The sequence below is a fragment of the Microtus pennsylvanicus genome, chromosome 13, assembly GCF_037038515.1.
Source record: "Microtus pennsylvanicus isolate mMicPen1 chromosome 13, mMicPen1.hap1, whole genome shotgun sequence".
Lineage (NCBI taxonomy): Eukaryota > Metazoa > Chordata > Mammalia > Rodentia > Cricetidae > Microtus > Microtus pennsylvanicus.
In genome coordinates, this window is record NC_134591.1 from 82,701,682 (window position 1) to 82,843,333 (window position 141,652).

Genomic DNA, 141,652 nt, shown 5'->3' on the forward strand with positions numbered 1-141,652 from the left:
TACAGGCAGCATTTAAGGATAGCCTGGGCTACTCAGCGAGACCCTGTCTCAAAGCAAAAGATAATAAAAAGTATAGGAGTGTAGCTCAGTGGTAGAGCATTTGTCTGGTATACTCAAAACAAATTAGGGACTAGGCAAGTGACTCACTTGGGAAAGTACTTGCCATGCCTGAGGAGTTCAGCACCCACATAAAAAGGCAGGGTCTGCAGCAAACATCCATAATCCCAGCGGGCAGGAGGTGAAGACAGGCAGATCCCAGGAGCTCACCAGCCAGCCGCCATAGCAAGTGGCAGACCCCGTCTCAAAGAAAAAGATGGAAAGTGACTAACTCTTTAGTCTGGCACTGAAGCCAACCCCTGACCTCCACACACAAGCACATATGTGCACACACGCACGCACGCACACACACATGCATACACACACACACACACACACAATCAGGCACCAGGAGACAGCTCCAAGATGGGGAAAATGAAGCGCTGTGTCCTGAGCCCCAGGATGGGTTCACACTGAAAATTCGGGTGAGTTGATGTGGGAGAAACTCCACCGGGCCATAGTCAGAAATCCATGCACAAACCCCCTAAAGGAGACATGCATGGCGCCGGTGAGTCTCACTGGCTTCTTTACAGTTCACACTGTGCTTTCCAGAGCGGCTCCTCTGAGCAAGACTTGCTTTCATAGCCAAGAGGAAAAAAAAACCATGAGAGGCTGACACAGCGCTGGAGAAGTCCCCGGGGTGGGGGAGAGCTGGGATCTGAGCACTCTTTGAAGTGGGAAAGCCCCTTGGAGTACACATCCTGCACACAAACACTTGTGATTCTTCCCTACCCCAGCCTAACTGCCACAGGGAGACATGCTCCAGCTGGCCTGCATCCCCAGTGACCAGGATCTCATTCTCCTGGCACTTCAGGTGATGGGCGGGAGTTGGCAAGCATTCCTGGGATACACGCACATGCACGCACACATACACACATGCATGCGCGCGCGCACACACACACACACACCCTCTATCCCTGGAGAGCATCCCAGCTTCAATCGCTCAGCAAGCCAACCCCTTCCTGGATCAGCTGGGCCGTCTCTACTCGAATGAAGTAGAAGCCCAGCTCTGTACCTGGGTGAGCAGGGGACAGGCGGTCTCTGAGGGCTCTTCTGTTTCATCAACACCTGAGCACACAAACAGCTGTGGCTGGATTCTAGGTGGAAGCAGGGGCTCCCTTGGCATCACTAGCTCAGCACTGGGGGTCACTCCAAATACCCCCCATACCTCAAAGGACCTATCTACTGAAAATGGCAGAGACGGCCACAGGAAGGTGGGTGACAGACCCTTGGGGTCTCCCATCTCAATCCCAACCACACTGGGAGAGAAATGAGACTTTTGCCTGCAGCCCCCGAAGTAAAAACAGCAGCCCCGTCAACCTCTCTGGTCCAGTCTTCAGGACTGCGCCTCTCCGGATGATTGCCAAGACAGTTTCCCAGGTGATCTAGGAACTTTTTGTCCCTTCTAGGAGTGCCATGGTGTCTCTCCCACCAGCCACCCCCAAGTTCTGATTTTCACCACGACCCTAGTGGCATGGGGAGAAGAAGGGGTGCAGGAACCAGGAGGCAGCTGCCCACAGAGCCCGAGATGTACTCTGTCAGGGCCTGAATAGCCTCAGAGCTCCCGACTGCACCCCTATGCTTTGGGGCTATGGACATGGGGAGCTTGTGCCACACCCCAACACTGCAAGCCTCTGGCCTACAAGACAGTAGTTCTTAGTTCTTATGCACCCCCATCCCTCAGCCTGTGGAGTGAATTGCTCTAAATGAAACCTGTTACCACGGATACACCAGAGTGGGATAGGACAGACTGCATGGGAAAAATGTTGGCCGTGAAGGGAATTCAACATTGCTCCACTGTCCAGAGCCCTGAGCTTGAGCCTACGCTGCCTATCTGCCCTGGCCACAGCCTCAGCATCTTAGATTGTCAGAAAATGAAGTCTAATCTCCTGTGATTTGCTAAAGCTAAGAGGTCAAGACGCAGCGAAGAGCGGTAACAGCAACTATGACGGGGCACTGTGAAAGCTACCTGACCCAGGATCCAGAGCACAGTGGGCCGGGATCTGCCCCAGAACAGACCCCAAGTACACGCAGCTGGTGCACCTGGCTAACCCCTCCCTCTCTCCCTCCCTGCCCTCACACTGGAAGCTGAGCTGACATTAGCCAGAGCAGGTGCTAGCCCAAAGAACCGAGACCCGCTTTAGTTAAACTAAGAACAATCCACACCATTCATGTCCTACCCACTCAGTTGGTGACTTCCCATTGCTTCATAGGGCTGCTTCAGAAAGTCAGGCCTTCCAGAAAAACCTTCAGCCCCTACTGCAGACTCAGTCTAGATCTAAGACCTGCAAACCAGGCATGGGGAGGGGCTGTGGGGCACTCAGTGACAAGGGTACCTTAAGCCCAAGGCCATAGAGCAGGATCCTCCTTCCTGGGACGGTGACACCTGGATCCACGCCTGTTTGTGCACCTAACAACTCAGGCTGGGGTCAGGGCTGTGGGAGGAACCTGGGGGCCTGCTAGGGCTCCATTCACCTCTCTTCCTCCAGCTAGTCACCCCCTTTCCTGATGTCCATTTCAGATAGAGCAGGGACTTCGCACAACTGAGCAGACAGATCCCCACCCTCAGGTGGGGAGGCCTGTCCGGGCACATCTGGAGAATGTGGCTCCATGGGCAGAAGAGTGTGTGGCGTGAACACACGCAGGCACACGCGGGCACACGCACACCCACAAGCAGAGGCAGGCCCGCCCCTTGACAGAGCATCCAGCAAACTATAAACAGGTGAGACCTCAACGCTTGACCTGGAGTCCTTCCCTCATCAGACATCTGACAGCTGGCACCCAGGAGTTAATGCAATCTTCGTTCCGGGTAAGGCATACAGTTCACTGTGTCCAGCCAGAGAGAATTTGCTTATATGTAGGATCAGTGTATATTAGCTGCCTTCCCAGGTATGGGAGAACCCATTTGGGGGAAGCTGGCAGACTCTCCTCCCCAGGTGACATGAGAGGATTCATACATACACACACACACACACACACACACACACACACACACACACACACACGGCTCAGGGGACAGACTCACTCAGCAGGAAAAGCATCAGGCATGAAGGAGGCCTTACTCACCCACAGGCAGAACGTTGGCGTCCAGGAAGAGCCGCCTACTGTCCAGATCAGGCCCCAGATCCTCAGGCAATGAAGCAGGACCAACAGCGCTGTCCAGCGGGGGAGCCATCCTGGAGGGATGGGGACTCTCTGGGATTTGGGTGCAGCCAGCCTGGATCAGCAGAGGGGTCTGGTCATCAGCAGGAGACTTATCTGAGGTCCCTCTGCTCTCACGGTCACCAGTGTCCCCTGGTGAGACGGAGTGTAGGACTGTAGGTCATTACACACCTAGAGAAGGCAAAGGAGCAGAGACTGTAAGGCGGGGTTGGGGAGGGGGTTGGGGGGGGACGTGTGTCCGGCTACCTCCACCTAGGGAAGGCAGTGTGCACCACAGCTCCCCCTGTTGGAGGGTTCTGTATTGTAATCCAGTACCTCAAGAACTTGTGCATAAATAGGTCACCAGGGCTGGTGCAGAGCCAGGTAGCAGGGGAGCCAAAGACGAGGTGTTGGAGCAAGAAGGGCACAGGGTGTCTGCAAAGCCCCACACCTTTGGTAAGTAGCAGGTGGAGGCAGAATACTGTGACCAAGCTGCCAACTCCCTCGGGAGTGTACAAAATGCTTGCTTGCCAGAGGACATTCTACAGAGCTCCATCAGAGACATGACAGAAACCAACAAGCCTCATAGAAACAAACTTTGCAAGACAGAGTACCTGGGACACCTCAGAACAGGTAGCCCCGTGGCCATACCAAGCTCCTCACCAACGTTTAGGCACGCTGGGGCCTAGGACGACCTAGGGAGCCTGTGTGGGCATCCCTCATCCCTGCTCCAGACCCTCAATGGAGCATCACTCTAGGTCCAGAGGCTCGGCCCTCTCATCCCCTGTTCTGCCATGCACCGAGTGGAGGCTGGCCCCTGTGGTCTCCCAGGCAACCGTCTGCCCAGTGCAGCCCTGCTTGGCTGAGCTCCAAGCCCCTGGTTTTCAAGGCACCCCAGGTTCTGACGAACCTCCTTGTTCTGCCCGGGAGCCCGTCTCCCAGTCTCCGTTCAGTCCCTGCCTGGAACTTTCCCTTCCGCCTCTCACTACAAATCCGGCATTTGCTATCTGGGCCAACTCCCTCCAGCGGCTTCCGTTCCCCCTCGGCATCTCCTTAGGAGATGTAGAGAAATCGGCGGGACTTGGCCACCTGAAGTCTGGATTCGCCCTGGATGGAGCTTCTCGCCCTGACTTATGGTGGACCTTCCTCAGCTCAACTCTGTCCAGGCGGGAAAATGGGAAGTCTCCTGCCTCCACCTCAGCCCTTCCTTGAGGCAGAGCTTGGTTTCTTTCAGGCCTCTGAGTCGTCCCTCTTCCACGTGTCCAGACCCCAGGCCCTGCGGCCTGACTCACCTCCTTCGAGATTAGCTAAGATTAACTAGGTTCCTAAAGTTCCGGGCTCCGAGCAGTGTGGGCAGCGGGCAGCCAACAGTGCACTAGCCCCGGGCTCACCCTCAGCTTCCCTCTCCCCACCCGGTGCTCCTCACCTCTGGGCCCGGTTCCAGGTTCACCCACAGACATAGGGTCTCCCAGCCCAGGTCCTCCTAAGGCAGCTGAACTGAGCAGCCCCTCAGACACCAGCCCATGGGGCTGCTAGCCCCAGCTCCGGCTCCCGTCCCAGCCGGCGCCCTCTGGGAGTCAGCTTCCTGTAGCAGAGGGAGTCGGAGCTCTGCCTCAACACGCCTTGTTGGAGCGCAGGCCAGGCGTGGGGCTCCCCTAGACTGGCATCGTGAAGCCTAATTAGGTAACAGTACCATGCTGACTGCCTGCAGCCAAGGCGTAGCCGCAGAGGACCATGAGGTCGGCTACTGGCAATGGTTCCGCTACACCTGGAGCCAGGACCCCTCCCATCCCTGCATTGTACACTATGTCTACCCTCCATGGCACCCCTTCCTCCCAGCCATGCAGGCTCTTCAGTTCTGGAGACGGCAGGATAGACGGGATCCTTGGCTGATCTTGCTTGGGGCTTATCTTGACCAGGCTACTCCTCTTCACACTGGCCACAGGACCTAACTAACCCTGGGGCCTACACCCTACGCCTTATCCTAGGGTGTCACTCAGACTCTTGCCTGTACGCCAACCTCAAGCCCTTGGGAACTGTCAGCTGCCACGAATAACTGCTCATTGGTGGCCTCACGCAGGGCCGGGCTGCACACAAAGGCAAGGAAGTCTACATGACCCTGTCCCTGATTAGTGAGTAAATCTAATTCAGGTCCCTAGAGGCTGTCCAGTATCCAGGGCAGAATGTCAACACTTCCCTCTGAAGTGAGCATCCTCTGCTCCCAGATTCTTTAAGGACCAAGCAGTTCCCACTCCTCTGGGCTTAGTACTAGGCTCCCACCTCCGGGAGCCTCCAGAGGGCCCGCTCAGGGCTGCTCCTCATCCTCTGAGGTTGCTGACTGCTCCCGTTTCTGCTGTCTGTGGTGACCCGTGAGTGTCTTGAGCAGTGCTGGTCTGCCTGGAAACACAAGGAAGGCCCACCACAAGCCCCAGCCTGTCCCTCTGCACATCCTCCTCCTGTGCCTCCCACTGTCTGTGCCAGAGCCCAGGAAACGGAGCAGCCACACCCTTGCCTGGCGTACTCTGGCTCAGGAAGCCCCTTTGGGGGAAGGGGGAAGCCCTGGTCTCTAAGATGTCAGAACGCAGGGGTCATCTTTCCAGTTTCCTAAAGGAGTAATTGAAGCCTGCTCCCTGTGTGGGAAAAGGCCCTGAGAGAGAAATAACCCTCATCTATTCCTGCCCAACAGCCGGCTCACCATATTCTCGCTGCCCTAACCCCTCTAAGGCTGACCATCTTCAGTTCCTAGAGAGTTAAAGAGGTGTCCACTCACCCTACCTGCCCCAGATCCCTTCCTCATCTCAGTCCTGGCAGCCAGCATCCCCCTGCTGGGACAACTCAGGTAGACCCCTGGATACGCACTTACACAGACCGCACTGATTCCTGCACCACTCTGACCCGGCGATTGTTAAAACTGAGAGGTGGTCTCAAGGTGAGGAGACATGACCTACGGGCCTAGACATGTTGGTGACGAGAGGCAGGCCAGGGCCTTGTGGCATGGCAGGTGAACTTTTAGCTAGGCCCTTTGGGGAGTCACTTCTGCCTCTTCCGGTCTGAGGCTTTTCTCTGAGTTCCTGCTGCCTACTCCTGGATTCACTACATGTAGAGAACACAGAACTGAGGCTAGCCCCAGTAAAGCCACAGGTCCAGGCAAGCTCAGCCATTGTAACAGAGCCGGTCTAGCCAGCCAGAGACCAGCTACACAGCGATGGCCAGCGAAGATCTCAGAACCCTGCCCCTGCCCTCAGCTGGTAAGGGGGCAGGTTCGGGGTCTGGCTTTATACAGAGAGCAGAGCCTGCCTTGCTCACTCGAGCTCCAGAAACAAGGAATAATATCTGTCAAGGGAAGCAGGTCCCAGGCGGTTAGGTCACTGGGTTGAACAGCCTAAATAGCCCTGGGAACAGGCCCTCTGCAGGAAAGAAGTCCCAGTCTCTAAGGGAATACATTCATTGCAGCCCTGGCAAGGGCATACATATGGCATTCAGTATTGGAAGCAAGAAGAGGGTGGCATTTTAAGAAGAAGGCAGATCTTGAAGGCACAGTTCCGAACAAACACAGATCAGAACCAAGTGTGCCGTAGGGGGCAGGCTACAGAGTGCTGCTTCACAAAAACCTGGGCTTCCCAAATGCTTTAGGAACCCAAGAGTCTGATACACCTTTTAAGAGTGTTCACTACCCTGTAACAAGATTGGCGTGGATGGTGGTGACGCTGCAGACCTTAGCACTGTGTACCCCACAATCTTGAACTCAGAATGTAAACGAGTAGCTATTTCCCTTAGGGGGGGTTTAATGAAGCAGGATTGGGGGCTTGCACTGCATCTCAACCATAGACTCAGGACTCCCTCTGAACAAAGGAGGTGCGGTGTCCTAGAAAAGATGGAGCTGCGAGCTGTGAGTGATGCTTCTTGGAACATCACTGTATCTGAAAGGCAGCTGGCAGGTGAGCCAAGGCGTGCCAGCGGGGCATCTGACAGATGATTCCTCAAAACAGAAGGGCCAGAAGCAGACCCAAGCTTAGCAATTAAACGCCAGCCTCTCCCACAATAAAGAACAAAGTAAGCTTGCTACTTAAAAAAGGGAATCCACAGGCTTTCTCACCAATAATAGAATCAAAATTAAGTGAAAATTAGTGCTTTGTACAACCTGTATCTACCGCTGTGAGCCAGTCAGCGCCCCAAACACCACCAGAGCAGCTGTGATACCCTCAAGAGCTGGGTAACATCATGGAATGTGTTGACAGTGGGATAAATCTACATAATTCAGTGAACTGGACTCTTCCAGGGGACCAGACACAGGTTCCGGGAGATACACTGGAAAAGATCCCTGCGAGGTCCACCACACCAAGGGGCATCCCTGTAGTGACAGCCCCCGGCCCCTACGTGTGGTCAGATCCGCACTGCAGCTGCCTTTAAGACACTGAGGAGTCGCAGGGTGCGGCATCCGGGAAGGATGTCCGCAGTTATGAGAGAGGCAGCAGATCTGTGTGAGGCCAGGTTTCTTCAGTTCCGTCAACCAAAACAACACATTGTGACAGATGGGGTGCAGGAGAGGGAGGACGATCCAGCTGTCCTTCACACGACAGACAGTGGAGGGATTTGCAAAGCTGCAAAACATGTCACTCTTCTGGTATTTTTTTGTTTTTGTTTGTTTTGGGGGGCTTTTTTGCCTCAAAAAAGTAGTTTGTCATAAAATGTTATTTATGTTAGCATATAATTGGCTTACCATTGTTATTCTTAATGAGACTTCATAAATAAGTATTCTTAAGTGATTATTTTGTGAGTTGTTAGTTTAGAGACAGGGTTTCACACTGGTGGGCCTGGAACTTTTTAGTAGACCAGGCTGACCTCCAGCACATGGGGTTCTGATTGCCTTTGCTTCCTCCTGAGTGCTGGGATTAAAGGAGTGTTCCACCATGCTGGGCACTTTGGTTTTATATGTGTGTGTGTGTGTGTCTGTGTGTGTGTGTGTGTGTGTGTGATGTCAGCGTGAGAATATGGACACACATGTGCCACAGTGTGCATGTAGAAGTCAGAGAATAATTTTCAGGAGTGGGTTCTCTAGACACGTAGACCAGGCTAACCTTGGCGATTGTTCTGCCCCGGCTTCCCTTCTGCTGGGATTATAGGCCCGTGCCACCAGGCCTGAAACACTTTAGATTTTAATGTGGATTGTATCAAATGCAAGAACTAGAATGTGCTGGCCAAGACTTAGCAACGAGTCCCAGGAGAAGCCTGGAAGTGTGACATCTGACCATTTCCACGGAGCAAACATCCCCACCAGGGTTGATCTTACGTCACCGATGGCGCTATCACTGAACATGGGAAGTGTGCCATCATTTCCGTGAAGCAAACATCCCCACCAGGGTTGATCTTACGTCACCGATGGTGCTGCCACTGAACATGGGGCTGAGGAGAGACACACGTGTTTACAGCATCCCCACTACGTAGACACCATCAAATCCTATCTAGACAAGAGCAGAGATAACAGCAGGGTGTAATTAGGAAGTGATATGCTTTAAGTGTTTATTACCTTTGTGTTTTATGTAATTTATATGTCTTACATATGTAATTAGTTTAATTTGATTTTAATAATGGTTGTGTTCAGCATCCAGCTCTCAGAATTACTGGAGATTTAACAGCTGACTTGTACAAGCTGGTCCTCGCAGGCTCCAACACACTCCTAGATATAACCCTTCCAAGCCAAAGCTATTTGGGATCATCAGCAATTTATGCAAAGGGGGGGTCCCAAGATGACAACCTTTGTACCCCGGTAATATTTATGTAAATTAGTCACAACAGAATAATACCTTGCATTTGAAAAATACAAAATCCTAAAAGATGTCTATTAAGGGCCGGCTCTTCGGACAGGTCCTGGGGGAAGAGAGCAGGATACCACTAAACAGCCACCGTACTCAATCTATTGGTCTGAGCCAGTCAAGAGAGGAACCCTGTGGTGCTCTGACGGTTACCTGAAGTCTGAAGAACAAACTTGGAGGGTTGGAGTCTCTGGGTCAGAGCTCAGCCTGAAGCCTGCCCAGTGTGGCTAAGAAAATCCCAGAGCCTAGGTTTTCCCTCTTTTTTTTTTTTTTTTTTTTTTGGTTTTTCGAGACAGGGTTTCTCTGTGGTTTTGGAGCCTGTCCTGGAACTAGCTCTGTAGACCAGGCTGGTCTCGAACTCACAGAGATCCGCCTGCCTCTGCCTCCCGAGTGCTGGGATTAAAGGCGTGCGCCACCACCGCCCGGCTAGGTTTTCCCTCTTTAAAGGAGGGTGCAGAACACGCCTTCCACAGGCGGTCACAGGGACAGTGTCCTCCCTCCCAGGGATGTCATGAAGCCAGACCTGATGATTGACACATCTTTCTATGTGGCCACACTCTGGAATCCCACTCAGCTCCTTCCTCTGCCCCGAGGACACTTCTCTCAGAATAGGCTGTGATGAACATTACTGCAAACAGAAGCCCACACCTCAGTGACAACCCTAAACCCTGGCCCTCCTGGGACCCCATCCCATCCTCAGCGCGAGATGGAGACACAGGAACATGGACTCGGTGAGCCCTGATAAAGATTCTCAGAGGGGCTGAAGGGGCTGCCACAGAACTTGCTCAGTCCCTGCTTGGTTCTGGCTTCTACAGGCTTGCTTATTGGAGCAGGCTAAATGGAATTCCAGTGTAGAGTCACAAGGGTCGACAGAGACAGAGGCCAGTACAGGGAGGCAAGACTCGTCTGGGTCCCCTGCTAAGCTCTTCTTCCCCAGTAATCAGAGACTCTCTGCTCCCACCCTGGAGCAGAACCTAGGCTAATAGGGAGAAGGCGCCAGCTCCCCGGAGAGCACGAAGGGGCTCTGAGGGGACTCAGAGGGGACTCAGGGCTGCCTAGGCTTAGGCTTCGTCCAAGTAGTCCTCAGGAGAAGAAGTGTTCAGAAAGATTGTCACTTCCGTAAAACCTGGAGCCAGCAGCCCTACACCCGAGTCATCTGGGGGAACTGCAGCACTACGGAGTCAGATCTAGTTCTCTTCCTTCTTTCCTTCCTTCTTTACTCTCTTTCTGCCACCCGAGGATACCAACTGCAACACCCTGGACTCCACTGCCGGGTGGGCTGCTTAGCCATTATCAGATGGACAGTCCATGCCCCTAGGAACTCAACTGGGAATGTGGCACGGGCAGCTGGACATCTCAGACCCTGCCATCCCTCGGAGCAGCTGTTTCCGAGGAGGCAGAGCTCCAGAAATCATTTCTCTTCCACCTGTTTGTCAAGACTAGGTCTGAAAAGGCCCAGAAAGCAGGGAGCGCCCCTTGAGACATACATGAGTTACACAGGGACATGCCAGCGGAGGCACGGCAAGGAAGCAAGCTGATGTTTTAACAGGGTCCAAGGACAAGCCAGCGTGTGGCTCCTAAGAGCTGGAGCAATGTTTGTTTTACTGAGAATTCTGCCCCAAAGAACGGCTTCTTAGATCCCTTGATTCCCCATAGGGACACTGAATACCAGATTCTCGGTAGAGCTGGGGATCCCCTGAAGGTTCCAGCACAGAAGAGCAGGGGGTCATAAAGCCAAATACCATCTAGGACTGCTTCAGGAACCAGGGTGACAGGCATTGACAGAGACCTGGTCTTGAGACTGCGATGCCCCAAAAGTCCTCTTATTCTAGAACGCCATGGATATAAACACTGGAGAGCTCACATTAATAGACCTTTGCCTGTGACTCTCTGACCTTCAACAAACCCAAGGACACGGTTTCCTGGGTCTGAGCCACTCCGCTCCCACCGGAATCCCTGTGGCTGGCCTCAAATACACTCTGTGGTCCTAAACCCGCCTCACATCTGTCCTTCAAGGCCATCACAACCCGCAGGCAGCCGCTGCTCACCAGCCTTGGCCATTCTTAACTCTCACATCTAAGGCCAAGAAAGCATCACAACATCTCTGGGAGTCCAGGGATCATCAGAGATCAGAAATTATGGTTCTCACCGGGCAGTGGTGGAGCACCCCTTTAATCCCAGCACTCGGGAGGCAGAGACAGGTGGATCTCTGTGAGTTCAAGGCCAGCCTGGTCTACAGAGTGAGTTCCAGAACAGATGGGCTCCAAAGATACACAGAGAAACCCTGTCTCGAAAAAGAAAAACACACACACACACACGAAAGGAAAAAGAAGAAGAGAAGGAAATTTTTGGTTTTCTCCTCACCCAACTACAAGCTTCAACACTACCATCTGGCAGCTTCTTGCTTGTCCCGCATTCTACATGTGCCAAGCTCGAGGCTTGGCCCTGGCTTAGAGCAGAGGGGGACACGGAGATGTCCTAGATCCCAGGCTTGCCTCATAGAATCTATGCTGATAAAGACTGGCAGACCTCTGCCTGCAGTTAAAGCCTCTACTGCCCAACCACTATCTCCCAGCAGACCCTGAGACAGGAGCTGGGGCCTAGGAAGGGTAAAGACATGAAGGCTGCTGAGGCGCAGGTGCCTACCCTACCCATCCTCCCTACAGCCTCCTGCTCCAGGTTCTCCCCCTGTACGGGGGGCTGCCTGGTGAGTGCCACGGAGCTTCACAGCCTCTAGCCCCCAGTCTCCGACAGCTAGCTATACAGTCCCTAGCCCTGTCCATGAAGAGCTGACCTTCTAGGCCCATTGCTCCCAGCCTAGGCTTCCCTCAAGCTTCACTGGCCAGGGATTACTCTTCAGGTATTGCCCTGGGGTGAGCAGCTCTATGGAAGGGGATAGAAAGGCCTGTATCCCTGCTCAGTCACAACTTGCCCATCATCTCTATCCTGTATGGCCAAATTTTCCTCGTGGACAGAGCCCCCCGCCCCCTTCCCAGATCTCCACTCCTTGGGAACTTTAATTAATTTTTTTTTTAATTTTCAAGGGAGGGTTTCTCTGTGTGGCTTTGGAGCCTGTCCTGGAACTCGCTCTGTAGACCAGGCTGGCCTCCAACTTACAGAGATCCCCCTGCCTCTGCCTCCTGTGTGCCACCGACACCCAGCTTCCTGGGAACCTTTATGTAAGCCCCTTGCTATCCAGCGAGGTTCAGGATGATGGCCACGGTGTCAGGACCCCTCACCCCACCGATAAAGTCTTGCTGCCCAGTGCTAGACACTCATTCCATCGGCAGATAAAGGGAAGTGGGACCAGACAGACTTGAGTTCAGTCCTATGCTAACCTCTAACCTGAGGTAATGCCACCAGAACCAAGCTCCTTCCTCCCCAGCCCCAGGGCTCTGTGTCCATCTCCGCTCCAAGTTCTGAGAATGCACAAAGCCCCAGAGGCCCACGCTGGCTCAGCATTGAGAATTCAAATTTTCCTGTCTCTGGGGCCCGCAAAGGAACATAACTACTTCTACCCTGGGTTCTGGCTAAGGGTAACATCCCAATCACCTGCCTGCGCCCCCAGAACTACCCAGAGTCCCTTCCCAGGGTACACCGTCTCCAAGAAGGGCTTAACTTTCCTGCTCCCGGTCCTACCCTCACTAGCAAGCCCACAGGAGCAGGGAGGGAGGCTCTCAGAGGCCTCTGCCTACCAGACAGAGCCTCCCGGGCTTGGTTCTGGGGCCACACATTCCCTCCAAAACCCCCACCATTTCTTGGTGCCCACAGTACCTCCAGGGCTCCAATCTGCAGCAACGAAGGCAGCTGGCTGTGGTGAGCTCACAGAGCCTCCCGCGTGCCCGCCCTGGGTGGAGGAACCTGTTTTCCAGGTTTACAGTCCTGTGTAGAGGGGCCTCGTGCCTAGGGCAGGCCCCACCCTAACAGTCACGTCCTCTTACAGGAGCTACACCTGGGCGGGTTGTTACCCAGTCTCTTTGCCCCTCTACAGCGAAACTGAGCGTATAATGGAAAATTTAAAGAGCCCCAGGACTCACCCCTGCTCCAAGCCCCAGGTGGTGAGGTAGGCCTCCTAAAACCCATCAGACTAAGGCAACCTTCTCTCCAGTCCTGCAGAGAAAGCATTGTCTAGTTCCTCATCTGATTCCCAGGGGGCCAGCTGACCAGTGGCCAGTGACCAGAAGTCCAGTGAAGGTCTCAGAGCAGATGTGGACCCAATAGTACAACCCCAGGGCTAGATCAGGCAGAGAAATGGGCTCACTGCGCTTTTCCTTGTCTTCCCGAGTAGCAGCTGCGTGGCAAGTCCCATACCAGGTTCAGTGTCTACAGCAACCACCCAAACAGTAACCCCTGCTAGGGGCAGAGGCAAGAGTTCCCAAGGAACCAAACAGACCCAGGCAAAGGGCAGCTTCTGTGCGCTGACTTCCCATCTCTTTTACCAGTCTGCTAGGTGGTATTGGGAAGGATAACCTGGGGCTGTGGGGGGGACACAGAGCGGACACCACCTGCTGAGCGCCCTCCCCCTACCCAGTTCCCTGGCCTCCCAGTCCTTGCCTACCCTATTCCTGGCCTCCCTATCAACAGAACTATGGTATAAATGATCAGATAGGGCTGGGTCTGGCCTCCCTATCAACAGAACTATGGTATAAATGATCGGATAGGGCTGGGTCTGGCCTCCCTATCAACAGAACTATGGTATAAATGATCGGAGAGGGCTGGGTCTAGGACTCACTGGATAGAGTGCTTGTTGTCCCAGCACGAGGACCGCAGCTCGGATCCCAGAGCTCATCCGATGGGCGAGATGGACTGCCTGTAATTTCAGCCTTGTACGGCAGACACTGGGGATCCCCAGAGCAAGTTAGCTAAGAACACCAGCCATATGGGCGAGTTCTGGGTTTGGTTGAAAGACCCTGTTCTGATGAATAAAACGGATGAGCCATTCAGGATGACGCCACAGATCATCCTTACACCACCACATACACACACACACACACACACCACATATACCCACACCTGTGCAAATATGCTCACACACATATAACACACACGATAAATTTAATTATTTAATAAAATTAGAAAACGAAGTGGCCGGAGCCAGTATTCCAATAGGCAGGACAATAAAATACCCAGCGTATGAAGAACACAGAAGCAGTTGTTGAGAGGTAAAGATGTGAACACTGCTTCCAGGATGACTGACCTTTGCCCCAGAAGCTCCTGTGTCGGACATGCAGAATTTCATCCTGTCCCAGATCTTCTGCCCACCTGCATCTCTGTGTGTGCCCAGACAATCCATGTGCTCATTGCTGGCGTGGTGGGTTCTCAATAAACACCAACCAACGCCATCATCATTCCTGACCCACAGGCCAGAAAGCTGAGGCCCACCAAATGAAGGAATGTGCAGGACACACCTTGTCCCTTTTCGATGGCACACGGCTATTGAGAGCCCCAAGGGGGCAGTCAAAGACCAGCCCAGAGATGCTCCAATGCAGGGACCCCAGGGAACCCCACTACAATTGATAACAGGGAAACGCACTTAGCTCACAGATTGGGGGCTCAAGGAGACCAGGAGGTGGGAATGGGCGAGTCACAGCCAGGGCCAGGGCTGTCAACCACGATGACCCACACCTCTGGTGCCTTCCCTGAAATCCTCAGGAGCCTGGCCTTCCTATCCTCCCTCTTTGGAGCAGAGGGAAAAGTTTACAAGGGAGTTAGTCACAGGCTCAGGCCCAGGACCCCTGTGCTTCAGGAAAGAGTGGTCAAAGGGAGGTGACCAGGGGCATATGCCCTGTCCCCCAGCAAGAATTCTCACTCTGCCACCACCTCAGAGCCCTGGAACCCCGGAACACTGAGAAGCAAAGACAGACTCCAGGTCAGATGGTCACCTGGGAACTCAGAGAATTGATTTGCAATGATGTCACCACTCTTCCTGTGCACCACTTTCTCTCCTTGCTGAAGGGCCTCTTACTTCCCAACCCGTGCAGGATATTATTATTATTATTACTTTAAAAAATATCAATCCAAATTCCCACAGCCTCCCCTCCTCCCACTCCACTCCCTCCACACACCCAGAGGGCAAGGCACCCTGCCCTGTGGAAAGTCCAAGGCCCTCCCTACTACATCTAGGTTGAGCAAGGTACACATCCAAAGAGAATAGGATCCCAAAAAGCCAGTACAGGCAGTAGAGACAAATCCCAGTGCCACTGCCGGTGGCCCCACAGTATGCCCCAACTGTCAACCACATTCAGAGGGGCTAGTTTGATCCCTTGCTCGTTCACTCCCAGTCCAGCTAGAGTTGGTGAGCTCCCATTAGCTCAGGCAAACTGTCTCAGTGGGTGAACCCCTCATGGTCTTGACCTCCCTGCTCACACTCTCATTCCTTCTACTCTTCAACTGGACCTTGGGAGCTCAGTCCAGTGCTCAGATGGGGGGGGGGGGTCTCTGCCTCTGTTTCCATCTGTTGTTGGATGAAGGTTCTATGGTGATATTTAAGATAATCATCAATCTGACTACAGGGCAAGGCCAGTTCAAATACCCTCTCCTCTATTGCTTAGGGTCTTAGCTGGGGTCATCCTTGTGGATTCCTGGGAATTTTTCTAGAGCCAGGTTTCTTGCTAACCCCATAATGGCTCCCTCAATCAAGATACCTCTTTCCTGGGGGCTGGAGAGATGGCTTAGTGGTTAAGAGCATTGCCTGCTCTTCCAAAGGTCCTGAGTTCAATTCCCGGCAACCACATGGTGGCTCACAACCATCTGTAGTGAGATCTGGTGCCCTCTTCTGGCCTGCAGACATACACACAGGCAGAATATTGTATATATAACAAATAAATAAATCTGTCCTTCCTCCATCTCGACTATCTCATTCCTCCTCACCTCCTCCCTTCTCCCCTCCTCCCCCGCCCCCAAGCTCCCAGATTTTGTCAGGCAATCTTGTCTGTTTCCAATTTCCAGGTGGCTCTATATATGTTTTTCTTTGGGTTCACCTTATTACTTAGCTTCTCTAGGATCATGAACTATAGGCTCAATGTCGTTTGTTTATGGCTAATATACACTTATGAATGAATACACACCATAACCATTTTTTTGGGGCACGTGCAGGATTTCTTTGGGGTACTATCCCTAGCTGCCCAAGCTAGTAGAATAGATGGAGTGATGGCGCCACCTGCTGGTCATCCCGTGGTTTGTCCCTTAGGAAGAACCTTTGAGAGAAGGGGGCGAGGAGAGCCTTAGATCCACAACCTACAAAGGAGGAACCTGAGGGTCAAGACACCGGTCAACGGCGGAGGCAAGGTCTGTGGCTAGGATTTGAGCTTATGGAGAGAGACACTTAAGCGCCCCCCTTGGAATGTTTCTGATCTTGCTCCCCGTGGTCGAGAGAAGAGAATCCAGGAAATGCAGTCCCGTAAAAGGAGCAGGCTGTTCCTCAGAGTTATGCTAGAGTCGAGCTTCTGAATTTGAAGAGAAAAAAGTTTCCTAGGAACACATGCAGCCTTGGGCTTTCAAAGAACCGGCATTTCAAACTGTTAGATATGATTTGGCGAGAAGCTTGTGCCTCTGCTTGAGACGTGACTGCCTTCCGGCAGCGGTCAAAGGTACTGTCTGGGGCTGTCCAACCCAAGCCGAGGCAGCCGGAGAAACTTCAAAACAGAACTGGGGAGACCACATAAAGGGTCCACTCCTACAGTCCCAGAGACATGTAACTCCTGCCAAAAAAATTACACCTGAGAAGCAGAGCTATCTCAGGGCCCTGCCGGCCGAGAATCAAGACTTTCGCGACTCCACGACGTGGCTCCGCCCCCTCTCCCTCGTGGCCCCACCCCTCCTTCGTGGCCCCACCCACACCCCGGCCTCCACGTAGCTCCGCCCTTAGATCCCCGCCTCTCAGGATGTCACGCCTAGGCCCCGCCTTCGTCCGCGTGATGCTCACAGTCTGCGCCGCGCAAGCGCACGTCGAGCGTCACAGGCCCCGCCCGTGAGCCGCGCCGGCGCGGTGTGAGCTCACCGACTCGGGCCATGGCGCTGGCCGGTGCACCCGAAGTGATCCGAGCAGCGCAGAAGGACGATTACTACCTGGGAGGCCTGCGGAGCGCGGCGGGGGGAGCGCTGCACAGCCTAGCGGGTGAGCGCCCCGGGCACCCAGACAGGCTGCAGCTCCGAAGCTCCTTAGAAAAGTGAGGATCAAAACAGACTTCGTGCAGAACACTTTGCAGGTCTCTGCGCCGGGCAGTGCCTGCTTCGTGTTCTCAAACATTTGCCCGTTTATTTCTCATACGCCCCTACAGGTTGGACCTGACATTATTACTCTTACAGGGAGGCACGTGGAGGTTTCCAGGCAGATTTCCCAGGCAGGGATTTGGGAGAGCCGAGATTTGATACTAAACAGGTGATCTTTGGCTTGTGTTCTTGGCACTACCTAGACTTTTCTGGGCCCTCCTAAGTCCTAGAACAGTTCCTGACTCGAGAGTTACAGCTGAGAGGTTTTTAGGAAGTAGCCTTCCCTCAGAGTCATTCGAGTCAACCAGGTGGAGAGAGGACAGGACAGGGAAGCAGAGGAGCCCGGCAGAAAAAAGAAGTAGTTGACGATCGCCCTAGCAGAGAAGGAATGGGACCTGGACTTTAACGCCCCACACACCCGGGTGGGGGAGAGGATTTCCGTGAACCCACGTCACTTGCTCAGAGGTAACATTTTTCTCCTCTCAGGTGCAAAGAAATGGCTGGAATGGAGAAAAGAGATTGAGCTACTCTCGGACATAGCCTACTTTGGCCTCACCACAATTGCAGGTAGCAGCACTTAGCCAGTCCTTGGCACTGACGGGCCCACGGCCCACCCAACCCACTGGGCAGCTCCTGGGATTCACCTGCTTGTGGCCTCAGGGAAGAAAGACACTGACCAGAGAGGAGGTGCTGCCTAGATTCTCTCTAGAGGCAAGCCTAGCTAGCCCTCAGCCAGGGGGTCTCCTTGCATTTGTATATCCCTGAAGACTTCATCCAGAACCTTCCCAAGGGTGCTGTTGGGACCTATCCCCGCCCCAGAGCTAAGGACCCAACCCAGAGCCTTGTGCTCACTGGACAAGGCAAGCTCTACCACTGAGCTAAATCCCCATCCCCAGGACCCACTTCTCAGTAGCCTAAGGCAAGTCAGTCCTGACCCCTCACATACTGGCCATTAAACCTGCATGAGGTGGACGAAGAGAAGCTGATAGTTCTTGACAGAAAAGCCGTGGTAGGGGCCTCAGATCACCAGAGCCAGCTCAGCATCCAACAAGGAATGCAGAGCACCTCAGAGACGCCAGGAGAGATTGCTGCGGGTGACCTGCCCCCACGGACTAGACTCTGGGTGGTGGGAGAAACAGCAAGCACCAGGTAACCACACTGTAAGGCACCCTGAGAAGTGTTGATCTCCTCAGGGAAAAACACCAAGTCTGGGGTGGGGCAAAGCAAGGAGCCTCTCTCAGGAAGTGTCTTTCCCTTTTATGAGGCATGAGGCATTGCCAGATACAAGGAGACTAACTGCAGGCCATGACCAGACACGTTGGGGGCAGAGGTTGCTACAGACAGGGTCATAGACACATGGAGAGTGTAGTTCAGGGTGCACCTCAGGTTTGGCCTCGGGAATAAGAGGTCTGGCTTTGCCTTCTTCAGGGTGTAAGAAGACAAGGCTTTCCCAGGTTGGACAACTCTAAGCTAGCTAGTTGGCAGGGGCAGGCTTGAGGGTGCTTATTCTGACTCTATATGATACTGTCAAGTAAGCAGCTGACCTTACATCTCATACTTAGGACTGGACCAGATCCAGACTGAGCCATAACCTGGAAGCAGCCACGAGACTCTTGAACAACGGGTGGGTAGGGCTTAGGCAGAGGAGGGACTGGGAAACTGGGAACAAATTAAGACTGAAGACAGCAGGAGCTGACCAGAGAAACAAGGACCTATCCCAGAGTGGAAATCTGTGTCACATCATGAAATCACAGCAAGCCCACAGTGGGTCTAGTAAGAAGCCATGTTGATCTTGGCTAGGTCTCACAGGTGACAGCTGGAAGGGCAGGTTCCAGGAGGACTGACGATGCGGAGGGGGAGGGGTGTGACATCCCTGCATTGGATCCTCATCATTGTGCACTGATCCCCAGGCTACCAGACGCTTGGAGAGGAGTATGTTGGGATCATCCAGGTGGACCCCTCCCAGCAGCGTGTGCCCTCCAGGCTCCGCCGTGGAGTACTGGTCGCAGTGCACGCTGTCTTGCCCTACCTGCTGGACAAGGCGCTGCTGCCCCTGGAGCAGGAGCTGCAAGCCGATGGCGATAGTACGCGTCTGCCGTCTGGAGGACGCAGCCGGTCAGGGGCAAGGCGCTGGGTGCGTCACCATGCAGCCACCCTGACTGAACAGCAGAGGAGGACACTCCAGCGGGCAGTCTTTATCTTCAGACAGGGCCTTGCCTGCCTCCACCGGTTCCATGTTGCTTGGTTTTACATCCATGGTGCCTTCTACCACCTGGCCAAGAGGCTAGCAGGGATCCGTTATGTAAGTAGCAATGCCAAGGGGGACTGATTGTGGACTGGGGCCTCTTTGGGGCCCACGCTGGTGGCATGATCACAGCCAAATGTTGTTGAGTTTATTCAGTCACAGTAAATCCTTTCCTTCCTACAACCAGCATGTGTGGCAGCAGAGCCGGGCACTGAGTGGACTTGGGTTTAGCCCTGCAGTAGTTTTCTCCCTACTGGCCTGTGGCTGTGTCCATTTCACTGCTTAGGGGGATGAGCACCTATTCCAGAAGGTGTCAAGTGCAGGTTCTAGCACGTCCATCCCTGCCTATAGCAGCCCTACCAGAAAGGCAAGGTCTTAGGGCTTGATATAACAAATATTCCTACAGTAGCCCACAGTAAGTACATCTCTCATTACGGTCTGTCCTAACCCCCACCTCTTCACACCCTGACTTTCTACCAATGCCCTTGCATCCTGTCAACCAGAAAACCTCCCCTTGGGTATCGCACCCATGCCCACCACCCACCAGAGCTGCCATCTCTCCCTCCAGTCTCATCATAGAACCACAGTCTGGCCTCAGGATAACCTCCGTACTGCCAGACAAGGGGTTGTCCAGCAAACCCCCCACCCCAGCAATCATTTAATGGAGCAGCCTCCTTCCCTAATGGCTACTGAACGTTGGACACTGGGTTTGCTGTAGAGCCTGCCATCCTGTTTTTCTGCTCCAGCCCAAAGGCATAGCTGCCCTGCTCTCTTCATCTCCCTGCCAGTAGGAAGGAGTACGGAGTAGAAGACTGTGGTTCTTGTGATGTGGATGGGAGTTACATCACCAGCTACAGCAGCGGCGAGGACAGTATCCGTGGGGGTCAAAGTGTCCCTAGAGGACGCGGTAAAGGGAACAGCATCTGCCTGTCTAGGTTCCCCTTGCTGTTTCCCACCCTACTCGTCCTCTGAAGTGGTCCCCAAACAGCTCCAGAATCCGTACCCATTTTCCTGGTCCATCTAGCCTCCTGGCTCAGTTTGCATCTAATGCCTAAAGGTCAACCTGTAGCCAGGGTTCTCCCTCACAACAATACTTGAGCCCATCTCCCTGGTTGATTCTTGTTCTCTGGACACTCCCAGTGCCAAGGGGAGGCCTGGCTGAACATAACACCTCCAGCAGACAAGAGGCCAGGTCCTAGGGCGATCCTGATGGCAGTGGGGTGGGGTCACCTGTCTCAACAGCTCCGTGCTCGCCGCCTGGCTGGAGAGGACATGAGGGCTCGCACAAGCTACCGACTGCTGGGACTCATCTCCCTGTTGCATCTGGCACTGTCCATGGGGCTACAGGTGTACAGCTTCAGGCAGAAGCAGAGAGCCAGGAAGGAGTGGAGGCTGCACCGCAACCTGTCCCACCGCAGGTCGTGGGGTAACCTGTCCCACTGCCGGTGTACAGGGGGTTGGAGTGACTTTGGCATGCTCTGAGATTGTGAACGGTGCACTTACCTAAGCTGTGTCCTCACCCCCACAGGAGTTCCCTGGAAGACAGGGCTGTTTGCAGAACCCCACTATGCACCCTATGCTTGGAAGAGCGAAGACACTCCACAGCGACACCTTGTGGCCATCTCTTCTGTTGGGAGTGCATTACTGAATGGTGCAACACTAAGGTATGTGCTCCCCGGCCTTCGACCCCACCTCCCAACCCTCTCCTGACTTGGGGAACTCCCCTTCTGAGGTCTGAGTATGCAGGTGAATGGTAGGTGACAGGTGTACAGATCAGGCCACACTTAACCACAGGCTTGTCTTGCTTCCTGGTATGCTCAGGACACTTAGGATGCTAGCACACACCAAGCTGTCCTCTGTGTCACTGAACTGTTTCCAGCAGGACAGGTGCCCAAAGCCACTGCTTCCTGTAAGCAACAGGGCCCTGGCTGGCATGTCTAGCCAGTGAGCTGCTGCCCTGCTGGTAAGAGGTGGGCATCCTGGGCTACAGTATAGAAAACACGAGCGTTCACACTGCAAGGTCAGCAGTCCGCATAGTTGCTCAAGTGCCAGCATGTGTAAGTGTGGAATGTGCAGAGTCCTGTCTCTTGAGAGGAAGTACCAGGGTGCATCCGAGCTGGAAGACTAGAACAGCACACACAGCCCGATGTCTCTCACTGACGGGGTCTGAAGCCCTCCCCTCCACAGCTCTTGGCCCAGGGTTGCTGGGAAGCCATGGCAGAGGCTCAGTCAGAAGGAAAAGCCCAGGAGAGGCCCCAGAAATCCAGGGTTCCCAGGTACTGAAGGAGGTGGGCACAGCTGTGGTGAATCAACACAGTCCCGTGCCCGTAGGATGCAGACCCTGGGAGAGGCTGTTTTCTGGCTGACTCACAGCTGTGCATGTGTGGAACAGAAGAGATACGGTGGGGATCGGGGCCAGATACAGTACACGGCCATCGTGACACATACCTCACCCCACAGACAGAGTGTCCCTTGTGCAGGGAAAAGTTCCCACCGCAGAAGCTGGTCTACCTGAGGCACTACCGCTGACCGGGACCAGATCGTCACCAAACAGCTCTGAGAAGTGGATGGAAGTTGACAGTTTATCCTAAGAACTGTGTCTGCACAGAAATATAAAGTCCTCATGCACTGTTCTTTGTCATTTAAGCTACACAGTTACCTGGGAAGAGAAAGGGTTGGGGGCAAACAGGCAATACTCCATAGGGGGTAGGAGAGTTTGTTGCCCCTTACTTATTATGGCTTCTTCTGACCCTCTGGAGTAGTGGGTTCCCCCTCCCTCCCTAGGTCACACAGCTGAGAGCTGCTTCGGAAGCTCAGGGTATTTTATTCAGGTCTGTGTGAGAGGCAGGGCTGAGGGTGAGGCTGGGGTGAAGCCCTGCACTGTGGGCTCCACACCCGAGGTCAGCACCCTCCTAACACTCCTGCCCCGTGCTTATTAATACTGTTGCCAATTCCTTAGGAAAACAGAGGTCTTCCTCGTAGCCTTCTGGGTAGGAATGGGGGCTCCCTGGGTTGCAGATTTTTTTTTAACTATATGAAGGTGCACACATGTCATGGTACATGTATGGAGATCAGAGAACAACTTGCAGGAGCTGATTTTTTTTTTTAATCATATATTTCGGGAGTAAACTCAGGTTGGGCTGGGCAGTAGCATCTTGTTGAAACCTTGCCGACCTGGCAGAGATGGCTTAGTGAGTTTTCTCCTATAAACCGATTTCCATGTGTCCTCAGATACCAGTTCTCTGAGGAGTTAGGGGACAGCTGTGACTTGCCTTTCCAGTGTCACCTGTGTCCAGCCCCTCCGGACTTTTCCCTAGCTTGATTCTTGCCTCCATTTGACATTTCCAAGCTTTTAACTTGAGTTCATGTCAGACAGCCTGGCACATCTTTGAGAAACTAATTTCACAGAAAAGCCACACGAAGAACACAAGATCTAACCGGGCACGGTGGTGCACACCTTTAATCCCAGCATTCAGGAGTCAGAGGTAGGTGGATCTCAGTGAGTTCAGGGCCAACCTGGTCTACAGAGCTAGTTCCAAGACAGCCAAGGCTACACAGAGAAACCCTGTCCCGAAAAAACAAAAACCAAAACCCAGAAGATCTAGAAAGACCTCATAAAACAGTGTGAAGATGTCCGGATAGAAGCCCAGTCCCCAGCAGTGGTCTTTGATGTCACAAGGTTCCTTGTGAAGGTCCCCTTACCAAGAGCATGAGCCATCCTTCTAGGGGACCCAGACATACACAGGGTAACTTTATTTATTTATTTTGTTTACTTTTTTTGTTGTTGTTTTTCGAGACAGGGTTTCTCTGAGGGTTTCTCTGTAGCTTTGGTGCCTGTCCCGGAACTAGCTCTTGTAGAGCAGGCTGGCCTCGAACTCCCAGAGATCCGCCTGCCTCTTCCTCCCAAGTGCTGGGATTAAAGGCATGCGCCACCACCACCTGGCCAGGGTAACTTTAGGGACCCTATGGTAAGACGGAGTCCCCATGGGAACCTGGAACACAGCTCTACAGACCTGCAGCACCCTGTCTGTAACTCACTCCTCTGGCTGGGTACGCCCAACTTTCCATCACACCTGAGCTTAGTCAGTGATGAGGAAAACAACGCAGAAAATATAAACAAAAAATGTCCAGATTTGAACCCCAAGTGCTTACATAGTTGAAAGAAAGAAAGAAAGAAAGAAAGAAAGAAAGAAAGAAAGAAAGAGGGAAAAGAAAGAAGGAAAGAAAGAGGGAAAAGAAAAGAAAGGAAGGCGCAGACGTGAGGGTTGAGAGCACAAAGCGTGGCTCTAGAAGGAACAAAAGGAACCCAGGTGACGGACTGGGTAGGGTTCTGAACAGGTCACAGCCCCAGTCCCTCCGATCCCTGTGGTGTTTCCTCTGCCCTGGTGGGACCTGGCATCATGGTTCCCCTCCTCCAGCTGTGAGGAGCAAACTGTACTTCAGTGAATGACTAGTGGTGTAGACGAAGATTATACAAGCAAGGGACGCTTTCTTTAATAAAGTTGGAATTTAAAAGTCACTTAGTAAAATGTTTAAAGAGTATTATTTTTATCACATCAAAAAGTTCGACATGCGGAGGGCTTCTGTTTCCCCATAGGAAGTAAAAGGCCATGTGACAAACCCCACACCTGGTGTGCTCTGGCTACTGCTGTCTCCTTGGAGAGGCTGTTGCATGAGAACAAGTTTAAATTCATCAAAAGGAAAATGTTACGTATCAAAGGAAAGTGTCAAAATAATCTCAAACAATTAAAATATAATATATATTTATAATTCCAGGCCTTCAAAAGCAATCATGGTAGTTAGGAACAAAGTTCTGAGTCATTGTCATAGAGGCCAACTTGAAAACCATCTCTAGTGAGTAAGATTCAGAAACTGGCATGAGAACCCCACGAAGCTGCTGGGAGTCACCCTCAAAGGGTTACATTCTTTTTCACATGTAGGAAGTAGGCTGGCATGTCCCTCTGGCGCAGAGGAGCGGCCTCAGCGTGGTCAGGAAGGCAAGGCTACACTCCCATCCTCCCTCCCGCTCTCTTGGCCTGCCACTCTCCTGGCCTCCCAAGCCTCTGGTTCACTACAATTCTGTTCACTTCAAACACATGAACATCACTGAAAAAGAAATCAATGCAATTTGGTTTAAATGCCAGTTTCTTCAAGAACCTGATATTTCAGATACAAATCATTGAAGCTCCTCTTAAAAAGAAAATTCAACTTCCTCATAATCAACTACTTTATGTGAAGAAAAGGCATTGTTACAATGGCTCAAAACCGTCCTTGAACACGCGTGACAGATTCAGTCCGGCTTCTAACTAGCAAATGTCTTGCCCACGTCCTCCTTCCCTTTGTATCTCCTCTTTCCGTGTGTGAATGGTATGTACCGGTATTTAATCATGTGCTGGGGAAACAAACACACAAACTTGAGTTACTTGAGAACAGTTTCCTGCTTAACCCTCTCCCTAGATCTGCAGAGCCAAAGGCACCCCCTCGACTGTTTGTGCTATCACAACTGAAGTCAAGAAGCCAACAGTGTGCTCCATAGGACTCGACCCACTGGAGGCCTGCCTGAAATCCCAACTTTTGGACAGCATCTCATGAGCCCCTGGAATGAGCTAGGGAGAGCACAGAGGGTGCAGTTACACCACCAATCCAAGGATGTGCCGTAACACAGGACCCTGAGAGCCACTGAGGCACCACAGGGCCAAGCCCAACCCTGCCCTACCCAGGGCTTTCTGACTCAGCAACTGTTGAGGAAGGGCCCACCTGTTCTCACAGAAGCCAGAAGCCGAGTACAGGTCAGTCATGACACACAGGAGGCCATGCCCAGCACTAAGACCCAAGCTACTTTCCCAGGGACACTGAGGCTGCAGGCTGGAGCCATCGCCTGGCACAGCAGTGCTGTGATCTTTACCTTTATTTGCCTCTTCATTGTGATACAGAAAAGCATGATGAAGTACATCACCAGGATCGGCCAGAACACGGGGACGTTGAAAGCCTCGAAGAAGGTGCAGACCATAGCCACAAGAATGCCTTTTGTAGCTGCATGCCTTAAAGCAAAGGGAAAAATTAGTATGAGCTCTAGGTAGCACCAGGCACCTGTCAACCCTCTGACACTCCTGCCTTTGTCTGCTCAGAGGTACCTACTAGAGATACATCAAGTCAGTCTGTGTGTAACACTGAACCACATCCTCTCAGCCTTTTTAAAACTAAGACTTCTTATTTTTTTAATATATTCTTTTTTTCACATTTTTATTTATTTTTATGTGCAATTGGTGTGAGGTGAGGATGTCAGATCCCCTGAAACTGGGATTACAGACAGTTGTGAGCTGCTTATACAAAGTGTAATATGTACCTCGTGTTTGCTACCTAGAACTGCCATCTGGAGAAGAGCCTAGGCCCTGGTCCTGACACTGGGAGCCTGAGTCCAGCACACAGCCCTGCCACCATCACACACCTCGTCAGCCTCTGTGCTGACCCCCCCACACACACACACACACAAGCTCCTCTTTTCCTACAGAACAACATCCAGGCTCCTGGGGGCGTCTTGCCCACTTTCTATTTCCTCTCCCAGATCCTATCTCACACTCTTGCTCCATGCACAGCACCAGAGCTGCAGTTAAAACACTCAAAGAACTCAGTCTGCTCCTTCAGTTTTTGGCTCCTTTTGTGGTCCAGGAGCAGATGGTCTCAAAGACAGGCCAGCAGGTCATACATAGCTTTGACCTTTTGACAGAAGGTCGTAAAAGGAGCTACACTAATGTGTTCCCATCAGTCTCTTCCTAGTCTCCCAGGACTTCCAGGATGTCAGCTCTGGGAAGGCCTAACCTTCCCAGGGTGCCTTGAGTCAACAGCAGTGCCTACAGGAGGCACGGGGCCTGGAAAACAGCTGTTAAGACCCTTTATCTACTAACTCTAGACTACTGTGTCAACCCAAGGGGAAACACTGTGAAGTGATGGTCTCCCCAGAGAGCCAGCCCTGTGACCCACCCCATACCCAATACAGCTGTTACTTTTTAGATTAATGCATACCACATCCAAGCAAAACAAAATTCTCGTTTTGTTAAACCAATAACTATCTGGGACAAAAACTGGTCTACTCTAATAGCTCAAGTATCTTCCACAAAAGCCTTGAAGAAATAAAGGCATGACTGGTCAGGAGAAATGACTTCCACATGTAGCCAGGAGGGTAAGCAGTGGGCAACAATGCTGGACTTACTTCAAAATACCTAACCCTGACCATTACGAGACCATTACACAATGTATGTATACCAAAAAATGTCATTTCATAGCCCCCACGTGTGGACAATTACTATGTGTTTGTTAAAATAAGATACAGAGATGGATGTACTCTGTACTCTATTGTCCAATGGAAAACAATTCACTCACCAAAATTTGAATTCTGGAAGCCTTCTAATGAAGGGACGAAACTCCTCATTCTGTTTGGTTGGTAATGAAGGGCCATCATCTGAAATGTACAACATCAGCTAGAGATGAAGCATCTGCCTCTACCTTCGGGTTTCTGCCCCACTTGTAAGTCTTCCCTTGATGCTTCCAAACTGCTGTGCCTCACACATGGCAACAAATTGAGTCAACCAGAGATAAAGTATGGGGTCTGCAGGCAACTCCGGAGAGACAACCAACAAACAAAAATACACTTCACACAGATTTTCCATTTGTTTTACTATCTAGTTACATAAATTAGGACAAAGACAAACTGATGTGTACATAAACAAGTAGTAAAGAGAGAATGCAGGCCATGTAACGGTTCATGACATAAAATCCATTCCCACAGTAAAGAAGTGACACTGAGCTGGCTCAGCGGACAAAGATACTTGGCTGCTGGGACAGACAATCCCTGGAACCCTCATGGTAAGACAACCAAATCCTGCAAGTCTGGGGCTGGAGAGATGGCTCAGTGGTTAAGAGCATTGCCTGCTCTTCCAGAGGTCCTGAGCTCAATTCCCAGCAACCACATGGTGGCTCACAACCATCAGTAATGGGGTCTGGTGCCCTCTTCTGGCCTGCAGGCATACACACCGACAGAATATTCTATGCATAATAAATAAATAAATGTTTAAAAAAAAAACAAATCCTGCAAGTCCTCTGACTTCCACATGTGACATACACACTTAATAAATAAATAAAAAGATGGGCAGTGATGGTGCACACCTTTAATTCCAGGACTCGGGAGGCAAAGGCAGGTAGCTCTCTGAGTGCAAGGCCAGAGCAAGTTGTAGGACAGCCAGGGCTACACAGAGAAATCCTGTCTCTAAAAACCAAAAAGGAAAAACAAGAGGGTAAGGGAGAAATGTAGGCAAGCCTATCCTTGTCCACAAACCTATGGAGGAGAGCCCATGTATGTATGCACCAGGACTACCAGATACAAGGCCTCTTCTCATCTATCCTACTGACAGACAGAGAAGCTGAAATCCACAGGAAATGCCCCTGGTTATCAAAGCTTCTAATCATCCAATCTGAAATCAGCACTGAGCATTTCCCCCAAGAAAGCAAAGGCCACTGTTCACTATCTGTCAGCCACAACCCAAAGCTGGCCTCACTTGGGCACAAAAACACACCAAGAACATTTCAACTCAGAACCCAGGGAGCACCCAATGCCCCAGTGGACCAGCTCCTGGCGACCAGGGTCCCTCTGATCTGTACTGCATTCCTGCTGTGTACTGCTCCTGGTCCCTCTGGTCAACCGTGAATTCTGAGACAGAAAGCAGAGGAGCTGCCCTGCGTGTGTGTCCATGCTTGTGGCTTGGATGAGTTATTACAGAAAGCAGAGGAGCTGCCCCCAGTGTGGCTCGGATGAGTTAGTTATTTAACCCCAGGGCTTCAGTTTCCTCCTAAACAACATGGGGATTAAAGAATGATCCTTTTCACAGCTGCACAGGGTTTACGGGGTAATCCTACAGACAAACTCATTCTGATGCAGACATTACAGCACATATAAATATCACAAGCCCAGGTCCAAGTGTTCCCAGACCCATAGATTAGCCCAGAAGAATGCAGATGCATAGAGCAGCCTGGACAGCGCCCCAGCAGCCCCTGCTGTACCTGAGTCTTCCATCAAGGAAGGATCCACTTTGGGAGAAAGGAACGCTATGAAAAGGTTTAGGTGGTAAATCCCCAAGGCATAGGTCACAATGTACCAACCCTGGAAGAGAAGGAAAGCCATCATCAATGAGCAGCCCAGCCACCACCAGCTGGAACCAGTTCACGAGCCCATATTCATAAAGCTCTGCTGCACTAGGAACGTGGTTTACTCCAGATAAAGTGGTAAGGACTGAGGAATGCTCCACGGTGACCATTTACCTCAACTTACCTGTCGGTTTGATATGACCATGGCAACCTGTGGCCCAGAAAACAAACTTCTTTAAGGGTTCAGCGAAATGTGCATGACAGACAGGCACAGTCCTGACCAGAACTGGGTACAGCAGAAGAGAAAGCTTTCCTCAATAGACACTCTTGCCCCACAGGGCTAACTGGGCTGGGCACCTGGCCTCAAAACCTGCTGTGAGCACACAGGTTCACAAGGCATCTACAACAGAACGTCCATGTTACTGCACACTCGAGAGCGGGCAGTCCTCTGCAGACAGCACCAGAATACTTCACTTGGAATGCTAGCCTCACAGAAAAAAAAAAAAGAACTAGAACCAGGAATCAAGAGAAAACGTGTATGCATTCATTCTTTCCTTCCTTTCTTTTTTGGTTTTTCAAGGCAGAATTTCTCTGTACAGCCGTGGCTGTCCTGGACCTCACTCTGCAGACCAGTGGTCTTGAACTCACTGAGATCCGCCTACTTCTGCCTCAGGAGTGCTGGGATTAAAGGCCTGCACTGCCACCCCAGGCTTCCAGAGAAGACAAAGAACTGGGAATCCCTGTAGTCCCAACATTAGCACACTAGGGCATCAAGCTTCCCTAGTTGATTTCCAGAACTAAACCATACACCTTAAAGGCCTGTACTTTTAAAACAAAAAGAAATTTTCTGCCTAAAAAATTTTCAAGTCAGACAACTAAAAACTGGATGTAAAAGTCAGTTTTATGCACGCATGCTATCATGTTGCAAAGCCAAGCTATGAGGAATGCCAAGTCAGGCACAAATCTGATCCAGAACAGAGTACAACCAACCTGTGTGCTGTGCCCCACCCCCACCCCAAGGCTGCCAGTCCAGTCTTTCCACTAGTGAATCGACCAAGTTCCAATAAACAGAAACTCAACACTAATTTCAGACATGCGGCACAGATCCAGTCCTTCCAGAATAAACCAGAGAGTAGCCTACCATCATCATGTTGTGCTAAGCCAACACTGTGTCTGCTCACAGGGATAAATTAAAAATGAAAACAATAAAGGACAAGTTCTACACTTTATGAATTTCACACAGTAGTGAATGCATCAATGAATCCAGTAAATCACTGTGTTGCCTCTTGTCCTAATGTCCTTCTACAGACTGGATGAATACATGGATGAATAAAAGGAAGGAGCTCTAAATGAGGAAGTAAAGCTTTCAGGGTTGCAGAGGAGATACACTCTAGACGAGGTCTCTGAGTTGCCGTCTTCTGGAAAAGCCTCCAACCCAGGTCTGCAAGGACTTCTTGGAAACCACATGTCTAACTAGGAAGCAACAAACTCCAGACCAGTCTGAGGACAAGGCATCCACCGCCAGCCTCCGGATCTGCAGGACTGCCTAAGCTACCCTATCCATTATGTTGCCCTCTTAATGTTCCTCAGCCACAAAGTAGCAGCTCAGAAACTGCTAATCCCAGGTGAGTGCCAAAGTCACTCATGGCACCCTGAGTTTGTAACACTCCTTTCGAGAATGGAGAGATCAGCCTGTCCCTATGGAGAGACACAGCAAGGTCGGAAGGATTCCACAAGGTCTGTTTAAAGGACTCAGGGCAGGGCTAGCCTGGGCATGCTCGGAACTCTAGGTAGAGGATATGATAAAGTGAGGGCAGACTGTGACCAATCCTCTTTAGACAGGTGCTTACCCTGAAACTTCTGAAAGTAATTATTACAGACCACACCTCTAATATACATCCAATCCACACCCCAACCAATAGACAGTTAGACAATGTGCAAACAGTTGAGACCACGCTTACCTGTAACAGGTAAACTCTAATCATGTACACAAAACTCAGGCCCAGTGTCACGACCCACCGGACAGCTGTGTAGGGGGTAGACTTGTCCAGCCAGGACTGATAAATCTGTAAGACAAGAATTAAAGACAAAACATCAGCCCACAACTCCCACTACACTACAAAGTGCACTTTCTGGTATAGCTGGGCTTCAGTTTAAAGAGATGTTTAAAATGTAAGAGGTTATATAATATACACCAGCATGAAGCACTGGCTATGATTAATCCAAAATTTACCTACAATAATTCCTGAAACAGAACCACTTCATAAGAAAATTATAAAATAATCAAGTATAAAATACTGTGCTACAGCATTAGCCCAGAAACATCATTACAGGGAAAACTAACTTCACCCCACAGAGAGGACTTGGGCTGCAAAGGGAAAAGCACACATCTTAAATCCACCATCCCACACTATAAGACTCATGGCTCAAACCCTACCCCAAAACCTGTTTTCCCGAGGGTCTCTCGCTGCCCCCGATGTGCTCTCCAGACTCCAGGACCTCTCACTTGCCCAGCAGGCCTGCCTGGTCCTACCTGCACCCACTGCTAAGTGGCTGGTCATAGCATGACTGCTGGCAGCCAGAGTGTGCGAGCAGACATACCAAAACAGCTACAGTCATTACTAAGGAAACTCTGGGTTTTCTATAAACAGACATTTCATGTATACATAGATATGTCTTACATTTAATTTTGAAATATAACTTTATATTTTAATTATAGCATTTAAAACATTCGTTACATATGCATATGTACACACACACACACACACACACGTATATGTGTGTACCTAGCCCTGGCCATCCTGGAACTTACTTTGTAGAACAGGATGGCCTTGAATTCAGAGATCTGCCTGCCTCTGCCTCCCGAGCGATGGGATTAAAGGTGTGCGCCACCACCGCCCAGCAAAAATTTGAAGTTTTTAATTGAGTCATATCAGCTCACTGAGTCAGACATTCATTCGTTCATTTATTTATTTTTGGTTTATCGGGACAAGGTTTCTCTGTGTAGTTTTGGAGCCTGTCCTGGCACTAGCTCTGTAGACCAGGCTGGCCACAAACTCACAGAGATCCGCCTGCTTCTGTCTTGCGAGTGCTGGGATTAAAGGCGTGCGCCACCACCGCCCAGCTAAGTCAGACTTTCAGATACAGTGTGAGGCTGCCTCAGACAGTCATGGAGTGAACTGTATCTACCTGAGCCAACATGAAAGGCTCACACGCTCGGGCAGGATGAGGTGTGCCAGGATGCATGGATGCATAATGTGGGATTCCCCTCTGTATGCTGTGAATATATTTTATTACCATTGGTTAGTCAAGAAGCTGCTCTGGCCTATGGTAGGGCAGACTATAGCCAGGCAGGATCTGAAAAGATATATATAGAGAGGAGTAGGCAGAGTCAAAGAGACAGTGGGGATAGATTAATAGAAATGGGTTAATTTAAGATGTAAGAGCTAGCTAGAAATACGTCTGAGCCATCGGCCAAACAGTGTTATAATTAATCATTAATATAGTTTTTGTGTGATTATTCAGGTTTCCGTGTCTCCGTGTACAGATGCAGGTGGCAGGTTAAAGGAAAAAGGGGTGGAAAGAGATAAAGGACTACCACTAACCTGGTCTACAAAGCAAGTTTTGGGACAGGCCCCAAAGGTACACAGAGAAACCATGTCTCAGAAAATCAAAAAACAACAAAGCAGCAGCAAAACAAAAACAGGATGGGGTCCCCACTGTCCAGACCTCTTTACTTAACCTTTTCCAGGAACATGTACGCAGGCACTCACGGTGAGGAACATGTACACAGGCACTCGTGGTGAGGAACGTGTACGCAGGCACACACAGTGAGGAACATGTACGCAGGCACACATAGTGAGGAACATGTACACAGGCACTCGTGGTGAGGAACATGTACACAGGCACTCACGGTGAGGAACATGTACACAGGCACTCGTGGTGAGGAACGTGTACGCAGGCACACACAGTGAGGAACATGTACGCAGGCACACATAGTGAGGAACATGTACACAGGCACTCACGGTGAGGAACATGTATGCAGGCACACACAGTGAGGAACATGTACACAGGCACTCACGGTGAGAAACATGTACACAGGCACTCGTGGTGAGGAACACGTATGCAGGCATTCACGGTGAGGAACATGTACATAGGCACTCGTGGTGAGGAACATGTACACAGGCACTCACGGTGAGGAACACGTACGCAGGCACTAATGGTGAGGAACATGTACACAGGCACACACAGTGAGGAACATGTACGCAGGCACACATAGTGAGGAACATGTACACAGGCACACACAGTGAGGAACATGTACGCAGGCACACATAGTGAGGAACATGTACACAGGCACACACAGTGAGGAACATGTACGCAGGCACACATAGTGAGGAACATGTACACAGGCACTCGTGGTGAGGAACATGTACACAGGCACTCGTGGTGAGGAACATGTACGCAGGCACTAATAGTGAGGAACATGTACGCAGGCACACACAGTGAGGAACATGTACACAGGCACTCACGGTGAGGAACATGTACACAGGCACTCACGGTGAGGAACATGTATGCAGGCACACACAGTGAGGAACGTGTACGCAGGCACTCACGGTGAGAAATATGTACACAGGCACTCGTGGTGAGGAACACGTATGCACGTATGCAGGCATTCACGGTGAGGAACATGTACACAGGCACTTGTGGTGAGGAACACGTACGCAGGCACTCACGGTGAGGAACACGTATGCAGGCACACACAGTGAGGAACATGTACGCAGGCACACACGGTGAGGAACACGTACGCAGGCACACACGGTGAGGAACATGTACGCAGGCACTAATGGTGAGGAACACGTACGCAGGCACTAATGGTGAGGAACATGTACGCAGGCACTCACGGTGAGGAACGTGTACGCAGGCACACATAGTGAGGAATGTGTATGCAGGCACGCATGGTGAAGAAAAGAGCCAAACCCTGAAAGCGAAAGTTCCACAGGGGGACAAGCTGTAGCTTAGCTCCTCCCTGTGAAACAACAAGCTCACCCTTCGGGATTCATCAGGAGTCACAGTTTCTCTTCCAAATATTTCTATTAATGATCTACAAATCCACTCACCTGTCCAAGCCGTGTGAAAAATCTGTACACCACTGAGGGCTTCCCATGGACAGAGTCTCCAACACTGTCCCCTTCAGACATTCTGTAACTGAGATAAACATAAGATACTTTAAAAATAAGTCTTCAGGGGGTGTGAAAATATTCCCCTCTACTGACCAGTCTGTAAGATGTGAGACTTGATCCAGAGCATTTGTCTTTTCCAGGATCTGCCCTGGATCTATACTCCCAGAGCCAAGTCCCCTCGCTATCAACAACACTAGCAGGTGTCCCGCTATCCCTGGCCATTTCTTATCTGGCAACTAAAGGTAACCCTATCTGCCCCGTCCGTTTCAACACGCTGCTGGGATCCCAGGTAGAATTCACTACAGAAGTTAGGCACAGCTAAGAAGAACATCATTACCCTCGATTTCAGAGGGGACAAATCTCCAGCAGACCAAGGCCAGGCAGCGATTGGGCCCAGCCTGATATCCAGCTCTTCAGATATGGACTCAGGGAAACTGGCAGTGATGGGGCCTTTGTCATCAACCCTACTTGAAAGGTGGGAAGGGAAAATCTTACGGTCCTGGTCCTCACATCTGTGTGTAGAACCTGTCCTAGTTCCTTCTGCTATGAAGAGTGCAGTGCAGGAACAAACTGACTCAAGGATGGCTGGTGCCCGTGCTGAGCAGCTGAGAGTCGGCCTCAGGTGCATCACTTGCACAGGGAAGCTCTTTTAAAATCTAGACATGCAAGCAGACTTCAGTCTTCCGCAAGTCTTGAGCTTGGTCTCAGCTCCCAAAGTAGGTAAGAAATCAGGTTCACAAAAGCTAGAGTAGGGCAGTAAGGCTGTAAGTCCAACTCTTCCAGCCTATCCTCTATGTGAACATTGGGGAGATCCTTTGGAAGACGTCAGTGGCCTCATAATGTGACCTCGGATGGCAAATAGGTAATCCTATAGTCAACTCAAGCCTCCATTTCCTGGATCCACTAAGCACAGTGCTCAGAGCCATCCAAGAGACTGAGAATGCCCTTTGGTCTCTGGTATGTTGCATAAACTACACATACACAATTTAACTGAAAAACCTAGTTTCTGGGGGTACATTTTTACACTTTACGGGGGATTCCACATCTAATAGAAGGCACATTAGAAAATGCACTCCCTAGAGTGTACATGCCCATCCCACTTAGGCCAAACCCAGCCTATAAAGAGCTGTCTTAGCATCTTCTTCACCCTGTGCTATGTACATGCAAGTGTTTGCCACCAAAACACATCTGCTTAAAGTGAGAGTAATGCCAAAAAGAAAATACTAGGCCTGGTAGTGCGCATCTTTAATCCCAGCACTCAGGAGGCAGAGGCAGGTAAGTTTGGGGTCTACCTGGTCTGCACAATGAGTTCCAGACCAGCCTATCTATACAGTGAGACCATTTCAAAGAAAAAAAGACATGGTTATTCCTTTAAAGTATGTACTCTAAGCTGAGCTGACTGCTTAAAACTCTGGTTCAGATATGCAGAAAACCTACCGAAAACACATTAGTCAAGTTTTGATTATTGAACAAACATTGATTTGCATCTGATTAAACTCACTGCCAACAACAACCTGAGAGGCAGCATAACAAGATTAATAATGTGACCTTTGGAGTCCCACTGCCTGCTCCGGATCCCAGCACTGCACTTCCTACTGCAGAATGTGTGGGGCTTGGATCTGGAAAATGAGATGAGATCCCCTCTGCCTGCCTCAAAGGGTTCTTATGAGGATCTAGTGGCAGCCTGTGCTGAAGCCTCAGAGCCTGGCTCCAAGCAAGTGCCAGCCCCTCACCACGTCAGACGTGTTCCTGGATTAAGGGAGGCCTTTGTCCCAGCTGTTCTATCTGCAGTCCTCATCCCTTCCCTCAAAGGTCAGAGAGGCCCTCCAAACTATCCAAACTGACATCAGTTCCAGGTCAACATCAATTACTATTTCCTTTAACAATTGCTTTCCAATTCCTTTCAGGTAATCTCTCAACTTCCTCCCACTAGAAGGCAAGCTTCTTGGGGGAGCTTGTCTGGTTTTTCAGGATGGGTCTCACAACCTGCAGTGCTTCCCACATACCTACTGAAAATGCTCTATGTTCAGTCACGACAAAAGCCAGATTAAATACTGTTCTAAGATCTGGGTGGTGGTGGCACTCGCCTTTAATCCCAGCACTCGGGAGGCAGAGGCAGGCGGATCTCTGTGAGTTCGAGGCCAGCCTGGTCTACAGAGCGAGTCCAGAACAGCCAGGGCTACACAGAGAAACCCTGACTCTAAAACAACAACAAACACACAAAAATTGTTCTAAGGTGGACAAGTACTACCCATACAGAACATTCTCCCCGTGCCTTGTTCTAGAGCCTACTATTTGGTTAGTTTCTGCACTCCATCACTCCGAAGTTAGGAATATAGCAGAGAGGAGAAAGTTCTCCGCATAGCATCGGTGGTCACTACCTCCTGGCCAAGGAATAGCACCTGCAGGTTTCAAGAGTCTTTCCTTCTTTGACAGCCCTTCCAGGCCGGGTCTGAGTTCTTCCAAGGCTGGGCCCCTCCCACCTTTGAGGATGATCATTTTGGATCTCCCTCAGGCCTTCACACTCTATCAATCCCCCAACACACACACCAGGATCCAAGCAAGGGTCGGAGTCTGGATTACTGATGTTCCTTTGAGGACTTTTTAGGAAATTCCATATTATTGCGAGTTGAAACTTAACCCAAAAAGGCAGTTTCAACTATTTTCTGTTCTTAGGAGTCAAGGAAGAAACGCCACTGGGAGTTCTTAGTGTGAAGGAAGTTAGCCCTCTTGCATTGATATCCTTGCCAAGGAAGACAATATAGTCTTATCAGCGCGATGCCGAAGGTTCACAGCCTAGACAGCCGGGGGTTTTACTTCCTTAATGTCACCATATAATCTAGAGTCATTTAACCAGCACCCCTTCAATCCACTCAGTAGTGTCTTCGCCCTCAGGCTCGATTCCTACACGTGTGCCCCGAAACCGAACACGGTGGTGGGGTAGGAAGAGGACTCCTAACACATGCCCGCCCCAGACTCTCCGAGCTGTGCGGGCAGCAACAGGCCACCTTCCTCCAATGTCCCACGGCCGGGGAGGGCAGCGCTCGCCAGCTCCCTCGCGGATCCCTCCCGGGGATCGGCCGGCCCCCTGGCAAGCCCTCGCCAGCCTCAAAGGCACTGCCCGGCCCCGCCCGCCCGCTCGTGGCCTTGACAGTCCAGAGGAAGGCGGTGCTGCGCCGCCCGGCCAGGTTCGCGCCACCAGCCCACCCCCAGCACCTCGCAGCTCCGCTGCAACCGAGCCGCGGTCTCCCTCACGGCTGCGGAAGGAGGATGGCGGGCAGGGCGGCCGCCAGAGCTCGGCTCGGGATCCGGGAAGCTGCACCAGGCACTTCCGTTCCGTCCTGCGGCGCCGCCTCCAGCCGCCAAGATGGCTGCGGGGCGGGGCCCAAGCTCCAACCATTTCCGTTTCCTGTACGGACGCCGAGGCCGTTAGCGGGAGTGCTTCCCGCCGGAAGGACGGAGCCGGAGGAAGTGCGCCGTGCTGCACAGGCGCATTAGTGTTCTGGGGCTCCGGAGCGGACGCCGGCGCTGCGGATGTTATGGTCGCCAAGACAGCGCCTGACCCCGCCCCGCGGCAACCGGGGGCCAATGGCAAGCGTCTTTACGGTTGCTCGGCAACCAGTGGCGGCAAGATGGCGGCGACTGGCGAGCAGACTCCGGCTTCGCTCCAGCAGCACCGGCACTTGCCAAGACGGCCGCCGCGAGACGGTACGAGCCGCGTACCCCGTCTGGAGCTCGGTCGCTCTGGAGGGCAGCGCTGGTACTTGGGGCCGCCCAGGGCGGAAGCCTGTTCTGCAGACCGGCCTCGGCCGCGGTCGGTGACTCCGCAGGCGGGATCGAGGCTGAAGGCTCTTGGCCAGCCCGCCCTGTTAGGTGGGTGGGTAGAGGCGAGGTCAGACTGGGCAGGGTGAGCATGCGGTCTGATGGGAAATTGTCCTAAAACCGGAGAAATAGGGTCGCTGTGAGGCCAGAGTCCATACTAGTGCCGCTATCTCTCTACCCCAGGCTGCAATGCTAGCCCGGAGTCCTTAGGGGTGAGTGTGGATTTTTGTTCCCTGTGGACAAGAGGATGGTGAAGGGCCTGGCAGGATGGGCTCCTTGCCGTATTCTCTCCGAGGCTGTTCCACTGTTTTCCCGCCCTCACCGCCGCCCTTTGAATCCCTCCTGAGAGCCTGTAATCAGTTCTTGTCCTAGCCCTCCTCTTGGTGAGCGTACCTTTTCGTTAACGCATGTTCAAAACCCAAAGAAGAAGCGGCTGGGCCAACGATAAGCAGAATTGAGCCCCGCACATCTAGAGCAGGTAATCAAGGTGAAGCACACTGTCATGTTGAAAGGGTTGAGAGTCTAGAAATGACCTGCAGGCTACTCCGGACTCTGAGCTGCTCCATCAGTGTCTCTTATTGCTGTCAAACGGTCACTGTGTTCATCTTTTTTCCACATACAGGCTACGGCGTTTATGTATACCCAAATTCTTTCTTCCGTTATGAAGGAGAATGGAAGGGAGGGAAGAAACATGGTAAGAAGCTTCTAGTCATTCCAGAGGACATACCCTTGCAATCCGTAGCCAGTCTTCTGAGAAGCTTGGGGAGGCCGGTGTTCTCGTACCAAGCACAGAACAGTACTGTGCCTGCACGCCGGTATCACTGTGCCCCAATCATGCTGGAGTCGGTGTAAGACCAGTTCCTGTAAGCTTGGAGCTGATCACATGCTTCTCTCTCTCTCTCTCTCTCTCTCTCTCTCTCTCTCTCTCTCTCTCTCTCTCTGTTGTGCGCACCCATACGAGTACACACACACGCCATCATGGCATTCTATGTGTTTGTTATTGGACATCCAGACTCCTAATTTTCAGCCTGAGTTTCTCTGTATTCCAAAAGAAATTGAGAAACAAAATTGGTAAGCAAGCGAGAACCCTTTTCTCTCTACCATGTGTGTGGCAGCATTACAGTTTATGGAAAACCACCAGACAAAAGTCAGAGGATATGTAGATTTTGCTATGAGACTGAATCGCTTGGCTCCTGGGGAAAGGCAACTGTGTTCTCAGCAGGCTGCCTCCCGTTGCCTCTCTTAGCAGCATGGGTGGTCTGTTATAATTTCCTAAGTAAGAGTTACATACAGGCAAGGCATTATGGTTTGTTTCTGATCATAAAAATGGCCAGGTTGTAAACAGAGACTGCTCATTCATTTCCCATCGCCCCAGATCCGAATAATCACGCGGAAACTATATCAATTACAACACTGCTTGACCAATGACTCAGGTGTATTTCTAGCTAGCTCTTACATCTTGAATTAACCCATTTCTAATAAACTGTGTCACCATGAGGCTGTGGCTTACTGGTAAGGTTCTGGCATTTTCCTCCTTCAACAGCTACATGGCATCTCCTTGACTTCACCTACTCTCTCTATATATATCTCTTCCAGCCTGGCTATATTTCGCCCTGCCATAGGCCATAGTAGCTTTATTCATTAACCAATAAAAGCAACACATATACAGAAGGCCATCCCACATCATCCCCCCTTTTCTGTCTAAATAAAAAAAGGTTTTAACTTTAACATAGTAAAATTGCATATAACAAACCTGTATCAAGCAAGAATTACAGTTACAATATTAGGTCTATTTGTATCTCTGGCAAAATTAAAGAAAATGTTCTATCTATTTTATCTTTGTGAGTTTAAAGTTTCATCTCTAATTTGTCCTTTATCATAACTAAGGAAAACTATAATAACTCTTTGACTTCAACTTCATCAAAGACTCCAGAAGGATATAATATTACCTAAGTAAACAGGAAGTGCATTGTAAGCAACTTCCAAAGTTCTAGAATTGACAGAGACATCTTGCTGCCTGGACAGTCATCCAAAGTTCTTTTGTAATGTTGAGGCATCCATATTCAGCCTATAGGCCCTTAGTATCTGGCAGACTTTTCCATGAAGCAGGAAATTTGAAAGACTTTTGCCTATTTTGGCAGTTTGTCAGTCACTTTCTTCTGTGTCCTACAGAATGTCTGGCAGACTCATGAAGCAGGAACCCTAAAATACTGTCTCACCTTTCCTTTCTTTCTTTCTTTCTTTTTTCTTCCTTCCTTTCTTTCTTTCTTTTTTTTTTTTTTTTTGTAGCTTTGGAGCCTGTCCAGAAACTAGTTCTTGTAGACCAGGATGGCCTCAAACTCACAGAGATCCGCCTGCCTCTGCCTCCTGAGTGCTGGGATTAAAGGCATGCACCACCACCGCCCAGCTTGTCTTACCTCTCTCACCTCTTTTGGCAAGTTCAGCAGTCATTTTTCTACAGGTCCTGCATGTCCAGTTCATAAAACATACAATTAAGCAGTCCAGGCAAGAGCAGTTTCGGCCCAAATGGCTAGCAAACTCCACAAGAAGACTCTTCGATGCCCATCTTTCTCTTGAAGTAATTAGTGCTGCCAGAGCAGATGTGTCTCACTGTCAAGAAAATCTAAGTTCTTAAAACACTTTAAATGCCATATTCTGTAGGTCTTTGGGGTGTTGAAGATTATCTATCTAACTGAAATATATCTCTATATATCTAGAAAACCTACCTAACAATTAAAAGTTTGATTATCATAGATGACTATCTACTAATCTGTATTTTTTATTATATGTTACATTTTAAAATGAGCTGCTCAAACACAATACCTTATACACAATGTAGCAAAATCGACCTTAAATTTGTATCAATAGACCAAGATCAATACCAATGCAAAGTATTTATCTCTATATCATATTCCCTTATTTTTTTATAAATTAACTTTGACCATTAATCATTTATAACCAGCCCTTTTAAAATGAAAATAAACATTTATAAACAATTGTTTTGGGGGCTGGGCAGTGGTGGCACACACCTTTAATCCCAGCACTCGGGAGGCAGAGAGAGGCGGATCTCTGTGAGTTTGAGGCCAGCCTGGTCTACAAGAACTAGTTCCAAGACAGGCTCCAAAGGAACACAGAAATCCTGTCTCAAAAAATCAAAAAAACAAAAAAATTACTTTTGGGAATTTGTGCATAGTTTTCTCCAAACCACTTCCTGCTGTTTGTTGGGTGAAGTATTTTTAGGGTTCACAGAGACCTTTCATGGGGGTCTTCTTGTTCCATCAAACCACATTAGCCTGGAAGGAATCCACAGGTTCCATCCTCTGTGGAAACAAAAGCAGAACCTGTTTTGCAAAGCAACATATCCTTAGACTCAAATTTTGAAGTCAAGATCCCTTTTTGTTGGTTTAGCTTAACAGCCCCCACAATCAAATGTCTCTCTGCAATTAGCCCATTAACAGTAAAAAGTTAAAAGAAAATACAATAATATACATAATCCAGACTCTCTGTGTATATTCCATCTTTATGTGGCTTATTTTTTAACTCTTACTTTTTAATATTTATTTTATTTTATTGTCTTTTCTCCTTTAATCTATGACTGCCTATACTCTTGTCTATATTCTTTTTCTTCTCTCTCCCAAGCCTATGTATATTTTTTAAACACACTGTGACCCATTCAGAAGTTCATTTTTGTCTGAGTCTGTCTTTATTGAATATCTGTAATCATTTTCTAACCAGGAGCACCTTTTTTATTTTAAATGCTAAGAAGGTGTGGCCAGGACCAACTCCTCTACCCTGCCTGTTCACTCCACCCAGTCCAACATGGCAGAGGTATGTTCACCGCCTCTGCAGACCATACTCACCACCCCAGCTCCAGGGACTCAGCGGGTCTATAGACCCCATTTAAATGCAAGCCTCCTACAAGAGTCAGAGCTGTTTGTGCTTGCCTCTAGCAAACAGCCCACCCAAGAAAATGCTGCTATCAAGAAGCTGTGCTTAACTCTGTTCTTTTGTGTCTAGAATTCCTTCCCAAGCTCTCAGGTTTTATGTGGACGTGGTTGCCCCACGTTGGTGCACCATTTATAAACAAAGACTGCTCATTCATTTCCCAGCTGCCCAGACCCAAATAATCACATGAAACTATATCACTTATAACACTGCTTGACCAATAGCTCAGGTCTATTTCTAGCTAGCTCTTACATCTTGAATTAACCCATTTCTGTTAAACTGTGTATCACCACGAGGCTGTGGCTTACCAGGTAAAGTTCTGGTGTCTTCCTCCTTCCACGGCTACTCTCTATAGATACCTCTTCCAGCCTGGCTATATTCTGCCCTGCCGTAGGCCAAAGTAGCTTTATTCATTAGCCAATAAAAGCAACACATATACAGAAGGCCATCCCATATCACCAGGAAACAGTGGTGCATGCCTTTAATCCCAGCCCTCAGGAGGCAGAGGCAGGCAGATCTCTGAGTTCAAAGCTATCTATACAAAGAAACCCTATCTCAAAACAAACAAACAAACGAAAAGAAAAAGGAAATAATCAGCAGTGGCGATGGTGGTGCACATCTTTAATCTTGGGAGTTGGGAGACAGGCAGGCAGATTTCTGAGTTCAAGGCTAGCCTTGTCTACAGAACAATTTACAGGACAGCCAGGACTACACAGACAAAAAAGAAGAAATGGCCATATTTTTTTTAGAAAACCTAAGCACAGAAAAGTGCTGGGTCTAGACTTTTCCAGTGTCCGGGCTTCCTGGATTTTTTTCAGTTTGTCAATTCTGCCTGCGCAGTACACTAAAGGGCTTTTCCTATCTACTGGCTACCAAACTATTCTCATTTTCTGTTGTTTTCTTTTTAATTGTTTTTTCTGTTCATTCTGAGGCACAGTCTTGCTATATAGCTCAGACTGGCCTTGAACCTGAATCCTTTTGTTTGAGCCTCCCAAGTGCACCACTGTACCCAGGGCCTGTACCTGTTAGGCAAATGCTCTACAACTAGGCTATATCCTTAGCACCTTTCACGTTTTGTTTAGTGTTTTTATCACACAGACCTGACTATCCTAGAACTGGCTGTGTAGACCAGGCTAGTCTCAAACTCTCAGATCTACCTACTTCTGCCTCCTGATCGCTGGGATTAAAGGGGCGAACCACCTCCACCCCCGCACCACCACGAAGGATTACCTTCCGGTAAGCAGGCTTCTAGAACTATTGTCAGAGCTATCCAAAGAGCACCTACTTTTTCCCCCTAAGATTTACTTTTCTTTATACGCATTGGTGTTTTGCCTGCATGTATGAGGGCGCCAGATTCCCTGGAACTGGAGTTACAGATAATTATGAGTTGCCATGTGGGTGCTGGGAATTGAACCTAGGTCCTCTGGAAGAGCAGCTAGTACTCTTAACTGCTGAGCCATCTTTCCAGCCCCAAGCACCCAATTTTAAGAAAGATGGCTCAAAAGTTAAGAGTGCTTACTGCTCTTGCAGAGGACCTGAGTTGAATTCCTAGCACCTACATCTCAGGTAGCTTATAACAGCCCATAGCACTGGCTCCGGGGGACCTGACACCCACTCCAGTCTCCCTGGGCACTCTTATGCATGGCGGCGCGCACGCGCGCGCACACACACACACACACACACACACACACACACACACACACACGTGTCCTGTCTCCTCGTGTGGATAGAGGCAAGGTCTCATCTGCACAGCTCATGCCTCTGTGGTCATTTCAACTGAGAAGCTGGCATTCAGGAATGTTTCAGTGGGTTGTTTTGTTTATATGAGTTTCCAGTATGTTGCCCAGGTTGGCTCAGACTCCTGAGTAGCCCGGTTACAGATATGCACTACCATAGCAACGGAGGTTTTCACTCTGAAAAACAAGCCCAACTGGCTGGGTTGCTCTATGGTCATTCCCACTCCCCAGCTGACTGCACGTTGATTTCTCTTACCAGGTCACGGGAAGCTCTTGTTTAAAGATGGAAGTTATTATGAAGGTGAATTTGTGGATGGAGAAATCACTGGGGAAGGCTACCAACACTGGGCCTGGTCAGGTTAGCATTGAACATAGGTGGGCATTGACTGTGTTCCCATAAACGCTCTCAGAGTTTATGGACACACAAAGTGCTGTGTGTAAACAGGGGGCCTCACGTTCCACCAACGAGAGAATAACAGCCTGCAGGCAGGGGACAAGGCAGTGTGAGCCTACAGCCTGGATGACCTCCATACCTGCGGAAGGCCCACCTAGTGAAAGGCGCCCTGGGGTCTCCTCGCTGGGGCTCTGCACTTACCTCAAAGACAACTTGGTCTTCTCCTAAACCTAAGTGGAATAAAGAATTATCATCCCAAAGTTACAATTTTCTTCCGTGTTAAAGATATTTTAGGCCAGATGTGGTGACACATGCCTTTCATCCCAACAGTCAAAACAAACAAACAAAAGATATTTCGGTCACGCTGTATCCTTGGATGGGAAAACTGCTCCATGGCTTCCTTGCCAGTGGCCGGGGGTATTTCCTGGAGTTTCAGGCCTCACAGTAAGAGGGTTGTTGATGCTCAGGGGAACTTTTCTCTTGGGCTTAGCACTGAGTTGTTTTTAAAGAGCTGAGAAAGAAGGCTCTTCCTTCACTCTGAACCATCAGTGCCACAGGGAGTTTCCCAGGACAGTCTGCCACCTCAGCCAGGACAGGAAACTAGCCCACTGCGTCGTTTTCTTCCTCACAGTCCAAAGACTAAGGTAGAGACAGACACCAAGCAGGTGTAGTAGCTATACCTTTAATACCCCATTCACAAGGCAAAGGCAGACTGAGCTCTGTGAGTTTGAGGCCAGCTACACATAAAGACAGAATCCTCCATTTGAAAATGGCACCTCAAGGGCTGGAGAGATGGCTCAGAGGTTAAGAGCACTGACTGTTCTTCCAGAGGTCCTGAGTCCCAGCAACCACATGATGGCTCACAGCCATCTGTAATGAGATCTGGCGCCCTCTTCTGGCCTGCAGGCATACATGGAGGCAGAATGTTGTATACATGATAAATCTTTAAAAAAAAAGAAAAGAAAAAGAAAATGGCACCTCAAGCCAAGTGGTGGTGGTGCACACCTTTAATCCCAACACCTAGGAGGGTAGAGGTAGACAGATTTCTGAGTTTGAGGCCAGCCTGGTTTATAGATTGAATTCTATGACAGCCAGAGCTACACAGAGAAGCCCTGTGTCAAAATAACTTAAAAAAAAAAAAAAGAAGAAGGAAAGAAAGTGGCTTCTCCACTGCCACTGGCTAGGGCATAGCAGAGAAACAGAAAGCAGCTGATTCTCCCTCTCATCTGCACCAGGAAACACCTACTCTGGACAGTTTGTCTTAGGAGAGCCACAAGGACATGGCATCATGAAGTACAAAGCCGGAGGTCACTATGAAGGGGAGCTCCTCCACGGCCTGAGGGAAGGTCTGGTGCCCTGGGGCTCGGGTGGTAGAACCACTAACGTAGTCTGTCTGAATTTAGAGGCTAGAGAAAGACAGGAATTGGCACCCCATCAAGACAGGTCTCCCCATTTCAGAGTGCTACAGCCATGGTTTGTCCAGATCCACTCTCCCAAGGTCCCAGTGACTCCAAGGGCCTGAGTCAGTCACTTCCTCTGTGGTCTGCAAGCTAAGGGGGATAAGAGGCAGATTGAAGGGGTACCTGTCCCTTTGGGCACTGTGGCAAGTGCCCTGCCCCTCCTGTTAGCCATACCATGTAAATGAACCTCGCAGGCTCCAGTGTGCATGAGTTTAGAGGGAACTTCCTTTTCTTTCTCCAGGTTTGCTTGAGTTAGGGAACAAAAATATCTCTTAGTTTCTGAATTGTCCAGAACCTGAGCATATTGACAGTTCAACAAGGCCACATCTTCATTGATGATTCCCTGCCCTTTTGGGTTGTCAAGCCTTCCGGGGGGAACTCAGCTGGTCTGGATCAATTTTATCAGCCTTGCTAACTTGGCCACTGGCACTACCTGTCCCTAAATGCATCTACCTCTCTTGTTTGAGCAGGCTTAATCAGCAGGCCTAGGAAGCAGCCTGGCCGCTACAGGGGACCCTGGTACTCAGCCTTCTTCCTGGATTGGGTGCAGGCAGAGCTAACTCCAGGAGGCTAAGGGAGGAAAGCAGAAGGGTCATCACTAGCAGGGAGTGTGGAGTGAAGTTGGTATGTTTTGGTTCCTTCATTAGGACAGGGGTTTCTGGAGGACCAGGATGGGCAGGTGTACCAGGGTTCCTTCCATGACAACAAGAGACATGGCCGTGGGCAGATGGTTTTTAAGTGAGTATGGGTCTGGGAGGTACAAGCTGGTGCTTGGGAACGGGAGTAGCCCCCATAACTCCTAGAGTACTGATGGCCTTAGGGCTCTGGGTAGGTAGATTCTGTAGAAGTTACCCCATACCTGCCCTTGAAACAGAAAGTCGCCTCTCCCACTTCTTTCTGTCATTTTCTATTTTGAATAGCAGAAGCCAAACATGTCCTTCCTGCACAGGGCCCAGCATGTTCTGGAAAGTGGGGCCTGTCATAGGGGAGATGGGGTACATGCAGACATGTCCCCGCCTGTCACCAATCCTCCTGAGCCAGCTCTGGCAAGTCAGGAGCTCACAGACCATCTGCTCAGGGCCTATTTTTGCCTTGGCCCCGGTGCGCTTGCTGTGCCTGGTCAGCGGAGTCAGTTTGAGTCACTGAAGCCACCTGGCGCCTACCTGAGGGTCCTGTGCTGTGCCCTCAGGAATGGAGACAAGTACGAAGGTGACTGGGTTCGAGACCAGCGTCAAGGACATGGGGTGCTGTGCTGTGCCGACGGCTCCATTTACGAGGTACTGCGCTTACTGCCATGGGGGAAGGACTGGAAGTCTTGGTGGTGTTTGCCTGTACTTCATCTGGCCATGCCGTGGAGGTACTGAGCTCACATTCAGCTCATCCTCACACCCCACCCGGGGTGCTGTCTTTCCTTGTGTTTATTAAGTCCTCGTGTGGAATGAGCCCTGTGCTGTGAGTCAGGGTGACAAGGAAGCCTGAGCTCTGTCCACTGTGAGTTTTGTGGGCAGAAGACAAGACTGCACTAGTGCCATTAATGAGAAGTGTGAAATTATTGGCCAGGAAAACTGGCACGCTACCAGGAGGGGCACAAGAAGAAACACGGATTACAGCGCAGGGAGGTCCTGAGACAGGGCCGGGCTAGCTCCACCATCTCTGCGCTGACTGCATGCCAACTCCTAGCAGGATGCAGGAGCTTAGGGCCCCTGGAAGCAGGCTTTTTGGCTACTGCAGTTGTCCCAGGTGAGGCCCCAGCGGGAGGGATCCAAGGCGAAAAGCCCAGGTGTTGCTGCTTGCTGTGATAGTGGCGAGCTCTATTGGGGGTTTCCAACAGGAAGGAAGGACACGCTTAGGCCTCTAGACTCCGAAGTGTCAGAACTGCTTCAGCTACTAATTTCTTGTTGCGTCACAGGAACCAGGATAGTGTGATTCATATTTTTTCCAGATTTCTCAAGTGGCAGTTAGAGTAACAACTGGAAGGAACAGGCCCCTGAAAGTAGGAAGAGCCCCACCCAGTTCATACAGAACGGGGAAGAAGGGAAGAAGGTCTACGGGGCAGTGTGTGGGGGGGGGGACTCCTATAAGAGATTGCCCAGATGCAGGACGCTCAGAGTGGTCCCTGCTGACTCCTAGAGGCCTTTGGCCCTAGGGAACAAAACCCTCCTACCACAGAGCCCGCCACTTCCTCTGCTGATGCTGGCATTGTGCCCACTGGCTAGGAAGAAATGTTTGGGGCCCGACTCCCTGATGGAAATGGAACGGTGTAGGGCAGCTCCCACAGAACTGTGGGGCCACAGAAGCCTGGCATGGGTGCCCATGTCTGTTTACAGAACAGAAGAGTTCCGCTTGGGTAAATCTCAACCCATGATTTAGTAGGGTTCCTATTGCTGTGATAAAACACCATGAGCAAAGGCAGCTTGGGAAGGAAAAGGACTTGTTTAATATTGTACTTCCTGGTAGTAGCCCATCACTGAAGAAAGGTCAGGGTAGGAACCTGGAGGCAGGAGCTGAAGCAAAGGTCTTAAAAGAACGCTACTTACTGGCTTGTTCCCCAAGGCTTGCTCAGCTTTCTTACAGCACCCAGGACCACTGTCCACAGTAAGCTGGCCCCTCCCACATCAATCATTAACCAAGAAAATGTCCTACAGACTTGTCTTCAGGCTGATCCTACGGAGGCGTTTTCTCAATTAAGATTCCCTCTCAGATGATTCTATCTTGTCTCAAGTTGACATAAAACGAGCCAGCAGGACCGGTCTGGTCAGTGCTGTTGGAGTCTGTGGACACTGCTGGCCTAGAAGCTGCCTCTGATCTGGACCTGAGACAGTGCACATCACTGTGTGTGCTGCTATGACCAGTCACCAGTCTGGGCCCTCCCCCTTTAGGGGGTCATTCTCAAAGGACCTGACTTTTACAGTATGTCCCAAGCAGGATCAGTGTGCAGTGGTAGTGAGGACCCAAAGAGGTCACTTCTCTCCTGCTTGTCCTGTATCCCGGCAGAGTCCATCATGACTAAGTCCACACTACAGTGTCTAGTTTCCAGTGAGTGAGACCTGCCAGACCCTGTTCCAACCCCTGCACCTGTGGGTTCACATAAACCCCCCACACCTCTCTGAAGGGTTCACATAAACCCCCCACACCTCTCTGAAGGGTTCATATAAACCCCCCACATCTCTCTGAAGGGTTCACGGAAACTCCCTACATCTCTCCGAAGGAGCTGTTTGCTACATTTTGTAAACGGGAAACTGGGGCCCAGACTTTGCTTCCCAGTCCATATACTTGACCCTTCCCTCCCTGGGATTTGAGAAAGGCCTTGTGCCACTGGGTCCCTCCAGAACCCACCCCATTCTCAGGTATAATGGATAAGCTTCCACGGGCAGCCCAGAAAGTCCCCTTCACACCACCACCTGCGCCGGAGTGAGAGGCGGCTACGAACTCCCTCCATCCCTCTTTCCAGAAGACGTTCTGTCCCACAAGTACTCAGACCTCCAGCCCGGCTTCACTGCTGGTCATGACTACTTCCCTGATGGCCACTGACCATCGGTGGCTGGGATCTGTGGGGCCCAGCCCCAGGCCTTTCCTTTCTGAAACCTGAAAATGTGTGGCCTTGGCCAAGAGACATGAATGCCTACTTTCACCACCAACAGTGCAGTATGTCCACCAGGGGGCAGCCCAGATCTGCTCACCAGCGGCAGCCCAGCCTTGGGTCCTTGTTCCAAGTTTGGGTGGAAATGCTCTGGGCCTTAAGGCAAGCAGTAGAGAGGCCTAAATGCCTAAACAGTGAGCACAGGCCCTGAGACTGCCACACAGGCTAAAACTGTTGAAACTGCCGTGGCGTTTCCTTCCGGGCCCAGGACTTCGAACTCCACAAAACCCTTCACAAAGCCTTCCTCCCTCAGCTTAATCCTCAGCATTGTCCGCCCCCCCCCCCATCCCCAGCACTCTGGGCTGGTCAGCAGGAGACCTGGACAGTGTTTGGAGGAAGGGATATATAGGCCTTTGGCTTTGACTCACAGGCTGCACCAACAAGCAATCAAATGGGCTAAAGCAGCCACCAAAAAGTCCTCAGGAGTGATCAGAGGAGCCACATCTGGGCATACAGGCCCTAAATTCCACATTTTTCCAGTGGCCTTGGTAAGGCTAAAGAAAAGTACCTTCAAGGATCTTGTGGACACTGACCAGAAAAGGACACCCAAGGCCAAGAGGAAAGGTGGACATTCTATCCAGTGCCATCTGGAACTCAGAACTGACTGCCAGCCTGAGACAACTTCCCTGACCTGCACTTCTTAGGGGAAAAAAGGTTTCCCATGATGCCTAAGTGAGAGAAGGTGATTACCCAGTCCGTCAGCCTCGTTAGCCAGAGGCAGAGGGTTTCACGAGGCTCTCCAGCTGATGACCATCTCTGCACTGGGTTTTTCCTCACTAGGGGCCACCATCTGCATGGAGTGGAGGACAGAGATGTCAACCAGGAGAGGCCACGAGGCGGGAGGGCTCATGAGACTTGCTTCCCGCAGGCACGCTGTTCTTTGTGTTGCCATTGGTCAGGCGCAAACAGGAAGTATACCGGCTTGTCCATTTTTAAGTGTTTAGTTCAGTGGCATTAAATGCTTAAATTATTGTGAGGCCTTTGCCACTGTCTATTCAAAACTCACCTATGTAATCAGATTCTGTCCCATTAAACCCAACTCCCCATTGCCCTGGAGCCCCGGCCCCCACCTTTCTTCTGTCTCAGTTAGTTTGACTCCTTTCCTGACCGGCATTTTTCACTGAGCATCATGGCTCAAGCCCATTCTCTCTGAAGCATGTACAGGAGCCTCCTTTTGAAGGCCGAGGGGCCATATGTATGCATGTTCCATTTCCCTTGCTCATTCATCTCAACAGACCCTCGAACTGCCCCTTCTCTGAGCATTTGTGTGCGAGCCTGTGGGTAGGAGACCCAGCAGTGGGATAGCTGCATCGTGTGGTAATTGCACTTTTAAGTTTTTATGGAGCTGCCAGATTTTTCCGCAGTGGTTGTACTGTTTGAAGTTCCCAACAAAAACAAACGGAGGCTTCCATTTCTGCATTTCCTAGTGCCCGTCAGAGTTCCCTAGTCACTTACACCGTTAGCCAGTATTCCCACTTAGAGAACAGAAATCCAGACCTGAGCAGATGTTCTAGGAGAAAGGGCTTGGGTCTAGAGACGGCCAGGCAGCTGGCAAGGCAGTCGTGGTAACGTGAGTCCGTCCATCCTCTCCCACAGCGTGGACGTGGATGTCACCTAAAGCTCTGGCTTCCTGAAAATCAGCATTTCCCATAGGGGTTTTCCCGGAGGGCAGCCTGCTGTTTGGCACACCTGTGCACATATGAAACAGGTGGCTAGCCTTATGGGTGTCTTCATCTGCTGCAGTTCCCAGCTTCCCCCTTTGCTGGCACGTCTGGAGAGTCTCAGGGGCCTGCATGTCACCAGGCAGATGAAGGCAGGGCCTGTGGCTACCTCCTGTATCACTTGCCTGCCTGCCTTCCTGGGGCCAAGAAGCTCCAGGCCAGGATGGAAAAACCATTGACCCAGGCCCGTCTCTGCCACTGAAGATCCCGGGAATGTGGGACAATGGAACACTCATGTCCGGGGGTAGCTCCTCAGGAGTTAGCTGCTCCCCACAGTGGCCCCTCCTGGAACCATCACCGCCACAGTCAGTGCAATAGTGCCGGTCGGTGTCCTACAAATATTCCCACTCCACATGCCGAAATCCTAGGAGGATGCAGTCCAGACCAGTCAAATCCAACATCCTGCAGGCCTCCTGTTACTGGGCCTGCCATCTCTGCAAGCTGGAAACCAAGCTCCACGACAGTCACAACCCCAGGAGGAGAGCCGAGCCAACCCTTCATAGGTGACATCACCCAAGGGGAGCAGAAGTCCCAAGGCAATCAGTAATAAGTGTCTCCTCCATGCCATAACATTGTGGAGGCCAACTCACAAAAGGTCTGGAGCGTGTTCACCCAGGAAGGACCAAGATGTGCAAGAACAAAGAGGTGAACTTGTGCCCAGGTCGGACTTGCACCCAGATCCACATCTATGGTATGGACACCACAGAGCCACTTCTAGTAAAAGTGCAGGAAGAAAGCAGCGTGAGTTAACTGGAAAATGTTTCGCACACCGAGAGGGGCCGAGCGTTTGTTTCCCGCAGCTCACTGTCATAAATGTGGTCCGCAGCTGTGGCAGACCAGGGCAGGAGGAGGACTGAGCTCCATTCTCTGGGGTCCCTGTGGCAGTCACGGAACAGACTGCTAGACTCTTATCCGCGTGTCCTTTCCCTGTTTGCTGTGTGCTTGCCTGATTTGGGGTGCAAACCTGAGCCCTAATTGACTTGTATAACTTGCTATGTCATTGTCTTCACCCTCTTCGGTCCTATCCTATGTATCCATCCTTCCCTGCATGTCAGGCAGCAGCTGGGCAGAGAGGAGGAGAGCAGGTGTCTCTAATACCCTGGGGTTCTGTGGTGACAGTGTGGTGCCCAGCTCCACCTCCCAATGGCTGAGACTCGCAGACTGAGTGAGTATTGCCTCTCTGGACGCTCACAACTCTTGGCTCTCAAGTCCAGACCAGTACCTGCCCAGCTGCCTCCTTGGGCTGTGTCACAGGAAGACCGTGGAAGGGTGTTGTTATCTGCAGGAAGCTGCCTGACGCTCCCAGAGTTGTTTCAGTGTCTGTTCGTGGTTTGGATGCAAATGTCCAGTATAGAATCTATAATGTCAGTTAGGCAAGTCCATAGGTGCTGACCTGAAGCCAGGAACACCAAGCTCCAGCTCTTACCATGTGGGCTCTGATTCTAGCATGCAGCCCACTAGCCACCCACATCGGGGACAATGGCAACCGTTATGGGTGGTAAGCATTGTTAGCTGCGCTGGAGATGCCAGGGAACGACTGGCTGAGAGACTCCCGTGGCAGACTAGTGCCGCCCACAGCTCCTCACCCACCACTGCCCGGCCCATCGGCCATGCCAGTAGGCACCTCCACATCATTGTGTTTATCTCTGTCGGTGCCCAGGCACTCCTTTCTGGCCACCCGCCCTGGCCCGCCCACGGCCCGGCCTCCTTTCCTTCTGAAGGTCCGCACTGGTGCTTTCCAGGAAGCCCAAGTGGGTCCAGTGGTGAAGAGAGAAGAGAAACTGCTGATCCTTATCCTAGAGCTCAGAGCCCAGGACATTAGCGAGTCCAGCCAGAGCCAAGCGGCCCCTCCTGCAGAATCACCAGCCATCTGTGTGCTGATGTCACCCTTGAGAGACTCAGACCAGGAAGGACAGGAGGGGATGGGAAAGCCGCTAGGCTGGCCTGCTTGATGGGACACCCGAATTCTCACGGTGAAGAAAGCCAGGCTAGGGGGAAGGCCCTGTGCTCTGGGTCACCTGCCAGGCCTCCAAGCAGGGCTCCCGAGACTCCCTGAGCTCTCCAGAGCCAACCTGACACCTTCCTCCCTAACCCCAGTGCATCCACGTCTGCAGTGACGAGAAAGGACTGTCATGGTCAGTGCAGAGCGGACACTCTTCATAGCACAAGACCATGGATCAGTGTCACGGTCAGTGCGGAGCGGACGCTCTTCATAGCACAAGACGTGGATCAAGTGAAATGGCAGAGTGAGTGACATCTGCAGGGTCAGGACATTGTCAACTGCGCATCCACCATCAGCCGCTCCAGGAATGCAGCTGGTTTATAGCCTTGGGATCAGAGTTTGGGATTTCAGGATTGGAGGAATGGAGCCTCGCTCAGGAGTAACTTGGCAACTCTCAGGATGAAGGCCCATCCACATCCCAGAGGGACTTGTACCTGGGTGAGCAACCAGGCCCCAACCACATGTTCCATAGCTGGCTCCCGACCTCTCCAGAACTGAAGGGGGCCCCTAGCGCGTTGTTTATGAATAAGGCCTAGAGGCATGGGGGTCTCAAGGTCGGCACCCGTGGGCACCTACTCTCAGCACCTAGCCTGAGGCCTGTCTTTGTACTCATCTCGGGAGATCCAGCTGCCCATCGCCCATCTTGTGGTGGCTGCCCTCTCCTCTCGGCTGCCCATGAAAAGCTTTCCTCACAGGTTCTTGGGACTCTGACCCTACTGAGGGCTTCAACCTTCTCACCACCTTCTAGGCCTGAGTGAACCCTACCACCCACTTTCCTGTTCTGTCTGCATTCTCAGACACTAGGCAGTGTTCCCCTCCATCAGGAGCCCAGGCTGCAGGAGTCCGGGACAGAGTGGGGCAGCTGGTGCCCAATTAACCTCAGCAAAAGAACGTCTCAAACCAGGCCTTTTGTTGACTTCCCCAATACGAGTAATTCATAACCAAATAGAGCACCATTCTGATCGCAAATCTTTCTATGGCGTAATCCTCCTGCTGCTTCACACAATTGCTTGGGAACCCAGGTGTACTATAGAGGACGCGAACGGGGCACGGCGAGCGGCACCTTGCCCCCTCCGAGGTGTGTGTGCTCAAGTTGTGTGTTGTAATTGCCTTTTCATTTAAAAGCTCCGGGCATCAGAGCAGCCCACCTTGGTCCTGGCCCATTGTAGTCGCGGGTTCAGGTTTCCTCGCGATCAACTAAGCGCCACATCTTTGTATTGGGAGGCCTTTGTGCACCAAGTGCGTCTGTTGTTCAGTGGTGTTTTGTTTGCATGGTGTACGCTGGGCCTTTGTTCCCCTCTTTCCTGGCGTCATTAAAATTCAAGGGGAAAACACTTAGCAAAGCAAATCGGATCCCTCCTAACAAAATGCGGTGCTTCACCACCAAAGTAAAGGCTGCAGGAACCTCACAGCCTTGGATGTTCCTATAACAAAGGGTCCTGGGACTCCTTGGAGCCATCCTCTAAGGCCACCTTATCCTCTGTGCAGGGACAGTGGCACAGCGATGTCTTCAGTGGACTGGGCAGATTGTCGCACTGCTCGGGAGTCACTTACTGCGGGATGTTTATCAACGGCCACCCAGCAGGTAGGTGTTCCCAGCCTTCCCGTCGTCTCCTGGTGGGGTCTGCTGGGGAGCATAAGATCCATGCCACCCCTTTTCAGAAAAAGCATGTTCTAGTTGATTTCAAAGGGACTTGTGGCTGCGCAGACCCAAGTGGGTCTCCCACTTACAGGCTCTCCCAGCTCCATCTACACCTCGGGCTCCCCCTAGCCACAGAACCTCTGGGCCACAGATACCTCCCAGACATAGGGCCTCTTGGCCACAGGATTTTGGAGTTACCTGGTCAAACCATGCTGGTTTGACACCCCCACCCCTGCCTCCCTGTGTGGCTTCTATCAGGCTCCCTTGAGACCTCTACACTCTGACCTGACTGCAGAGTGACCCATGTCTACCTCGGCTTGGTACCCTCCTGGCCATCCTTTGCTCCTGTGTTGTTCCTAGTGGCCTCTCCTGAGACTTAGGACAGAGACGCTGTCTCAGGGTGAGCCTAGCCAAGACGTGAATCCTTCATCTAAACCTTCAACCAGCCTGCCTCAGCCCCAGCAGCGACATCTTAGTAGACCCTCCAACAGGGTGAGAAAGGGCTGGAGCCCTTGGGTGCAGCTGTTACAAACACTAAAGCTCTGTTCTGCCCCCAGCACAGGCTAAGAAGATTGTGGTCCTGGGCCCAGAGGTCCTGGAAGTGTTCCAAGGCTGTCCCTTCACGTTGAGTGTACAGCTGCAGCAAGATGATGGGGAAATCGCCAAGAGTAAGTGTCTTCAGGATGCTGATCCTACTCTTCCAGGAGGAATGGGCTGCAGGCTTTCAAGTAGAGCAAACCTGGGCAAGGTGGTCGGGTTGCTCCTAAGATAATATTACAGAAGTCCCTGCAGCCTGGTGCCAGCAGAAGGCTCGGGAGGCCTGTAAGACACACAGGTAGGGGTAGTCTTGTGTGTGCGTGCACATGTATATATGTGTGCCTTGAGAGTGTGCATTGCGCACGTGAGCGTGTGTTTTGGCACATGCAGACTCGCTGACTTGTGCATAGAAGATAGAAAATATACAGTCAGCTTGGCTGAGCAGATCAGCATAGACCATCACCCAGCTAGGCCAAAGGCACCCCCTCATTTCCTCTCTCGGGAATCGGATTTCTTTTTTTAGGTAACTGAACCTCATACCAAGACAAGGTATGAGCCACTGACTTCCTGAAGCCCTTCCTACCATGTTAATTCCTAGTATTTATTAATTCACCCAAGTTCAGTGCTTCAGTGAGAAAGTCATAATACATACATGGACAGGAGAGATGGCTCAGCAATTAAGATTGCAGACTGCTTCTGCAGAAGATCCAAGTTCAATTTGTAGTACCCACACTAGGTGTCTCGGATCCACCGGTAACAGCTCAGGGCTGATAGCTTAGGGGGTCTGATACCACCAGCCTCCATGGCCACTTGTCCTTGTGTGCACACAGACACTCAAATAAACATATAATTAAAAATAAAATCTTTACTATATGTATTAAGTTGGCTTAGCAACTTTATTAAGGTATTATTTACATACCGTTAACTTCAGTATTAAATGATTCCATGATCTCATTTTAAAAGTTTTATGTTATTTTAGCATTCATATTTAGGTTGTTGTTCCATTTTGAGCTAACTTCCATGACTAAGACAAGTGTCTGGCGCATCCCCCAGCCATGACTGTTAGGCTGACTGTCATTTCCCCATTGACCTAGGCTTCTGTGTAGTCTCAGTTCTGCCAGCTGACTGTATGCCCACTCTTGTCAGGTAACTCTCATCTATGCCACACCATGCCATCTTGATCTTAGTCTTTACTCTCCAGCCTTGCTCTTTCCCAAAACTGTGTGGCTCTTTGGGTCCCTTACATTTCCCTATAAATTTCTCTAACAGGGGGCTGGAGAGATGGCTCAGAGGTTAAGAGCACTGATTGCTCTTCCAGAGGTCCTGAGTTCAATTCCCAGCAACCACATGGTGGCTCACAACCATCTATAATGAGATCCGGTTCCCTCTTCTGGCATACAAACATACATGGAAGGAATGTTGTATACATAATAAATAAATAAATAAATCTTTAAAAAAAAATTTCTCTAACAACAGAAACCTGCTGGGATTGTAATGGGGTCACAGCGAGCCATCTCTTAGCACTGAGCCTACAGTTCATAGACAGAAAACACTTTGATTTCTCTTGACAATGTTCATTTTCCATGCATAAGTCTTACAATTTTTTAAAGCCTATTAATAAATGATTGTTTCCCATGAGATATTCAACTATAATTGCTTTATCAATATGATGAATATTTACTGTTGATTTTGTTATATCTTTTGGAGATTTTTTTGGGCGAGTGTGGAGGTTGAACAGGATCCCATGTAGCTCAGGCTGTCTCCAAACTCCATATATAGCTGAAGGTGATTTTGAACTCCTGAAATCCTCCTTTCTCTACCTTCTGGTGCTGCAGTTATAGTTGTACACACCAACAGTAGTGTACACCAACAGCTGTGCACACGGACAGCCACGCACACCCACAGTCGTACACACCAACAGCTGTGCACACGGACAGCCGCGCACACCCACAGCCGTACACACCCACAGTCGTGTACACGGACAGCCACGCACACCCACAGTCGCGTATACCCACAGCCACGCACACCCACAGTCGCGTACACCCACAGCTGCGCAACTCACAGTCGCGTACGCCCACAGCTGCGCAACCCACAGCCGCGCACACCCACAGTCGTGTACACGGACAGCCGCGCACACCCACAGCCGCGCACACCCACAGTCGTGTACACAGACAGCCGTGCACACCCACAGTTGCGTACACCCACAGCTGCGCAACCCACAGTCGCGTACACCCACAGCTGCGCAACCCACAGTCGCGTACACCCACAGCTGCGCAACCCACAGTCGCGTACACCCACAGCTGCGCACACCCACAGTCGCGTACACCCACAGCTGCGCACACCCACAGTCGCGTACACCCACAGCTGCACACACCCACAGTCGCGTACACCCACAGCTGCACACACCCACAGTCGCGTACACCCACAGCTGCACAACCCACAGTCGCGTACACCCACAGCCGCGCACACCCACAGTCGCGTATACCCACAGCTGCACACACCCACAGTCGCGTACACCCACAGCTGCACAACCCACAGTCGCGTACACCCACAGCTGCACACACCCACAGTCGCGTACACCCACAGCTGCACAACCCACAGTCGCGTACACCCACAGCCACGCACACCCACAGTCGCGTATACCCACAGCTGCACAACCCACAGTCGCGTACACCCACAGCTGCACACACCCACAGTCGCGTACACCCACAGCTGCACACACCCACAGTCGCGCACACCCACAGTCGCATACACCCTGCTGACCCCTTGCCTCATTAGTTGTAATTCTCATTAACTCTCTCCTGGTTCTCCTGCCTCCTATAGATGGAGTCTCTAACAAGTGTCGTCTTCCCAGGGCCTCCGCAGTTCCTGTAATAAAGGCTGACTGTTGATGTCTAGAAACACTTTGATTTCCTTCCCCTCTGAGGGCTACCTCGAGTGTCCCCCAGCTTTAGGATGCTGGCTCGCCCTCCATGTTACAGAATTGCTGCTCCATCTCCTCCACTTGCCTGGAGCTTCTTGCGTCCACGACTTCCGGTTTCCTCACAGTAGGAAAATCTTCAGCCATTTCTCTCCCGCTCTGTTTTGTTTCCCACATGGAGATTGCCAAAGATGGTCCCACCGTTTGCAGGGTCCCTCCTTCCTTCTTTCCAGATTGCCAGAGATGGTCCCACCGTTTGCAGGGTCCCTCCTTCCTTCTTTCCAGATTGCCAGAGATGGTCCCACTGTTTGCAGGGTCCCTTCTTCCTTCTTCCTCCACCCCCCGTGTTTGGTTTTTTTTGGATGACTTCTCTAGCTATATTTTCAGGCTCACACCTTGTGGTGGATCGCATACAGAGGACCCGTAGTTTACAGATTCTCTCCACGTAGCCATAGCTGGCCTTGACCTTGCAGCAGACCCTCCTGCCTCTACCTCACTCTGTAATTGAGGGTGGCCCCGAACTCCTGCTCTTCCTCCCTCCACCGCTGTAACATCATAGCCTGGACTGGAATAACTCGGTCCCTAGCTGTTAATTCTAGCACCTGGGCCATTCGCAGCTAACTTATTTTTCTCCTCATTACACACCATACTTTCCTGCATTCCTTGCATGCCTGGTAATCTCTGAGTGAATGCCAGGCATTATAAATTTTACTTTGTTGGTTGCCAGATATTTTTGCATTCCTATAAATATTCTTGAGCTTGTGTTCTGAAGCAGAGTTAAGTTATATGGAAAAGGCTTAATGCTCTTGGCCTTGTTTTCAAGATTTGTCCAACAGAGCTGAAGGAGCAAGTACCATCTAGTACCAGCTTATTCCCAGGACTGGAGTAAGGCCTTCTGGGCGCCTCCCCAACCAGTCTCCTGTGACTTCTGAGTCTGTCTAGGCTAGTGAGGGTGGGCCATCCCCAGCCTCGTGAGCCCCAGACCCCTTAGTTTTCCTTAGTTCTCTCTTAGCCTCATGGACTCCTCTTGCTTGTGTGCCCAAGGCTGTGTTCTGATGTCCCTGAACCCCATGTGACTCCGGAGGCTCTCCTCCATCCTTCCCCAGATTTCCAGCCCCTTTTCTTTAGTTGAGAGCATTTGCTGGAAAGCACCAGGGGTCTAAGCTGCCCCCCCTCCACTGCCACCTAAAGTCAGAGCCCACTGGGGTCTGCCACTTGGTCTAAGGTTTTTCCTCAGTTTGTAGAATCTGGCCACTTCTTAAGTCCCCTGTAGGTCTGGAGGTTCATCTCAGAGTTGTGTCAGGGCCCGGAGCTCAAGACTGTGGCTCTGTTCCATCACCCCTGCCTGTCACCCTCACAGCCATCTCGCCTCATCCACAGCACTCAAGGTGTGCCCCATGTGTTAGCCATCACTTCTCTTCGCTGATTCCTCCAGATATGGCCACACGCCTAGCTTCATTACCTCTGCCTGCCCAGGAGGGCCCAGTGGATCTGTGCTCGATGGCTCAGAGTAGATACTGTCTACTCCTCAGACCCTGCGCTCTAGGGCCCCGGGCCTGCCAGTATGTGCGCCCACTCAGAAAATGCTTTCTAGGTATCAGTTTTGTACCTGGCCCTGTATTAGTGACTGGGGAGGTGGGTGATGGAGGCTGAGCCTATTTTCCATGGTCAGGCTGGTAAATGAGCAGAACGAGCAGCCGGCCAACCTAGGGCGAGTTGCAGCATGTTGACCCACACATGGTTAGGTGACCCTGCCGGAGTACGAAGGCAGTTGGCCAGGGCAAGATGGCCTTCGGGGGGATGAGATCCAGAGCTGAAGCGCCAGTGTCCAGGGTTCAAGGGAAAGGGACAGAGGTTCAAGGTGAAAGAGGAAGCCTAGAGGGGGCAAGACCAACAAGAGACTCCTGCCAGGCGTTCATCCAAGGAAGTCAAACCAGGACCTTCTGCGTGACTAGACAAAGACGAATGTAGTCATGGTCAGTTAGGATGGGGCAGCACAGACGTCCTTCACCTGAGCCCACCCTGGCCTGGATCTTTCATTCCTCACGTGGTATAAACGGTATGTCTCTTGATTTTTTCCTTTGGAAGGCGAAAGTGGCCGGATGCTGAAGATCTCAGCGGGGGTCAGATATGTACAACTCCCAGCGTACTCTGAGGTCAGCTTCTTCAAGATGGACGAAGATCACATGGAGACGCCCATCCAGACACCGTTGTAAGGATGCCGCATCTTCCCTGGGGGCACCTCTGAGGAGATAAGATTAGAGGGATGGTCCCTTGGTTCCCTTGCCCATGCCTTCCCATGCACTCTAACTGGTGCAGGCCTGGATGCAGTGCCAACCAGCTCGATTTTGAAAGGTAGAAACAGAAACAGGTGAAATGACAGGGGGTGGAGGGCTGGAGGAAGCCACGTGCCTAGTGATCACCAGACACAGGGAGCAGGAGGGAACCCACTGATTGGTTCTCCTTTGACCTTAATTGGCCTAGCTCCACAAGCATTTCAGGGTGACCCCCACACCCTCCAAGTATGACTAAGTAGTGTCCCAGGGTCAGGGCCAGGACATTTGCAGAGCGTGGGTGCCCCAGCTCCTCACCCTTACCCCTTTATTCCCAGCCCTGCCCCTTTGACCCACACTGTGGTATCTGTCATCTCTCTCCTAGTGGGTTTCAGTGTATCTCCTACCCTCTGTCCATCCCCAAGGCCTGGGGACCGGAGTCTGGGGCGATTATGGAAAGTGCCAGAGCTGACACCCTGCTCCCCAAGAGAGACTCAGAGTCAGTGATGGACTCAGGAGCCTTCCATGGCCAGGGAGACACCCCCAGCATCCTTCCAGGTGAGTGGAAGGTGACAGTGCCTAAAACCCTAGTGGGGACTGGGCCCAGGCCTGAAGCGCTGTCAGCACAGAGCAGATGTACCGGGAAATGGGGCTTCCTATCCTGGGTGACCATGTGGCCTGCATCCTTACCACACAAACCCAGCCAAAGCTGGAGGACCCAACCTAGGCTGAGCGGTACAGATGGTTGGTCAGTGGGCCCATGGCCCTATTTGGTCACCAGCTGCCTGGCTCTCCAGGCCATTTTACCGCATGTGTGTTTGGTTCACATTTCACAAAGTTGTGGTCCCTATTTCCGTGCCAGGCAGGTGGAACTTCATCCTGGAAGAATTCAGAGCCAGATTTACTTTGAGTCATTTGAGAATTATTCATGCAATTGAAGTTTAATCACTGCGGTTTGTTGTGTCTGGTGATATTAAGTTCTCTTATACTTTGATGCATCATAAATCCTCAGCTCACATCTTTTCTTTGAGACAGGGTCTTCCTACATATCTCTGGCTGTCCTAGGACTCACTCTGTAGAACAGAATGGCCTCAAACTCACAGAGATCTGCCTACCTCTGCTTGGGCGCTGGAACTAAAGGTGTGCACTGCCGTGCCCGGCTCAGCTTGCATCTTAATACGGCAACAGGGGCAGCCTTGGCCGTGCATGTGCATCAATACAGGCACCTGACTGGAGGTGAGGGGCCACTCGGGTCTCATGGAGGTGGGCTCTGGAGGCCAGCAGGAGGTGAGGTGCCACTCGGGATCTCATGGTCTCATGTGCCTTGTTGTGGCCTCCCTGCTGTGGGCCTGCATCCGGTCAGTTCTTCTGGAGTGAGAAGGTTCAGTTAGGGGGTGTCTTCCTGCAAAACCGCACACATTATGTGTGGGGTTCTTTGTGGACACTGTGGCCCCTGGGACTGGGATCCTAGCTTTCTGGCTGCCAGGCACAGATACAGGCACCAGGCCAGTGGTTCTGCACCTTCCTGATGCGCGACTCGCTGTGGTGACACCAACCGAAAGTTACTTTCGTTGTTCCTTTGTAACTGTAATCTGGCTACTGCTATGGTGGTCCTGTGAAAGGGTGGTTCTTCTCTCAAGGGTCATGACCCACAGGATTTCTGAGAACCCCTGCTCTAGGTGATTAGAAAGGCAAAGTGGAGTAGGAAGCTGTGCACATCCCAGACCTGACACCAAGGCAGACGTGGCGTGGAGGTAAAAGTCCTAGCTCTGCACAACCTGTATATAAGCCTGGATTAGATAGCGGCGGGCAGTTGCTTAGTTGGTTTCTTAGATTTTTGAGACAGAGTCTTGCTATGTAACTCATACAGTCATCTTCCTCCTGCCTCACCTTTCCCAGTGCTGGGATTTTGGATCTATACCACCATTCCTGGGAATATGGATATATACTACCACGCCTGGGATTATGGATATATTACCACCATTTCTGGGATTATGGATCTATGCCACCATTCCTGGGATTATGGACATATTACCACCATTCCTGGGAATATGGATCTATACTACCACTCCTGGGATTATAGATCTATACCACCATTCCTGGGATTATGGATCTATACCACCACTCCTGGGATTATGGATCTATACCATCATTCTTGGCAAAGGCCAGCATTTGAGAGAACATTCCTGATCAGCACACATGTGCCTCAGACATGTCTGTCCCACCTGTTGCTTCACTGTGGCTGCCGGTGGGAGCCAGGGTCCTACCTTGATGCCTGTTGTCCTTGCAAACCACACACAGCCCTAGGTAGAGTCCCTTCCTTGCAGCTAGTCCATCGGTGAGGACCAGGTGTCTGTACAGTCAGGAAAACACTGAAACTTCCATTTAGGAATTCTCCGCAGCCCTGACACAACTCCATCCCAGAGCCCTTTTGCCTGTCTCAGCCTTTCCACCCAAAAACCTTCCGGCTGGCCTTAGGGAGAGACAGTTCCTCCTCCCTGGCTCCTCTTTTCCTCAGATGACCCAACCTCTCCATAGACTCTGCTCCTCCTGCCCCTCCTGGCTGTACAGCCTGTGGCTTCCAGCAAGTCTCGCTCTGACTCCAGCTCAGGCTCTTCACAGGCTCTCTCTCCTGATGGTGGTGCCTAAGCTCTCCCGAGCCTTCTGAGACCCTCCCAGCAGTCACCCCGACTTGTCCTCTCTGTGGTTGTGTTAGTCACATGACAGAAGAGGGACAAAAATGACAGTGGAAAGGTGGCAGTTCCAAGTCTCAGCAGTCCAGGTCTTTGGGGTGCTTGCCTGTTGACGCCCCAGAAATCCTGACAGTAGGGGCCAGAGATGCCCAGAGCCCAGAGTGTGATAGGCTTGTCTTTGCCAGGGCAGCAACATTTCTGACAGGAAGATGACTGTCCAAACAGCCATCTCGAGATGAGCAGCGAAGGCTGCAGGTCCTTCAGTGTGAACACAAAGGCTGGGGTGGGGCTCATATTCTTTCCTTATGGGCAAGCTGTAGTTTCCAGAGGACAACCAGACCCCGTGCACCCATGAGCAGAAGCCATGCTGATCTGGCCTGGGGGGCAGCACCTCCCCAGGACCCCGGGAGCCAGCCTGGCCCATCTCCCCCTTTGTCTGACTCCACCTCGGCTACAGGAGTAATTTCATGCTGCCTCGGCAGAATAGTTCTCATATTTCTGCATAAAAATACTTGCTGGGCGCCACGCCTTCCGCTCTGAGAGACTTTCCGAGCCAAGTGCTGCGGTCTCAATGAAAACCAGGCCCCAGAATTCAGAGCTTGCTCTGCACTGTGCTGCTGGAAGGTGCCTGCCCTGTCTCCTGTGCCGCCCAGAGCCTGGTCCTTGTGATTTTATCACAGGACAGCCCAAGAAGAGGTCACTGAGGGGGCACAGGGACCCAGGGGTCCCCAGTACACCGAGTGGTTAACATAGGAGCCAGGCCCAGGTTCCTTCTGGGACCTGTCAGGAAGTGTCACCTTGGGGTCTTGGGCACTTAGGAGGCCATAAGGAGTATGGCCCTCCTTTCAGAAAAACCACGAGGCTTTGTGACTGACACCTCAAGTCTGACACTGACCTTGGTCATTCTAGGCAAATTCTATATCACTAACCTATATCAGGGTCATCAATCCTTGTTGGGAGCTCCTCGAGGGCTGGCCAGCACCCCTGAACCCAACTGTGGGAGCCTGGACTCCCATTTCCCTGTTGTTTCTAGCCAGACTGTAAACTAAGAGCTGGCAGGCCACATGTATGTTCACCCCACCCATCCCCCTCCCTGTGAAGGAGGGCTGGTGAGGGTGGACCCACTTAAATCTAGACTGAACCAAGGTGGCAGACCAACAGTCAGAGAAATGGCTTTCTGCCTATTTCTACCCTTCTTAAAACTTCCCTGCCCAAGGGAATGGGTAAACATTGGCTCTGTCTGCCCATCTGTCTTACCAGGTGGACTGAAGGGCCCAGGAGTGACCTCTGGGTAGGCAGTTTCAGGCCCTTGGACCACACTGGGAGCTGTTCACTGAGCAAGAGACACACGGATTCCCCTCCTTCTCCAGGTCCTTCAGCCCCCAGGGCTCCAGGACTGGAACATGCCCCTAGAATGACTTCCACTTGAAGTAACTCTCCTGCTCCATTCAGTGCACTTCAGACCCAGATCCCTGGCAGGAACGGGCAGAGGCCCAAGCCAGTGGCGGGCAAAGCGAGCACGCTTGTGAATGCTTCTACAGCTCTCTCATTTCTCTGTCTTACCCTTGCTTGCTGTGGTCCCACTTAGGCTAGATTTATTGTACTACTAATTTTCAACCACGATCCAGTTAAACAAGTTTTCCTTCTCTCAGCGCAGCTTCCAACGCTGCCTTTCCTTTCTAGTTCCTCTCTCCTGTTGGTCTGCCTTGTACCCAGGACAAAGAACCCTGACTCCTCTGCCCACAGGGGCCCCACCCAGCACCTCCAGGTTTTCACACTGGCCTTCACTCTGCAGGATGGAGGGGCCCTTGGCCATGTGCCTTTCCTCCCTAGGCATTCTGCAGAGCCCTTAAGTCACTAAGGAAGCTTAACTCTGTCCTGGGCAAGAGCAACATCTGATAAAAAAAAAAAAAGACCCTCAACCAAAGAGCGATGAACCCCCTGCAGCTAGGAAGCCTGACTGCTACAGCTTAGGACACAACCCTGTCAAGAGCCTGGCTGAGGCTTCCCCACATCTGAGACTGTGCCTGGAGTCCCTCTCTGGGTCGGCAGGAAGGAGGCACCTGGGGAGGCATGCTTCAACCTGTGACAAGGAGTTAAAAGGCAAGTCCTGCACAGAAGAAATGCCAGGCTGTGCCTGGAGACTGCAGCCAGAGTGGAGTCCTGGGTCCCTTAGAGACAGCAAGGACGGGCACAAATCCGAAACAGTCTCATTGCGTAAGGGGAAAGTGGAACAGAGAGTATGTCCTTAGAGTGGACTTCAGTATTTCAGACAGACAGACAGAAACCCTGGTCATCTTGCTCTTGTCCCTGGCAGGGTCCCTCTGCTGTCTCACTGTGTCCCTGGTGCCAACATCCCTCCCTTTTAGGCAGATCTAACGAGGCTGTGAGGCTTTCTCAGGTCTGTGGTTCTGAAGGTGAAGAATTGAGGGCTGGCAGGGTGGGAGGAGCCAGGTCAAGGATGTCCTAATTAGACGTCTGGTCACCTCAGAAACTGCACACTCATCTCACCATCCAGACAGGCCACCAAAGGGTAAAGCAGGGACAAGAGCCCAAGGGGCTCACATCAATGGCTGTTAACTCAGCAGAAGGCCTGAGATGACGGGGACCAAAAGGTGCATGGGTCTTGTTCCTGCCGAGGCACCTTAAGATGGTGCTTCTTTTTTTTTTTTTTTTTTTTTTTTTTTTATTTCGAGACAGGGTTTCTCCTTAGTTTTTTTGGTTTTTCTGTAGCTTTGCAGCCTGTCCTGGAACTAGCTCTTGTATACCAGGCTGGCCTTGAACTCACAGAGATCCACCTGCCTCTGCCTCCCAAGTGCTGGGATTAAAGGCCTGCGCGGCTAGGATGGTGCTTCTGTGCAGGGGCATGAAGGTTCCACCAGAAGCCGTGTGTCTCTTGCATACCAGTCACCAAGCACAGCCAGAGCCAAGGATGGGACTGACCTGAGCTCCTGAAAACTGCAGCTTCACTGTGAGAAGATGAGATACGACTGGTTTTAGCTAATGACCCAATAATAACTTCAGCTCCATTGATGTTTGCTTCTCCCCCGTACATCGCCCAGGGGCGGGGCAGATCCACATCCAGTTGTGGGATCCCCATTTCTGCCTCTTAGTCTCTTCCTTAGTGATGTGCATTTACCAAGCCATGTCCTAGAAGCCTACACAAGCTTCAGATATCGTGCTTACTGGGAAGGAAGAAAATATGAGGGGCAGAAGTTGGTCACACGGCTTCATACCAGGCCACGAGGAGATAAGTGTAATGTGCCAACAAAGATTAAGCTCCATTATCAGTGATGAAGGGGAAACTGGACTGTAAGCATCTTTGCCAAGTAGAAATCCCATCAAGGCACACCATCCACACACAGACATCAGACAGGGTCCCCAGCACCTCTTCAGGCACAGATCACGCCTCCACTTCACATCTGTGACAAAGACTGTCCCACCGTGACCCCCAAAGCCGTGCAACCCAACCTCTAGCACCCCAGACCCATGGGGCTATGGTGGGGGGCTTCCCAGCTGTAACAGTGAGGCTGCTGCTTCTGCCAGACCGACGGGGAGTATGGAGAGGGCCACGTGAGAGCGAGGGGGACACGTGCCACCTAGGCCGACTCCTACCGTATGCTCACTAGAGGACAACATGTTCACCCAGCCTGTTTCGCCCCTTTGAGCACTGAGGGGTTTCCGTTTGGACAACCCAGCTCAGAGGTCAGGTTGCCCCGAGGAGGAGGTGGGAAGGAGACTCTGGAGTGCTCGTGAGTCAGACCTGAAATTAAAGCAGCACTGGAGGTGGGACACACTTTAATCAGCAGTGTTTCAACGTGTTCTTGAAGCCTGCGGCCAATAGCCAAGGCAGAGGGAGCCCCATCCCCAAGACAGAAACAGCGCTGCCCTCTGCAGATCCTCAGCATCCCCAGCCTACCCCGGTGTCTCTGGACCGGAATGTGGCACAGCAGCCTTGTGAGGGGAGCTCGGCACTGCCGGCAGCAGAGGCTGCAGGAGGCACCGACCCCCCTGAGAGCCTGCTGCCCAAGTCCAGCTCCCCTACCCTCACCTGTAGGGAGATGGCTTGAGGTTTGCTCACCAGGTACCAGCCACCAGGTCATTGAGGCAACTCAGGATACTGCCCCTCTTCCCAAGCATCCCTGGCCGCAGCCCACCTCGCCTCCAACTGGGACTTAGGGTCTCAGGCTTCCTTGGTCTAGGATTCCTTCAAATTCAAAAAACAAGCCCTTCAAAAACTTGTGTTTCTACTTACACAAAGAACTAAACTGAAAAGAGAAAATGTATTCTGTTTCTGGAGGCCTAATGTCAGTAATAGGTAACTGCGAAGTGTGGTATTTCATTATTCTGTTGATATGAAATATTTCAGTTGTTTTAATTGTTTTTAAGTTTCCAGTAGACTATTTGCATTTCGATGAGCATCACCGACAATTCCTAGGCGTGGACTATTGCCAGATATTGCAAGTCCTATTTTGGATAAATTACAGCACCCAGATTTTAGCAACAAAGCACATTGATTTTATATTCAAAGGGCTTTTATATTTAGTCTCTTAACCTTTTGTAATTCCCACCCACAGCTTGAAGTGCAGAGTCCTTTGTGTTCCTTGTTCTCGGTGGGGCGTCTGCCGCGCCCCGCAATTTGGGCCCATTGACTCATGCGGCAGGTGCGGGTGATTGCGGGTGGACGCTGTGGGCGCCGGCTGGTGATTGCAGGAGGGACAAGGTGGGCTCCGGGCCCGTGGCTCAGACAATCCCTTGCAAATTAGCTTTGGGAACCTAGAGGAGCCAGTGCCATGAGAGAGAAGGTCGGTTTTTTCTTTTCTTTCTTTCTCTTTTCCCCCCGTAATACACAAAACCTCCTAGTGAATGTTTTCAATTGGTACGAATGACTTTTCTTTTTCATGTTTCGGACAAATGGTTTTGAGTATTCACCGCATTCTATCTATGAAGAATCAACCGTTATTGTATGACAGTTTTAAAAACCAAGGTGCCCTTTGCTGCTAATTCAATCTCGCCAATAAAGTGGCGGAATGTGTAGCGAGAATTTCTGGAAATTTCATTGCCTCATGGGGTGACACTGCATTCTAATATTAATTGTCTGTGGTTAATTACGGCAGGATAGCCTGAGAGAGCTATATTTCTAAGGCGAAGTTCGTTCTATGATTTCCTTTTGGCGGAATTATTAGAGGGAATGTCCCAGAAAAATATAGCATGAAAAGATGTATTCCTTCCCATGCCAAAACAGCAATAGGAGTAGAAGTTGGCTCAGATGGTCGGTATCTGTGCAGAGACACACAGAGGTCTTGCGAGGTGCCCATGGGGTCCCCACACATTAGCCCTCAGCAAGGGGTGGAGGACGAGGGAGAGGACCCCTCCCATCCTCAGGGCTCAGCTCTTTTGTCTTTGAGTAAAGTCGGGTCTCTCACTGCCTCCCTTCCTCTCGAGGTTTCTGGATTTCCCCAGGTCCTCTCTTTTCATACATTAAAAAGAGGTCTAATTCTTTTTTTGACTTTACTCATGGGAGGAGGACATGTGCCTGCCGTGGCATCTGTGTGGACGCCAGAGGCCAGCTCTCCTGAGTTCGGTTCTCTGCTTCCACTCTGTGGTTCCTGGGGATCAAACTTTGGTCAGGTTTGACATGAAGCATCTCTACCCACTGAATAATCCCACCAGTCTTGAGCTTCTCTCTTGCTATTTCCTCCCTTCCTGTCCTGAAAAAACATCAATCCTAAAGTTATTACATCTTAACAATGAGGGTGTAGCTGGGGGCCCATGAGGGATGCTAAGGGCGTGGAAGAGGGAGGGGCCCTAAGTGGCATGAGGAGGGTTCACGGCAAGGAGTGGGGAGTGGTCTGAGCCTGAGAGGTTGGGGGAGGCTCTGTGAGGATCACAGCGGTAAGAGTCCAGACACTAGGGTAGGTCCAGTGAGTCCCTGCCTTGAGAGCCCCGAGGCAGGAGGTCAGATATGGAAAACAAGACCCTCAGAAGCGAAAGGGTGTCTGAGTGTGGTATTACAGACAATGATAAAAGCTGTGTGCCTGTACACCTGCGTACAAACAGCTGGGGGTGTGAGCACCCCCTTCCCCCCGGCAGCAGAGAGCAGGTATAGCACCTGGTGCTGGATCTCCAACCCTGCCCTCATGAGAACCAGAGTGTGGCAATGAGGACCCGCAGAGCTGGGTGGGAGGGGACCGGCTAAGAGTGTCTGATGGAGGTAGGAGCTCCAGCGGCAACCGTAGACAACATGGGGCATTTAAATAAAGAATAATGACCCTAAACCAGAGACCACTGAGAGTGTGTGCCTAAAACCCAGAGAAACAGGTCTGGGATGTCCTGTAAGTCTGATGGCAGGTGACATTTTAGGTGGCCTTGAAGCCCCATAAATCCCACCAGAGTTCAAGGGGAAGTGCTCAGGGGGACCGGAAGCTGCCACTGTAACCAGGCCTCCAAGTGGACCCTGTAGGACTACAGTAGCAGAGAGGTCTGGACGGTCCATAGGCCCCAGGGTCACAGCAGCCAGGAACAGCCTGGGTCTCCGCCCTTGTGTGCCTGCCACGGACAGGTGTTTTGTAAACTGTGGTGAAGAGGGACTTGGTAGGAAACCCTGGGTCTGTCTGAACTGCAAGCCCTGCCGCCGACTGTGTCTGAGTGTCCGTAGGTCTGAGACGTTTTATTCTGTGGACTTGGCAGCCCTAGGGATGGAAGCCAGGGCCTTGCGAATACCAGCTCGCTCACGGATACCACTGAGCCACACCCCTAGTTCCCCAACAGCTTTTATGAGTAAAGAAAGAAAAGACCTTCCTGCCCTGCTGTTTCCTAAGAGTTTGCAGTTGCTGGGCAGGTTTGAGCAGCACCCCGATGTCAGGAAGGAGCCTGCAGCCCTTGCACCCTTCTGCGCCCGTCCTCCCAAGTACCAGCAACCCCTCTGGCCTCCACAGCTACAGTCTACAGCGGAACATAGATGGTTGACCTGTCAGCCCCTCTGTTCTCTGTGGACCTGGACATCTAAGCCCCCCCCCCCCCAGCTCTGAGAACCAGGAGGCCTCCCTGTCACTGCTGGGAAGGAGGTGGCAGCGGGCTCTACAGGAGCAACACAGGACTCTGGGGACAGTAAGTCAAGGTAGTCTGTACGGGACAGCAGATGCACTGCGTCGTGAATGGCAGGTGACATGTGCCATCGCTGCCTGGTGGCTCTGCCTCCTCTGCTGTCATTCTGTGCTGACGGCGCCAATGCTGAAACCATTCAGGGGCATAGAGAGAGGAAGCAAGGCGCACTCTAAGGAGGACCTTGGTAGAGGCAGCGGGGACAGGCGGATCCCCAGACTAGGGCCTGCCTCCATGGAAACACTAGCTCCCTGGTGCCTCAGACCTTAGGGTCTGCAGGGTCCTCCCTGCTTTCACAGGTTACCCTCAATGCTGAGGTCACCTCTCCTGTGACTTTGGGCCATTCTAAAGACCTTCTGCCAGACAAGCAGCGAGGTTGCCTGCATCTTGACCAGCAGCCTCGAGGACAGCTTTGTTGTTACTGTTTCTTTCATTTTGATTTACAGTGTCCATGAGCCAGATGGCGGTGGTGCACTCCTTAAATCCCAGCACTCAGGAGGCAGAGGCAGGTGGATCTCTGTGAGTTCAAGGCCAGAGTCTACAGAGTGAATTCCAGGACAGCCGGGGACCACACGGAGAAACTCTGTCTAAAAAACCAAATAAACCAATAAATAAAAACAGGCTTCATGAAGTCCTGGCTGTCCTAGACTCACTGATGTAGACCAGGCTGGCCTGGAACTCACCGAGATCCTCCTGTATCTCCCTTCCCCGTGCTGACATCAAAGGTGTGCGCCACCGCACCCAGCTTCAGGGACCCTGAGGACAGAAGTGAAAAAGAGAAGCCACGTTAACAAGAATCAGCCTTGGCATCTCCCACCTCACCTGCCCTCCCCACCCAGGACCCCTCCCCTCCCCACCCAGGATCCCTGCCCTCCCCACCCAGGACCCCTGCTGTCTGTACTCAGGACCCCATCAGTCAGCCAGCCTTTCTCCTTACTCTGTGGCTTGCTGGCATGAGTTTAGCCCGTGTGGGAACCCCAACCATTCATGATCATCTGTGATTAGCTCTGCTCACTTGTGGCCTTGACCCAGGGCTCTCTCCTGGGGTTCTGCTCCCTTGAGGTACCCTAATCTGGAGGACTGTGTATCCATCCTTCCCCAAGGACACAAGAGTCTTAGGTTCCAGGCCACACCCATTCAGAGCGGGGCAGGATTTCAGAAGGGCTACAGGCTTGGTGGATACCCAGACTTGTCCCTGGAGTGGCTTTGCTGCTTGCTATTTGGCTCTCACTCCCTGACTTGCCCTGGACAGCTGTTGCCCCTGAGCAGAGGTGCCTTCGAGGCTGAAAGCAATCAGGAACCCCACATAAGCAGGACACCTAGGAACCCCATACCAATTCCCCTTGGCCTGGGGCCCTTCCAGCATCCCTACAGAGCCTGGGGCTGTCCCAGTGGCCCAGCCTTGCTGTTTTGCTGTACACAAACAGCTTGGCTGGGGAGAGCCTCCTGAAGGCGAGGAGTGGGTGGGGGTGTCAGAAACAGACTCAGAAAGAGCCTCGAATTAGCCCAGTCTTGGAAGCCTGCCAGCAGCAGCTAGCTGGCTTCCCTGTTCCAAAGCAGTTCTGACACAGAGCTCCAGAAGGCAGGCATGGAGCAGCCGCGTGCCTGAGGCTGCAGTTTCACAAAGGAGTTTCCAGCCAGCTTAGGTGTGGCACAGAGCGTGGGCTCTACAGAAATCACGTGGGGCAGGCGGTATCTCTTGCCTGCTACCTCAGCACTTAGAAGGGTGAAGCAGGAGGATTATCACAAGTTCAAGGCCGGCTGGGGCAACGTAGTTCTAGACCAGCCTGAAAGAAATAATGAGACCCCGCCTTAAATTCTTTTTTAAAATAGCCACTCAGTGGAACCCAAACAGAAATGGCACTCTTGTGTTCACTCTGGATCCCAAGACAAGCTCCCATAAAACGCTCAAGAGTGTTTGCATAAGGTCCATTTTCTGTGTTTCAGGAAAGCAGGGCAGACCTCACTGGGTCCCGGCAGGCTTTGCACTGCCACAGAACCTCGTGGCTCTGCTCAGCAGCCATGACTGCCTGTCACTGAGCTTGGCTCAGAAAACAGAAGGCACAGTTAGTTACCTTTCTCATCAGGCCACCCCTGTCCAGGGTTGTAGAAATCAACATTTGGAAACGAGTTGTTTCTTTCTTTTTTTTTTTTAGTTTTTGGCAAGGCCTCCTGTAACCTGGGCTGGCTTCACAGGCGGAGCCAGGGATGACCTTGAACTTCTGATTTTCCTACCTGCACCTCCTGAGTTCTGGGATTACAGGGACACACTCTGCGCTGAGAAGCAGAGGCTAGAGGCAGGTGAATCTCTGAGTTCAAGGCCAGCCTAGCCTATGGAGAGAGTTAGATCAGGGGAGGTGGAGTTTTTGGAGAGATGGCTCAGCTCTGGAGCAAGAGTTTATTTTGGCTCAAGGTTTTCAGGGTTTCCATCTATGGTCACTTGACCCCATGCACTTGGGCAAGATGTCATAGCAACAAGAACATGGAGGAGGGTCTTTATATACAGTGATGTGGGCTGGGCAGATGGCTCAGCCATTAAAGGCTAGACTCACAGCCAATACATACATATATTGGTGTGTGCAGTGGCAAGGGAGCCAGAGGCTTTTGTGCCCTGCTTTTGTGCATGCACCGGGGATCCAAACTCAGGGTTCAAGCCTGCTCAGCAGATGTTTCCCCCACTGCGCCCTCTCATTGGCTTCTGTCTTCTACTGAAGATTAAAGACCTGGTTTAACCTTTAAATCTAAGCCCAGTGATCCGATTCCTTTCAAAGTTTCTGCAACCTCCCAAAATACTGTGCCACACCAGCTGGAGGCCAAGAGACTGACGGGAGTCATTTCAAACCAAGCAGGAACAGCCCCCAGGCCTGGGCACCTGCAGAACCCTGTATAGCTGTGTCTATTCCCTTACTTGTGAAGGGGGCAATGGGCGGTCACTGGGTGTGTGCAAGCTGTGTCTGAAGCGCTTAGCAAGGCTCTGGTCCTGGGAGCCTCGGGGAGCTGCACAGGATTGACTCATTTCTTCTGGGCTGTAACGGCAGAGTCGGAGCTAGAGGGCTACATGCTGGGGAGGCCTGTGCGGAGACTGGAGACAGATCAGGCACTGCCGCCCCTTAGCCATAGGGTGGAACCTCTGTCGGCTGATGGCAGACCTTCCCGGTTAGTCCTAGCCACAGCAGGGCCAAAAGAACAAGAGCACCCCTAGATGAGCAGGGCAGACAGACTGGCAGCACAGAAAGCCTCACCTGGACGCCCGGATGTCCTTCTGATGGGAACTGTACTGCTAACTCACCCAGGCACTGTGCCGTTCCTTAGCTAATGGAGTGCACACTGAAGACTATTACCCTGTGTCTGGTCACCTCCAGGCGAGTCCATTTGAGCCCACAGCCTGTGCTCCCCGTGGCGAGTCCCGGGCCCAGGGCGGCCGTTTCACGGTGAGGCAAGCCCTCTCAGTGTTGTTTGTTCCTGCAGTTTCTCTGCCTTCTGCCTCCGTGTCCTACACAGGCGATTAGGGAGTCTAATTGGTTTGCCTGTAAAAAGATAATTAATTGATATTTCCTTCACAGGGAGGTCAGGCTGCCCGTCCTGATCCCTAGCAGAGCCTCCGCTCTCCAGAGCCTCCTTCCCTGAGGTGGCCCAGCAACCTTTATCTTGCTGATAAAGCCATAATTGCCATCAGCACCGGCAGAGGCCTTAGGGTTGGTTCCCAGAGATTAAGAATCCCGTCCCTGGGCCTCTTGGTTGGGGGGAAGTAGCTACTGGGCAGGAGAGCCTCCAAAAAATGCACCAGGCATCTTCACAGAGCACTCGGTATCTACCGCAGAAACTGCCGGCTGCAAAGTTCCTGCCCTAGAACTGCAGTCAAGGGTGGTTCCCCCTCTGGGGATGGTGTGGGCTCGTGTGTAGTGCTGGAATACCTCTTCCTTGTGTCTCTTCAAGCTTTGGAAGTGACCCCCTGGCTGGCAGTGGCTGGAAGACAGACACTTCTCCTGACAGCATTGCTGCCCTATCTGATAGCCACACTGCGGCTTATCTCTTCGAGGCAGAGAGATCTTAAGCCTTTAGGAAGCTCTCTCGCAGTCTTTTGCCTATTAGGTTTGTCCTAATAGGACCAAGTTTGCAGACAGGGTGGGCACAGTGAGAACAGTGCCCCAGGGCGAGTGGAGCAGGAGGTCAGAAGCACAGCCACGGAGATCCATGGCAGCAGGAGCAGAAATTAGTCCTGACATCTCCAGGTGCTACCGCAGCAAAGCACACAGGACTGCAGAAAGGGAACAAACAGCCCTTGGGGCAGGGGAGGCAGCTGGTGAGGGAGGCTCTGAGGTGGCTGAAGGATGAGCAGGGTGCAGGGGGCTCAGCCAGAGTGCGGAGAGTGTGGAGCAGAGGGGCTCGCCCTCTGACACTCTAGCAGAGCTGAGAGCATGAGACACAGGGTGTGATCCCATCCATGTCCTCTGCCTGGAGGTTTCACTCGTGCCCCACAAGGCAGGCAAAGCCCTGGGAAGTTTAGGGCAACCATCCATGCTCTGAACCAGTTTTATGCTGGGGGTGAGGAATAGGTTGCAGGGCAGATTGGTGACATCTGGGAGCATCATGGCTATCCCACTGTAGACAGTAGTGGCCGGGACTCAAGGACAGGGTAGAAAAATGAGAGGACTACAGGTAACTAGTTGGAGAAAGGGTTTCTGTCTGTACGGAGGAGAAGGGGAATTGTGACTGCAGCGTGTGGATATCCTGGGGACAGCACATGGGTAGAGCAGGAAGCCGTGCATCTGTTCTCCTAGGAGCCGGACACTGGGGCTCCTCTGGATGAACATGACACCTACCTACCCCCATGAGAAGTGAGGGCGTATGAGCAGAACAGAAGCCAGCCTACACCAAGGCACCAGGAGAAGTACCTGGCATGCTGTGGGCATGGGAGATCACCACTGATGATGGGGTTGAAGATGTGACAGTTGCCCTGGAGCTGGGGTCTAGAGGGTCCTAACCGTCTTCTCGTGGAGCCTGATCCTCATCCACGATGGAGAAGCGGTGGACAGGACAGCTGGTGAGCCTTCCAAGTGGCCCCTTTCCTCTAGAGAAGCCACATGCTGTGGGTGCCTCTAGCCTGTCCCCAGGAGTCTGCCCTCCCCTAAGCTCTCTGTCCAGATACACACAGGGTTAGCATAGGAGAGGCAGCTGGCGACCTTGCGTGGCCTGTCTGGACACCACGCCTGCAGGGAGGAAAGCCTGCCGGGTGAACAGTCTGCTGGGCCACAGGGATCGAAGAGGCAAAGGTGAGAAGTGAAGCCTTCTCTTACTTGAGATGACAAGGGTTGTGGTCAGCCCGACAGCCTCACTCTTGGGCTGGAGGAAGGTCCATATCCAGATGGCCTCAAGTGTCAGTTCTGTGTGGGCCGAGGAACCAGGCTGCCAGGTTCCCACTGTTCCGTGTTTCTTTCCCCATGAAGCGGCGTGGTTCACATAAGTGGCGTAATGTCATACAGTGTCACTGTGCCTCCCACTTACCTTGTCTGAACGTCCATTTTTCAGCAACCACACGGTAACAGTGACCGTTTTTATTAGATGGGGTCACCAGATAGGACCACAGAGGAGTGGCATCAAGCAGATGCTCCACGGAAGCCAGCTGTGGTGATGTCTGGAGAAGGCCTTTAACAGCGTGGCCAGAACCTCCTAGCCCGAGGGAGGCAGACACCCATAGCCTGGGTCTAGATATGTTTATTTGCCCATTAGAAATCCCTGCCGGATCCTTTACGTACTCCACTTCCCGGAATTGGTACATGGGAAGTCATGGCCTGAAGTACGAGTTGTCAGTGTCCCCAGGTAGGGGCCACCCAGCAGTCACCCTGACTGGCACACGTCTCTGAGATACGAAGACAGAGCTGGCACCTTAATGCCAAACGTTGTCCTTAAAGGAGGTGGCGGAGCCGGTGCCCATGGACGGCATGGCCGTTAGTGTGCGGAGAGCTGGAAACCGTGTTGTCAGCATTGCTGTTCCCTGTCGTTGCCCAGGACGCCAGTGGTGCAGGGCAGAGCTTCAGGGAAGGACATTAGCTAAGGAATGTCCTTGCATAAGAAAAAGGTTTTTATTAATGCACCATAAGACAAAATTAATACACCTCCGAGAGAAATAATTCTCCCACCTGTAATTTGGAGGTAGGTCAGAGGCCCAGCTGCTGCAAACCTGGGCTCTGGGGAAGGGACATTAAAGCCTCTGGCCCCAGGGCCCTGTCTAGCACACAGATGAAAAACAACCTCTGTACCCACTCCAGTCCCAAGGGAGCCAGCCCAAAAATCTGAGCATGGGGGGGTCCCACCTGAAAACCCCTCTTCCCTGAAGAGGCATTGCCCTGGGACATCTCACCACCCCCAATGTACCTCCTCTTTCGGGACCCCGCCGACTCCAACCCTCTGCCGTGTTGCTCTCCCGTGAACACCCCACCCCTCTGCAGCTCTAGTCAGACCCTCCCCCTTTAGAGCTCCCCATCCTCTGGCTCTCAAGGGGCTTGTGTCTCTTCCCCAAGGAGCGACCCTCAGGCCAAAGGCCATTGGAAGGACCCTGAAACTCGGTCCTACAGGAAAGTAGACTGTGGTGCGTGCTTGTATTTGATAGGAACCAGGAACCCTGAACCAACTAGCGCCTGAACTCACCATATGGGCTAAACCATTTAACTGTAAAAGAGAGACAAGGTTCTGGGATTGCAGCTCTGTGTGGGTGGAGTAGAGGCAGAGGAAAATGCCCCTCCCATACCTTGGGATCCTGAAAGAGGAAGGAGAAGGAGCCATTGTGGGCAAGGGTCTTTTGGGGCCCATCCTCTGAGCCTCTTGGTGCTGTTGCCCAGGCAGGGGCTGATGGTTACCAGAAGTTCCTGTATCCCGACCTGCTGTGGTTGGGGCCTGATGGGAAGTTTCCCAGATTGTACTGAGCTGAAAAGAGGCCAAAGTGTGGTCTCTGTGGTCTGGAGAGCCAAGTGCCTCTGCTGGTCTGGCTGAAGGAGCCAGCCCCCCCCCCCCCCCCCCCGTCATCAGGCAAGGTCTGCTGACTCTGTGTAAACCCCAGACAAGCCCGAGTCCATGCTACAAACCGCTATACTGGACACACAGCCCCACCCACAGTGCTGCGTTCACACGGCCCTCTCCGCGCTTGCCCCGTCCATACCACTTGGTCTGTGGCCTTGTCTACACTGCTATGTCCAGGTGGTTCTGTTCACATTGCCTGGCCATACTCTTCCATCCACACTCCCTGTGGACTGTCTACAGCGCTCGGACCACACTGTCCACTGTGGCCTTCCCACACTGCTGTGTCCACACTCCCTTGCATACACCGTCCTACCTGCCCTGCCCTGATCCAGTCTTTCCATACCCTTTCTCCGTATGTCCCTGTCCGTACTCGTCTCTCTCAGACTGGTTCAGAATACCCAGGACAAAGGTCCATCCCCAGCCAGGCTCCACTTTGACGACAGGGACACCCTTCCCTTCGCTCAGAGTTCATGGGGCCTGCCTCTGCTTTGTTTTCCTGGGCAAACCTGCTCAGCGAGGAGACATGACTCCTGCTCTCCTGCGGCCTGTCGGCGAGTGGAGCAAGGCCGTGCTGAGTTTGCGGACATCTTCCTGGGACCTCCTCCGCCTGGGATGCAGCCTTTTCTGTTCCTCCCCGGCATGCTTGAGGTAAGCCCTGAGGCCATGGATGGGCTCTTTCTTACTACCACCGTGCCCCCCTCTGAACCTCTTTTCTCCTTCTGCCTGACACCTAGAAGCCCGGCAACAGGCCCAAAGATGGCCAGAATCCCCCAGAGGTGGTATCCACCGTCCAGGAGCCTCCAGGAGACACCAGGTAAAAAGTGCACCCGATGGGGTCTGCTGCAGTAAAGCCCCGGCCTCTGTCACATACATGTCACCATGGCGAGGGGTCTGTGAGGGCAGAAAGAGTCGTAGGGCGTCTGGGAAGGCAGCACGCTGGTGCACAGCCTTTCGCCGGAGAAGGAGCCGCTGAGCACAGCATCCATGTCTCTGTGGCTGATGACCCCTGCTTATCCAGCAAGGCCCAAGGTGAGCAGCTGCTGCTGCTGCTCTTACTGTAAACCCTGCACCCCCACACACATACCAGGTAGAACCCCAGGAGGCCTGGTAGCGGCGGCAGAGGCACTGTGGGCTCCTCAGAGGTAGACAGCCATCAACAATGGATACAGTGGGAGAAGTTCCATGTTGGGTAGGGATTACTGGTGAGGCTGGGGCACTCAGAATGGACATGTTTCTCAACACTCTGTGCCAGATTGTGCTGTAGGCACACCCAGTCAGGTGCTGTGACTAGTCCCATTTCTCAGGAGAGGAAACTGAGGCAGGGGGACTTACCCATTCAGCCACGAGTCCCCTAAATCAAGTCTGGATTTCTGTCTGACAAATCAGAAGGTTGGTACGGTGGGAGGTAAAGAGACAGCACTGTCTGCTGACTCAGGAGGATGTGGCAGCCAGTTCCATCCCCACTCCTCTAGCAGCTGTGAGCCAAGGAGACATGGTAGGTGCCTCGCAGAGAAACCAGCACCCACGTGCCAGGTGCTTGACTGGGGGAACATGTGGGGTGTGGGCCTTCGCTCGACCTAACTGGATCAGGAAGTCCTGGCAGTCAGGGCAGGGAAGGGCCTGGGAAGCCTGAGGACAGGAGAGCCTTGCCCCTGAGATAGCCAGAAGAAAGCCTGAGGGACGGGTGAAGGGCGCCTACACACTAACAGCCAGGTCTCAGTGGAAGGCGGGAGCCCAGGAGCACCCTGAGGGCACTGCAGAGGCCAGGGAAGGGTGCTGTTTTCTGGCTTGCTCCCTATGGCTTGCTCAACCTGCTTTCTGATAGAATTCACAATGGGCTGGGCTCTCCCCTATCAATCACTAATTTACAAAGTGTCCACTGGGCGGTGATGGTGCACACTTATACGACCAGGACTTGAGAGGCAGAGGCAGGCGGATCTCTGTGAGTTCGAGGCCAGCCTGGTCTACAGAGTGAGTTTCAGGACAGACAGGGTTACACAGAGAAACCCTGTCTTGAAAAGAAAAAAGAAAATGCCCTACAACTGGATCTTATAGAGGTGTTTTCTCAATCTCGGTTCCCACCTTTCCAGATGACTCTAGCTTGTTGCCAGTTGATGTAAAACTGTCCCGCACACACCGGACCCGTACCCTTATCCCTACGGCCTGCAGAAAATACTCTGGGCTTCTAGGTTCTGGAGAGAGACGGACTCTGGCCATCAGCTGGTGACTCCTGAAACCTGACATTGATTAGGTTGGCTCGAGTCAGAGCCAGCAGTCAGTATTGTCATCCGGAGGCTTCAGACAAAAGGACTGAATAACGACACGCTCCTCCACCCCGGCAAAGACTGAGAGTTCAGAGCAGTGCACGGGTGCATGGGGTCTAATTGACATAAGAGCACAGCACTTGGAGGGCCTGTTTGTAGGCATCGTGTCGGAACATCTCCTCTGGCTACAAAAATGTCCCTTTGTGCTGCCTCAAAGCAGCTGCTTTGGTAGGGAAGGAAGGCTCTGCATGAGCAAGGTCCTGTGGGCACAGGTTGGTGCCCGCCTCACTCCTCCGCCCTCCGGTAGACACGGGGCCTGTGGGATACTCACCAGGCATGGCAGTAAGGGAGGAGAGCGCCCACATCCCAGGGCCCTGCATGGATAGACAACTTCAGAGTCCAGTCTTTGAGTGCAAGGAGCCCTTGACCTCCAGACTCCAGTGAGGTTGCTAGTGGCACAGAGGAGGTTGGGGTCGAGGCCTGGAAGGGATGAATGACAGGGAGAGGTGGATCCCGGGCAGGGTTCCCGTGCTCTAGGAAAGGGGTCCTTCTTAGTCTGTAAGTAGGCTTTTCATGTTCTCAGAGCCTGATCTCTGTCTTAATACCCAAAGCCAGACTAACACTCTTCCGAGGAGGGACACGATCATGGATAGGTACACCCCAGCAGCAGAGAGAGGTAGGCAGTAGTGGGAACAGTTGGGCAGGCTCCTCCTGCCAGCGTTCCTGGGACTGAACATGTTTCTGTCCTGGGCCCCTTGCTGCATTCCTGCAGAGACATTCCATGCATGTTATGGAATTTCACTACATGACAAAGGGCCCTGTCAGTCCTGGACGATGTGAAATCGTGTCAGCTGCAAAAAAAAAAAAAAAAAAACAGAAAGAAAGAAAGAAAAATGGACTTGATTTATATAAGTGTGGCTGTGAATTTGTCCAGCCACACATGAACATCCCATACCATACGAAAATGACTCTGGTTACATCTCCCCCAGAATACCTAACGGCACGCAACTGCCTGAAACTCCATCAGTGAAGGTGCCGAGACACATCGACACGTCCCATCACCCAGTGATGGAGGTGGAAAGTTCCGGCAGATGACCTTGGGCCTAACTGCACACTGGTGTCTCTCGCCCGCTTACCCAAAGCCTGACACATGCTGGGGACTGTCTGAGCCTCTCCTCCCTCCTCAATTCCGAGGAAAACGGTTTTAATTAAGACTTCCATGATTAGTCATTTAATCAGTCATTAGGCCAACACAGATGGAGTCAATTAATTTCTTTATATACTTGAAAAGAGAGTTGTTTGGCAGCCTCCAGCCTCCTGAGCTGACGGTAGGTGGCCACGGTGCCCTAACACTGGACTTGAAGGAAGCAGCAACCACTGGTGGTAAGGAGATGCCAGCTCCCAAGGTTCCCACCTGTCCTGAACCTGGGGCTCCAAATGACGTCACAGGCAAGGCTGCCTCAGGAGAGCGACCCTGTGAGTAGCCTCTGGCTGTAGCCCACTAGAGTACTGAGACATTTTGGGCAAGAACCCAGCCAACCGCTGGCTTGGAGCCCGAAACAACATGGGGCAGGGTAGCATGAGCCCTGCACATGTGACAGACTGAGGAAGGTCTAAGCCAGTGAGGCAGCCATGCACCCGACAGAGACACATCACACCCCGGGCCTGTAGCCCATAGACTCACATCAGCCAATGAGACATCAGGCAGTGGGGTGCGGGGTGACACAAGGAATCTCCTCGGTCCCCACCTCGGTCCCACCTTGCCACCCCTCCACCCCCACCCCCAGCCTCTTGATGCCATAATGCCACGTGCCTGGCTCATTCCGGGGGTGCCTTTCTCCCCTCTGCTTGCCTTCCAAGCCATGCTGGGAGACTCCTCGAGCAAATGCTTTTTTTTTCCCCTCTGTGTAGACCTGGCTATCTGTCTGTCTGTCCTGGAATTTGCTCCGTAAACCAGGGTGGCCTCAAACTCACAGAAATACGCCTGCCTCTGGGGCAAATGACTTTGAACAGTCTCTAATAGACTCAGAGACTCACAAGTTGTGGTTGTAACAGCACAGGCACCACCTGGTCCCTCCCCCAGCTCTGCTGCAGCTCATCTGGGCCCTCCTAGGGGCTGAGCTCCCTCCTGACCACAGGGCATAGCCGAGCAGCAAGAGCAGAGCACCGGGTTGAGGCCCCCATAGCATAGCTCCAGGAAACACGGGTGTGCCGTGGCTAGGTCTGCCCCAGGGAGGAAGATCAGAACTCCAGAGACAGGGACTGAGCAGCCTGGAGGATGGTTAGACCCTTGTGTAGGCACCAGAGTGAAAGGACAAGATGGAGCAGGAGTTGTGTCCTGGGATCCCGAGGCCCTTGCTGCCGGGCCATTATGGACTTCTGTTACCCCGAGCAGGGAGTGCGGAAAGCCCTTCTAGGAGAGCGAGGAATAATTAGGAGATTAAATATTTGTGTGTGTGTGCATGCGCGCACACGCGTGTATCTGTCTATGAACATGTATGAGGTTGCCAGCATAGTCCAGAAAAGGGGTCACATCCTCTGGAGCTGAGTTATAGGCAGGTGTGGGGCACCTGATGTGGATGCTGAGAACCAGACTCCAGCCCCAGGAAAGAACAGCACAACTACTCTTAACTACTGAGCCACCTTTCCAGCTTCCTCTAGAAAGTTTCAAGGACTGAAAACTGAGCCCTGTCTGTCTACGCAGGAGTAACAGACTGGAGCAGGTGTGAGGGCCTGGAGGGAGCAGCTGGCCCTGACGTGCCTGTCCTGGAGGCCTAATCTCCCGCTCACAGCAGGCTGCTTCCTGCCTGCCAGCGCTGGGGAAAGGAGACCCAGGACAGCAACCTTAACCCTTCCCTCTCCAAACAGGGTCAAAGAGCTTGGCTTCCCACCTGGGGCAGCCACAGCCACCCATGGCTGCCCAGAAGCCTGGCTGAGCCTCTGTTTGGAGCCTCATGGGAGTGGCATATGGCAATGTGACCCCAGAGCCAGTCTAGCCTATGTGCTGAGGTTCCTGCCCTGGCCTGTGTCCAGGAGAAGGGATCACAGGACCGGAGTCAGCACCCTGGCTGTGGGAGCACAAATGTCACTGGCCAGGTCAGTGCGCATGTACACACACACACACACACACACACACACACACACACACACACACACTGCTCTGGCTGATGGTTCTAATTTTGGAACTTTGGTTTGGAGTCCCAGGGGGTTACAGAAGCACTGGGGGCTCATGCTAAGGGTGGCCTGGCCTGGTTTTTTGGAGAGCTGCCCTGGGGTGGCAATTTTTCCCAGTTTGTGTCTTGGTTGGCTCTTGACTCTGAAGCTCTTTAAACCAGCACAGTCCGTTAGTATAGGGGCTTGGCTGCACTCAACCCCTGAGAATCCGAGGATGAAGCATCTACTCTGGTTCCCGGCCTTAACCTGGCCTTGACCCTGAGGTTCAAATAGGTTCCTCAGAGATGTAGGAACCTGCATCTTGCACCCCCTGCAACTTTCCCTCTAGCCTGGAATCAGGAGCACCTGGGGTTCACTAGGCTCAGGCCCTACTTCAGTTCCCCTGACGAGGCCAGCTAGGAGCAAAGATGGTGGTAGGTAACTGTTTCATAAGCTGGACCACCACAGGCCAATAGGGCAAGACCCACGCTAGCACCGCCAGAGCTCCTGTAGGTGCAGGGCCGGCCAAACCTGATGTGTAGCCACAGAGGGCTAAGCCCACGCAGCAGTGGGCAGAGAGGCATGCTATCGGAAGCTGTGTGACCTGCACTGTGTTCTGCTGTCTCTGCTCCTTTGTGAGATCTGGTCATACAAGTCCACCACACAAACCTGTGGCTCCTTAGTTCTTACAGTGCCCTTCACAGATACACCCTGAGCAGTCAGGACCGGCACTACATGTGAAGGATGGTGCAGGTAGCAGGGGCGCGTCCCCTGCATTCAGCAGTAGCTAGGACTAGGAGCCTGTGAGAGACCCCGCCGAGTCTCAGGCTGCTCAGGTGACAGCAGGAATATGGAGGAGGCTCTGCTATGCGTCTGTCTGCTCAGCCTGGGACCAGCCTCCCTCCATGCACCTGTGATGCCTTTGCTCTCCAGCAGAGCCCACGTGGTCTTGAGAGGAAAGGCAGAGGAATACTTACTAATCACCCTGCTCCATAGACACCCCATGGCCCCTGGGTCTGTGACCTGTAGCTTGTAGCAGGCTTCGCAGGCTTGGCTGGCAGTAGAATTCTGGGCAAGCATAAGCGTCTCCATCAAATGCCCTCTGGGAGCAAGCATCAGAGCTCTCCTCTCTGCTGAGAAGCACCTGCCTTCAGACGTACATCCTCATCCTTGGACCATACCAGGTATTTGGGGAGCTTCCCAAGCCTGGGCTTCACTGAGAGCTGGCACGCATCCCATCTGCTCAACTCTTAGAACATGAATTGGTACTAGCTGGGCTCCCTCATCCCTCTGGGAACAGATTCTGCTTCCAGCCAAGACAGAATATGTGGGATGGGACTTGTCCCCTCAGAAATAAAGAAGCGGCAGCTGAAAACCAGAAAAGATACGAGAGCTACTGGAAGTCAGTCATAGAAGGGTAGAGGGGAAATGATCAGGTGAGGCTCGCGGCTGCGGTGTTGGGAAGGAAACCCTGGCAAGTGTGGGAGTCTCCTGGGGGGAGGAGATGGAGCTGAGAGCCTGGGAAGGGTAAAGAGTGAACCCCACAGCTGGGCTTGGTGGTGCACGCCTTTAATCCCAACAACAAGGGAGGCAGAAGCAGGAGGATCTCTGCATTTGAAGCCAGCCTGCTCTACAGAAAGTTCTAGGACAGCCAGGGCTACACAGAGAAACCCTGTCTCGAAAAACTAGAAAGAAAAAGTAAGTTTCAGAGTCAGTCCGTTGAGCCAAGGTCAGTGTGTGCAGGGCAAGACAGGGCCACCCGTACGCGGGATAGCAACACCCAGCTGGAGACCTCGAAATACACGGGGTACTGGCAGAGTTCCCTTAGTAGTTCAGAATAGTTAACCTGAGCTTAAACCACGCCCAAGATGTCCTGAAAGCAAAACTCAGATGGAAGGCACCTTCTCTAAGCAAGTAACCGTCAAAAACATTTCAATGGACACAACATGAAGACCTCAACAGGGCATAATTCAGTGTCTGGAGTCTGAGGAAAGATTGGGAAGAGCTGAGGGTGCAGCTCAGCAAGGAGCATTAGCACTCTGGAGGCTCTCTGCTCTGCCCCCACGCTACCAAATAAGTCAGCAGGCAAGCAAAGGGTATGGGGATACAGCCCATAATGAGGAAAATGGTCAGCTGGGTTTCGGTGTTGAATGCTGTTAATACCAGCACTTGGGAGGCAGAGGTAGGTGGATCTCTGTGTTTGAGGCCAGTCTGGTCTACAGCACAAGTTCCAGGACAGCCAGGGCTGCACAGAGAAACCTTGTCTCGTAAGAGAAAAAAAGAAAAGAAACTTCAAATTCAATCAAAACCAAAGAAATGAGGTGGGAAAGAGGAGCGTCACTGACAGTGACTCCATGCTCTCTAGGAAAGGTTAAAGGGCAGGCAGAGTCCTGGCAGGTGTTAAGATGTCAAGTCAAATTTGCAGGGACCAGTGGGGCTCAGTTCGGTCAGGAACACAGACCCCGTACGTGTGGTACCCTGGATACCACACTCATCTCCAGAAGCTGGCAGGGATAAAGCTGACCCATCCAAAGTGAAAACCTTCCAGAGGAGCTGAAGAACCTTGAAAAAGAGAAGCTGTGCCAACCAAGAGCTGGCCTTCAGATCATCCCGAGAGTCGAGAGATGAGAGCACACGGGGAGCTGGACCTCAAAGGAGGAGAGAGTGGGCGGGAACAGGAAGTGATGGCCAAGCTTCTTGTGTTGTGCTTTAAAAAAAAATGTGTTATTGCCGGACAGTGGTGGTGCACAGCTTTCATCCCAGCACTCAGAAGGCAGAGGCAGGTGGATCTCTGTGAGTTCAAGGCCAGCCTGGTCTACACAGCCAGTTCCAGGACAGCTAGGGCTGTTACAAAGAGAAACCCTGTCCCGAAAAACAAACAAAAAGTTATCATTACTACTATTATTATTATTGTGTTGTGTGGTGTGAGAGTGTGGGGGTCAAAGGACAAGTCGTAGCTGTCAGTCAATTCTCTTTCCATCATGGGGTCCAAGGGTTGTCAGTCAGGCTGTGCAGGATCAAATGCTTTCGCCCACTGCCAGCCTTGTCTGTTTTAGACAGGGCTTCAGATTGCCCAGGCTGCTTGAACTCCTAATTCTCTTGCCTTCACCTTCTAAATGCTGGGATTCAAACTTTTTTTTTCCTTTTTTTGGTTTTGGTTTTTCGAGACAGAGGTTTCTCTGTGTGTATTTCTGGCGGTCCTGGAACTCACTCTGTAGACCAGGCTGGCCTCGAACTCATTGAGATCTGCCTGTCTCTGCTTCCCAAGGGCTGGGATTAAAGGCGTGAGCCACCACCACCAAACTTTTTAATTAAAGCAAAATTTAAAAAATTTAAATGGAAATAAAAAATTCACACCAGGAGTCCCAATCAAAAACACGAAGAAGCCAAGTATGCTGATGCTTTGCTAAGATCCCAACACTCAGTAGTCCAGGTCAGCTTGGGCTTCACAGACCTCATTTCAAAACAGAGGACTGGAGATGTAGTTGGTAGCATGTTTGCCCAGTCCTGGGTTCAATGCTTGCTACCCCACAAACTGGGCTGGTGTACACATACAATCCCAGCACTCTGGAGGTGGAGGAAGGAGGATGAGGAGTTCAAAACCATCCCTGTCTATATAGCCAGTTCGAAGCTAGCCCAGGATACATGAGACTCTGTCTCAAAAGAGTAAAAGGAAAATTGGAAAAAACTCTTAAGTAGGTCATGCAGAATGGAGGGTCTTGAGTTTACTCAAGGATGCAAGCCCAGCTTCTGGTCCCTCTCTGCCCAGGGTTGGCAACACAAGTCTCGAAATGTCTACCAGATCTCTGGTCTAAACCTCCTGCTGAGTCCACAATGTGCACTCTGATCCTACCTAACCCATTACTTTGGGGCCAGTGGGTCCTCTCCCTCATAGCCACCAGGAACCATAGACTGGCCCAATTCTTTTTGTTTGTTCTTTTGTTTTTCAAGACAGGATTTGTGTGTGTGTGTGTGTGTGTGTGTGTGTGTGTGTGTGTGTAGCCTTGGCTGTCCCGAAATCTGCTCTGTAGAGCAGGCTGGCCTCTAACTCACAGAGAGCCTATCCATCTGCTTCCTGCCTCCCGAGTGCTGGGATTAAAGGTGTGCGCCACCACCACCGGGCTCAGTGGCCCACTTCTCTCAGACCATTTCTCAGGTCTCCCTGAGGTTTGGCCTCCGGCCTGACCACCAAATGTCTTCCACTGCCCAGTGAACCACCAGCTCTGACGCCAGCTCCTGCCTGGCTCTGTCTGGCCTCCTTAAAGCCCCGGGGCTCTCTAAAAACTCTCAGAACTCTCGAGATTCTTGTAACCCCCCCTTTATTTCTCTTAAAGCTGGCAGCCTGACAGCCTCTAGTTATTCCTGCTGCTAAATTATTTATCTCTTCCCCTTTAAGGTACTCTTGGGGCCTAGCCCAGGCCTGTTTTCCCTACTTAAAATGAAGTCATTTTAAAATCTTTTGTCTTTAATTTTTTATTACCCAAACCAGGCATGTGGTCTTTAAGTTTGTCAAGGGATCAGAACCTGCCGGTCCCTTCAGCCTCACCTGGACAGGGACTGTCCACGCTGTCCCTGGGTCTGCACTGGCCGTGGGCCACCCTGCGCCACTAGCGACAGGAAACAGACTGCCCCGGATGGAGGGCCAGGGTCAGGGAGGAGCCCCAAGCGGCTGGAGTTTTGAGGCTCCTCCCCGTCCATGGGGACCCATCATTCAGCATGCAGCCTAGCTCAACACATCTGGGATTGAGGCCAGGTGTCTACACGGAGCCAGCATCCTCATCCTCTCATCAGGAAAGAGAAGAGGCTGAAAACCCAGTTCATTCAGAGACCCCAAACCAGGATTGCCAGAGGGACCCATTTTCCCGCATGTACTGGCCACATTCAGCAGGGCCTTGCGAGGTCCTCCTCAGATGACCCACCCGGGGAAGCTGGTTGGCCGTGTTCGGATCCTGAGGGTGTGGGCCCTGGGCCCCATGCAGGACTTGAACTTAAGCTTGAAGCATATGTCATACGGGCCACACCTACTGGGAATCCCACAGGGTTCTCATGGATCCCGTGGACAGCCGTGAAGGTCTCCATCTCCCAGACACAGGAGCCAGAGCAGAGTCTCTGGGAAAGGGGCTCTAGACTGGGACCTCTTTCCTACTTTGTCTTGGTCTGTCCCTTTTTCTCCCACCCTGAGGAATCACATGGGTGCCTCAGCCTTGTTAACCCCCCCCCCCGTGTGTGTGTGTGTGTGTGTGCACGTGCGTGCGTGTGTGTATGTAAGTATGTGTAAACCAGAGGACAACGTTGGTCTGGAGCTCACCAATCAGGCCAGACTGGATGGCCCCCAGGATTCTTCTGCTTTCACCTCACCAGAGCTGGGGTTACAAACACAGGCCACCATGTCTGATATTTTTACATGGGTCCTGGTGATTGAACTTGGGTCCTTGTGTTTACAAAGCAAGGGCTTTACTACCTGAGCCATCTCCTCCCCAGCCCCTTGAGTCACTTCTCCCTGAAAGATGGGTGTGTTCCTCCGCAACCTCCAGCTGTTCTCCGACCAGCTCCTAACTCCTCCATCCTGTGCTCAGCTGAGTATAAGAGCCTCTCGCATCCCAAGAGCCAGACCATGGTTCTGAGGAGGCAAGATTGGCCAGGGTCACAGGGTGGTTGCTACACACCTGCCCAGCAATTCTGGGATTATGAGGCATCAGACAGAGCTCTATCAGTGGGGACCTACAGGGCAAAAAGTCAGGAATGGGCTGCTTGGGAGAGCCCTCCAAGAGTAGACACCATAGCCAGACACAGCTGTGGAAGATAGAGGGGAGCCTCAGAGAAGGCATGACACCCATGGGTAGGCACCAGAGGCTCTGATAACCTGGGGCCCAGCTTCTGCCCCAGAACTGCTGGCTTTGGTTGGGGTGAAATGAACACACAGAGAGGCCTGGGCAGAACACTCAAGGGCTCCTCCTCTTCTCCCCACAGGCCTGATGGGACCACAGTAGAGCCATCGACAGCTGCGTATCTAGGTAGGCATTTTGATGTGACCCTCAAAGAAGCCCATCACTGTACTTACAAAGGCAGAGGCAAACTGGGGGACAGACAGGCCTTATGTGTGTGGGGTCCAGGGAAGGCATATGCCCAGGCATCCCAGAGGTGGGTGGAGGTGTATGGACCGGAAGGGGGAAAATGACAAGCCTCATGTGTCCTAGCACAGAATCCCTGCCTGTTGGTCTACCCAGCATCCCCTTAGGACAGCAAGAGGAATCTGTGACTCTAGGGTCTCAGCCAGCAGAGCCCAAGGCTTGGGAAAAGGGTCATTGGTCCAGGGCTTCTTAAGAGTTGTGATTCCCAGGGACCAGGCAGTACTGAAGCTGGGCCTGGGTAGGAGGCCTTTGGACCAGGGCCCGTCTTGTAAAGTTGCTCTCAGCCTTGGGGAAGCAGTCAAACCTGGGTCCTCCTCTCCATGCCAGAGAGCCAGAGAAGCCAAGGCCTTTACTTCATCAGAACACAGGACAGAGGTGACTTCTCTAGACAAGTTCCATCCCCTAAAAGTGCCCAGGCTCTTGCAGCCGACATGCATGCTTGTCTGCCTGCCCCCAAAACTTACCCTTGTTCCAGCATCTCAGGGATCCTGGTGGGAAGCCAATAGGCTGCATGGTCCAGAACCATCTCACAGAGGGTCATGGGAAGCCTAAGAAATCCGGCACTCACAGCGCTGGCAGGGCCTTGAGGTCACGGTGAGCCTGGGCTTGCAGTTCTGCTGGTGGGCGCTACTAAAAAGAACCTCGAGTTGGGCGGCGGTGGTGGCGGTGCATGCTTTTAATCCCAGCACAGAGGCAGGTAGACCTCTTGAGTTCAAGGCTAGCCTGGCCAACAGACCGAGTTCCAAGACAGTTAGAAATACACAGAGAAACCTTGTCTCAAAAAAAGAGTCTGGAACAGGGAGGAGTGAATTGAGCACCCTCACTCATGCAGCCCCTGCGGAGCCTGTAGGTTGACCCCTGGGGTAAGCCCCCACCCCCATCTCCTCATCTCTGGACAGTGAGTGAGAAGAACCTTTTAGTTCCAGGGCCTCTGCCAGCAGAACTCCAGGCCTGATTTGTAGTTGTGTGGTAGCTCTGGGGACTGAGGGTTCCACACTGGGTAAGGCCAGGTGACAGCCAAGCCCCTCAGCAAGAGCCCACAGATGAACAATGTGGGGTCAGGGCCAGGCCTTCAGTGCATGCACCGGCCAGCAATTCTCAGGCCAGTCTCTTGCATCTGATGGGGACAGGCCCCAGGAACAGGGTCAGATCAGGCCTGTGGCCTGGTTCTGCAGCCACGGCCGTGAGCTCACACTGGCTCCCCAGGCCAGCACCCTTGGCCGAGGCTGGTGCAGCTGCGTGTTCCTGGGAACGCCTAGAGATGGGCTGCTTGGGAACACTCTGGCGTCGCTATGCAGGGCTTTTCTTCCAGCTGCCAGAGAGCCTGGCCCGCTGCCGGTGCTTTACTGGTAGGATGTGCGTCCCCCTCCCCAAGTACCCTAGCCCCAGCTCGTGGGCCTCTTAGAGCCAGTTTCTCTGAAGAAACTGACCCACGGCCAAGCAAATTCCTCCAGCCCCCAGGCCCAATCTCATCCTGTCCAGGAAGGCACAGCCTCAGCCTAGCCGGAATGGAGGGGAAACTACTCTGCTCAGTGGCTGGAATGTCACTCGGCTGGGCTCTGCTGTACCCGGTGGTGGGAGCCTGCTCCAGCCCGGTTTCAGCTGCGGCCACATTCCTGGTGTGAGCTTGGGCCAGCCAAGGAGCTTTTTCCACACTCTGGTGCCAGCCCCAGCGGGCTCAGGGGAAGGAGAGAGGGCCGTTTCTATGGCAACTTCCTTTTTTGTTATTTCTTATTTTCTTTTTTATGGTTTCTCCAACTTTGAAGCTCTCCAGACAGTTTACAGACTATGGAAAGGAAAAGTGCTTTTCCTCCCCAGCCCCCCAGCCTTTCCCTCCCCCAGCCCCCCAGCCTTTCCCTCCCCCAGCCCCTTAGACTTTCCCTCCCCCAGCCCCCCAGCCTTTCCCTCCTCTGGTTCCCCCCAGCCTTTCCCTCCCCCAGCCCCCCAGCCTTTCCCTCTCCCAGCCCCAAGTCTCCCCCCCCTGTCCCCCAGACTTTCCCTTCTCTGGTTTCCCCCAGCCTTTCCCTCCCCCAGCCCCCCAGCCTTTCCCTCCTCTGGTTCCCCCCAGACTTTCCCTCCCCCAGCCTCTCACCCAGGGCCTCAGGACCCCACCAGGCACCTCAAACCTTTAGAGGCCCAGCTATTTTTTAAACATTTAGAGAAAAGTCAGTGTGTTTTCTCCACAAACAATGTCGGCCAGGATTTACAAAAATCAGCCACGTGGCCTAATTAGCAGTTGGGAGCTGGGGTCTCTGTGGTTTGACACACACCCTCCCCCCAAGGCTGTCCACACATCTGGTTTCTCCCAACACCACCACTTAGCTCACTCTCCGGGATGCCTGGGTCTGAAAAGTTGGCTGCCCTGCTCCAAATACCCACCCTCAGGACGGCAGTCCAGCCTAGCGGCCTAGTGTAGGGACCCGAAGAGAACAGTGGCAGGAAGAGATGACGGGGCTGAGATGCCCAGGGGACGGTGAGGACACAGTGGCCACACTCTCCTGAGGACAATCTTCCCCGTCTCTCACAGGGGAGTATGTGGCCATGATCTGTGACGTGACCACGCCTCCATTCCTGGGCCACAGGCTGCCCACCACCTTCAAACACCTGCGAGTCTTGGCGAAGGGGGACAGCCAATGGCCCCATGTTCCCGAAGCTCACCCAGAAGCTCTAAGCTAGAGGCCACTCCTGGCCGGTGGACATAAAGGAGGGAAGGCCACCCTCCCCTGAATGGAAGTTCACGCTGCCTCACCTAGGGACCACATCCTCTATTCCTAGACAGCCTGGAGCTGGGAACGGGTCCGTGTGAGCCCTATAGCTACTGACATCAATAAAACCCTCCATGCCAACTCTGAGTAGCTTGTTCATGGGGCCCCTCCCAGCAGGCCCTGGGACTTAGCCCTGAGTTGAGGTGGAGTCCTTGGGACCCAGGAAGGGACTCAGTGCTCAAATGCTCTTCGAGAACCCTCTGCTCTGTCCATACTATTCTCAGGCCCATGGAAGCCTGAGTTAGATTTCTGTGAAGGCAGGAACTGGGGGCAACTATGTCACCCAGCATGGCCAACCTCAGGTCAGATTCTCATGGCATTGCAAAGTGAAGAGGGCCTTCTTGCCTAGTCCTCCCCAGCATTGGAATGGTAGGGTAGTTGGAGGGAATTTCACAGTTGCCACTAAGGGGTACACTGGCTGCTGAGGAGGCCCAGAGCAGCTGACCATTGGCTCACATGGAAGGAAGGCATCCCTAGGAGGGATTACTCCATTACAGAAACCCCTGCCTCCTGGCTTCAGAACTGTGGCTGTCCGTCCTTAGCGGCTGGGCCCCCTGCTCCGTATGTGGGACATGGCACGGCCTCATCCTGGTCTGTCTCCTCCTGGGTTACCCCAGTCCTTTGCTAGCACAGCCTGCCTTCTCACCTGGCCAACTGCTCCCTCTTTCCTGAAGAAATCAAGCCACAGGAAGGGGCATCAGAGCTCAACTCCTGCCCTGACGACGCATGCCACGTCTGTGCCCAGGACACCAGCAACACCCACAGAAACAGCGGCTGCACGCTGCCCAGTGACTTACTGGATACAGTAAGCAGATCACTGCTCCACAGACACCCCCCCCCCCACGCCCTCCTTTGCCCTGCCCCTGTGACACTACAGCCTGGCTAGAGAGACCTGTGTCTCTAAAGCCCTGGGATGCGGGACACCAAGCCAGCGACTCTCCAGGGAGTCGTAGGAGCAAGGTGACTTCACTCTCTGCTTCTCCAGAGCCCCAGTCAAAGTCAGTGGCCTAGGCTTGGATGCAGCTATGGGCCTCAGAGCTGAAGCCACCGTTCTCTGCCCTGCTGTCCACCGTCTAGAGCCAGAGACTGAGGTGACCAGTGACCCAAAGGTGCCCCAGTTCTGACTTCATCCCAGCCCCCTGGATCAGCCACAAGCACCCGTCACCAGGTCACTAGAGGTCTTTGGACCCTCTGCCCTTCTTCCCATGGGGCAGACCCTGACAGCCTACCTCCCAACCTGCTTCTGAGCATCTCTTCCTGAGTGCCCTTCAGACACAGCACAACATTCTGTAGCTCCTTCCTCCTCCTCAAGAGGAAACCACATGTCTGTCAAAAGAAAAACAAAGAAAATGATGTTTCAATTTAGGAAGGCAAATCGCCGGGAACCAACTGCAGCAGGGGCCGTTTTCCAGCCCATCGTCAGGCGTCCTTCAGCATTTAATTCCCCAAAAGCATGCTCAGCTTTTAAAGTCACAAAACCCTTGTCAGGAAACTTGCAGTCAGTACCCCGTGTGGGCTATGGCAGACAGGGCTTGTGCCACAGTGGCGTCTCCGCAGACAGCAGGCCTGTCCCAGCAAGGGTGCCAGGCAGGACTGCTTCCCCTCACATCACCTCTGCAAACAGAAACAGCTCTGGCCTGCCCACCTACACAGTCGTCAGCAAGACCCCTGCCTGCCCTGCTCTAGCTTCCCGATGGGACCACTGAGGATCAGGACGTCAGAGGTAGCCATGACACTGCCTCTTCTGGCCAAGAGCATCTGCATCAGCAAAGGCTGGTCTCCTGAGAACTGTGGTCCCTGGCACTGGCCTGGACAGGACAGGAACAGGAGCAGATGCTTTTGTCTATCGCTCCACCCCTTCCCACCCCCTGCTGAGTGGTCCAAGCATATGAAATTTGAATACCCAAGACAAGCTCTAGAGCCAGGCCTGTGGTATGAAATCCTAGCCCTTGGAGGATCATCGTGCACTTAAGCCCAGCCTCGGCTATACAGACAGACAGACAGACAGACCCTATCTCTAAACGAGAATAGCAAAAACCAAATTCAGGATGGAGAGGACCTGAGTTTGATCTCCAGAACTCACAAAAAATAAAAAGCCCCCACTGGGCTGTTATGGCACACATCTTTAATCCCAGCACCAGGGAGGCGAAGGCAGCCAGATCTCTGAGTTTGACCAGCCTGGTCTACAGAGCGTGTTCCAGGACAGCCAAGGTTACATAAAGAAACCCTGTCTCAAAAAAATCAAAACTATAGAAATGCCACCCCCCCCCAAAAAAAAAGCCAGTATGTAGTGGTACACACGTATAATCCCAGCCAGCTCTGGGAGGTGGAGGTGGGTGGATTCCTGGGACTCCATGCCCAGCTAGGCTTGCCTACTTGGCACACTCCAGCCCAGTGAGAGATCATGCCTCTAAATAAACAAATAAGGTGGATGACGCCCGAGGGCCAGCACCTTAGCAATGACACTCAGGATTGTCCTCTGACCTACACACACACACACACACACACACACACACACACACACACACACACACACAAGCACGCACACGCACACACATGCACACACACATGCATGCACATGCACACACACACGCACACACACACACATGCATGCACGCATGTGCACCCACACAGATAAGCATACATAAAAACGAGTTCAGTGGGCCAGGTCTTAGGGATGGACATCTGCTTGAGGGGACTGGGCAGCCAGCCCAGTCCAGTGCAAGAACTGCAGGCGACCCAGCTTGCAACCCTTTAGTGCCTGCCACGTGAAAGACTGACCTCCAGCCCACAGGTCATTCAGGCCCCAGGACTTCACTGGCAGCAACATGGTCAAGCTGACTTCTTGGGCAGTATTGAAGCCTGGGGATTCCATCCTGAGGGTCCCTCACTATCCCGGGGCGGCTAAGGGTACAGCTCCCATGACTCAGGCTCTGCCAGCCACTAACCCCTGTGAGATCCCTTCTTCTGATACCCAGACTGGGGTGGCAGCCCAGCAGGAGCACACGTCCAGAGGGTGGCTCTATACCCTAACTCTGAATGTGGTGGCCTCAGGTCTATCCAGAGGCCCGATGCCTAGTCCAGTAGCAGCTACAGCTTCTGTCCTTCCTGGGTAGGCTCTCTTCTGTGGGTGGGAGGGACCAGGTGGGTGGTCTCCATGGCTTTGTGATCTGTGCACTCCTGTGCACTGCCTGGCAGGAACCGTGCTGAGTCAGCCCCCTCTCTGACTGACAAAGGTGAGGATCCAGTCAGAAATCTTCGGACTGGCCGGAGACCCTGTGGGAGTGGGACAGATCCTCTGGGTTCCTTCCTGTGAACTCTTCAAACATGCTGTCCTCACTTGGGGACTCGGGGGAGGGGGGGCATGACAAGTTAGAGGGCATGGACCACCCTCCCTACCCCAACACAGACAAGGTCTTTCTCCCCTGTAATACCTTCAAATCCCTGACCCTCAAGGGAGGAGACTATAGTCTGCTCCTCATTCACTTGGCAGATAAGGAGAGCATCAAGGCAGGCACTGTCATGCGTGTGCTTGTGTAAGACACAGAGAGAGACAGGGATGGGAAGTAGGAGAGGAAGGAGACATTCAAGGAAGGAAAGGGGGCAAGGAGACGGGGTCTGAGAAAAAAGAGGAAGGAGAAGACTGGGGATAGAGAACTCCCTGTCCCTGAGGCCCAAGCATGCAGAGGCACCTCAGAGAGCCGGCTCTCCAAGCATGCAGAGGCACCTCAGAGAGCCGGCTCTCCAAGCATGCAGAGGCACCTCAGAGAGCCGGCTCTCCAATCATGCAGAGGCACCTCAGAGAGCCGGCTCTCCAAGCCACCTGGGACACATCTGGGGTCAGCAGAGGACAGCATGATCGGGACATAGCCTGGAACGAGGCTGGCCTGCCTGGTCTGTGCTGCCCTCTCCCAGCTCCTCCCAGCCTCTTTCACTGGCCAGACTGGTCACTCAGGACACTGTGAGGAGGCCTCCCCAAGCCCTGTCTACAGCCCGGGCAGGTTGCCTGGTCTTGGTGCCAGTGCCAGACGGGTGTGAGGCCAGCTGTGCTCAACTTGGGCCCCTCCCAGCTAAGGCTTCCTGGAGGTTCCAAGGCCAAGCCTGCCAGACCGGTTCCTACACAGCCTGGCTAGTCCTGCCAGTTCATTGGGAGCCCTTGATCCTGGATAGTGTGATGGTAGCCCCCAGGCCTATCCCAACAAGACCCTTGACCCAGGAGATAATTTTCAGCGGTGGCGGCTGGCAAGCCTGCTCCTTTCTGCTTAGATTTCCTCAGGGCAAGACAGCCTCAAACAGCCTCTGAGTCAGAGGGAAGAGACCCTGGGAAGTTTGGGGAGGTTCAAGTGTCCTAAGGAGACAAGGTGAGGAAGGGACTGAGGGACTCGGGAACCAGGCAGTGCAGTGGGGGAACAGCAGAGTGTATGGGTGACCCTGCCCAGGTCCCTTTTGACATAAAATGAAGCCTGTCTCTCTAAGGAGCAGACAGGCTGCCCTGTTGCCACGCCAGATACATGAAGACTCTCACCAAGTCTGCCCATGCCCACCACAGCTTTGGGAGGATTTGGCCAACCTTGTCGTAAGACCTCAGTCGTAAGGCCCCTTAGCCGCAGGCCCTGCTGCCCGCTGTATCCATCCCCATAGATAGCGATGGTACCACTCCCCCAGCTTTGTCCTTTACACAGTGATGACTGGAGGCCTCAGGTTTGCCGCTGGACCCCCAGTGGGACAGCCTGAGTCTGAGAGGTCCTCCCTGGTAGAGTGACTTAGTACAATGGCAAGCTAGGGGACAAGGGTGGACAGACCCACTCCAGGCTCCTAAACCCAGTGCGGGGCCCAAGCATGGAGCCGCCATACCACCCCTACTGGAAGGGGGATCCTGGGCTATAGGTGTCTTTGTGCTGGGTGGAGGTGGGATTAGGGGTAGGGTTGAACCAGTTCGGGGTGTCCTGTTCCCAGCTGTCAGCAGCCAGAGGCCCTCCAAGGATAAACTTTAAGAATCACGCCTTAAGTCAGCTGTTGTTCCCCACTCCCGGCCAGACATCCAGGGCCACCTCCGAGGGACCTCAGCAACTCGAGGCATACTCGATCTTCCAAGAGTTTCACGAGACAATTCTTTGTGAGAACCTGTAGAGGATCAGTTTCTGTGGAAGCAGGTGCTGGCAGAAGAAGCCCTGCGCCCCCGGCCTGGGACCTCGGAGACCACTTTCGGCAAGTGCTCTCCGCTTCTGGGTGGGGGACCGGACAGTACAGGGCAGTGGTTTTGAAAGGAGAGACCCGGAGCTGGAGACAGGGATCTGGCTCTACTCTGGGTAGAGCACTACACGCTCCCTCTGAGGAGTGGGAAGGCATCAAGGATCCCAGGGTGGGGTGTTATATACACTGCTCCTGTGCTGGGAGGATTCCGACGGCAAGGAGACAACAAAACCTCTATGGGCGCCAGCAGTGGGATCCTGCTGGCTTGGACGGGAGGCTTTGGGAAGGAGCCTCAATGGGGCTGCAGTGATGAGACCCGGAACGGCAGCAGCGAGTCGCTAAAGGCGACCAGACCCCATCTTAGGTAACATATAGGCTACACCCCATGGCACGGTTGGCGGGAACTTTCCGGAAAGGGCGCGACCCTCTCTGCCCGAGGCCGATCATGAACGTCCGACTGCCGGCCTGGACTCTGGTCGGGGGTGCCTAGGGCCCGACGCTGCAGGAAGTCGGGTTGCGCGCCGGGCGGCGCCGGACTGGTCCCGCAGGGCCGGGTTCCCTCGTTGCAGCCGGAAGCCCCAGGCCCAGCCCGTCGGAATCCGAGGCGGGCGGGGGAAGGGAAGCGCAGGCGGGGCGGGGCGGAGGCCGCGCGGCTGGTGGGCGGTGCCTGCCCTGCCCGGGCTGCTGGCCTCAGGCTTCGGGAGCTGCTGGGACTTGGGGACAGTCCAGAAATGATCCCGCAGTCTGAGACCGCGGTCGGACAGCAGGAAGTCCCGCGCGATCGCGCTTCCCCGCAGCAGGCGCTTCCCGGGCCCGTTCATCCTGGGCCAGCGGGAGCCTAGCCGGGCTGTACGGACCACGGCAGTCCCCGCGTGTCCCAAGGAGAGCGGGGAATGTGGGAAGTTGAAGGGCGCGATGGTTCCCTCCGGGGGGGGGGGGCGGTGTTGGAGGCGGCTGCACGAAGCCAGAAACCTGTTTTGTAGGTGAACACCGCACTGGAGAGGTTGTGAACTCTACGGGGCTTTCCGTCCTTTGATGCCGGGGTGGAAGACGACCCCTTGTCTGTCCAGCTCAGGACATCAAGCACTATTAGTTATAGCCGGGCTACCATTGGGGCCTCGGTAAATTGGGCCGCAGGGGAACCAACCCGATGGGGAAGGACGATGGTGCTTCCAGTAATCGAGGGAGCAACTTCCTCAACAACCACCAGAGCTCCCCGCAACCCCATACAGGGTTTCTCTGTGTAGCCCTGGTTGTCCTTGAACTAGCTCTATAGACCAGGCTGGCCTCGAACTCCGAGAGTCGCCTGTCTCTGCTTCTCTAGTGCTGGGATTAAAGGTGTGCATCACCGCTTCCCAGCCCACCAGAGCCTTTTATTGGAGCCATTATTCCATAGAAATAGGAAATCGCGATGTGGACCACATGTCCATCCCATAAAGACGGCAGGGTGAGGAGGTTCTTGCTGCAGTGATCCATGAACCATGGCTCAAGCAGAAACCCCATGTTCCCAAAGCCAGAGGCGGGTACAGCACACAAGACCTCCCTCTGAATTTTGTGGCCTGGCCTTCCCAGATGCTCAAGGCCCTGTCGCCCTGTCTGACAAATCCATCTGGCTCCGGTTCTCTCCCCAGGGGCAGGGGGTGGGCACAAAAGACTGTCCCAGGATCTGCAGACATCCTTGGTCCCTTCTCCAATCCACTGCCCAGCACACAGTGCACACACATACACATACCAGAGCACAGACAGGTGTCCAAGATCAAGAAACCTCTGCATCCTAACATAGACAAGCTATGTAGGTTTGGATGTTCTCACAGCCGTGTTCCTGGCCAGTCTCAGTTTGGCAGTAGCAGCTGCACGGGACAGGACTAGGGTGAAGATACCCCTTGTTTCCCCGTTCTAGGGTCAGCCACCACTTCCTCTGGTTTCTCAAAAGCCTGGGACAACTAGCTCCCTCCCAGTTCAACAGGCAGGCAGAGGGTCACCAGTGTGGAATGGTCCCTTGTGAGGAGCAGCTGCTGCTGGATCAGGGTCCACACCCAGGAGGAGTCAGAATTGGAGACTAGAAAAGAAAGAGGGTAAAACTTGAGTGTTCGGGACCGACGGTCAACTAGCCATGGATGAGAAACCTGGCTTGCCTAAGTCAGGCTGGGCTAGTGGCCTGGGTCTGGCTAAGCAAGGCAGCTCCCTTTTTAGCTATGGAGTTGAACACATGGCCCCTGACATTTGAGAGCTGCCACCAAACAGCTACAGGGAGGGCTGAGGGGGCACCCTCAGGTAGGTCTTTGCTCGAGACTTTAGAAAGGGTCCCCACCTTGAGTTCCCCCCGGCTTCCCTGGTTTCCCAAATAGGCCTCTGTGTATAAAAATCAATGTGGACCAGAGCCTGGGCTCAGCTTCCTACCAGGGAGGGCTGCCAGGTCCATCTCAGGGAGAGGAAGGCCCATCCCAGACTGGCTGGACACCTGGCTCAGCACAGGATGCCGTGAAGACAAGTGAGGCTAGCCAAGTCCTCCTGCCTGTGCCCACCTGCAGTGGGCCACCTGTCCCAGGGCTTAGTGCCCCTGACGCCAAGACTCCTACCAACCTGGCACAGGCATGATCACAGATGGCTGTATGCGTCACCAACCAAGAACATGGGGTGGTAGGGGTGGACAGGCATCCAGATCTCAAATATCCCCATCCTCACTCCCTCCCCAGGGTCGCCTGGCTGGGGTGGGGTGAGTTCTGACCACATGTTGGGTGTCTGTGGGGAGGGCTTCCATGCCCAAATCTACCCTTTGCTTTTGGAGTCTACTTCTTGTATGGACTGGACTCCAAGGATTCCAACCCAGGCCACCAAAAACAGAACCAAAATTCTTGCCGAGCAGGCAAAGTCCTGAGTTGGAACTCAGGCCTGCATGGTGGGGCCTGGTTCTACCTCATCCTGGCCAGGGAGAAGTCTGTTACCCCAAAATGGTCAAAGGGGCTTCAGAGAAGGTACCAGGCAGGGATAGATAGGGGTGGCAGACCTAGGCCACAGTCTAGGCTGGATGGCCCGAGGGAGGGCATCTAGAAGGGACAGGCTCTCACCACAGTGGGAATGGGCACGGTGACTGACTTTTTAGGTTTTCCATGGAAACAGCATGATGGCTTGGCCTGGGGCTGGCCTCCTGAATTCTAGGGCGACAGGTAGGAGTCAGGAGACAGAGAGGTACAATTGAAATGAGGGTGAGCAAGGCACAGAACACAGATAGGAACAAGGGCCACCTGGGAGTTGCCAGTTCTACTCAGGGGTTCCCCTGGTCTTGGGAAAGTTGGAAACAGGTACCAGCCAAGAAGGGCGATCAAGAGCTGCAGCTGAGTCTGAAGGGGCAGCCATGTCCACAGAGGCCTTGGCTGATAAAGGAGACCTCAGCCAAACCTGGGATGGTGGTTTTCCACCCAGGCCTCCCCTCTCTGAACACTTCCAGGGGTCCTGGTTCCTTTTGGATTCTGGGCCATGAGTACCTATAATCCTCTTAAGTTCATACCTAGAGATGAAGTCTAGGGCAACCCTGGAGGCAGGAGACCGAGTTTGGAGCCTTGGAGAAAGCCTTTCCCCTGCCTCCTGGTGCCAAGGTTGTTCACAACCAGGCCTCCCTCTGGCCGTATTCCTTCTCTCATGCTTCCACCGGCTATAAAGATGGCTCCAAACAGCCATCCATAGTCACTGGTAAGAACACAAGTCAGACCCCAGGCTGAGTGGGCCCTCCCTCCAGTACATGCCTAAGCTGCCAGGGCCTCAGTGACAGATGAGCTAACTGCCCCCCCTCCACGCCCGGCGAGACAAGGTTCAAAAGGCAGACAGACCAGGCTGTTCTGGAAGTATGTAGACCTGTCTGGTCTTGAACCTCTGGTAATTCAACTCCATTGGCCTCTCCAGTGCTGGAATTAGATGTGAGCCACCACACCAGGGTCCAGCTGTATTCTTCTGAACCCCTGGGTCTGGTGGATAAGAAGTCCAGCTAGGATGGTGGCCTTTTCCAAGCTAAGCACGCTTCTGCAGTTCCCAGGAGAACCTGAAGCAGGACAGGAGGCCAAGTCAGATGGAAGGGACCTCTCCCCCCACCACGGAGGCACAGGGACAGGCTCCTGTGATGAAGGCTGCAGACCTTAGGGCAAGATTCTGGCTCTATGAACAAGAGGCAAGGACGGCCAAGCGTTCCCCACAGTACAGGTGTGGGTAATGCCCCTGGGGAGCTGTACTCTTATTTGGCTCCAGGGAGTTTTGAGCCAGTGTATCTTTGTGGAAGCCCTGCTAGGAAGGGTCATGCCCGGTCCATCTGCCCAGCACTGCCCACTGTGAGTCCTGTCCAAACCTGGTCAAGGTTCTCAGTCCAGAGTTCCTGGAAGCATTGACCACAGCCCAGGTCTAACCTGTAGAGATGCCCTCCCCCATTTCCTATGGGGGCTGCCAGCGCCCACAGTACTCTCAAAGTCCTTTATTGTACAATGTCATCTGTTTGGGGGGGGAGGGGGGCAAAAGGACTAACAGGTACACAGAGAAATAGATAAATATGCCAAGCTTTTTCTTTTTTCCTTTTGAAAATCAGGCATTTATAAACAAGAAAGCATACATTAATTACATAAAAATAGTTCTCGAGTAGCAGAGTAAGCCATCATATTGTCATTAGCAGCAGCGCAGGACTGGAGGGTGCAAGGGCTTGGGCAGTTATGAAGGGAGAGGTGGGTTTATTTTTCTTTAATTGATGAAAATGTCATTTGAGAATCCTGACTTTAACGCAAGAGCCCCCGTCCCCAGCCCCAGGGTGGGCATGTGGGGAGGGACCACAGAGGATACTCTGCATAGCAATTGGTGTTAATGGGTGCCACGGAGGACACCACGTGGGAAATGCCACAAGACGCTTCTGTCCCCTCTGGCAGATGAGCACTTTGTCCTCAGTTAAAAACAACCCAGAAAGCAAGACAACCAGCAGGTAAGAAAAGTTTACACGTATAATACAGCGGTGTGAAATGGGAAAGTATTTACATGTGAGTTGTTTAACATTGGCTAGTTCTGTATGAAAAGCAGGGTGTCGTGGGTAGGAGTTAGCTGCTCACCAGTGAGTTATTGCTGTTGGTTTTTCCCTTCGTTAAAAATCTTTCAGGATGGAAATGATGAGTAAACTGATAAAGGGTTTAACACACAGGGAGAGTCGACAGCCAACATGATGGAAACCTCTCCTCCCTTTCTCTGAAAAGAAATTTGCAGCCTTCCTAGTAGGGAGCCAGGCGTGCAGTGCCTGGTCGCCCTCAGTCCACAGCAGGTCCTGCAGAGAGCAGGGCTGCCTTCCATGGCAGCAGCAAAAAGTACCCAGTGCTTCGCCAGCTTCACCCAGGACAGAAGCAGCCGGATGACCCAGTCTCTAGGTCTCACAGGGCCCACATCAGCCTCCAAGAGCCTCACCAGAAGCAGGGGGAGGAGGGACCCAGGAGGAACAGCTCTTGAGATGACAAGCCCTTCCCAAACCGGAGTCACTCTGGCATGTGAGGAGAGTCTCTGCTGCAGACAGCACACTTCCTTCCCATAACGGGGCCAGTGCTGGACCAGGGAGGCCAGGAACCCGATGGTGACAGAGCTGTGGCAAGGAGAGGCTCTGCTGGGAAATGCAAGTGCCCCTGGAACCAAAGGCTCAAAGGGGCCCAAATCACTGTGACCTCCTACAACAGGGACAGCCACACAGAAGCACACCAACACACTTAAAGCTTTGCTCCAACTAAATCATTTAGTTTTCCTTGAAGAAATGACTGAAAAGCACAACTCTAGAAAAACAAGGCTGAAAACAGCATTCTTCGTGTTGCGTAACAAAACTGACCCTTTAGGAGACAAGGTCATAATGCCCATGGATGGGTCTAGCTATGGAGATGTGAAATCCATGCATACAAGTTTCATAACTGAGAGGGAAAAAAAAGCCAAAGAAAAAAATCCAAATAAACGCTGTGTATACATGATGTCCCTTTTGCATTGCACTTCAGAAGGGGGGACCCGGCAGCAGCCCAGACCCCCTCAGTAAACCAAGGGCAAAACCCTGCAGACAACCTCGGCACCGAAGGTCAGGGCTTAGCAGTCTCCAGATGCAGGCAACAGTCCTTGAGGTCATTTGTACCTGCGCAAGCCACCTCCACCTTCCCTCAGGTCATGGCTGCCCTGTCAGGACTGGAGCGGAGGGCTTCTGTGTGATCTTCTCATGGAAATAAACACAATTGGAGGATGGGTGGTGGCCTCTTGTCTACTGGGGAATCATTTTTCAAGCTTGGGCAGAAGAAACCTTATACAATTTGCATAAACAGTTAAGAGTAAACGAGATTATTTGGAATAAATGCAAGTAACGTATTTTGACAGTGGCAGATTCAATCGCTACTGAAGACGATATTTTGGGGGTAAAAAGACAAGTCAGGGTTTGCTGTACAAGATGCTGGAAGGCACAGAACGACCCCCAAGTTCAGTCTCTGCATTTTCATTTCTTGTGATTCCCTTGTTCAACCAAGCACCAGAGGGGATTTCTAAGCACTCGAGCACTTAGGGTTTGAACTGCTCTAGAAATCGGTAAAAACCTCAGTTAACTGGGAGTAAAAAGAGAAGGGAGGGTCTGACAAAGTGCAGTTCTAGATACATGTTTAAATGAACAACAAAAGGGGGGGGGGGAGAAGTGATATAATGCTGTTTTTGTTCCAATGCTGCAGCCTCAGTCCCAAGATGAGGAGTGATGTCTGCCGCATTGAAGAGGGGTTGCTGTGGTCAAGCAGCGTGTGGGTTGTGGGTGGGCGGTGGTGTGTATGGGGAACAACACAACATGACACTGGACCATGGCCACTGCCTAACACAGGTTAGCCCCTCATGGTGTAGGTGGGCGGGGGCATCCAGAGGCCTGCAGGGCAGGGTTAGTGGTGATGTTGGTGGGCGGGGCAGTGGCGGTAAGGCGGGCAGTGTTGGGGCTCATCTCGCACGCGGCGCTCTCCCTGCTCTTCCTGGCAGCAGCAGGAAGACTGGGGTCCTTGTTGCTGAAAAAATAGACTCTGAAGAAAACCCTTGCTGTCCTCTTGCAGCCGCGGGCACAGATGAGCGGTGATGGCTTCCCAGGACGGTGGTGGGTGGGTGCCACCCCCACCAGAGTGGGTGTCCAGATGGCGTCACGTGTAGGGGCCTTTTACAGTTAGTCATTAAAAAACATGTTGATTTTCTGAGTATCAAGTCTCCTTACTGGTTTAAATAGCTTATAACAAAGTGTAAATGTTAGCATGTTCCAGCAAGCAGAGGACCAGCTGCAATCCACAGAGCCAGTCTCAACTCTGGCTGCAGCTGGGGGACATGGCTTGCTCACTTGAACTTGGCCAGTAGAAAATTTTGCAGTGGATTCCAAAAGTATGTGGTTACAAACACTCGCTTGGTAATAGGCACAGTAGAGACGTTGTGCTGTGTGGCTGCAGAGGCAGGGGCTGGGCCTGCAGAGCACATACCCGCCGCCCTCTGCGCACAGATGGAGGTCCATGCGGCAGTGGCAGGCACTGCCCAGGCTAGGGATCCAGCTCGGCATTGCCTTCGCCACCCACATTCTCAGGCCGCGGCCGAGGCCACAGCTGCTCCTGAAGCTCCTTCACCACCTTCTCCAGGTGCTCACGGGCCTCACGTTCCCTCAGCAGGTCAGCTCGAAGCTGCTCTCGGTCCGCCTCTGCATGCTGCAGCTTAGCTTGCAAGTCCTCAATCTGAAAGGGACGCTGCATGGTCAGTAATGCCCGACACCAGCACTCCCACCCAAGCCCCCACCTCCCTTTAGAGTTCCTAGTTAGCTGTAGTGCCATGTCTGTCCCATTCTACCTGAATGGCTCCCAGGAGGGCCCAAATGTCCACCCAGAGCAGAGGCTGACTCCACTTCCATCCTGTACTTCTGAAGTACCCAAGATGGAACCAAACAGTACTACAGATGTAGAAGACTTTCCCTGCCTCCCTGGGATGGAGCCTTAAGCTCTGGGCCGTTACCAAGGTCTATCTTCTCATCCTAGCTTAGAGCTTGCTGCCCAAGCCAGCAGCAGGAAGGGAAGCCTATGTTCTGGGGCCACAGTGGTCCCGGTAGGGAGCTGGAACACCTGGACTTCCACCTGTGGCTATGGATGTACCTCGGGACCTCCAGGCACAGCTCCTCATCACCTCACAGATCAGCCTGAGATGGGCAGTCAAGCATGCTGGATCTGTGACAGCAGCTGTCCACTGTGTATGCGCCAGTCTACCAGCCAACCCACCCTAGTACCTGGGCTGAGTACTTGGCACGCAGGCGGCCGGCCTCACAGCCCTTGTCACACACCCGGACCTGCCGTGCCTGCTCCAGCTCTCGCTTCAGGCGCACCCGAGACTCATTGGCCTCTTTCATCTTCTTCTCATTTTCAGCTCTGAGCCGCTCGATCTCTTTCCTCAAACTGCGCTTGGCCTCTGTGGCTTCCCGCAGTTTCTCCTTCTTGGCCACACGCAAGAATTCTAGTTCCTGGGAGGACACGCGGCAGACAGGTTTAAGAATTGCCAGCCAGCACCTCTGTACCCACCCTGCACCCACAGTCTCCTAACCTGACTGCTGGTGTCCTTCCCCCAGAGCCCAGCAGAGAGTTTGTTAGGAGCTGTTGGTTGCTTATATCAAGGTTGCCGCAGAACCTTCTCACACCTCCTCCTCCCAAATGCACATGCCATGCCTCACGGGTAGGGGAGGAAACCACCAGGGAGACAGTCTCAGACACTGTGCACCCGAGGCCTCAAGTTGCCCCCAGCCAGATGGAGCCACTTACTTCTGGTACTTCCCATGCCCGTCCCCCTTGTTAGAAGGCAGCATGACACCGTCCCCCATGAATAATCATGTGGGAAATCACACCTCCACCCAGAACGGGGCAGAGAGGAGGAGGCAATGACTAAGACTCACTCTGAGCAGAACATCTGAAATCTTGCAGCCCTGAGGATTGACAGGGTTGTGTTGTGCTAAAGCCCACGCATGTGAGGCTGCCCCCAGAGCTGCCAGACTCAGGCTGGGGTGTGAATTCAGCAGAGGTTGAGCCTGCAGCAAAACCTTATGCTGAGCCCTGGTGAAGACCAACGGCTGAGTTTACTCCCCAAGCTGCCTGAGAACTGGGCCTCCCTTACTCGTGCATGGAAAGAAGGAGGAGAGGAATGGCTGCAGCGGCTGCAGCTGGAGGACCGGGGGGGGGGGGGGGGGGAGGGCGGGGGGGCAGGGGGCCCAGCCAGCAGTAACTGCAAGCGCACATGCACCTTCCCAGCACTTTCAGAGGCCTGCGGCTAAGTCCCTTTTGGAGACATCCCTGCACTCTATATGCAAAGCCCACGTCTTGCTGGAGAACGCACCAACTCCTGACAGAGAGAGAGGCATCACTAGTGTGGCTGCTCTTCCCTCAACCATCAACACTGGCTTTTACCAACTAACATGAGACCCCCACATAGGGAAAGCTGCAGCTGAGACCACTATGGGAGCCTTCCTGGAAGCACAGAAGAACTCTGCACATCAAAGTGCCGTCACCTGTATCTTATTGCCTTGCCTGCTGCCCTCCTCACCTGGTGCAGGCTGCGCTTAGCCTGCAGGGCTGCTGTCAGCTTCTCCTCTTGCTTCACCCGCATCTTGACCACCTCATGGAGGAACTTCTCTTTGGCTTCCTTGGTATCCAGGCCGCCCTCCAGGGCTTGCCGCAGATGCTCCAACTCTGCCTCCAGCCCACTTGGGGCATCGGCATGGGTGGTAGCATCAGGGGCAACCACAGGTGGAGCAAGCATGCCCGGGGAGCTGAGGTCCTTGGCAGAGCTGGACGAGGTAAAGGACGGAGAGGACAGCGAGGACAAGGAGGAGGTGACTGAGGACAGACAGAAAAGACACAGCATTAGGCACCCCAGTCATACCAGGTGTCCCACCCTCCCCCATCCCCTGTACTAATGCCCAAAGGAGCAGGTTCCAATCCATACTTACATTCCTCTCTGCTTTCAACTTCCACCTCAGCCTCAGAATCCTTGTCTTCCTCTGGGGCAGCCACAGATGTCAGCACATCTGGGGCTCCAGGTGTTTCCATGGTCAGCTTCCGCTTCCGGGGCTGGATACAAGTGGTAAGAGGTTCTGGTGCCCGGGAGGCCACGGTGGTGCATGGCGGACTGTTCACAACCTTTTGCTGGGCTGGTGGTGCTAGGGCCACATTGGGGGCCACAGCTGTCTCAAAGCTCTTGTAGGAGTAAAAGCTGTAAGAGGCGTAGATGCTTAGCCGGGGTACATCTGCCTCACAGGTCCCTATGAGCTGTGGGATGAGCCCTGCTCACTCAGCCAATCTAAATCACAAGGTCAAGGTTCCAATGAGAACACAAATCTCCCCCAGAGGCTGGGGTAGGCTGGCACACAACTGGACCTTCATGCCCATGAGAAGCTATTATTTACTGATTTATCTATCTCCATAAAACCCTAGCTGGCTTAGAATTTGCTGTCTATATCAGGCTGACCTCAAACTCAGAGATTCACTTGCCTCTGCCTCCTGAGTGCTGGGACTGAAGGTGTGGATCATCATGCCCTGCTGGAAACCTAACTTTTTTTAACAGACAGGTCTGTGAGCTCAGAACTTCCCCCAAGACTTCAAAGCTCTGGAGAGTTCATCCTAGGACTAAAGACACCAACACCACTGCAGTCTGCTAACCATAGTCTGGCCCTCCTGTGCACCCCTCACTCACCTGTCTCGAATCAGGGCTGGGAGGTGTGGGGAGGTCTCTTTCTCACTCGCTGACACTGCAGGGGACCAGGGCCGGAAAGCAGAAAGGCGCTGGCGAGGGTGGGCACAGCCAAGGCTCTGTCAAGAGAGTCCCCTATGTAAGTGACTACAGGAAAACAGGCCACTGGAGTCCTGAGACCAGGATGAGCCAGAGTTGGCTCCAAGAAGGGCCTGGCACCCTCCCCAAAGACCCCAGACAGGTTCCCACATAGCACCTTATTGGAGGAACCAGCCAAGGTCCGCAGCCAAGTGGACTGCTTGTCCTTCTCAGAAGACGCAGGGGACTGTGAGGAAGTGTCGTCTGCTTTGGGTCTTATGGAAGCTGGGGGCTCTGAAACCTGTGATCAACACAAAAGGCCCTGTTGGGATCCCTGGGCTCAGGCAGGGTCTAGTCCTCCTACCAACTCCATGGTAGCAAGTTCCCCACGGACCCAAAAATGTATGGAGCCATGAACACAGTGCAAGAAGCCTTGGCCCTGAGCAGAAAGGTAAGCCTGCTGCCTCTGTGAAGGGGCAAGGGCGTCGTCCCACGAGAATAGAGGGGACACTGTGCTGCTGTGGGCTGCTATGAGGTGACCTCACACACAGCTGCAGCCGGCTGTGTGGGTTGCCAAGATCCAGTCTGGCCTCCACGGTGCTCTGACCCTTAGGCTCTTTGCCTTCAGACTACACTACTTCCTTAGAACACAGATATAATATATGTTGCTGGAAAGGCTGGAAGGGATCAGTTCCACTCCATGGGCCCATGCCAGGAATGGGTTAAATGACCCAGCAGTGACCACAGGCTCAAATGTGAGCTGATAAGCAGCTATGCTCAAGCTCAGAAGCAGCCTGGGAGGGCTGCCCTCTGGGTGGCCTTGGTCAGTGTTTCATTAGGGAGCATTAGAGATACCCCTCCCCAGAAGAAAGACCACGGCACACATCACAGGTGCCTCCACACTGCCTTTGCGGTCAGACGCTTGCAGAAGTTACTCAGTGCCCTAGCTTATCTCAGGAACCAGTTGTGGTTCGTTCTGACATCCAGCACTAAGTGGAACACACCTGAGCCAATCTGTGTGGGAAAGTGTGTGACCTTCCACCCAAATGTTACACCCCCCACCTGGGGGACATTCTATGCAAGATAATCACAGCACGGGCCTCTCCCAGAGCAGAGCCGCCTACAGAACTTAAGCTACTGTCCCCCAATTAGGGCCTAAGAAGATGATAGGGACCTTAGGGCAGTAGAACCAGCAGATATACCAGGGCTTACACTGCGGTACCAGGCACGCTGCCAGAAGTTACCTGGGCTTGGGGGAGGGGGAGAGGTAAAGCCAAAGTGAGGTCTGTGACCTCTAGCCAGGGGGCCTCAAGTATACCAAAGAACAGGGTTCTTCTCCAGAATCCTTGGGGGAAACACCCCACCATACAACTGGCCCAGCAGAAGTAAGGCTGAAACCTTGCTGCTGGAAGGGGCACAGAAGCAGGCAGTCAAGGTGCTTCTGTGATAGGTTTCCCACCATGAAATTTAGATAGGAGGGGTGGATCAGTCCTCATGGAAGCCTTCACCAAGGCCCAGGTAACGTGTCGTGCTTGGGCTGGGTCCCCATCCTAGGTGCCTGGGAGGCCTGCTGCCCTTCCAAGAATAAGGAGGTATTTGGAAGGACCCCTGTGTTCAGGGGCCTGGGATAGGGAGCCACTCTCTTGAGGGATTGTGCTGGTGTAAGGGATGAGGCGGTGCTGGTCCTAGGGTACAGCTGGGTGCATGTTCTTCAAAGACAGACAAACAGCCAAGAAAAAACGACACCAAACCGGCTCAGTTGTGCTGCAGCTTTCCAGAGGAGATGAGTCACAAGGTCATGGTGTCATTCAGCAGAGGCCAAGTGTGCCCCCTGCAGAAGCAGATACCCAGGATGCTGGCTGGGGCAGAAGAACCCACTTCCGGAATTGCAAGGATCCCTCCCACAGCGATAGCAGAAGGGGTGGTGGTGTTGCACACCAGGGTGGGGCTTCCTGTCTAAGCAGACGCTGGCTGGAGCAGGTGCAGAAAGTGAGCTCTATTCTCTCACAGAGAAAGCCACAAGTCTAGTCTGGTGCCGATTTAAAAACTCCAGAGACCTAGGGGGCGGGGAGTATGACACACCTCCCAGGCAGCCTCATAAGCCAGACTGTGGCCCAGCAGAAAAGGCTGGAGAACAGGACCACTGGGCAAGGCTGCTTCCTGTGCAGAAGGCGGGGGAGAGGGTGCCAGACTGGTGTATTAAGGTCAAAGTCTCCTAAGCAGCCCAGTTGTTTCACACGAGATGGGGAAGCCCCTGGAGCTAACAGAGGAATCTGCAGGTACCTTGAATAGTTCTGAGATATTTCATAAAAAGTCCAAAGAACTCTTACAGAACAACAAAGTCTTAAAACTAGACGACGACGACAGGAATTTCCCCTTTACACCAAGCTGCAAAAGTGAGGGTGAAGCTGAAGGGCATCTGTGAGGCCAGAGGACCCTGCAGACGCCTCTGAGACATGGCCTGGGACAGACCATAGTGCTTCCCTCTGGAGGGCCAGTTGGAATCAGTCAGTTACCTTTCTAGGGGCCTCAAAAACAGCCCACAGTACCTACAAGCCAGGTATACCCAGCAGAGATTGCAGTATCATTCACCAATGATGAAATTAACAAATTATAGGAAGACAGCAAACCCTGGCAAAGATAGAGGTAAGAGTCAGTGGCTGGCTGTTTTGCTTTTCTGACTTTGAGGCTGAATCCCAATATTTGTCTCGGGTTTTTATTAATCGTGCTACAAGGTGGGCTCTGGGTCCACGTGCTAAGGCCAGGACAGGTCTACAAGAGGCAACCCTGCCTCCAAAGGTTCAATAGCATAAGGCCATTATCAGACTGTATCAGGGAGGAGCTAGCTGGGCTGGCCACAGCAGTGCCCTGCGGCCACTTCCTCTCTGGGGCTTCAGACAGTGGAGGTTTGTTTCCCCCACATCCCAAGGGCAAAGATACACTGAGAACAGGTGCCACTGAGTGTGAGCCTCTGCACCTGTGCTGGGAAGGCCAGGGACAGTCAGGGCTGCAGATACCATAGAGCCCAAAGCAAGGTAGAGTCAGCTGCATGTGCCCACCCGGCCCCAGCCCTCCATACCCCACACTGTGGGGTCTGTGGGATTCCTCACTCCCACCTCCAAACATCTACCTCAGAATACTTGAGACACTCATGCTGACCAAGGACAGAAACAGGGGCAGGACAATATGGGCCCATGGGATACAGTAGAGCCTGGCATTCCAGAGATGAGCTGTGTGTGGCCAATGTGGCCGCTGTCTCTAGCACTTGCCTTTAGCCTCAGACAGTACAGAGAACAGCCAGGCAGAGCCTCAGGGATTTGTGGCCAGCAGGAGCCACACAGCACAGATTGGGGACTCTTCAACCAGACAGGCAGTGTTTCCTGTGGATGCCTATGCCCAGTAAACAAAGACAGTAGGTAGCTGGAGAAACCCTCACAAGGCATGGCAACTTGCCAAAGGCAGAGGGCCTTTGGCTAGTGCTTTGGAGACATTGGAGAGTGAGCTTGGGATTCTAAAAGAGGCCTGCACACACTGCTAAGATCATGGTAGAAATTGAGACCCACTAGGGGCCCAGGGAAGCCCCCACATAGCACTTGCTCACCCCACAGGCTGCAGTCCCCACCCATTCCTAGTCCTGAAAGAACAAGCTCATTGCCATTCTTCATCCCAGGAACTGCCCCCATGTTTAAGGACCTTCACTAGTCAGAGTCAGCCTCAGAGCCAGGGGTCACGGTGCACAACAGAGCCGGGGTCACGGTGCACAACAGAGCCAGGGGGCATGGTGCACAACAGAGCCAGGAGGCACAGTGCACAACAGAGCCAGGGGGCACGGTGCACAACAGAGCCGGGGGGCACGGTGCACAACAGAGCCGGGGTCACGGTGCACAACAGAGCCGGGGTCACGGTGCACAACAGAGCCGGGGTCACGGTGCACAACAGAGCCGGGGGGCATGGTGCACAACAGAGCCGGGGTCACGGTGCACAACAGAGCCGGGGGGCATGGTGCACAAGAGAGCCAGGGGTCACGGTGCACAACAGAGCCGGGGGGCATGGTGCACACACACATCTTTAATCCCAGCACTAGGAAGGCAGAGGCAGACAAATATCTGGAAGTCTAAGTCCAGCCTGGTCTATATAGCAAGTTCCTGGACAGCCAGAGCTATAACAGAGACCCCCAAAAACAAAACAAAAAAGAATCTGCCTCAGAATCTACCCCCAAGGCCTGCCTGCCCAGCCATTCTTCCAGCCACATCCAGCTTCTGTATTTGTTGTGTGGGTGAGAATACCATCCCAAATGCTGGGTCATAGCTGGGTGTGACAGCAACGTGCTGTCTAACTCTTACAGTGCTCTGGTCACTATGCCAGACGTCAACCATCTTTAAGTAACCACCAAGTAGCCATGGGAGCACACAGGAGCCCTGCTGTATGTTCCTGGCTTTGTAGATAGTACCCACACCTCAGGGCACAGCCCAGGCACGCTTCCAAGGGACAGAGGCAGAAAAGGCCGACAGAAGGAACAAATGTCAGGAAATGAGGCTGGCCTGATTCCAGCCAGGTTCTCAGCCTATCTAGTGCCAGGGTCTCTTGTCACTCAGGCTTTTACACACAAACACAACAGGATGGATTATGAGGGAACACCCAAACCCAACAGCTGCCAACAGCTACGCAGCAGGCAAGGCAGTGCTCTCTGTACCATCCAGAGGGTCACAGTCAGACACCTGGAAGAAGCCTGTGATGTCTCGGAGCACCTCATACCTGAGGGTCCCGTGAGTAAAGTGTCCTAGGCTTGAGGACTAAACAAGGATAGGAAGGAACTTGGGATTCTCCTTGTGATGGAACGAACAGTCTTCCCAGGTGGGAGCCAGCTCTGCTGTAGGGACGTTAAGGGACGTCCGTCCACTCAGAAGCTCTCAGAAATAATGAATCTTCCTTGGGACTAGAGAGATGGCTCAGGGGTTAATAGTACCGGCTGTTCTCCTAGAGGGACTGTATTTGGTCCCCAGCACTCACACAGTGACCCACAACCATCTACAACTCCAGTTTCAGACTGATGCCCTCTTCTGGCCTTCATGGGTACCAGTCATGCATGTGGTATACACACATGCATGCAAGCAAACATAGAAATAAATGAAAAACTACTTTTGAGAGGGGGGGATTTTACTTTATGTTTAATTTTTTTTTTAAGACAAGGTTTCTTTGTATAGCCCTGGCTGTCCTGAAACTCACTGGTCTTGAACTCAAAAAGATTTACCTGCTTCTGTCTCCCAAGTACTGAGTTTAAAGGCATGTGCCACCACTACCCAGCTATGAATGTTTAGCCTGCATGCATGTGCATTATATGTGCCTGTTGTAGCCTCTGCAACTGGAGTTATGAACAGTTGTGAACCGTATATGGGTACTGGGAATAGAATCCAGGTCTTCTGCAAGAGAAAAAGAAGGTAAGGAGAAAGGGAGGAAAGGAGGGAGGATAAGTGGGTAGGCTGCATCTCTCTCAAGACCCTGGCTCACTGTGGACAAATGCTGAGTGTTCCCTCCCAGACTCCAGAATCAGATACAAGGAGATGCCAACAGCCTACAGCAAAAGGATGTTTTACCTTGCCTGCCCTAGTAGGGGTTGTCACATATGAAAGACTGACTAGAAGCCAAGACCCAATTAAACATTATGTCACAGGTAGTCTCTGCCTAAGGGTATCAGGCCCTGGCTGCCTACACACACACAGACAGAGATAGACTGACACTCTGCTGGGGACATCAAGACTCTCAGGGGTTAAATTAGCGGTCTACCTGTGACTACGACCTTAAGCTTGGCAGTCAGGTTCTGGTCCCTCTGGCTAAAACCCTTTGCCAGTGTGGTGCTGCCGGTCCACCTCAAACTTCCTGGCCACTGGGGTTTGACATCCATACCCAGGCCCAAACAGTAACACTCGGGAGCCATCTGGGAGTCCACGATCTCCCCAGTGTGAGGCAAACCTTTAAGAGGATGGTTTGGTGCCACCTCAATTCTGGAACCAGAGACAATATCAAGCAATCTTACCGCAGTCAGGGACAGCACGACTGGCCACCTCTCAAGGGTGGGGACCTCCATCGTACTACCGGACTGGAAGTATTCAATGGAGGATACTTGGTAGACAGAGCTAATCTATGCTTATGTCTGAGAATAAACAGTTCCTGAGTTGCTCCCTAACAACAAGCGGAGAGAGGTGCTGCCCCAGGGGTGCTTCATGAGGAAATCTCTTCTGAACTTCAAAGGGTCTGCATGGTCCAGAGGGGTGAGCCTTGGGAAGCTCTAGTTTTGGCCCTGACATAGACCCAAAGGACATTAGCAGGTGGCAACACCAGAAAACAGCTCTCAGAGTAGAGAATGCCATTTGAGTCTGGCAAAATTCAGCAGAGGGCCACTGGGCAGATGGTAAAGGTGGAAATGCCTTAATCCCATGATAGATGTTTCTGAAGCAGCTACTTGGAGAGGAAGGTGGAAGGTACCACCTAGGGTGATACACAGGGGCATCAACTCCATGAGTGACTTGGTAACAACACAACACAACGTCCCACCCAGAGCATGAGGTATGGCATGGTCTACTTGTAGTTCGGCTGCAGACTTTAGGCAGAGCCAGCATGGAGTCTACATGCCAAGGAGACAAAAGTGGCCAATTTCCTATAACTTCCTTTGGTTCTGGAGGCTGAACCCAGGGCCTTGTGCAAATGATCCACTACTAAGCTCCATCTCCAAAGCTCTCTGCAGTTCCTGAGGGAAGACTCCATGGAGAGAGCAGGGGTTCTTGCCTTTTTAAAAGCTGTGACCCTTAATACAGTTCCTCATGTTGTGATGAGCACCAACCATAATATTTATTTTCTTTTTTAGTTTTGGTTCAGAGAGGGTTTTTCTGTGTATTCCTGGCTGTCCTGGAACTCGCTCTGCAGATCAGGCTGGCCTCAAACTCAGAGATCCGCCTGCCTTTGCCTTCAGAGTGCTGGGATTAAAGGCATGAGCCACTACTGCCCAGCCACCAAATTATTTTCATTGCTATTTCATAACTGTAAATTGGCTGTTTTAAATAATAATAGAAATATCTGATGTGCATCCTCTATGAAAGGATCATTCAACCCCCCAAAGGGGTCGTGGTCGAGCAGAGGGTGGGTCTATGTAACAGCCAAGGTTGATGGTCATCTATTTCCAAATGTCTGCACTTCATCTGAGGGGCCACCTGCTCAGTTCTGACTTAAGGGCCCACAGGCTTCAAGGTCAAGGCCTTCCCTTCCTAATCCAGCACAAGGATCAAAGGACAAAAGGACGTAAGGCAAACACACCCTAGACAACTGTATCTACTCTCACCCATCCAGGTGGCTGCAATGAGGGGCTGAAGCCACAGCCTAACCCCTCCTGACTGAGAAGGACCAGCCGAGCAGAGGGCCCACAGCTGTTCTGAAGGAGCGGAGACAATGGAACCAGTGCTGGCATTTCTACCCTCCAACCAAGGGCTTAGAAAATTGGAGAATATTTGTCCTGCAAAATTACAGCCTACCCATGTGTTATAAGGATGGCAGCAGCTCTAATAGTAGCCAGATACTCAAACAGGGAAGGGTCAGTACTGTCTTCTTTAGCTCAGTGCCAGGTCCAGAGCAGAGCCTCGCTATCTTGAGCACGTGCCCATGCAGAATCCACAGAGAACAAGTTTCTCCCACCACGCAGGCCCCCAGCCCTTAATTAACTGATCAGCGGTGGAGCACTACCATGGTCTGTCCTGCACCCTCTCCCTTGGTGTTGCAGCAAATGAACTGAAATGCATTTCGTACATCTTGACGTGAGTCTGCTCTACAAACCTCCAGGACCAAGCACGTTCTGAACCACTACTGCTCACAGACCATAAAGGTCAAAGTGCTGTGGATTTGAAGCTACACGTGTGCATGAAAATTTCTCCAAATAAATCTACTTTCCAGCCGGGCGGTGGTGGCGCACGCCTTTAATCCCAGCACTCGGGAGGCAGAGGCAGGCGGATCTCTGTGAGTTCGAGACCAGCCTGGAACACAAGAGCTAGTTCCAGGACAGGCTCCAAAACCACAGAGAAACCCTGTCTCGAAAAACCAAAAAAAAAAAAAAAAAAAAAAAAAATCTACTTTCCAGCAAGCACTGAAGATGCTCTACCTGCCTGGTTAAGGAATAAGTCAGGCAGAATGAGATGCTATCTCATGCCCAGCCAGGATGAAAACCACAGCCAACAGTAGGCAACAACAGGCAGAATGCAGTGAACCAGAAACCCAGTAACCTACTGGTAGAAATACAAATTTGTAAAGCCACTATAGAGCCTGGCAGATCCTTGCAGGGCTGTCAAGGTTGTGGATGTGGTCAGATGGAGAGTACGTGCCTAGCTAATAGTATAAGGCCTGTGTTTGTTTCCCAGCATCAAAACCCAAAACAATTTTTAAAACCATCCAACCAACAAACCAGAGCAGTCAAATGACTAGCAATCTCACGCCTGAGCATTTGCCCTGTGCTTCTGTGATTCCCAGGTCTGCTCAGGAAATCTCTGCATTGCTTCTTACAACGACTTAGAATCCCACAACTGTCTCATAAACATGTGGATTAAAAGGCATAGTAAGGTGGTATGTGTTTCTACAAGCATGCTGTGATTTTTAAAACCTGGATAATACAAACATTAGCAATGATGTGGAGACGTGTACTGCTGGTGGGAATATAACATGAAGGAACCACAGGAAAACATAATCCACATGCAGGTATACAAATGTGTGCAAGTGTCTGTTCACAGCACCACTGTTTGCAGCAGACAGGAAACGGGAACTACAACAGATGCACAAACCGTGATGTGTCCGTACTGTGGGACGCCACTCAATCCTCATGAGGCATCTACAGCTATAATATTGATGACCTTAGGAAACAGCTTGCTAAGTGACGAAAGTCAGTTACAGAAAAACAAACAAACAAAAACCCACACACATTCTCATTTTGTGTGAAGGAAATTTTTCTAACAGGAACACCCAGAGACAACTTAGATCAGTGGCCAGGGGAGAGAGAGTTGGGGTGGAGGGTCAGCCAATGGTAGGTACAGATTTCATATTGGAGTGATAAGAATGTTCTAAAATTAGTGGAGAAGGTTTCATACAGTAAAATCAACATCTTTATGAGAGATAGACGATGCTCTAATTTTTAAAAAGTACTAAAGACCCAAAGCTGTGCTGATTCTTTGATGGGAAACCAAAGCCTGAGGCTGAGGTCTTCAGAGTTCAACACGGGCGAAGAGCCCGGGTTCAACCAGAGGAACAGCTGCCCAGAAGACCTACACCAAGGTCAATGCTAAGCCCAGGACGCTCTAGTCGCTGCCATCTACTAAGCCCACGTCACAGACATGGGTACTCGGTGCGAACATCCAGATGGCAGCTGCTCTTTGTCAAGTCTCTAAAATGCAATGCTCATGAGGAAGAGAACTTGAGAGCAGGTGGCCTGACTTCTGCTCAAGGAACATTCCAGACCTTATCATGAGGCAGAGAGGAACTCCTCAAATAAATACACAGGAGGCGAGCAGATACACAGAGACAGGGACCCCATGTAAATTCCTGTTCTACAGAAGCATCCGCCTGCCGTAGTCAAAAGCCTGGAGAGCAGAGCTATAACACTAAAACAGCCATCCAGGGGCTCCATGTACGCTATGCCTGTGCGTGCGTGCGTGCGTGCGTGCGTGCGTGCGTGCGTGCGTGCGTGTGTGTGTGTGTGTGTGTGTGTAGGGGCAACAGCCACCTCTCACTACCCTTCCTGGGCAGCAAACTCACTCTAACCATGCACAACGATCACGCACAACGATCACAGGACAAACAAACACTTATAGTAGAGACTACTACTGCTCACATCATGAGGTCAGGAGAGACCCATGCCACTGTCCCCCACACCTCCAGTGTTCAGCTCTCTCCTAGGACATCTTTTTCTCCACTCTGTCCCACTTGGGTACCTGGCCAGCACCCCAGGGGTTCCACACTGTTTCTCCATTGGTACTTCTGTGTCCCACCACTGTATTAACCCGGGAGCCAGCAGTGAGAGGTCTTAGGAAGGGCAAACATGGCCTAGGAGTGCCTTGGTAAGCTGAAGCGCCCAGACTAGTCACCACATCTGCTCACCCAGAAATCTTAGTGAAACGCATCTCTTTCCTAGTAACGATTCAATTGAAAATTTGTTCCAGTTTTTATTTTAAAATATTTATATTTAATTATGTACATGTATATACCTATTTTTGAGTATGTAATGTGGGTACAGGTGACCAAAAACGTCAAAAATGTCTAAGGACATGGATCTGGGAGCTCTAGGCTGTGGTGAGCCCAACATGGGTGCTGGGAACCAAACTGAGAACCCCGTTTTCCCCTAGAAGGCAGAACTTATCATAGACTTCAAACCAGTAATATCTTCAAATTAGAAGTTCTGTGAGAATTAGAAAAAAGAAAATCACTCAGAAATTTTTTTCACGCCAATCTCAGAGATTTCCAAGTCCCCTCAGGATGAAGGCCCAGAGCGGCCATTTATGTGCACATGGTTTCCAAGCATGTAACGGCTACACGGAAGGAAGATTACAGTGGGGTGGGGTTTCTGGGGAAGCTGCACGGCTGTCACAGCCTCACTCTGTCATTTGCTGGGAACTCTTCGGAAAATGGCGCATCTGCCACCCACCCACTGGGCGACTTTCTTCGTCTAGAGGTTAGGCGGATGGAAACTATTCATAGTGCGTCACTCTGAACAAGGCAGGTACTGGGCTTTCAAAATAGTCCCTTCTTAAAATTCTACATCCTATTAACTGTCCCAACAGCCATATCCTGGATGCTGTCTGGGGTGGGGGGCTGCAAAAGCACTCCAACACGGTGGGATCTCCCCAGACCCAACATAGAGCACAATTCAAAATACCAGATAATGATTCACCCCACAGACAGAATGGGGCATCGTAGGCTGCAAGGGAATTGAAGGACACAGGCTGAAGGCTTGCTCCACATCTGGGGCACCTAAAAGGCACTAGCATGCCCACAGTGACCCACTCCAAACTTGGGTCCTCTGTAAGAGCAGCAAGTATTCTTAACCTCTCAGCCACCCTTTTCCCCCACAAGGCAAAATTTACCAGACTTAAAACTAGTAATACCTGCCGGGCGATGGTGGCGCACGCCTTTAATCCCAGCACTCGGGAGGCAGAGGTAGGCGGATCTCTGTGAGTTCGAGACCAGCCTGGTCTACAGAGCTAGTTCCAGGACAGGCTCCAAAGCCACAGAGAAACCCTGTCTCGAAAAAAACAAACAAACAAAAAAAAAAACAAAAAAAACTAGTAATACCTTAAGGTTAAAAGCATTTACTCACCCAAAAATTCTGTGAGAATAAAAAAAAATGCATTTGAAAAGTCTGGCGACGCTAATCTCAGAGGGATAGCATAGACTCAGTGTCCACACACAAAGGTTCTCCCAATCTATGAGTGCTCAACAGAGGACACTAAAAGTGAACAGAGGCAAGGAATGAGAAGAAAATTTCCAGAAGACTAGGTGGGTCAACAGGAAAAATTTTTTTCCCAAGAAAGTATCCAAATGTAAAACAGAGGAAAACCAAATGAGAATACGAAGGCAGCCACGGTCACAACAGCAAGGACCATTAATTCCAGGGGAGAATGTGGTCTTAAGATGTGGTCTCTCCTGGCTCCTCTCTTTCAAAGTAGGTCAGTGGGTCTTAGACAGACTCTGCGGGCCAGTATCACCAGACTTCCCTCACATTGCAAGCCTGCAGCCCAATGGCTCCAAGTAGCCTTTCCTGGGCCCTGTCACAAACCTGCTCTCATCTAATGAGAACTCTGATTAACATTACACAAAAGCGAAACACTGTGGCCCAGAATCCTTGTCCCATTTTGTCCTAACTCCACAATGAGCCCAGATCCTAGTCCAACCAGGTTCAAGGTTATTACTGTATCTTGTAGGCCCCAATAACATCTGTTCCCCTATGGCCAGGATCTGCCTGACTCTGTCAAGCTGTCACTACCTAGTCCAGAGTCCTCCTTTCCTTAGGCTTCAGATGGGGTTCCTGTCAGACAGACAGCAGGGCTGGGGAGATGGCTCAATGGGTGAAGTGCTGGCCATACAAGCCTAAGACCCAAGTTTTGATTCCTATCATGCACACAGAAGCTATGCTGTTGTATGTTCATAATGCACAGCTAGTCTAGTGGGAAAGGTGAGTTCTGGCCCTCCATGATCATCCACATGACCTAGGGCTGACTGGCTACAGAAGTCCCTGCTAGGAGGGCCAGAATGCAGCCCAGCACTGCTCTAGCAGACACCAATCCAGCCACAACAGGCCCCTAGAGAAGAATCAGCATCATGTCCCCTGCTAATGCTTCAAAGGGCAGAGCAGAGACAGAATAGGGTACTCACTCAACTTACAGTGAAGCTGTTAGGCAAAACTACCAGGACTTGGGCAACCCCCAGCAGAAGGTCTTCAATGCAGCAAAAGCTTCCCATAGGGGTGATTCAGAGCCAGAAGCTCCACAGCAGGCTTTGCTAAGGCCACTTACTTCTAAGGTGAACCCTGCACTGTCTCACTCTGGAACTGGCTCGATTCGAGCTGCGTGTCTTTTCCGATATTCCACAGCTCTAGAAGTCGCAAAGCTATTTTTGTAATCACCATTAATATTTTACACACGATAATTCACATTTCTCATCATGCTCAAATTAACCTATTTTCTAACTACTGTGCTACTGGGGAAGCAGATTGGATTTCTAAGTCAACCCTAATCCCCAAATGGAGTAGAAGCACCAGTTTGAATACTGACTTCGACTCCTTTAACTTAAGTAGGTCATTTCTCTAGTTACTTCTACACTGCTCACAAGACTTCTCCCAGGAAACTAAGTTACCAAAAGCCTACCTTCTCCCTCCTGGGAGGACCCACTGAATAATCCTTTCCCTCCCAAGTTCCCAAGCTCCCAGCTCTCTAAAAAGATCCTCAGGAGTTGGTTATGACAATAAGCTCCTTCCATGGACCTGGATCTGTCACAATGGCAAGAACTCACCCTTGGGAAGGGATTTCTTGGTGGTGGTGGTGGTGAGGTAGCTAAGTCCTGGCCTGTCTGCCACACCTGCAGAAAGGAGCTAGGGGACAAGTACCCCCAAGTGAGGCCAGCGCTTGAACTCCTAAGAAGATATTAGACAGATGTCCTGGTCCCATGAGCCACACAACCCAAGGGCTCACTCTGGCATGACCCTAAAGGCATTGACACCTCAAACCTCTTTCAGAAGCAGAGAGTAACTGAAGTCCCCAAACAGACACGGGATGTCCCCTATATGGTCACTGGAAAGTAGCTGTTAAAAGACTTAAGGCACAAGCCAGTCAGTGGTGGCACGCATCAATCTCAGCACTTGGGATACAGAGGCAGGCAGATCTCTCTGAGTTTGAGGTCAGCCTGGTCTACAGAGTGAGTTCCAGGACAGCCAGGGTTACACAGAGAAACCCTGTCTCAAAAAACAAAAACAAACAAATAAAAAGGACTTAACGCACAAGGCCAGAGTCCCAAAGCCCGCCAGCTGGAGCACACCAGCAGTCTGTGATGTGGGTGTGCCCCAGCCTGGGAGCATTAGTCTGGGTGGGGGTGGGGCAAAAGGACCTATTCTTTCTCAAAGCCAGTCCCTCAGACGCTCACAACTGACATTCCATCAAGATGACTCGCCAGAGGGCGGGATGGCCTATAATGGCTGCTTGGCCACCTGCCACCCCTTCAGCAGAGATCGATAAAGATAAACAGGCCTTCCCATCCAGGGCTGGAGGACAGGCTGCAGTGAGATGGACAGGGGATGAGGGAGGGGCCTTATTCCCCACCTCTTCAGCAACAAGCCCTCGACAGCGCAGAGCAGGGTAGACAGGCCTCGTGGTCTGACCGACCTGATCCCAAACCTGGAAGTAATAGTCGTGTAATCTGAAACATATACTACACGCATCGCTGAGGAGGTGTGGCCTCAGAAAGGACAGCAGGGTGACCTGAGCCCGGCTACAAGTATCCAGACTAAGCCCAGCTCAGTAAATACCCAGCCCGAGGCTCAGAGAGCAGCCAGGATTCCTGAACCATTCTCACCTACTCTGAATTCACAGACTCTGTCCCAGCATGCACTCTCATCCTTAATAAACAGGGTTAGAGACAGGTAGGCACCTCCATGTTCCTCCAGGCCCCAAGTTATTCTCTTGAAGTATGGAAGACATCACTGAATTGGGAGGTGTTCTTTCCCACCCTAAGCCCCAGTGAGCAATGCACTCTGCCCCTCCTCTCACAGGCCTAACACCCTCTACTACGACAGCACTGCACAGCCTAGATTGGCCAGCTAGTAACACTGACCCCAAAGCCAAAGAACTGTGGCTATGCTGGAGAAAGAGCTTGCTCAGGGCCTGCATAGAGGCCCCTAGGACCCATAGCTTCTGACTTTCCTGCCACCTTCCAGGAACTAGGGTTCACGTGAGTCAAGAATCACAGAGAGAGGGGCAGAGTCACAACATCTAACGGTGCAGAAGGGATCCTGGGGCTGAGATCCAAGCGAGAGTACAGGCAAGGGATTCTTGTAAGATAATACTTAGTCTCAGCAGATACTGGCTGCTGAGTTCATGGCTCCTTCCGGGAGGGGCAGATGGAGCCTACCAGATTTCCATACCTATGCTCAACTTTCTTTCCTTTCTAATAACAAGGCCAGATAGGTGTTGGTGACAGGCTGCATTCACAGCTTAGTGACATGTGGGACCCAGAGTCCTGCCCGAGCTGTCAGGACGGCAACCAGGGCCTACAGGTGGTGGAGAGTAGCTCAGGCTATCACCTCACACCCTCTGTGTGGGGCTTTCCTACACAACTGCTAATTTGTGGGCAGCACACACAAAGGCAGTTTAGCTTGATGTTAGTTAGGACGAGGGTCTAAGGTGGAAATTTCAGGGCCCACAGAAGGCTTCCCTCCTATCCACCTCAGCAGCCATTAGAGTCACCCGGGGGTTGTTATGACCCCTAGTGGGTCAGTGACAGCCCCACCTGCAGACTTGGTTCACAGCTCTAAGAAGTTGGGTAAGAGCCACTGTCATCACACCTGTGAAAAGAACATCCAGGAATATATGTAGGCACACACCCACACATCATGTGTGCCCACATATACGCATAAGTGAATGTATGCACACACACACAGGAGAGAACACTGAAGACAACTGCCTACTGTTCCCACAGAAGAAGCTGCTATCGTGAATGTGTTGACCATATCAGAAATAGACGATTGAATTGGAACCTCTAGAGCACTCAGCCACACATGATGGGCAGTAATCTAGTGCTGGGGAGGCTAAAGCAGGAGAGGAGCTGGGGATTCAATCTAGGCCTCACACATAACAAGGCAAGCACCCTGTCCCTGTGCTGGCTCAGCACTGTGCTTGTTTCCCTTCATATAAATGTTTCAGGGAGATGGGTTTGAGGAAGGGTCTCGTTATATATAGCTCTAGGTATCCTGGAACAGAGAGAGAGAAAGAGAGAAAGAAAACGGGGGGAGGCGGAGAGAGAGAGACACACACCCCTGGCAAGGTCTACTGCCTCACAGGCCAGTGTCACTAGTGAGATGCTCCTGGGGAAAGGAAAACATCTTGGGCAGGAAATGTCAGCCAAAAAGACTTTCTCATGGGCCAGGCCCAGACCTCTGACAGGCCAGGTAGGGTAGACCCTTGCCCAGAACTCAGCACCACGTATAAAGGCTCTGCCCCACTGGTGTTGTTGCTCCATCCCAGAGTGAAATGTTTGGAGATTTCCATTTCCCTCTAAATTGGAATTTTTCTTGCCCAGAAAAAACACATTGGGCACATTTCCTGTCCAGGGCCAACACCTTCCTGCCTTCAAAGACTGAATAAAAACACCCTCATTGTGGTCTTGCCTCTCTCTGCATGGACAGGAGCAGGGTAGAGCAGGAGCCCATGAGCCTGTGCCCGAGTGAGCACCATTCTCCATGGCCCTGGGCATCGACAGTACCTCCAGAGCAGATGAGGACAGGATTGTCCTAACACCTGCCCCAGGCACACACAAGCTGGTCTGGAAAGAAGACAGGATGTCTGCAATTACTTTTAGTTCAAAGGGAAGACACTCAGTGCCAGGCACCTCACCACTGGGCTCAACTGTAGAACAGCCATTACACATATTCATATCGCCTGCCATAAGGGAGTCCAGCCAAGACCCAGAGTGGGTTGGGGTGAATCCTTTTCAACATCCTCAAGGTCAGGCTTCTCCAGACAGATCATAAGATTGATATTCAAAGCCGGGCAGTGGTGGCGCACGCCTTTAATCCCAGCCGAGGCAGAGGCGGGCAGATCTCTGTGAGTTTGAGACCAGCCTGGTCTACAAGAGCTAGTTCCAGGACAGGCTCCAAAACCACAGAGAAACCCTGTCTCGAAAAACCAAAAACAAACAAACAAACAAAGATTGATATTCAAACTTGAAGGCCCACAGCATCCTACCAAGTGACCTTACACACTCACTTAGCACTGGGATCTAAGACAGGCACACACCACCCAGCCTTTCCTACTCTGTCAGGGCACTAGAGAGTGAACTGTGCAAATGTGGAAGCCAAGGAATGAAGAAAAATATGGAGTTAGTTTTCTATAGCATTTCCATATTGTAACAAGAACAAAATAGTTACATAGGTTCAAGGTACAAAATACAAATTGCTCGACTCCACAACACACTAACTGCTCTTCCCAGTACCTCCATATAAGGACAAACAATAAACCTGCATTTCTGACTATCATTCTCTAGTAACTAGATACCACTGTCTCTAACTCAACCACACCAGTTCCCAGTTCCACACAGCAGGAGGCACCTATACAGCATGGATTGGGCTCTACCCCTCACCAGTAAGTACTCATCAGGCAAAGGGCTTCATGAACAAGAGGCCCTCAAAAGTACTGGTTCAAAATTTCTCTCAAACTAAAGGCACCACTGTCAGCTGGGCAGTGGTGGCAGACGCCTTTAATTCCAGCACTCTGGAGGCAGAGGCAGGTAGATCTCTGAGAGTTCGAGGCCAGCCTGGTCTACAACAGCTAGTTCTAGGATAGGCTCCAAAGCTACTGAGAAACCCTGTCTTGAAAAACCAAAACAACAACAAGTGCTGGTCTGCACCACACCATGCAGCACCACCGAGGCTAGAGCTCCTGGGAGACACAGGGAAAGGCTGAAATCACCATCACTCATTCTGGCTATGGGAACTTGGAAACAAATTTCTAGACTATTACCAAAAAAAATCTGTTAGAGGAAAAGTCTTAAGCCTGTTTGTTAACACCTTCCACATGCACGTCAAGAAGCCAGCTGAGGTTAAGAGAAATGGAAATTCACTGGGCTGAAGGGATGCAGGGCCTCCTCAGTCGTGCAAACTGCCCTCATTGTACAGCTCCACACCGGCCCACAACTGCCCAATATCAGAAAACAGTTTTATTTGGGGGTACAAGAGAGCCCTCTCTTCTGCTAATTTAAATCTCTACACACACACACACACACACACACACTGACTTATCAAAATGGCCCAGTCTTTCTACACTGGTCCCTGTAAAACAAGTCATCAGAACCACTATGGATACTGCTCAGCAGGTAGGGCCTCTGTACAGGTCTGTGCCCAAGTGTCTGCTCTGCTATTTGCACCTCTCTGTCTGAAGAAGGCCAAGGATAAAAAGGAACACCTCACAATCAGTTCAAAGCAGACAGCTGTGTTCACCCACTTCTCCCAAGTCTCATTAGGTCAATGGAACAGTGAATGAGCCTGAGGTACAGGATCCCTGTATGCCAGCATCTGCCTCACTCAATGTGGACAAATTTCTTTCAGACAATCTTTACTTGACAAAGAGAAGCAAAGCCGTAAATTTCTGTCAAAACAGGAGAAAAGCATGAAACCAGTGTTATAGGCCACCTAGGCCCAAAGAGGAGGATGGCCTCCCAGAGTTCCCTATGAACACACAGCCAGGCTGGCAAGGCTGCTGTGTCTGGACCCGCATGTACGGACCCCAAGGCTGTTGGCATTCCACGTTTGGAGGAGCTGCTGTCCTACGATGGGAGCAGAAAGCACACAGACCAAGTCCCTGTTCCTGTGGAAGGGGACACAGGAGGAAGTGGTACAGGCAGAGCACCTACCCCATACCATCCAGCCTGTTGTCCCTTCCCTGCCCACCAGGAAGAGGAGGAGCAGCCAGCACCACCCTCCACCAGCAGTCGGCTTTGCTTCCTCAGTCTCCTCCCTCCTACCCCAACCGACGCCCATGTTGTTTTTCTCTCCATAGAAACAGACACAATACAGGGTGGACGGCCCTCCAGAACCACAGGCAGCTCAGAGCTGTTGCGGCAGCTGTTCAACTTTCTTTTTTTAAAATACGTACGGGTGTTTTTCATGCATATGTGCCTGTGAGCCACGTGCATGCGGTGCCTATGGAGGCCAGAAGGCACTGTTGGATCACCTGGACTGGAGTTATAGACAGTTGTTAGCTACCACACGGGTGTTCGGATACAAATCCAGGTCCTCCTGGAAGAGAAGCCAGCGCTCTTAACCACTGAGCCATCTCTCCAGCCCCGCAGCTTCTGGATGGTGGGTTATCAAGGTAGTCCCTTAACCTCACAGTAGGTAGCACCCCAGCACACTGGGTAGAATACCTTTCATAGGGGCTGGAGAGATGGTTCAGTGGTTAAGAGCATTGCCTGCTCTTCCAAAGGTCCTGAGTTCAATTCCCGGCAATCACATGGTGGCTCACAACCATCTGTAATGAGGTCTGGTGCCCTCTTCTGACCTACAGATATACACACAGACAGAATATTGTATACATAATAAATAAATAAATATTTTTTTTTTTAAAAAGAATACCTTTCATAGCACTCAGAGCCATGAATGTGTCCCTGAGGATGGAGATGCCCAAGCCCAGGAGCCCCTGGGCTGCCCTCAAGCACAACTGAGCGTAGGGAACTCAAGGTTACCAGCATTCCATAACAGCATTGGACTGTCCAAGTAAACTGGGAAACTTGTCCTGACAGACACATAGGCCCAGTCCTCCAGTCTGAGCTTCCAAGTTACTGCCTGTCTTGGGGTGGGCTAAAGGGAAGGGTGGTGAAGGACTCCAGAGTATACATTTCTATCTGTTGCTCCAAAGCCAATGACCTAGAGAGCAGCACCAGATCTTCGGGGCGTAGGGTTTCTCAGAACCCTGCCCCAGAGCTGCCTCCCTCAGGAACTACTCTGGGGCTCTAGACCGGCCTGCCAGTCCAGTCCTAGTTTTTCCAGAGCGACACTAACACAGTGAACTGGACATCCGGGACCTCACGCCTCTCTCAGGGACAAAAGTGGCTGAGCATGTGAGTGAATGTGCCAAGGACAGGAGGTCAGCATCATGGCCACAGGTCAGGGGCTGCAGGGTCTAGGATGTCACCTTTGGTACACAAAGAACATGCTGGGCAGCTGCAGATCTGCCCCCTCCCCAGAAACTATTCCTTGATCTCGAGCCTAGAGACTGACCCAGCTGCTCTCCTCTATCCTGCTGGAAACTCAGTGACAAGCAGCAGCAACTCCGCTACCTCTACTGTGTGCCAGTTACTCAGCTAAGGCCTTAAGGCCTTAGTGGTCAGTCTGTCCCCAGACTTTTACTTAAAAGGGTGTATGTGCACACATGTGCATGCATACACACACTCACCACACACAGTAAGTTGAGCAATTCTGGAAGAAGCCCTGACCTTCTGTATGTGGGTGAACAGCACCCTCAAAATGCTGGTGCCAGAAGAAATAGCAGAGGCCACAGTGCTGTGAGATAAATGAGGGCTGGAAGCCCAGCTGGCGCTCCTGGAGCCCAGGCCTCCTGAGATCTAGAAAGGGCCAGGGTCAGCTCCTGGAGAGGTCTTCTGGGGTGACATTTGGTTAAAAACTTACTATTGCTCTTAAATGGCTGTGAGCATTGCTGGTGGCAAGACCAAGATTCAGTCTGCTCTAATGAACTCCACTATGAAACGTTCACAATCGTCTTGCTCAGGAGGCTTGAATGCTAGCAAGGACCATCCCATCACAGGTTCCCAATTCCCCCTCACAAGGCACTGGCAAGGGTTCAAATTGTGCCTGGTGTGGGAGGAAAAACTGCCTGACCAAGTGTCCTGGCCACCTCCATGTCTCCCCCAAAGCTGGAGTGAAGTCATAGGAGAGGAAAAACTTTCTGTGTCCCCTCCCCCTAAGTCCCCTGCATTCTTGGTGACCCAAAGGGAGGCAAACTAAGAATCAAGGGGAGGACCTTCAAGAGCTGTAAGGGAAGTCAGGCAGCCATATATGGGCGGGACTTGCAGAGTTCAGCTAGGAAGGAAGTGGGGGTGAGGAAGAATAAGATGGCCAGGGACAGACAGAAGAGACATGCATCATGGATATAAGGTGATCTCTACAAAGCCAGTTCCAGGACAGCCAGAGCTGTTACACAGAGAAACCCTGTCTCAGGAAAAAAAAAAAAAAGAACCTTGAAGATAAAGGCTGGGGAAATCCCTCCTCTAAAGCACACCAGACGCCACAGGTTTCCAAAGAGCAATTACTGCAGTCTGTGCAGGTCCCCCTAGAACACAAAGTGGGAACGCCTGTTGGGGTGGCCACTGGCTACTCATTCCCCAGTAGCTGACCAAAGACCAGCTACATCTTTCCTATACAGAGCTTGTGGTGAGGAAAGCAACCAGGGGCAGCGAACTGGAGAGCAGAGCCACTGACCACGGCTTTGTTAGGGATGGAGACCAGGGACTTGACAAGTATCAGGCTAAGACTACTCAGTGCTGGGGGTAGGGGCAAACTCAGCCCCAGGCCAGCCTTAAGCAAAAGGGCCTGTCCAGGGAACAGGAGTCAGGTTAAGACAACTAGGAACCCTGGTGAATGAGAACCTTAGCGGATTCTCCAGAGAGATCTCTCCTCTTCCCTTTGGGGAGACAGGGAGGAGATGGACAGCCCTCTGAGATGTCAGCTTTTGCCTTGATCTTGGAGTCTGTAACCTCAGTCCACAGAAATGCAGCCCTGCTCTTTCCAAGTCACCCAGTACTGTGCACTCTGCGGTAGCATTCTCTGATCAAGACACTTCCCGCAACCACATCTTCCCCTGGAGTCAGGAGTGGGTAGTAGACACCCGATTCCACACCACGCTGGTCTGGAGGGCAGCTCAGGGCTCATCACAGCTGGAAGCAATGCTCCCTATTTGCCCCTTTCCGCATCACGAACTGAGAATTAGGCCGGCTTTTAGGTGAGTGGGGAGCATTTGCCGGAAGGCTGGTGAGCAGGGGTAGTCCTGGCTCAAAAATGAGTGAGCCTAGAGGTTCCAGGCAACAACTCCTGCCAGCAGAACTGTGCATCAAGAGAACTTGGCCACTGTGTAAGAACATTTTCTTGTTGCTGCAATAAGACACCTAACAAAGCAACCTAAGGGAGAAAGGGTTTACTTTGGCTCACGGTTAAGGTATGGAAGGAAAGACTTGGTGGCAGAACCTTGAAGCAGTTGGTCACACTGCACCCAGAGTCCAGAAACTGACTAATGTTGATGGCTCCACTTGCTTTCTCCTTTTACTCAGTCTAGGGCCTCAGCCCAAGTTAAGGTAAGTCACCTCTGTCAGGGTGACTTGTCCTACTTCAATTACCTTACAGAGATAATCTTTTGTTTGGCTTTTTGTTGTTTTTGAGACAGGGTTTCTCTGTGTAGTTCTGGCTGCCCTGGAACTCACTCTAGACCAGTGCTGGGATTAAAGGCCTGCGCCACCACTGCCCAGCCTAATCAATCTTTCACAGGCATGCCCTGAACCAACCTAATCTACACAGCCCCTCACAGGCATGTCCAAAACTGATGGAGATCCCGTGAGGTTGAGAGCACTAACCGCCATAGCCACCGACGGTGACACTGGATGTGCTCTCCCAGGGGTACCACGTGACAGAGAACTGAAGGGGGTGGGCAGCTGTGCACTGGAGGCCGGCAGGGCTATGTCCATCCCACAACTCACAAGCTCCTAACAGATTTACCTCACCAAGGCCTTGTATGTCCAGACTGTACCACTGAGCCATGCTCCTAGGCAGTGTCTTTAAAGAACTAGTTCTGCTTTATCAGGCCTTTGATCTCAATTAGTATTAGGAGGCTAAGTCAGGAGGGTCACAAATTCGAGATCTCCTGGGCCACAGAGACAGTTCAGCACCAGCCAGGGCAACTTACCGAGACCTCATCACAAAATAAAAAGTAAAGCACGGCTGAGGGTGGAGCTCAGTAGTGAGGGGGTGCTGGCCCAGCGCACGAGACCATACTCAATCCCTAATACTGAAAAGGGGGTGCTGGCCCAGCGCACAAGACCATACTCAATCCCTAATACTGAAAGGGGGGTGCTGGCCCAGCGCACGAGACCATACTCAATCCCTAATACTGAAAAGGGGGTGCTGGCCCAGCGCATGAGACCCTGGACACACAGGTGAGAGACTAGGACGCTGTCCCATGGGACCCAGCAGTACACCCACAGTAAAAGCCACTGCTCTGAAAACTCAGAGCTATTAAGGATCCTAACAGCAGGCTTCTCCAAGATGGCAAATGACAGACTGGCCTTCTGGACGATGTAGGAATCTTAAGTGTATCTGAGGCACCTACCCGGGACCTCCCCTTAGTTCAGTTTCTTTTTGATGTATTCCAAGGAACCCTGCATGCACTAGAGCCAAGACACTGGGGCCTCTACTACCTCAAAAGAGGTTGTGATCTGCTCAAGAAAGGCAGATGCTTTTCTGTCCACTGATGAGGACAGATTTCCTTAGAAGAAATCACCTTCGTTGGGTCTCAAACTGCAGATTTGATCTAAGATCCCATAAAGGCCACTAGTTTGCCCCTAAGGCCTACTTCCATGCTGTACCCCACCCCAGGACAGGAGGCACATCTGATCCAGCAGCACATCCTAGCTCACCTTAGAGATGCCCAATTACTTCCTTCACGACACAGACAGCCATGTGACTACAACCTCGCGGTGAAGACCTCCTCCAGTCCAGACAGCGAGGCAGCTGGAGTGACCACTTCAGGCCTTGCCAGGGCTCCTGAGGACAAAAATGCTGCCAGTCCCAACCAAAGTACCTTCCCCTAGACTTTATTTACTCAAGTGAGAAACAAGCAAGCACCCGGCTAATGAAAGCCGCCGGACACGTGTGCGTGAGGGTCTGCCACCAGGTGCAGTCCATCACCCCTTCCTAGAAACCACCCGACAGTGCGACAGAGAGCAAAAGGTGATTCCAGAGTTCCAAACAGTTCAAATTTAGATTTATTTAGTAGTCTTTTTTTTGAAAAACATAAAACCCCAGGACAGAAATTCTCCCAGCACACCCAGTCCTTGTAGGAAGCAGCTTACAGCTGAGAAACTCACTACAAATACAGCAGGGGCTTCTGGGACTCAAGAACCAAAAGGAAGACTTCCAGGGAAAGCCCCAGCTGTGAAGACTTCACCGACACAAAGCAAAGGCGTACACCTTATAGGTGAGAGCAGGGACACGAGCAGAAGTGTCTATTCTGAGTACAAGGGGGCAAGCAGTCCAGTCCTCAAGCACCCTAGGAAAGCACTCTCTCTACCACTGAGCCATAACCCCAGCTCAGCAGCTGCTAAAGCTTAGAAAAGGTGGGCCCATGAGATGAATTAGTGGGTAGAGGCACTTGCTGGCAAGCCTAGCGGCCTGAATTCAATCCCCAGAACCCACTTGAAAGACAGAGAACTGACTCCCACAGACTGTCCTCTGACCTCTGCTCCACCATACAAAATAAATAAATGATTTCTTTTTAAGTTTTTAGACTTGCTTACTTATGTTGTGAGTGTTTTGCCCACATGTATGCATGCACGCCACATAAACGCAGTGCTCTCAGAGGCCAGAAGGCGGCACCGGATCTCCTGGAACTGGAGTTATGGGTAAACCACCATATGGTGCTGGGAACTAAATCCAAGTCCTCTTATCCACTGACCCATTTCTCCAGGAAAAGAACTAGCTAGCTCCAGAGAGCTGTCACACTCAAGTGTTTTCGCAGGTGAGACTGGACAAGTGGACCAGTTCAGGTAAGGTTATGCCTATGAGCGCCTCAATTTTCTACTATAAATTACAAGTTTCAGATACTCATTTTTGTAAGGATCTTTGAAGCACAGAGATCCATCACAGGATTTGGAAACAAGGTTCTGTGGGCCTTGGAGAGCAGTAACTACAGGTTCACAGTTCTTAGAGCTATCTGGGAGCACGGGTGTCCATGTTGCCTAGGGTAGCCCTGCTTTCTTCAGTACTTGGTCCTTAGCCCTTCTTTTGGAGATACACATTTTACATTTCAGAAATAGCCTCTGAGTACTGAATCTCTGAAGGTGGGGGTGCTTTCTAGGGCTGTCTAAAGGCCTAGTTGTACAGAGTAATTCCTTCCTCAGCACACTGGACAGAGCATGTGACTGCCCAGACGCTGATCAAAGAGTTTGCCCTAGATCAGCACAGTGCTTCAGTGGAACTGAGAGAGACTTCACGGCCCAGCACTTCCCTCTGCACAGGAAGGGGGGGGGGGGTGGGCAGAGCTAGAAAGAGCAAAAGGAAACAGTGCATGCTTACAACACCGAGAAAAAATAAAACAACAGAACCCCAAGGAGTTTCCTAGGCTCAGCCCCAACTTCTCTGTAGGCTCCTGGGCTTGCAGATTCCTATATAGGAGGATGGCTGACCGTCAGGGGACTCTTAGGGGCCTGTGAAGGGGATCTGTGGAAGACCCTCCGACAGGTGGGGCCATTCCTGGAAATGGGGCCGTTTCAAGACCAGTGGACAAGCCAAATCAAGCTCTCTCTTCTACACCAGACTGGAGTCCCAGACAAAGAGCAGTCGAGACACCCCAAGATCTTGTGACTGCTCCATCAAACTCAAAAAAAAAAAAAAAACAAACAACACAGCTTTTCTGGGGCATGGGACATTTGCCCTAGCCACTGCTCTGAATCTTCAAAGTCCTTTCAGAACAGACCAGAAGCTAGAACATGCCATCATCCCCCAAGTTAGGCATAATCCCTCAAGGCCCTTCTCACAGCAGCATCCTATTCTGGTGGGGACAGGGCTCACAACAGGCCCAGCCTCCCTGCCATGGTCCAGCAGGATGACACACACAGACCAGGCAGTCACCTGGGAAGACAGGCGAGCAAAGTCACAGCCACTGTTCTCCTCAGGCTCAGCAGTAGGGTCATGGTAATCCTGAGGACCCTTCAAATCCCAGAAACAGACCATTATGAGACCAGCTGGCACAATCAACTGTCAGGCTTTGAGAGCCCAACTGGAACCTCACTTCTACAGCAGGCTAGGTTGAGCGGTGGTTGTCCACTGTCCTCATGATGTGGACCCAACATAAAATTATTTTGTTGTTTCTTCACAAGTGTAATTTTGTTAGTTATGAATCATAATGTAAATATCTGTGTTTTCTGATGGAATTAGGTGTCCCCTCACCACTCTGAGGTTCGATGTCTCAGATCATACGTAGCCAAGCATGTGGCCAGTCCTGGCAGGGGTCATCAGGTTCACATGGCTTTGTGTCAACAGTACCTCCAAGACCTGAAAGGGTTAAAATTTCACGAAGACCTTTATGTGTTTTTATTTACTCAGTAAGAATCTGCAATACAGGAAATGGACAAAGAAGGAGCTAGAACTCACAGACTGCATCAGGCAAACACGGCCGAGAACGGAGGCGTACGCCTGTCATGAGTCAGGGTTACACGGCTATCCTCAGCCTGAGTTCTAGGCTAGCCTGGGTTATCAGAAACCTTGCGGGGGGGGGGGGGGTCAGGGGGGAACACTAAACAAAACACAACAAAACAAAAACAGAGCAGCAGAGTGGCAGAGGGAAGAGAAGGAAGACAGAAACTACTGCTGTTCTTTGCAATACAGATCCATGGTAGAATGTGTGCTTACATGCACATGGCCTTGGGCTAGCCTATCCAGCTCCCGAGTGGGGAGCCAACTGGACTCACTAATGTGCAGAGATGTTCACTGTGGACACCTCAGGCTCTTGATAGAAAGATTGCTGAAAGTTCACAGCCCCCTCTCCACCCAGAGGAAGTACCTACAAAAAGCCAAGAAAAGCTCTCATCTCTAGGATCACATCCTTCAGAGAAGCCTTGACTCAGCTTACGGATACAGCTCTTCTCTTGCCCAGTTTCAGGGCAGGACCATTTAGTAGAGGTTACCAATAACTTATACCAACCAACACATTCGGGACCGGAACATTCCATTTCCAGGCAGGTAAAAGAATGAGCGAAGAGCCACATTGGCCTTTTCCTGCCTTCTATGACCGAGCAAGCCTTCTCAGGTCCAGCAACGAGGCTCCCAGGCAGGTCTTGGAAGTGATCCACTTCCTATGAGGTTATGAGCCCCACCCACTAAAGAACTAGAGCTAGTAGGACAGAGATCACAGAAACTATGCCCCCCTCCTTCCATCTCTCTTCACCCCCCCCCGGCCCCCCCCCCCCCGCCGCTCTCTCTCACACACAGACACACACACCTCCCCTCACAGCAATCCAATGATCTGGGGAAAATGGGCAGGGTCTAGCTAGAGGCCCTAGCCAGCTCCTGCTGCTAGAAGTAATGGGCAGAGTGGAGGCCAGACACTTCAGTGCATCCCTGTGGCCAGCTGAAGAACCCTTCTTCATCTGTCACCAGGACAAAGGACCAAATGGTTTCAGGGGTCACCTCAGGAAGACTGCCCCCACCACATTAGCACTTTGAATTGGTGGCAACTTAACAAATGTCTGTGTTTTCAGGTGTTCTCCAGGCTATTTGATTATTTTTACTACCACTAAGGCAGTTTCCCTGATTTAAGACTCGAAAAAAGAGTACCCTCAACATTTAACAGGCCCCGGGGAGCCTCAGGGCAGGAGGAGGCACAAAAAAAAAAAAAAAAAAGACCCAGACATAATACTGACAAGCCAAGAAGCTAGAATAACAACAGGAAAGGCTCTGGTGCTCTGGTTGTGATAAACAGGCATTTCCCTTAAGGGCGATATCTGTGAGACAGTACTTAAGGAGCTTGGGACAAAAATATGAAGCCACTCACTCCTCATCATGAGTCCCAGACAGTCTGTGCAGTCCAGAGGGGATGGGACGCGACTGCTCCATGACAGCCATGCCACGTCCACCAGGTACCAGGAGCAGAGGCAGCCCCACTAAGACTGACCACTGCGCCCTTCTGTATTTTGATGTCCTGTCTTAGAAGGTGACCTCTCCCTCTGTTGGCCTTTGAATTGGTGGCGACCTAACAAATGCCTGTGTTTTCAGGTGTTGTCCTGGCTACCGGATTATTTTTACTACCACTGACAGATACTTGCTAGTACCCTGAGTTTGCTCTATTTCTAAACACCCACATGCGGAATCAGCTCTCCCTTTTCATCAAGAGAACACTGGGGTCTGAACTACAGTCATCAGCTCCTCCGCCCACTGCGTCCTTTTACTGGCTAGCTTGCCTGGTTTTTAACATCATTTCTAGGCTACTGAAACACTTAACCTTGGTGGCTTCGGATTCGGATCATTCAGTGGATTTTTAATCCTCTGAAGGCTGGGCCCTGTCAAAGGTCCATTCCCCATGGTCTGTGCAGAGGGCAAAGGGTCGTGAGAGCTTGAAAGACACAATAAAAATCAGGGCAGTGACCTTTTGAACTGGACTCTTTACAGGGTGAAGGCCTGGAGAAAACAGTGGCCAGGGGCACGCAGTGCCTCAACCTCTTTCTAGAGTTTGGCTGCCCCTGCCCCTGCACCTGCGGGGGCGGGGGTGGGTGGTGGTGGTGCACAGGACACACAGGGGCAAGTCCTCTCCCCAAAGGAAGATCAGAGCCAACAGACACTGCCCTCCCAGTTGTCTGTGGACCAGGTGTGTCTTAAAAACCATTCTCTGGAAACACTGCCAGTCCTCCCCAGGGTGGTGGCCTCAAGAGCCATGAGCACAAACGTTTCCTGAAACCTCCATGTCCCTGAGTAACTGGCCTGGATATCAGGGAAGGGAACAGTTGGTGTCCCAAAAGCCCCCAGGATTGCGGGGGTGGGGGGAGAAGGACTCAAAAAGACAAAGGTTTCTGTAAGGACAGAGCAGAGGAGCCTAAAAGCTAGTAGTGGGGTCAGTGCCTGGCGGCTAAAGATCAAGAGTTTGAGGCGTAGTGGTGCATGCCTTTAATCCCAGCAGTCAGGAGACAGGTGTGTTGTCTGTTTTGCGTTAGAGATCAACCTAGTCTACATAGTGAGTTCCAGGCTAGCCAAGGCTTCTTAAGCAAGTCTTTGTCTTTTTTAAAAAAAGAAAAGAGGAGGAGGAAGAGGAGATGATGACATAACCTCTGGGGATAAAAGAGAGGCTGAGTACTTCCTTCTCTTCCAGAGTTCAGTTCTCAGCATCCATGCTGAGTTGCTTACAAGCCTACAGCTCCAGTTCCAAGGGCTCCAACGCCTTTTGTCTCCAGGCACCTTCACACACGTGACACACAAATACATTAGTAGAAATAGTAAAAATAAATCTGTAAAATAGACCTCCATGGAAAAAAAACACCAAATTTAACACTGCCTAAATAATCAATATAGTTTAAGGTAGAAAAAAGAAAGAAAGAACCTCTGGAGAGCTGGTCCTGTGAAGACCCTTCGCCCTGCCCGGCTTGGGGCGTCACAGGCCGGCTGTGATGGGGCCATGCAGTGTTGAGAGGCAGCTCCTGCAGGCACCGGCAGAAGCAGTATGTATCCTTTCATACACACTTGCCTGCATCTCTGCAAGTCCTCATGGGGGTGATTCTGCAGTTATGGCTGAACTCTGCTCATGTTTTTCCTCTGTGACCAAGACGGTAAGGTCTTGATAGCTCCTCATTGCCAGAAATGAGGTTTCCCTACACTGAACTGAGAGCATTTGCCCAAAAGGCAAGCTGTCAGTCTGCCCAGGCTCTTCCACTCTCTGTGGGTCTCCCAAGGGGGTTCTGGGAGAGGCTGGTTACACTATCCTGATGCCAGGGGCTGGAATAGCCCAGGGATGGTGTTGTCTCAGATGCAGCCCTGGTAACCTAAGCGTCCTCTACTGGTCCCTAGAGGGTGGGAGGTGTGGCCACAGTCGTAGGCTTTGTTCTGTTTATGGGAGGTCAGTCGGCCACATGGGGGAGGGAGGCCTGTGGCCCCTGGGGGCTGCCATCTGGCAATTGTAAAAGGGGCAATCCACATTTTTGGAGGGGGGATGGTAGGGAACAAATTGCAGACGGGTCAGGAGGGCCTTCCACCCCTGTGCCTCCCAGGCAGACACCTCTGTGGCCTTTCTTCCAGTGTCTGTGCCCAAGGTGAAAAGTTCAGGCTGTCCAGTCCCCAGAGAGGCTGGAGGTGGGGCAGTCTTGCAGGGAGAATCTGGCCACTCCTCACAGTTTTTCCTCCTGTTCCCTGGACCCTGGAGGACAGGGCGGGTCAGTCTGTGGAAGGTCTAGCCAGTATTTGGCAAGATTTTCCAGCTGGGTTAGCATGGAACAGATAAATTCATACCCGCACCCTTTGGGCTCAGGAATCCAGATCTTGGGTCTCCTCAGGCTGTAGTGAGTATGTGCAGGGCCAGCTGGGATTGAGCACATTCCACCATTTGTGAACCCTTCTCATCGCCAATAAGCCCAGCCCTCACTGCTTGCCTTGCTTCCCAGAAGTCTGTGGGAATCATGTCCCTGAGCCTGTTGGAGAGGCTCAGTGGGCATGTAACTGTGGTTTGCAAAATGCCCCTCACCCCTACTACTCCCTCACAAGTAACCTTGGCTAGCCTTGATTTCCCCCTTTCCTTTTAAGAAGACAGGCTCTCACTATGTAGCGTTGGCTGGCCTGGAACTCACTCTGTAGACCAGGCATGTGCCACCACACCCTGTAATCCCAGAGATTCTTTTTATAAACTTGCCAGCAATGTCTCCCTTCTTCCCTCTTGAGCGCCACTCTTACTGGCAACAAACCTCATCCTGATACCCAAGCAACACATGCTCCCGAGAATCTGTAAGAAAGGCACCCCAGCCCAGCTAGCAGAGACCGTGCCGGACCACCCCATCTAAGTAATACTGCCTTTCATCACTGAAGAACTATTACTCCAAAGACACTTCTTTTGGCTTATCTTGTCCAAACAGCCAAAAATCAGACCCTTCCCTTCTGCAACCAACTGAAGAAGGATATCACAACACAGCAGGACTACACAGCCAATCCTCATCTTTGCCTCTTATGGGACCCTCAATTGTGCCCATGCCCAGGTCTTTTACGCTGCAGTCCTCAGACGCCCAAAGGAAGCTGAAAAAATATGTAAAACTACCCATACTGCCAGAAAGAGAAATGCAATCTACAAGCCAGACAATATCTACTACCAAGTCCCCAACTAAAAGCAACCCATGCCTGCTGTGTAGTAAGCTGTATCATGCGAGAAGCAGGGAACAGAAATCTTGTGTGCATCCCTTGGACCAATGGAACTGTTTGTCCTGGAGTCAGAGGCAAGTACACCACTCTTCTCCAGCATGGAGTAGCCACACACTCAGCCCCTTATTCTACATCCAGGTGTCTTCTGTGGGCCACACCTGGCTAGACGGACCATCCAGCTGACTCCAAGGACAGCACAGAAAAAGACAAGAAAGAGTCAAGAGTCTGAGAGCAAGGGCACCAGTTCTATAAAGTATCAAGAGAAATGTTCTGAGCTCCGGGAAAAATATCCCAAGAGAGTAGCCAGGCCTAGAGGACTTTAATCCTAGCACTCTGGAGGCAAAGGCAGGCAGATCTTTGAGTTTACAAAGCCAGCCTGCTCTACATAATCAATTTCAGGCCAAAAGGGGGGAAGCTTGTCTCAAAATATATTAAAAATTTTGAGAAGAAATTATGATGAATACCGTTTTTAAAAATGCCTTTTAGACATGTAAAAATTGCTTAGTCAGGAACTCCACTACACCCAAGGCTGCACCTGATAACCAGAACCTAGAACATCAGTAACTCAAGATACCCAGACACATAACTAGAACTCACAATGCCCACTGGACAGTATATAACCAAAGACCAAGAGCAATGCTCCACTCTGCACATCTTCAGGACTGCTGGAGACTATTGGAGAGATACTTTGATCTGCCCTGAAGCTGGAGAGTCTCCCCTAGGATCCTAACTCTTGAACCAGAGCCTACCTTCAGAGAGAGACTGAACCTGACCTTTAGCTAAGATGTGATGGCACACAGCATAATAAACTATAACTTTGGTTATATCAACTATGCATATCTACCCATTGGGGGACTACGGAAGCCACAGGAGCTGCTTGTTGCAAGGCTTTCATCTCGATTCCCAAGCTGTCCCATAATATCACACGGTGACAAGACATGCTTCAGACAGCCTGGTAGAGTACCAGCCTCCCACTACAGGTGGTCCCAGACTCAACTAGGAACAGAACCAAACTATCCCTCTGAGAGGTGTTGCAGGCTACCTAGGATGTGTGTGTTCACTGAAGAACGGTCTGGAAGAAGAACAACCACAATCAACCCCTTACTTATAGATGCCCAAGTCACTAGTGCTCCCTGAAGGTCTTCACCAGCTCTGGCCCCAGAAGCCAGTTTGGAAGCAGAAGAGTATTTGACACCTCCTTAGAACAAGACCATTCTGGTACTGGGGCTGCCCAGCAACCCCTAAAGCTCTTGCTCCCTCAGAACACTCATTATATAGTACTACCCTGGGGCCGAGCCAATCCTAAAGCCACCCACTTTCCTACTCTGAAAAAGCCCTGACAATGAATGTAGTATGTGCATGCAAAGGCGTCCCCAGCACACCAAAGGTGGGGTCAGACTCCTGTCACCCACAGCAGTTTATGCAGCACAGATGAACTCCTGCTCCATATTGAAAGGGACTGCGCTGCCTGGAATTTTCTGCAGACAAACCAAAAAAATTCTATTTCATCTCTGCTCAAGCTGAATTTCGAATGGCCCTTGGTGATCCCTCTTCCTGATCACCAGCTCCACCATTAGCATCCCCTGTTTTTGCAGATGTTACTGGACCCCACACTTGTTAAAAAACCAACAGAGCGTTGGCTCAATGCAGTTGTTAGCCTGAATAGTCAAAATCATGGCACTTTGTTCACAATCAATCTCGACTAAAACTGAAAAGGCAGTAATGAAGATGTTAACAAAACGACTTTAATGCAGCCAAAATTGTTGCAAAAGGAAAACATCCACTCAGAATGGATGTGCCAGTCAGCACAATTCGGTGTCTTTCTGCAGCCCGCTACTGCAGAGCGTGACTGGCTTGCCTTCCCCACATCTAACCAGCACCCCTCCCCCACCCCAAGGTCCTAGCTCTAACAAACTCCCAGGTTATTTCTGGGTTTTGTAGTCTTAGTACTAGAGTAACTGGGCAACTTTCTCAAAACACTGTAAGAACGGGCCCAGGGAGGGAGGCCTGGTGGCTGCAAATGTCCAAACCAGGCGTGATGACAGCAATGAAAAGAATGCCTAATTAGAGAGCTAGAAGTCACACATGGATGAGGCAATAACCACACTAAGATGACAGCAGCCAACACGGAGCCCATTACCCTCTCACCTCAACAGTTTGTAGGTCGGGGTCACAGGGAGGGCTCACATAACACGCAACTCAACCGGCAAGGCTCAGAGGATCCCAGGTTAAGCTAGAGCGGAAGGTCCCAGAGATCAGTGCCACCAAAATTCATGGAGCAGAGCAAAAACATGAGCCACAAGGGTCCCAGGTCTGCAGGGTCCTCTAGAGTTCAATAAAACCCAGGTCCAGTGTGTATAGGCATTCTGGGAGAAAACAGTGAACAAGCCCAGGGCTCACATTTGCTAGGTCTGTCCCCATCTAGAAAACAGGAAACCCTTTAAACTCAGAGTGTCTTGTTCCTCTGGAAGGTCTGCTACGGTAACGGAGAAGAGCACCACTAAACCCACATTTAGACCCACCTAAAACAAAAATCATAAAACCAAAACTCAAAAGACTGGAGTTACCTCCAAGTAACTGACTGCATCCCAAGACAAAATTCAAGAGGATTTATATCAATAAAAGAGATTCCTCGTGCAAATAGGTAAATTCCAAAACACTGGCATCTAGGAAACAGGAGACTGTGAACTATGAGGAAAATGGTCCATCATCTAAAAAGGACCAGAGCCAGACAGACACACAGACAGTACTAGAGTTAGACTTCCAGTGGAAGTAAGTAATAGTAAGTCCCCAAAAATCAAACGTATGGAGATAAAATTAACAGCAGGAGAGACTCAAGATCCTGTACACACAGCAACAGACCCACCCAACAAACAGAGAAGGCTCCAGAAGACAGGCACTGCTCCAATACAGCCCAACACACAGGCAACTGCAGCACCAAAAAGACAGCCATGTGCCTGTGCACAGAAAGAAAAAAACTGTAGGAATAGTATTCAAAACATAAAAATGGTTATTCAAAAATCTTCTAGATCTTCTAACTATTTTATAAACCCCCAAAATTCAAGCCTGAAGAGAACCCAAAGTGGAGGAATCATGATCGGTAAGTACTCATTCATTGGCTGGACAGCAAGAGTGTTAGATACAAGGGGCCGAGAAAATGGGAGCTGAGCTCTTGGAGCACAGCTCAGGAGGTCAAGGCAGTCAACTCTATGGGTTCTCCTGTGATCACAGTCCACTGCTGAAATCAAAGTATGTTATGTGACCACAGGGAATTCAATTAGCAATTAGTAACAAGTATCACTGGGTATCTCAAATATCTGGAAACTAAATCACACACTTCCCAGAATCCCACATATGACAAGAAGCAACCAGAAGACACTCTGAAGAGTATACCAATGACAACAGAATTTGTGCAATGCTGTACTGGAGAAGAGAACATGACTCAGTGTTCAACTTAAAAACTAAAGCTGGGTAGTGGTGCATGCCATTGATCCCAGCGTTCAGAAGCTCCATGAGTTTGAGGTCAGCCTGGCCTACAAAGTGAGGTCCAGGACAGCCAGGACTTTCACACAGAGAAGAAACCCTGTCTCGAAAAAAGAAGAAAAAAAGGCAACAACCTAGAAAAGGAACAAATCCAAGCAGAGTAAATCAAAGTATAATACAAAGTTCAAATTGTAAACCAAAGAAAAAGAAAATTAAAGACAATCAGTGAACCAAAAGTCAGTTCTTTGAAAGATCCCTGACAGTGACAAAGTTAAGGACAGACTGGTAGGACAGGTAGAGATTACCACAAGAGCGGACGACGGCTGCACCCCACTCCACAGTACTCAGAGCGGGGATCAGGCTGGGAACACAGCTCAAACACCAGGACCTGAATCTGATTCCCCAAAATCAGTGTTGGAGAGGTACAGACCTAGGGCTCCTGGACAGGGAGCCTAGTCTATGTTCACACACACACACACACACACACACACACAAGTGGGATGGGGACGGTCAGGTCCAAGTGTGGCAACTTCGTGGACTGACCAAGTTACCACCTAATATTACTTATCTCTCATTAGAATAGACAACCTACAGACTGCAGAAGCTGTAAACCTGCCTACAGCACCAGACTAAGATAGTCCCTGCTAGTTTTTGACCAAACACACAGAAGAAACAATTATTTCTTGACATTTATGAAGAGAGGACACTTCTCAATAATCCAAAACTAAAGGCATTTCAGGGGAAAACACAA

At 51.9% G+C, this 141,652-nt stretch overlaps 4 protein-coding genes across 6 annotated transcripts in view; 2 read left to right on the forward strand and 2 right to left on the reverse strand.

Moving 5' to 3' along the window:
- The first annotated feature begins 16,994 nt into the window (after positions 1–16,994).
- Pex10 (peroxisomal biogenesis factor 10) lies at positions 16,995–25,154 on the forward strand. 2 transcript variants are annotated; one of them, XM_075947077.1, is made up of 6 exons: positions 16,995–17,166; positions 17,748–17,828; positions 19,172–19,563; positions 20,749–20,924; positions 21,035–21,170; positions 24,964–25,154. In XM_075947077.1, the coding sequence occupies exons 1-6, from the start codon at positions 17,061–17,063 to the stop codon at positions 25,096–25,098; spliced, it is 1,026 nt and encodes a 341-aa protein (XP_075803192.1). In that variant the 5' UTR covers positions 16,995–17,060; the 3' UTR covers positions 25,099–25,154. The 2 variants fall into 2 exon arrangements, with proteins under 2 accessions (XP_075803192.1, XP_075803193.1); XM_075947078.1 differs by lacking the exon at positions 24,964–25,154 and adding an exon at positions 21,967–24,025 and having other exon boundaries at positions 16,997–17,166.
- Positions 24,245–37,210, reverse strand: Rer1 (retention in endoplasmic reticulum sorting receptor 1). Its single transcript, XM_075947079.1, has 7 exons — positions 37,041–37,210; positions 33,762–33,849; positions 30,606–30,710; positions 28,561–28,660; positions 26,887–26,965; positions 25,412–25,547; positions 24,245–24,898 (listed from the first exon to the last, which is right to left on the reverse strand). The coding sequence occupies exons 2-7, from the start codon at positions 33,840–33,842 to the stop codon at positions 24,809–24,811; spliced, it is 591 nt and encodes a 196-aa protein (XP_075803194.1). The 5' UTR covers positions 33,843–33,849; positions 37,041–37,210; the 3' UTR covers positions 24,245–24,808.
- A 161-nt stretch (positions 37,211–37,371) lies between these two features.
- Positions 37,372–91,122, forward strand: Morn1 (MORN repeat containing 1). Its single transcript, XM_075945186.1, has 14 exons — positions 37,372–37,532; positions 38,269–38,340; positions 43,587–43,685; positions 44,957–45,067; positions 45,829–45,919; positions 46,371–46,458; positions 54,033–54,129; positions 54,744–54,854; positions 59,732–59,855; positions 60,302–60,474; positions 77,245–77,378; positions 77,465–77,544; positions 88,118–88,161; positions 90,806–91,122. Exons 1-14 carry the CDS (start codon positions 37,457–37,459, stop codon positions 90,952–90,954), a joined length of 1,449 nt encoding a protein of 482 aa, XP_075801301.1. The 5' UTR covers positions 37,372–37,456; the 3' UTR covers positions 90,955–91,122.
- Positions 91,123–100,680: 9,558 nt separating this feature from the next.
- Ski (SKI proto-oncogene) overlaps positions 100,681–141,652 on the reverse strand; it is a 69,667-nt gene continuing 28,695 nt past the window's right edge. The window contains exons 2-7 of one of the 2 annotated variants that reach the window (XM_075947112.1): positions 107,203–107,325; positions 106,950–107,065; positions 106,207–106,469; positions 105,801–106,093; positions 104,500–104,730; positions 100,681–103,957 (exon numbers count right to left, since the gene is read on the reverse strand). In XM_075947112.1, the coding sequence (XP_075803227.1) occupies positions 103,769–103,957; positions 104,500–104,730; positions 105,801–106,093; positions 106,207–106,469; positions 106,950–107,065; positions 107,203–107,325 (1,215 nt within the window). In that variant the 3' untranslated portion in view covers positions 100,681–103,768. The remainder of the gene's footprint in view (positions 103,958–104,499; positions 104,731–105,800; positions 106,094–106,206; positions 106,470–106,949; positions 107,066–107,202; positions 107,326–141,652) is intronic. The other variant, XM_075947113.1, reaches the window with a different exon arrangement.

Coding starts and splice junctions, on each gene's coding strand:
- Pex10 (XM_075947077.1), top strand. CDS start 17,061: ATGGCGCTGGCCGGTGCACCCGAAGTGATCCGAGCAGCGCAGAAGGAC. Junction 17,167..17,747: donor AGCGCTGCACAGCCTAGCGG/GTGAGCGCCCCG, acceptor TTCTCCTCTCAG/GTGCAAAGAAATGGCTGGAA. Junction 17,829..19,171: donor TGGCCTCACCACAATTGCAG/GTAGCAGCACTT, acceptor ACTGATCCCCAG/GCTACCAGACGCTTGGAGAG.
- Rer1 (XM_075947079.1), bottom strand. CDS start 33,842: ATGTCTGAAGGGGACAGTGTTGGAGACTCTGTCCATGGGAAGCCCTCA. Junction 30,711..33,761: donor TTTTCACACGGCTTGGACAG/GTGAGTGGATTT, acceptor CTTGTCTTACAG/ATTTATCAGTCCTGGCTGGA. Junction 28,661..30,605: donor TTAGAGTTTACCTGTTACAG/GTAAGCGTGGTC, acceptor CTTCTCTTCCAG/GGTTGGTACATTGTGACCTA.
- Morn1 (XM_075945186.1), top strand. CDS start 37,457: ATGGCGGCGACTGGCGAGCAGACTCCGGCTTCGCTCCAGCAGCACCGG. Junction 54,130..54,743: donor TATCAACGGCCACCCAGCAG/GTAGGTGTTCCC, acceptor TTCTGCCCCCAG/CACAGGCTAAGAAGATTGTG. Junction 88,162..90,805: donor ATCGACAGCTGCGTATCTAG/GTAGGCATTTTG, acceptor CGTCTCTCACAG/GGGAGTATGTGGCCATGATC.